This window comes from Oncorhynchus keta, chromosome 22 (genome assembly GCF_023373465.1).
Source record: "Oncorhynchus keta strain PuntledgeMale-10-30-2019 chromosome 22, Oket_V2, whole genome shotgun sequence".
NCBI lineage: Eukaryota > Metazoa > Chordata > Actinopteri > Salmoniformes > Salmonidae > Oncorhynchus > Oncorhynchus keta.
Window position 1 is genome coordinate 57,303,842 of NC_068442.1, and position 121,896 is coordinate 57,425,737.

A 121,896-nucleotide genomic window follows, 5' to 3' on the forward strand; every position below is an offset into this window, starting at 1 on the left:
ACTAGGGCCCCCTTATTGTTCCTCTTCTCCTGAGTCTGACTAGGGCCCCCTTATTGTTCCTCTTCTCCTGAGTCTGACTAGGGCCCCCTTATTGTTCCTCTTCTCCTGAGTCTGACTAGGGCCCCCTTATTGTTCCTCTACTCCTGAGTCTGACTAGGGCCCCCTTATTGTTCCTCTTCTCCTGAGTCTGACTAGGGCCCCCTTATTGTTCCTCTTCTCCTGAGTCTGACTAGGGCCCCCTTATTGTTCCTCTTCTCCTGAGTCTGACTAGGGCCCCCTTATTGTCCCCCTTCTCCTGAGTCTGACTAGGGCCCCCTTCTTGTTCCTCTTCTCCTGAGTCTGACTAGGGCCCCCTTATTGTCCCTCTTCTCCTGAGTCTGACTAGGGCCCCCTTATTGTCCCTCTTCTCCTGAGTCTGACTAGGGCCCCCTTATTGTTCCTCTTCTCCTGAGTCTGACTAGGGCCCCCTTATTGTTCCTCTTCTCCTGAGTCTGACTAGGGCCCCCTTATTGTCCCCCTTCTCCTGAGTCTGACTAGGGCCCCCTTATTGTCCCTCTTCTCCTGAGTCTGACTAGGGCCCCCTTATTGTTCCCCTTCTCCTGAGTCTGACTAGGGCCCCCTTATTGTCCCTCTTCTCCTGAGTCTGACTAGGGCCCCCTTATTGTTCCTCTTCTCCTGAATCTGACTAGGGCCCCCTTATTGTCCCCCTTCTCCTGAGTCTGACTAGGGCCCCCTTATTGTTCCTCTTCTCCTGAGTCTGACTAGGGCCCCCTTATTGTCCCCCTTCTCCTGAGTCCGACTAGGGCCCCCTTATTGTTCCTCTTCTCCTGAGTCTGACTAGGGCCCCCTTATTGTCCCCCTTCTCCTGAGTCTGACTAGGGCCCCCTTATTGTTCCTCATCTCCTGAGTCTGACTAGGGCCCCCTTATTGTTCCTCTTCTCCTGAGTCTGACTAGGGCCCCCTTATTGTTCATCTTCTCCTGAGTCTGACTAGGGCCCCGTTATTGTTCCTCTTCTCCTGAGTCTGACTAGGGCCCCCTTATTGTTCATCTTCTCCTGAGTCTGACTAGGGCCCCCTTATTGTTCCTCTTCTCCTGAGTCTGACTAGGGCCCATTTCTTGTTCCTCTTCTCCTGAGTCTGACTAGGGCCCCCTTATTGTCCCTCTTCTCCTGAGTCTGACTAGGGCCCATTTCTTGTTCCTCTTCTCCTGAGTCTGACTAGGGCCCCCTTATTGTTCCTCTTCTCCTGAGTCTGACTAGGGCCATTTCTTGTTCCTCTTCTCCTGAGTCTGACTCGGGCCCCCTTATTGTTCCTCTTCTCCTGAGTCTGACTAGGGCCCCCTTATTGTTCCTCTTCTCCTGAGTCTGACTAGGGCCCCCTTCTTGTTCCTCTTCTCCTGAGTCTGACTAGGGCCCCCTTATTGTTCCTCTTCTCCTGAGTCTGACTAGGGCCCCCTTATTGTCCCCCTTCTCCTGAGTCTGACTAGGGCCCCCTTATTGTTCCTCTTCGCCTGAGTCTGACTAGGGCCCCCTTATTGTTCATCTTCTCCTGAGTCTGACTAGGGCCCCCTTATTGTTCCTCTTCTCCTGAGTCTGACTAGGGCCCATTTCTTGTTCCTCTTCTCCTGAGTCTGACTCGGGCCCATTTCTTGTTCCTCTTCTCCTGAGTCTGACTAGGGCCCCCTTATTGTTCCTCTTCTCCTGAGTCTGACTAGGGCCCATTTCTTGTTCCTCTTCTCCTGAGTCTGACTCGGGCCCATTTCTTGTTCCTCTTCTCCTGAGTCTGACTAGGGCCCCCTTATTGTTCCTCTTCTCCTGAGTCTGACTAGGGCCCCCTTATTGTTCCTCTTCTCCTGAGTCTGACTAGGGCCCCCTTCTTGTTCCTCTTCTCCTGAGTCTGACTAGGGCCCCCTTATTGTTCCTCTTCTCCTGAGTCTGACTAGGGCCCCCTTATTGTCCCCCTTCTCCTGAGTCTGACTAGGGCCCCCTTCTTGTCCCCCTTCTCCTGAGTCTGACTAGGGCCCCCTTATTGTTCCTCTTCGCCTGAGTCTGACTAGGGCCCCCTTATTGTCCCTCTTCGCCTGAGTCTGACTAGGGCCCCCTTATTGTTCCTCTTCTCCTGAGTCTGACTAGGGCCCCCTTATTGTTCCTCTTCTCCTGAGTCTGACTAGGGCCCATTTCTTGTTCCTCTTCTCCTGAGTCTGACTCGGGCCCATTTCTTGTTCCTCTTCTCCTGAGTCTGACTAGGGCCCCCTTATTGTTCCTCTTCTCCTGAGTCTGACTAGGGCCCATTTCTTGTTCCTCTTCTCCTGAGTCTGACTAGGGCCCCCTTATTGTTCCTCTTCTACTGAGTCTGACTAGGGCCCCCTTATTGTTCATCTTCTCCTGAGTCTGACTAGGGCCCCCTTATTGTTCCTCTTCTCCTGAGTCTGACTAGGGCCCCCTTATTGTTCCTCTTCTCCTGAGTCTGACTAGGGCCCCCTTATTGTTCCTCTTCTCCTGAGTCTGACTAGGGCCCCCTTATTGTTCCTCTTCTCCTGAGTCTGACTCGGGCCCCCTTATTGTCCCTCTTCTCCTGAGTCTGACTAGGGCCCCCTTATTGTCCCTCTTCTCCTGAGTCTGACTAGGGCCCCCTTATTGTCCCTCTTCTCCTGAGTCTGACTAGGGGCCCCTTATTGTCCCTCTTCTCCTGAGTCTGACTAGGGCCCCCTTATTGTCCCTCTTCTCCTGAGTCTGACTAGGGCCCCCTTATTGTCCCTCTTCTCCTGAGTCTGACTAGGGCCCCCTTATTGTCCCTCTTCTCCTGAGTCTGACTAGGGCCCCCTTATTGTCCCTCTTCTCCTGAGTCTGACTAGGGCCCCCTTATTGTCCCTCTTCTCCTGAGTCTGACTAGGGCCCCCTTATTGTCCCTCTTCTCCTGAGTCTGACTAGGGCCCCCTTATTGTTCCTCTTCTCCTGAGTCTGACTAGGGCCCACTTCTTGTCCCTCTTCTCCTGAGTCTGACTAGGGCCCCCTTATTGTTCCTCTTCTCCTGAGTCTGACTAGGGCCCCCTTATTGTTCATCTTCTCCTGAGTCTGACTAGGGCCCCCTTATTGTTCCTCTTCTCCTGAGTCTGACTAGGGCCCCCTTATTGTTCCTCTTCTCCTGAGTCTGACTAGGGCCCCCTTATTGTTCCTCTTCTCCTGAGTCTGACTAGGGCCCCCTTATTGTTCCTCTTCTCCTGAGTCTGACTAGGGCCCCCTTATTATTCCTCTTCTCCTGAGTCTGACTAGGGCCCCCTTATTGTTCATCTTCTCCTGAGTCTGACTAGGGCCCCCTTATTGTTCCTCTTCTACTGAGTCTGACTAGGGCCCCCTTATTGTTCATCTTCTCCTGAGTCTGACTAGGGCCCCCTTATTGTTCCTCTTCTCCTGAGTCTGACTAGGGCCCCCTTCTTGTTCCTCTTCTCCTGAGTCTGACTAGGGCCCCCTTATTGTTCCTCTTCTCCTGAGTCTGACTAGGGCCCACTTCTTGTTCCTCTTCTCTGGTGTCAGTGTTGTGGTGCCCCGGGGATGAATAGAGCTGGAAGGTCAAACAGAGGATCCAGGTATCTGGTGAGAACCGCTGATCTAATGTTCAAAATGAATTTTCAGCTGTAGGTAATAATACAATAAACATGCTGAGCAAATAATGTAAGAATGAAACCCCCCAAAAACTGCCATGTTGGCTAGGAGGTAGAAATAGGGGGACCGTGTATTTAGCTGAGACGCGCTATAATCATATTTGGTTAGTAGAGACCCCACTGAGTATTTACCACCCCACTTTAGCTGAGACAGGTAGAAAGTTTATCTCTACAAACTAATATGCTCAACATACTAGCGTCAACATTGTATTTTTAAATGATTGGTTCTAAAGGTTTTAAAACCATATTTTTTAAAATTTGTTTTCAAAAATGTCTTAATGCTTTTTCTTGTTGGCACTATAAAAATGGCCGTTGATGAAAAATGCAATGTCTTTTGAATGAGTTATCCACATTGCAATGATTTGAAATGCGGGCTTTTATTTTTAAGGTTTCCTCATTACCATTCGAGCTCGACGTCATAATTTGTGTTGCTGGCAGAATACTGGTGCCGCCTTCACTAAACTAGCGTAGCCTGGGGACCGGTAGGTCCGGAAGAAAATTACTATTCTGAAAAAAAGGTATCCGCTAATATAATCATGTATGTACAGTTTCATATTTGGCAAAAGCTTTAGACCCATAAAGACACCGGTGATGGAAAGAAGGTCTCGGAAGGAGCAAACTGGACCGGCTTCCGTATGATATCAGCGCACATTACAGGGAAGCATCGGACAAGTACTCGCAAAGTGCACTTGATTTGACACCACGTACTATAGAGACTCGTTTTTTTTCTCTCTGTTCCCACCTTGTGTTTTGTGGATTTTTTGGAATAGACGTCGTCTTGTGGGACACCCTTTTGGGTTTTTTCAGTCACCCATACCACGGTTTCTTTTTAAACTGGATTGGTCAGCAGCTGGCAGCTAGTGCTGCATAATTTGAAACGTAAGTATGTAGGTTGTTTCATTGTAACGAAAATATTTTTAAAAAAAGGATATATGTATATACACACTACATGACCAAAATTATGTAGACACTTGCTCTTCAAACATCTCATTCAATCATGGGCATTAATATGGAGTTGGTCCCCCTTTTCTGCTATAACAGCCTCCACTCTTCTGGGAAGGCTTTCCACTAGATGTAGGAACATTGCTGCTATAACAGCCTCCACTCTCCTGGGAAGGCTTTCCACTAGATGTAGGAACATTGCGGCTACAACAGCCTCCACTCTTCTGGGAAGGCTTTCCACTAGATGTAGGAACATTGCTGCTATAACAGCCTCCACTCTCCTGGGAAGGCTTTCCACTAGATGTAGGAACATTGCGGCTACAACAGCCTCCACTCTTCTGGGAAGGCTTTCCACCAGATGTAGGAACATTGCTGCTATAATAGCCTCCACTCTTCTGGGAAGGCTTTCCACTAGATGTTGGAACATTGCTGCTATAACAGCCTCCACTCTCCTGGGAAGGCTTTCCACTAGATGTAGGAACATTGCGGCTACAACAGCCTCCACTCTTCTGGGAAGGCTTTCCACTAGATGTTGGAACATTGCTGCTATAACAGCCTCCACTCTTCTGGGAAGGCTTTCCACTAGATGTAGGAACATTGCTGCTATAACAGCCTCCACTCTTCTGGGAAGGCTTTCCACTAGATGTTGGAACATTTCTGCTATAACAGCCTCCACTCTTCTGGGAAGGCTTTCCAATAGATGTTGGAACATTGCTGCTATAACAGCCTCCACTCTTCTGGGAAGGCTTTCCACTAGATGTAGGAACATTGCTGCTATAACAGCCTCCACTCTTCTGGGAAGGCTTTCCACTAGATGTAGGAACATTGCTGCTATAACAGCCTCCACTCTTCTGGGAAGGCTTTCCAATAGATGTTGGAACATTGCGGCTATAACAGCCTCCACTCTTCTGGGAAGGCTTTCCACTAGATGTTGGAACATTGCGGCTATAACAGCCTCCACTCTTCTGGGAAGGCTTTCCACTAGATGTTGGAACATTGTGGCTATAACATCCTCCACTCTTCTGGGAAGGCTTTCCACTAGATGTAGTAACATTGCTGCAATAACAGCCTCCACTCTTCTGGGAAGGCTTTCCACTAGATGTTGGAACATTGCTGCTATAACAGCCTCCACTCTTCTGGGAAGGCTTTCCACTAGATGTAGGAACATTGCTGCTATAACAGCCTCCACTCTTCTGGGAAGGCTTTCCACTAGATGTAGGAACATTGCGGCTATAACAGCCTCCACTCTTCTGGGAAGGCTTTCCACTAGATGTAGGAACATTGCTGCTATAACAGCCTCCACTCTTCTGGGAAGGCTTTCCACTAGATGTTGAAACATTGCTGCGGCGACTTGCTTCTAATTCAGCCACGAACATTCGTGAGGTCGGGCACTGATGTTGGACGATTAGGCCTGGCTCGTAGTCGTCATTCCAATTCATCCCAAAGGTGCTCGATGGGGTTGAGCTCAAGGACCTGTGCAGGCCAGTCAAGTTCTTCCACAGCACAAAGGAAGCACATAATTGTCTAGAATGTCATTGTATGCTGTAGCGTTAAGATTTCCCTTCACTGGAACTATGGGGTCTAGCCCGAATCATGAAAACAGCCCCAGAGCATTATTCCTCCTCCACCAAACTTTACAGTTAGCACTATGACTTCAAGCAGGTAGCGTTCTCTTGGCATCTGCCAAAACAGATTTGTCCGTCAGAGTGCCAGATGGTGAAGCGTGATTCATTACTCCAGAGAATGTGTTTCCACTGCTCCAGAGTCCAATGGCGGCGAGCTTTACACCACTCCAGCCGACGCTTGGCATTGTGCATGGTGATCTTATTAGGCTTGCGTGCGACTGCTCGGCCATTGAAACCCATTTCACAAAGCCCCGACGAACAGTTATTGTGTTGACGTTGCTTCCAGAGGCAGTTTGGAACTCAGTAGTGAGTGTTGCAACCGAGGACAGACTATTTTTACGCTCTACACGCTTCAGCGGTCCGTTCTGTGAGCTGGTGTGGCCTACCACTTCACTGCTGAGCTGTTGTTGCTCCTAGATGTGTCCACTTCACAATAAGAGCGCTTAGCTATTTTATACACGGTCCCGTTCTGTGAGCTGGTGTGGCCTACCACTTCACTGCTGAGCTGTTGTTGCTCCTAGATGTGTCCACTTCACAATAAGAGCGCTTAGCTATTTTATACACGGTCCCGTTCTGTGAGCTGGTGTGGCCTACCACTTCACTGCTGAGCTGTTGTTGCTCCTAGATGTGTCCACTTCACAATAAGAGCGCTTAGAGTTGACAGGGCCAGCTCTACACGCTTCAGCGGTCCCGTTCTGTGAGCTGGTGTGGCCTACCACTTCACTGCTGAGCTGTTGTTGCTCCTAGATGTGTCCACTTCACAATAAGAGCGCTTACAGTTGACAGGGCCAGCTCTAGCAGAGCGGAAATTTGACAAACTGACTTGTCGGAAAGGTGGCATCCTATGACAGTGCCACATTGAAAGTCACTGAGCTCTTCAGTAAGGCCATTCTACTGCCAATGTTTGACACTGGAGATGACATTGGCTGTGTGCTCGATTTTATACACTGGTGAGCAACGGATGTGGCTGAAGTAGCCGAATCCACTGATTTGAAGGGGTGTCCACATACTTGTATGTACAGTTGAAGTCAAATGCTTACTTACAAGCCCTTAACCAACAGTGCAGTTCAAGAAATAGAGTTAAGAAAATATTTACCAAATAAACTAAAGTGAAAAATAATTAAAAGTAACACAATAAAATAACAATAACGAGGCTATATACAGGGGTACCGGTACAGAGTCAATGTGGAGGCTATATACAGGGGGTACCGGTACAGAGTCAATGTGGAGGCTATATACAGGGGTTACAGAGTCAATGTGGAGGCTATATACAGGGGTACCGGTACAGAGTCAATGTGGAGGCTATATACAGGGGTACCAGTACAGAGTCAATGTGGAGGCTATATACAGGGGGCACCGGTACAGAGTCAATGTGGAGGCTATATACAGGGGTACCGGTACAGAGTCAATGTGGAGGCTATATACAGGGGGTACCGGTACAGAGTCAATGTGGAGGCTATATACAGGGGTACCGGTACAGAGTCAATGTGGAGGCTATATACAGGGGGTACCAGTACAGAGTCAATGTGGAGGCTATATACAGGGGGCACCGGTACAGAGTCAATGTGGAGGCTATATACAGGGGTACCGGTACAGAGTCAATGTGGAGGCTATATACAGGGGGTACCGGTACAGAGTCAATGTGGAGGCTATATACAGGGGTACCGGTACAGAGTCAATGTGGAGGCTATATACAGGGGGTACCGGTACAGAGTCAATGTGGAAGCTATATACAGGGGGTACCGGTACAGAGTCAATGCGGAGACTATATACAGGGGGTACCGGTACAGAGTCAATGTGGAGGCTATATACAGGGGTACCGGTACAGAGTCAATGTGGAGGCTATATACAGGGGGTACCGGTACAGAGTCAATGTGGAGGCTATATACAGGGGTACCGGTACAGAGTCAATGTGGAAGCTATATACAGGGGGTACCGGTACAGAGTCAATGTGGAGGCTATATACAGGGGGTACCGGTACAGAGTCAATGTGGAGGCTATATACAGGGGTACCGGTACAGAGTCAATGTGGAAGCTATATACAGGGGGTACCGGTACAGAGTCAATGCGGAGACTATATACAGGGGGTACCGGTACAGAGTCAATGCGGAGGCTATATACAGGGTTACTGGTACAGAGTCAATGTGGAGGCTATATACAGGAGTACCGGTACAGAGTCAATGTGGAGGTTATATACAGGGGTACCGGTACAGAGTCAATGTGGAGGCTATATACATGGGGTACCGGTACAGAGTCAATGTGGAGGCTATATACAGGGGTACCGGTACAGAGTCAATGTGGAGGCTATATACAGGGGGTACCAGTACAGAGTCAATGTGGAGGCTATTTACAGGGTGTACCAGTACAGAGTCAATGTGGAGGCTATTTACAGGGTGTTACAGAGTCAATGTGGAGGCTATATACAGGGGGTACCGGTACAGAGTCAATGTGGAGGCTATATACAGGTGTTACAGAGTCAATGTGGAGGCTATATACAGGGGGTACCGGTACAGAGTCAATGTGGAGGCTATATACAGGGGTACCAGTACAGAGTCAATGTGGAGGCTATATACAGGGCACCGGTACAGAGTCAATGTGGAGGCTATATACAGGGGTACCGGTACAGAGTCAATGTGGAGGCTATATACAGGGGGTACCGGTACAGAGTCAATGTGGAGGCTATATACAGGGGGTACCGGTACAGAGTCAATGTGGAAGCTATATACAGGGGGTACCGGTACAGAGTCAATGCGGAGACTATATACAGGGGTACCGGTACAGAGTCAATGCGGAGGCTATATACAGGGGGTACCGGTACAGAGTCAATGCGGAGACTATATACAGGGGGTACCGGTACAGAGTCAATGTGGAGGCTATATACAGGGGTACCGGTACAGAGTCAATGCGGAGGCTATATACAGGGGGTACCGGTACAGAGTCAATGTGGAGGCTATATACAGGGGGTACCGGTACAGAGTCAATGTGGAGGCTATATACAGGGGGTACCGGTACAGAGTCAATGTGGAGGCTATATACAGGGGGTACCGGTACAGAGTCAATGTGGAGGCTATATACAGGGGGTACCGGTACAGAGTCAATGTGGAGGCTATATACAGGGTGTACCGGTACAGAGTCAATGTGGAGGCTATATACAGGGTACTACGGTACAGAGTCAATGTGGAGGCTATATACAGGGTATTACGGTACAGAGTCAATGTGGAGGCTATATACAGGGTGTTACGGTACAGAGTCAATGTGGAGGGTATATACAGGGGGTACCGGTACAGAGTCCGTGTGCTGGGGTACAGGTTAGTTGAGGTAATTTGTACATGTAGGTAGGGGTGAAGTGTAAAGTGTCTATGTATAGATAATAAACAGTGAATAGCAGCAGTGTAAAGACAAGGGGGGGGGTTATGTAAATAGTCCAGTGGCCATTTGATGAATTGTTCAGCAGTCTTATGGCTTGGGGGTAGAAGCTGTTAAGGAGCCTTTTGGACCTAGACTTGACGCTCCGGTATCGCCGTGCGGTAGCAGAGAGAACAGTCTATGACTTTGGGGACTGGAGTCTGACAATTTTTTGGGCCTTCCTCTGACTCCGCCTAGTATGTAGGTGCTGGATGGCAGGAAGCTTAGCGTACTGGGCCGTACACACTACCCTCTGTAGCACCTTAAGGTCAGATGCTGAGCAGTGACCATACCAGGCAGTGATGCAACCTGTCAGGATGCTCTCAATGGTGCAGCTGTAGAACTTTTTGAAGATCTGGGGACCCATGCCAAATCTTTTCTCCTGAGGGGGAAACGATGTTGTCGTGCCCTCTTCACAGCTATCTTGGTGCGTTTGGACCATAATATTTTGTTGGTGATGTGGACACCAAGGAAATTGAAACTCTCAACCCGCTCCATTACAGCCCCAATGATGTTAATGGGGGCCTGTTCAGCCTGCCTTTTCCTGTAGTCCACGATTAGCTCCTTTGTCTTGCTCACATTGAGGGAGAGGTTGTTGTCCTGGCACCACACTGCCTGGTCTCTGACCTCCTCCCTATAGGCTGTCTCGTCGTTGAGGGAGAGGTTGTTACCACACTACCAGGTCTCTGACCTCCTCCCTATAGGCTGTCTCATCGTTGTCGGTGATCAGGCCTACCACTGTTGTGTCGTCAGCAAACTTAATGATGGGGTTGTAGTTGTGTTTGGACACGCAGTTGTGGGTGAACAGGGAGTACAGGAGGGGACTGAGCACGCACCCCTGAGGGGCCCCAGTGTTGAGGATCAGCGTAGCAGACGTGTTGTTGCCTACCCTTACCAGCTGGGGACGGCCCATCAGGAAGTCCAGGATCCAGTTGCAGAGGGAGGTGTTTAGTCCCAGGGTCCTTAGCTTAGTGATGAGCTTTGAGGGCACTATGGTGTTGAACCCTGAGCTGTAGTCAATGAATAGCATTCTCACATAGGTGTTCCTTTTGTTCAGGTGGGAAAGGGCAGTGTGCGATTGAGATTGCATAATCTGTGGAGCTGTTTGGGCGGTATGTGAATCGGAGTGGTTCTGGGGAAAGGGTGGGGGACAAGTGTGGGCCATATGAGTATTGCAAAAATAAGAAAAGTGGACTCTGAATGTCGTGTGTTTAAAGAAGAATCGTCATCAAAATACTTTTTTGCGGACATATTAGCTGATATACCAGCATGCAAGCGAACTACGCTAGCAACCTGTCCTCTCAGGAAAAGGCAAGGAAGGCCTCAACTCTAGACTACATAACTAAGGCAAGCTACGTAGTGGCACATACATTCACAAAGCATAGCAAGCCTTTTGCTGAAGGAGAGTTTGTGAAAGAGTGTATGGTGGACATTGTCCTGAGAGTAAAAGCCAATTAGAGTAAATTAGCTTTATCATGTAGAACCATCACCAGGCGTGTGGAAGTGATAGGGGAGGAGCTAATCTCAGAGTGGAAGAAAAATCAGATGCCTTGAATCTTTCTTTCTACTGGATGAGCGTCCTGACATCGGAGACACTGTGCAAGTTTTACTTTAAAAAAAAAAAATTAATGAAGAAATGAGAACTTTGAAATAACAGAAGAACTTATTGCGATGGAATCAATGACCGGAACAACCAGGGGCTCTGACTTGTATGACAGGGTGTCTTCCTGCTTGGAAAAATGAATCTACCGTGGAGCGAACTGACACAACAGATGGATCACCAAATATAACCAGTAAAAACATGGCCTACTAATAATATTACAAATGAATAAGAGAAGAAAGCCGTAACTCTGAGGACATTTCTTCACTGTATTATTCATCAGGAAGTGTAAAAATGTGTTAAAGCTGGAAAATGTTGTCAAAGTGACTTTGATGCTGTAGCTCAGTTGGTAGAGCATGGCGCTTGTAACGCCAGGGTAGTGGGTTCGATTCCCGGGACCACCCATACGTAGAATGTATGCACACATGACTGTAAGTCGCTTTGGATAAAAGCGTCTGCTAAATGGCATATACAAAAATATACATATACAAAGAGGTGGCCAGACATATTGCTCACACTAAGACTAGAATAACCGTAACTGGTGTAGGCAAGGATTATGCTTTTTCAGGATGATGGTTATGCAGGGAGAATTAACCAGAGATGCACCTGGATGCAGGTCATTTGTCCCTATACATCTCACAATGAACACTTACTTTGTCAGATTTGGGCTGAGGTGATTGGATAACTGTACATATGACTCACAATGGAGATGATAATTGTTCCTTAATATCTTTTCAAAAACAGACCATTCCAAATGAAAGATGCTCTTTCACTCAAATTTTCGAATAGATGTATTTATTATTATTTTTTACACATAAGCTGTTTTAGAAAAATATATTGACATTTAGCTAGGCAAGTCAGTTGAGAACAAATTCTTATTTACTTATTTATTCTTATGCCCTACCAAAAGGCAAAAAGGCCTCCTGGGATTAAAATAAATAAATATGAATATAGGACAACACACACACTACATAAAGAGAGACCTAAGACAACAACATAGCAAGTCATGTGTTGCTGCCAACACAGCATGGTAGCAGCATAACAACAACATGCTAGCAGCACAAAACATGGTACAAACATTATTGGGCACAGACAACAGCACAAAGGGAAAGAAGGTAGAGACAACAATACATCACACAAAGCAGCCACAACTGTCAGTAAGTGTGTCCATGACTGAGTCTCTGATTGAAGAGATTGAGATAAAACTGTCCAGTTTGAGTGTTTGTTGCAGCTCGTTCCAGTCGCTAGCTGCAGCGAACTGACAAGAGGAGCGACCCAGGGATGTGTGCACTTTGGGGACCTTTAACAGAATGTGACTGGCAGAATATATGTGGAGGATGAGGGCTGCAGTAGATATCTCAGATAGGGGGGAGTGAGGCCTAAGAGTTTTATAAATAAGCATCAACCAGTGGGTCTTGTAAAGGGTATACGAGATGACCAGTTTATAGAGGAGTACAGAGTACAGTGATGTGTCCTATATGGAGCATTGGTGGTAAATCTGATGGCAGAATGGTAAAGAACATCTAGCCACTCGAGAGCACCCTTACCTGCCGATCTATAAATTACGTCTCCGTAATCTAGCATGGGTAGGATGGTCATCGGAATCAGGGTTAGTTTGGCAGCTGGGGTGAAAGAGGAGCGATTTACGATAGAGGAAACCAAGTCTAGATTTAACTTTAGCCTGTAGCTTTGATATGTGCTGAGAGAATGACAGTGTACCATCTAGTCATACTCCCAAGTACTTGTATGAGGTGACTACCTCAAGCTCTAAACCCTCAGAGGTAGTAATCAAACCTGTGGGAGGAAGGGCATTCTTCTTACCAAACCTCATTACCTTTGTTTGGAGGTGTTCAGAACAAGGTTACGGGTAGAGAAAGCTTGTTGGACACTAAGAAAGCGTTAAACACCAAATCTGGGGAGGGGCCAGCTGAGAATTAGACTGTATCATCTGCATATACATGGATGAGAGAGCTTCCTACTGCCTGAGCTATGTTGTTGATGTACATTAAGAAGAGCGTGGGGCCTAGGATCGAGCCTTGGGGAACTCCCTTGGTGACAGGCAGTGGCTGAGACAACAGATTTTCTGACTTTATACACTGCTCACTTTGAGAGAGGTAGTGAGCAAACCAGGCCAAAGACCCTCAGATACCAATACTCCTTAGTCAGCCCACAAGAATGGAATGGTCTACCGTAATCAAAAGCTTTGGCCAAGTCGATACAAATAGCAGCACGTCATTGCTTAGAATCAAGGGCAATGATGACATCATTGAGGACCTTTAAGGATGCAGTAACACATCCATAACCTGAGTGGAAACCAGATTGCATACCAGAGAGAATACTATAGACATCAAGAAAGCCAGTCAGTTGATTATTGACAAGTTTTTTTTCAACACTTGATAAACAGAAATATCCCTATAACAGTTAGGATCAGCTTGATATCAGTGCACAAGTCAGAATTGGGTCTAGCAACAGTAGATGGGCCAGGATGTACATGTACATTTCCAGATATCATCAACAGTAATACAATCAGGGCACGGCAGAGGACAGAGAGATCTCTGCAGTGCTGATTTATGACATCTGAATGTCATTAGATGGCAACAAGATCATATTGTAACAACAATTTCATCAGGTAACATGAATACAAAGCTGGGGAGAGGTGATTAGAATAGGATGGGAGGCCAAGAGTCTGTGTAACCAATAGAGAGTCAGAGTCCCGAATGTGGGAACAAACAGTCTATCCCACGGATTGGTAAAGAATGTTTGTAGTCAACAAAGCATGCAGGAGTCATGAGGCAAACAGCAAAATGCACAATCATTTTTTGTTAAATTAATAACGACTGTACGTGTGTGCTGAAGGCTAGGGAGAGTGTGGTGGAGTTACCTGTACAAGACGGAGGGAGACCGGTCAGGGTAGACGGTGAACAGATAACCAGGTGGAATCCTAGCAGCAGTGCAGCAGGCAATGGGAGTAGGTGTCACACTCACTTGGGAGAAGCTTATATATCTGTAGGCAGATTTCTTGTAGAAAATGCCAGTGAATGCTCTTTGAACAGCAGGAGGGGGCTTCAGACGACTCTTGTCACTTGTTGGGCCCAAAGGCCTTTTACTTCACACCTTAGTGCTAATTGAATTTGTATCTGGCTCAGTTCCAGGTTGGAATGGTGTCCTCAGGTCTCTGCGGTTTGTTGGCTAGAGCACCCTCCTTATTGGTGTCCTTTAGTAGTTGTTTCTTTGCAGCAATTTGACCATGAAGGCCTGATTCACACTGAACAGTTGATGTTGAGATGTGTCTGTTACTTGAACTCTGTGAAGGATTTATTTGGGCTGCAATTTCTGAGGCTGGTGACACAAATGAACTTCTCCTCTGCAGCAGAGGTAACTCTGGGTCTTCCTTTCCTGTGGCGGTTCTCATGAGAGACAGTTTCATCATAGCGCTTGATGGTTTTTGCATCTGCACTTGAAGAAACTTTGAAAGTTCTTGAAATTTTCCAGATTGACTGACCTTCATGTCTTAGAGTAATGATGGTCTGTCGTTTCTCTTTGCTTATTCGAGCTGTTCTTGCCATAATATGGACTTGGTCTATTACCAAATAGGGCCATCTTCTATATTTTTTTATTTTTATTTTATTTAACCAGGTAGGCCAGTTGAGAACAAGTTCTCATTTGCAACTGTGACCTGGCCAAGATAAAGCAAAGCAGTTTGACACATAAAACACAGAGTTACACATGGAATAAAACAAACATACAGTCAATAATACAGTAGAAAAATATATATACAGCATATGCAAATGAGGTAGGATAGAGGTAAGGCAATAAATAAATAAATAGTAATTACAATATAGCAATTTAACACTGGAATGGTAGAATGTGCAAGTAGAGATACTGGGGTGCAAAGGAGCAAGATAAATAAATAAATACAGTATGGGGATGAGGTAGATCGGATGGGCTATTTACAGATGAGCTATGTACAGGTGCCGTGATCTGTGAGCTGCTCTGACAGCTGATGCTTAAAGCCAGTGAGGGAGGTAAGAGTCTCCAGCTTCAGAGATTTTTGCAGTTCGTTCCAGTCATTTTGCAGTTCGTGGCAGCAGAGAACTGGAAGGAGAGACGGCCAAAGGAAGAATTGGCTTTGGGGGTGACCAGTGAGATATACCTGCTGGAGCGAGTGCTACAGGTGGGTGCTGCTATGGTGACCAGTGAGCTGAGATAAGGTGGGGCTTTACCTAGCTTTACCTAGCAGAGACTTGTGGATGACCTGGAGCCAGTGGGTTTGGCGACGAGAATGAAGCGAGGGCCAGCCAACGAGAGCGTACAGGTCGCAGTGGTGGGTAGTATATGGGGCTTTGGTGACTAAACAGATGGCACTGTGATAGACTACATCAAGTTTGCTGAGTAGAGTGTTGGAGGCTATTTTGTAAATTACTTTGCTGAAGTCGAGGACCGGTAGGATGGTCAGTTTTACAAGGGTATGTTTGGCAGCATGAGTGAAGGATGCTTTGTTGCGATATAGGAAGCCGATTCTAGATTTAATTTTGGATTGTAGATGCTTAATGTGAGTTTGGAAGGATAGTTTACAGTCTAACTAGACACCTAGGTATTTGTAGTTGTCCACATATTCTAAGTCAGAACCGTCCAGAGTAGTTATGCTGGAAGGGCGGGCAGGTGCAGGCAGCGATCGGTTGAATATCATGCATTTAGTTTTACTTGCAATAAAGAGCAGTTGGAGGCCACGGAAGGAGAGTTGTATGGCATTGAAGCCTGTCTGGAGGTTAGTTAACACAGTGTCCAAAGAAGGGCCAGAAGTACACAGAATGGTGTCGTCTGCGTAGAGGTGGATCAGAGAATCACCAGCAGCAAGAGAGACATCATTGATGTATACAGAGAAAAGAGTCGGCCCGAGAATTGAACCCTGTGGCACCCCCATAGAGACTGCCAGAGGTCCGGACAACAGGCCCTTCGATTTGACACACGGAGCTATATACACCAATATACACTATTTTACCAATATACACATCAATACACAGTTGACTATAAACATCAATATACACTATACACATCAATATACATTATACACGTCAATATACACTATATACATCAATATACACTATACACATCAATATACACTATACACATCAATATACACTATACACATCAATATACACTATACACATCAATATACACATCAATATACTCTATACACATCAATATACACTATACATATCAATATACTCTATACACATCAATATACTCTATACACATCAATATACACTATACACATCAATATACACTATATACATCAATATACATTAATTAAACTATACACATCAATATACACTATACACATCAATATACACTATAGACATCAATATACACTATACACATCAATATACTCTATACACATCAATATACTCTATACACATCAATATACACTTTACACATCAATATACACTATACACATCAATATACACATCAATATACTCTATACACATCAATATACACTATACACATCAATATACTCTATACACATCAATATACTCTATACACATCAATATACACTATACACATCAATATACACTATATACATCAATATACATGAATTAAACTATACACATCAATATACACTATACACATCAATATACACTATACACATCAATATACACTATACACATCAATATACTCTATACACATCAATATACTCTATACACATCAATATACACTTTACACATCAATATACACTATACACATCAATATACACTTTACACATCAATATACACTATACACATCAATATACTCTATACACATCAATATACACTATACACATCAATATACTCTATACACATCAATATACTCTATACACATCAATATACACTATACACATCAATATACACTATACACATCAATATACTCTATACACATCAATATACACTATACACATCAATATACACTATACACATCAATATACACTATACACATCAATATACACTATACACATCAGTATTCACTATACACATCAGTATTCACTATACACATCAGTATTCACTATACACATCAATATACACTATACACATCAATATACACTATACACATCAATATACACTTTACACATCAATATACACTATACACATCAGTATTCACTATACACATCAATATACACTATACACATCAATATACACTATACACATCAATATACACTATACACATCAATATACACTATACACATCAATATACACTATACACATCAATATACTCTATACACATCAATATACACTATACACATCAATATACACTATACACATCAATATACTCTATACACATCAATATACACTATATACATCAATATACACTATACACATCAATATACACTATATACATCAATATACATGAATTAAACTATACACATCAATATACACTATACACATCAATATTCACTATACACATCAATATACACTATATACATCAATATACATGAATTAAACTATATACATCAATATACACTATACACATCAATATACACTATACACATCAATATACTCTATACACATCAATATACACTATATACATCAATATACACTATACACATCAATATACTCTATACACATCAATATACACTATACACATCAATATACACTATACACATCAATATACACTATACACATCAATATACACTATACACATCAATATACTCTATACACATCAATATACACTATACACATCAATATACTCTATACTCATCAATATACACTATATACATCAATATACACTATACACATCAATATACACTATACACATCAATATACTCTATACACATCAATATACACTATACACATCAATATACTCTATACACATCAATATACACTATACACATCAATATACACTATACACATCAATATACACTATACACATCAATATACTCTATACACATCAATATACACTATATACATCAATATACACTATACACATCAATATACTCTATACACATCAATATACTCTATACACATCAATATACTCTATACACATCAATATACACTATACACATCAATATACTCTATACACATCAATATACACTATATACATCAATATACACTATACACATCAATATACTCTATACACATCAATATACTCTATACACATCAATATACTCTATACACATCAATATACTCTATACACATCAATATACACTATATACATCAATATACACTATACACATCAATATACTCTATACACATCAATATACTCTATACACATCAATATACTCTATACACATCAATATACACTATACACATCAATATACTCTATACACATCAATATACACTATACACATCAATATACTCTATACACATCAATATACACTATACACATCAATATACACTATACACATCAATATACTCTATACACATCAATATACTCTATACACATCAATATACTCTATACACATCAATATACACTATACACATCAATATACTCTATACACATCAATATACACTATACACATCAATATACTCTATACACATCAATATACACTATACACATCAATATACACTATACACATCAATATACTCTATACACATCAATATACTCTATACACATCAATATACACTATACACATCAATATACTCTATACACATCAATATACACTATATACATCAATATACACTATACACATCAATATACTCTATACACATCAATATACTCTATACACATCAATATACTCTATACACATCAATATACTCTATACACATCAATATACTCTATACACATCAATATACTCTATACACATCAATATACTCTATACACATCAATATACTCTATACACATCAGTATACTCTATACACATCAATATAATATAATAATAATAATATACTCTATACACATCAGTATACTCTATACACATCAGTATACTCTATACACATCAATATACTCTATACACATCAATATACACTATACACATCAATATACTCTATACACATCAATATACTCTATACACATCAGTATACTCTATACACATCAATATTCACATTGATATACTAATGGCCAATATACCACGGCATGCACGACGCAATGCTGAGTGCCTGGACACAGCCCTTAGCCGTGGTATATTTGTCATATATCATAAACCCCAGAGGTGCCTTATTGCTGTTATAAACTGTTTACCAACGTAATTAGAGCAGTAAAAATAAATGTTTTGTCATAGCCATGGTATACGGTCTGCTATACCACGGCTTTCAGCCAATCAGCATTCACTGCTCAAACCACCCAGTTTATAAACATCAAAATACACTACACATCCATATACATTATACACAGCAATATACACATTAGTACACATCAATATACACTTCACATCAATATCAAGGAAAAAGGTATGGCAATTAAGTCTGGCAGCCCAACTGAATTGCAAACGTACTGCAAATTAAGAAGTCATGTGACTAAACTAAATAAAAATAAACTACACTATGAAACAAAGATAAATTATATAAAGAATGACAGTAAAAAGCTTTGGAGCACCTTCAACCTTAAATTAAATTTTGGGGAAAAAAAGCCAACTCGGCTCCTTCATTTATTGAATCAGATGGCTTATTCATCACAAAGTCCACTGATATTGCAAACTACTTTAATGACCGTTTCATTGGCAAAATAAATTTAGGGATGACATGCCAGCAACAATCACTGACACTACACATCCAAGTATATCAGACCAAGTTATGAAAGACAAGAATTGTACTTTTGAATTCTGTAAAGTCAGTGTGGAAGAGGTGAAACAATTATCAACAATGACAAGCCACTGGGGTCTGACAATCTGGATGGAAAATTACTGAGGATAACAGCAGACGATATTGCCACTCCTATTTGCCACATCTTCAATTTAAGCCTACCCGAGAGCGTGTGCCCTCAAACCTGGAGGGAAGCGAAAGTCATTCCGCTACCTAAGAATAGTAAAGCCCCCTTTACTGGCTCAAATAGCCGACCAATCAGCCTGTTACCAACCCTGAGTAAACTTCTGGAAAAAATTGTGTTTGAGCAGATACAATGCTATTTTACAGTAAACAAATTGACAATAGACTTTCAGCTTGCTTATAGGGCAGGATACTCAACAAGCACAGCACTTACACAGATGACTGATGATTGGCTGAGAGAAATTGATGATGATTGTGGGGGCTGTCTTGTTAGACTTCAGTGCAGTTTTTGATGTTATTGATCATAGTCTGCTTCTGGAAAACGTATGGCTTTACACCCCCTGTTATAATGTGGATAAAGAGTTACTTGTCTAACAGAACACAGAGGGTGTTCTTTAATGCAAGCCTCTCGTGTATATAATCCAGTTAGAATCAGGAATTCCCCAGGGTAGCTGTTTAGGCCCCTTGCTTTTTAAAATTTTACGAATGACATGCTACTGACTTTGAGTAAAGCCAGAGTTTCTATTTTTGCTGACGACTCAACACTATACACGTCAGCTACTACAGCGACTGAAATGACTGCAACACTCAACAAAGAGTTGCAGTTAGTTTCAGAGTGGCAAGGTATCCGTTAGCCCTAAATATTTATCAAACCTGAAGCATTGTGTTTGGAACATAACACTCACTAAATCCTAAATCTCAACTAAATCTTGTAATAAACAATGTGAAAATTGAGCAAGTTGAGGAGACTAAACTGCTTGGAGTAACCCTAGATTGTAATCTGTCATGGTCAAAACATATTGATGCAGTAGTAGCTAAGATGAGGGAGAAATCTGTCTATAATAAAGCGATGCTCTGCCTTCTTAACACTATCAACACTATCAACAAGGCAGGTCCTACAGGCCCTAGTTTTGTCGCACCTTGACTAATGTTCAGTCATGTGGTCAGGTGCCACAAAAAGAACATAGGAAAATTGTAATTGGCTCAGAACAGGGCTGCACGGCTGGCCCTTGGATGAACACAGAGCTAATATTAATAATATGCATGTCAGTGTCTCCTGGCTGAAAGTGGAGGAGAGATTGACTTCGAGGGGTTGACATGTTGAATGCACTGAACTGTCAGTCTAAACTACCGGCACACAGCTCAGACACCCATACATACCCCACAAGACATGCCACCAGAAGTCTGTTTAAACTACTGGCACACAGCACAATATACACTATACACATCAATGTACTCTATACACAGCAATATACACTATACACATCTCTATACACATCAATATACACTATACACATCTCTATACACCATACAAATCAATATACACATCAATATACACTATACACATCAATGTACTCTATACACATCAATATACACTATACACATCAATATACACATCAATATACACTATACACATCAATTTACTCTATACACATCAATATACACTATACACATCAATATACACATCAATATACACTATACACATCAATTTACTCTATACACATCAATATACACATCAATATACACCATACACATCAATATACGCATCAATATACACTATACACATCTCTATGCACATCAATGTACACCATACACATCAATATAGACCGATATACACATCAATTTTCACATCCATATACAATCATAGAAAACCAACACATTCTTCAGTATAAGGGTCCTCAATCAGCCTTTTGCATTGACCTATGGCAGATGGACGGCTGACCTAGTTTAAATGGCAGATTGACGGCTGACCTAGTTTAAATGGCAGATGGACGGCTGACCTAGTTTAAATGGCAGATTGACGGCTGACCTAGTTTAAATGGCAGATGGACGGCTGACCTAGTTTAAATGGCAGATGGACGGCTGACCTAGTTTAAATGGCAGATGGACGGCTGACCTAGTTTAAATGGCAGATGGACGGCTGACCTAGTTTAAATGGCAGATGGACGGCTGACCTAGTTTAAATGGCAGATGGACGGCTGACCTAGTTTAACTATTTAAAATACATAGAGGTCTCAGTCATTAGAGGGCAGTCAGTCATTAGACGACAGTCAGTCATTAGAACACAGTCAGTCATTAGAGGACAGTCGGTCATTAGAGGACAGTCGGTCATTAGAGGACAGTCGGTCATTAGAGGACAGTCGGTCATTAGAGGACAGTCGGTCATTAGAGGACAGTCGGTCATTAGAGGACAGTCGGTCATTAGAGGACAGATGGTCATTAGAGGACAGACGGTCATTAGAGGACAGTCGGTCATTAGAGGACAGTCGGTCATTAGAGGACAGTCGGTCATTAGAGGACAGTCGGTCATTAGAGGACAGACGGTCATTAGAGGACAGTCGGTCATTAGAGGACAGTCGGTCATTAGAGGACAGTCGGTCATTAGAGGACAGTCGGTCATTAGAGGACAGTCGGTCATTAGAGGACAGTCGGTCATTAGAGGACAGTCGGTCATTAGAGGACAGTCGGTCATTAGAGGACAGTCGGTCATTAGAGGACAGTCCTGCATTAGAGGACAGTCCTGCATTAGAGGACAGTCATTCATTAGAGGACAGTCATTCATTAGAGGACAGTCATTCATTAGAGGACAGTCATTCATTAGAGGACAGTCCTGCATTAGAGGACAGTTGGTCATTAGTCATTAGAGGACAGTCCTGCATTAGAGGACAGTCATTCATTAGAGGACAGTCATTCATTAGAGGACAGTCATTCATTAGAGGACAGTCATTCATTAGAGGACAGTCATTCATTAGAGGACAGTCCTGCATTAGAGGACAGTCCTGCATTAGAGGACAGTCCTGCATTAGAGGACAGTCCTGCATTAGAGGACAGTCCTGCATTAGAGGACAGTCCTGCATTAGAGGACAGTCGGTCATTAGTCATTAGAGGACAGTCAGTCATTAGAGGACAGTCATTCATTAGAGGACAGTCATTCATTAGAGGACAGTCATTCATTAGAGGACAGTCATTCATTAGAGGACAGTCCTGCATTAGAGGACAGTCCTGCATTAGAGGACAGTCGGTCATTAGTCATTAGAGGACAGTCCTGCATTAGAGGACAGTCAGTCATTAGAGGACAGTCCTGCATTAGAGGACAGTCCTGCATTAGAGGACAGTCCTGCATTAGAGGACAGTCCTGCATTAGAGGACAGTCATTCATTAGAGGACAGTCCTGCATTAGAGGACAGTCCTGCATTAGAGGACAGTCCTGCATTAGAGGACAGACATTCATTAGAGGACAGACATTCATTAGAGGACAGACATTCATTAGAGGACAGTCATTCATTAGAGGACAGTCCTACATTAGAGGACAGTCCTGCATTAGAGGACAGTCCTGCATTAGAGGACAGTCCTGCATTAGAGGACAGTCCTGCATTAGAGGACAGTCAGTCATTAGAGGACAGTCCTGCATTAGAGGACAGTCCTGCATTAGAGGACAGTCCTGCATTAGAGGACAGTCGGTCATTAGTCATTAGAGGACAGTCCTGCATTAGAGGACAGTCCTGCATTAGAGGACAGTCCTGCATTAGAGGACAGTCCTGCATTAGAGGACAGTCCTGCATTAGAGGACAGTCCTGCATTAGAGGACAGTCCTGCATTAGAGGACAGTCAGTCATTAGAGGACAGTCCTGCATTAGAGGACAGTCCTGCATTAGAGGACAGTCCTGCATTAGAGGACAGTCATGCATTAGAGGACAGTCCTGCATTAGAGGACAGTCCTGCATTAGAGGACAGTCGGTCATTAGTCATTAGAGGACAGTCCTGCATTAGAGGACAGTCCTGCATTAGAGGACAGTCCTGCATTAGAGGACAGTCGGTCATTAGTCATTAGAGGACAGTCCTGCATTAGATGACAGTCCTGCATTAGAGGACAGTCCTGCATTAGAGGGCAGTCCTGCATTAGAGGACAGTCCTGCATTAGAGGACAGTCCTGCATTAGAGGACAGTCCTGCATTAGAGGACAGTCCTGCATTAGAGGACAGTCCTGCATTAGAGGACAGTCCTGCATTAGAGGACAGTCGGTCATTAGTCATTAGAGGACAGTCCTGCATTAGAGGACAGTCCTGCATTAGAGGACAGTCCTGCATTAGAGGACAGTCCTGCATTAGAGGACAGTCCTGCATTAGAGGACAGTCCTGCATTAGAGGACAGTCCTGCATTAGAGGACAGTCGGTCATTAGTCATTAGAGGACAGTCCTGCATTAGAGGACAGTCCTGCATTAGAGGACAGTCCTGCATTAGAGGACAGTCGGTCATTAGTCATTAGAGGACAGTCCTGCATTAGAGGACAGTCCTGCATTAGAGGACAGTCGGTCATTAGTCATTAGAGGACAGTCCTGCATTAGAGGACAGTCCTGCATTAGAGGACAGTCCTGCATTAGAGGACAGTCGGTCATTAGTCATTAGAGGACAGTCCTGCATTAGATGACAGTCCTGCATTAGAGGACAGTCCTGCATTAGAGGGCAGTCCTGCATTAGAGGACAGTCCTGCATTAGAGGACAGTCGGTCATTAGTCATTAGAGGACAGTCCTGCATTAGAGGGCAGTCCTGCATTAGAGGACAGTCCTGCATTAGAGGGCAGTCCTGCATTAGAGGACAGTCCTGCATTAGAGGACAGTCCTGCATTAGAGGACAGTCCTGCATTAGAGGGCAGTCCTGCATTAGAGGGCAGTCCTGCATTAGAGGACAGTCCTGCATTAGAGGACAGTCCTGCATTAGAGGACAGTCCTGCATTAGAGGACAGTCCTGCATTAGAGGACAGTCGGTCATTAGTCATTAGAGGGCAGTCCTGCATTAGAGGACAGTCCTGCATTAGAGGACAGTCCTGCATTAGAGGACAGTCCTGCATTAGAGGGCAGTCCTGCATTAGAGGACAGTCCTGCATTAGAGGACAGTCCTGCATTAGAGGGCAGTCCTGCATTAGAGGACAGTCCTGCATTAGAGGACAGTCCTGCATTAGAGGACAGTCCTGCATTAGAGGACAGTCGGTCATTAGTCATTAGAGGACAGTCCTGCATTAGAGGGCAGTCCTGCATTAGAGGGCAGTCCTGCATTAGAGGACAGTCCTGCATTAGAGGACAGTCGGTCATTAGTCATTAGAGGACAGTCCTGCATTAGAGGACAGTCCTGCATTAGAGGACAGTCCTGCATTAGAGGACAGTCGGTCATTAGTCATTAGAGGACAGTCCTGCATTAGAGGACAGTCCTGCATTAGAGGACAGTCCTGCATTAGAGGGCAGTCCTGCATTAGAGGACAGTCCTGCATTAGAGGACAGTCCTGCATTAGAGGGCAGTCCTGCATTAGAGGGCAGTCCTGCATTAGAGGACAGTCCTGCATTAGAGGACAGTCCTGCATTAGAGGACAGTCCTGCATTAGAGGACAGTCGGTCATTAGTCATTAGAGGACAGTCCTGCATTAGAGGACAGTCCTGCATTACAGGACAGTCCTGCATTAGAGGACAGTCCTGCATTAGAGGACAGTCCTGCATTAGAGGACAGTCCTGCATTAGAGGGCAGTCCTGCATTAGAGGGCAGTCCTGCATTAGAGGACAGTCCTGCATTAGAGGACAGTCCTGCATTAGAGGACAGTCCTGCATTAGAGGACAGTCGGTCATTAGTCATTAGAGGACAGTCCTGCATTAGAGGACAGTCCTGCATTAGAGGACAGTCCTGCATTAGAGGACAGTCCTGCATTAGAGGACAGTCCTGCATTAGAGGACAGTCCTGCATTAGAGGACAGTCAGTCATTAATTTCAGTACATTGTTTGATGAAATATAACTGTACATCTTTAGCACCCACAAATGTCCTCAGAGGTGGTGTCTGAAGTGCAGGTGTCTCTGAAGGAACTTCCCATGGACAGCTGGATGAATCACCTGCCCTGTGCTCTATGGGACGTTCCCCTGAGGAACCTAGCTATACCAGGTAAGACAGCTGAATGAATCACCTGCCCTGTGCTCTATGGGACGTTCCCCTGAGGAACCTAGCTATACCAGGTAAGACAGCTGAATGAATCACCTGCCCTGTGCTCTATGGGACGTTCCCCTGAGGAACCTAGCTGTACCAGGTAAGACTGCTGAATGAATCACCTGCCCTGTGCTCTATGGGACGTTCCCCTGAGGAACCTAGCTGTACCAGGTAAGACTGCTGAATGAATCACCTGCCCTGTGCTCTATGGGACGTTCCCCTGAGGAACCTAGCTATACCAGGTAAGACTGCTGAATGAATCACCTGCCCTGTGCTCTATGGGACGTTCCCCTGAGGAACTGGTCTACTGTATCTACTATTAATTACTTCACCATAGCTTTTAAACACATTACAGTACTGCTGTTATGCTGCATTCACAACACCACCACTTTAATTAGAAGGCATTATGTCACAACACCACCACTTTAATTAGAAGGCATTATGTCACAACACCACCACTTTAATTAGAAGGCATTATGTCACAACACCACCACTTTAATTAGAAGGCATTATGTCACAACACCACCACTTTAATTAGAAGGCATTATGTCACAACACCACCACTTTAATCAGAAGGCATTATGTCACAACACCACCACTTTAATTAGAAGGCATTATGTCACAACACCACCACTTTAATTAGAAGGCATTATGTCACAACACCACCACTTTAATTAGAAGGCATTATGTCACAACACCACCACTTTAATTAGAAGGCATTATGTCACAACACCACCACTTTAATTAGAAGGCATTATGTCACAACACCACCACTTTAATTAGAAGGCATTATGTCAAAACATCAACACTTTAATCAGATGGCATTATGTCACAACACCACCACTTTAATCAGATGGCATTATGTCACAACACCACCACTTTAATCAGATGGCATTATGTCACAACACCAACACTTTAATCAGATGGCATTATGTCATCAACACTTTAATCAGATGACATTATGTCATCAACACTTTAATCAGATGACATTATGTCATCAACACTTTAATCAGATGGCATTATGTCATCAACACTTTAATCAGATGACATTATGTCATCAACACTTTAATCAGATGGCATTATGTCATCAACACTTTAATCAGATGGCATTATGTCATCAACACTTTAATCAGATGGCATTATGTCACAACATCAACACTTTAATTAGAAGACATTATGTCATCAACACTTTAATCAGATGACATTATGTCATCAACACTTTAATCAGATGGCATTATGTCATCAACACTTTAATCAGATGGCATTATGTCACAACATCAACACTTTAATTAGAAGACATTATGTCATCAACACTTTAATCAGATGACATTATGTCATCAACACTTTAATCAGATGGCATTATGTCATCAACACTTTAATCAGATGGCATTATGTCATCAACACTTTAATCAGATGGCATTATGTCATCAACACTTTAATCAGATGACATTATGTCACAACACCAACACTTTAATCAGATGGCATTATGTCATCAACACTTTAATCAGATGGCATTATGTCATCAACACTTTAATTAGATGACATTATGTCATCAACACTTTAATTAGATGACATTATGTCACAACACCAACACTTTAATCAGATGGCATTATGTCATCAACACTTTAATCAGATGGCATTATGTCATCAACACTTTAATCAGATGGCATTATGTCACAACATCAACACTTTAATCAGATGGCATTATGTCATCAACACTTTAATCAGATGGCATTATGTCATCAACACTTTAATCAGATGACATTATGTCACAACACCAACACTTTAATCAGATGGCATTATGTCATCACCACTTTAATCAGATGGCATTATGTCATCAACACTTTAATCAGATGACATTATGTCATCAACACTTTAATCAGATGACATTATGTCACAACACCAACACTTTAATCAGATGGCATTATGTCATCACCACTTTAATCAGATGGCATTATGTCACAACACCAACACTTTAATCAGATGGCATTATGTCATCAACACTTTAATCAGATGGCATTATGTCATCAACACTTTAATCAGATGGCATTATGTCATCACCACTTTAATCAGATGGCATTATGTCACAACACCAACACTTTAATCAGATGGCATTATGTCATCAACACTTTAATCAGATGACATTATGTCATCAACACTTTAATCAGATGGCATTATGTCATCACCACTTTAATCAGATGACATTATGTCATCAACACTTTAATCAGATGGCATTATGTCACAACACCAACACTTTAATCAGATGGCATTATGTCATCAACACTTTAATCAGATGGCATTATGTCATCAACACTTTAATCAGATGACATTATGTCACAACACCAACACTTTAATCAGATGGCATTATGTCATCAACACTTTAATCAGATGGCATTATGTCATCAACACTTTAATCAGATGACATTATGTCACAACACCAACACTTTAATCAGATGGCATTATGTCATCAACACTTTAATCAGATGACATTATGTCACAACATCAACACTTTAATTAGATGGCATTATGTCATCACCACTTTAATCAGATGACATGTCACAACATCAACACTTTAATTAGAAGACATTATGTCATCAACACTTTAATCAGATGACATTATGTCATCACCACTTTAATCAGATGACATTATGTCACAAAATCAACACTTTAATTAGAAGAGATTATGTCATCAACACTTTAATCAGATGGCATTATGTAATCAACACTTTAATCAGATGGCATTATGTCATCAACACTTTAATCAGATGACATTATGTCACAACACCAACACTTTAATCAGATGGCATTATGTCATCAACACTTTAATCAGATGGCATTATGTCATCAACACTTTAATTAGATGACATTATGTCATCAACACTTTAATTAGATGACATTATGTCATCAACACTTTAATCAGATGGCATTATGTCATCAACACTTTAATCAAATGGCATTATGTCACAACACCAACACTTTAATCAGATGGCATTATGTCACAACATCAACACTTTAATCAGATGGCATTATGTCATCAACACTTTAATCAGATGGCATTATGTCATCAACACTTTAATCAGATGACATTGTCACAACACCAACACTTTAATCAGATGGCATTATGTCATCACCACTTTAATCAGATGGCATTATGTCATCAACACTTTAATCAGATGACATTATGTCATCAACACTTTAATCAGATGACATTATGTCACAACACCAACACTTTAATCAGATGGCATTATGTCATCACCACTTTAATCAGATGGCATTATGTCACAACACCAACACTTTAATCAGATGGCATTATGTCATCAACACTTTAATCAGATGGCATTATGTCATCAACACTTTAATCAGATGGCATTATGTCACAACACCAACACTTTAATCAGATGGCATTATGTCATCAACACTTTAATCAGATGACATTATGTCATCAACACTTTAATCAGATGGCATTATGTCATCACCACTTTAATCAGATGGCATTATGTCATCAACACTTTAATCAGATGGCATTATGTCACAACACCAACACTTTAATCAGATGGCATTATGTCATCAACACTTTAATCAGATGGCATTATGTCATCAACACTTTAATCAGATGACATTATGTCACAACACCAACACTTTAATCAGATGACATGTCATCAACACTTTAATCAGATGGCATTATGTCATCAACACTTTAATTAGATGGCATTATGTCATCAACACTTTAATCAGATGGCATTATGTCATCAACACTTTAATCAGATGGCATTATGTCATCAACACTTTAATCAGATGGCATTATGTCATCAACACTTTAATCAGATGGCATTATGTCATCACCACTTTAATCAGGTGGCATTATGTCATCAACACTTTAATCAGATGACATTATGTCATCAACACTTTAATCAGATGGCATTATGTCATCAACACTTTAATCAGATGGCATTATGTCATCAACACTTTAATCAGATGGCATTATGTCATCAACACTTTAATCAGATGGCATTATGTCACAACATCAACACTTTAATTAGAAGACATTATGTCATCAACACTTTAATCAGATGACATTATGTCACAACATCAACACTTTAATTAGATGGCATTATGTCATCACCACTTTAATCAGATGACATTATGTCACAACATCAACACTTTAATTAGAAGACATTATGTCATCAACACTTTAATCAGATGACATTATGTCATCACCACTTTAATCAGATGACATTATGTCACAAAATCAACACTTTAATTAGAAGACATTATGTCATCAACACTTTAATCAGATGGCATTATGTCATCAACACTTTAATCAGATGGCATTATGTCATCAACACTTTAATCAGATGGCATTATGTCATCAACACTTTAATCAGATGGCATTATGTCATCAACACTTTAATCAGATGACATTATGTCATCAACACTTTAATCAGATGGCATCAACACTTTAATCAGATGGCATTATGTCATCAACACTTTAATCAGATGGCATTATGTCATCAACACTTTAATCAGATGGCATTATGTCATCAACACTTTAATTAGATGGCATTATGTCATCAACACTTTAATCAGATGGCATTATGTCATCAACACTTTAATCAGATGGCATTATGTCATCAACACTTTAATCAGATGGCATTATGTCATCAACACTTTAATCAGATGGCATTATGTCATCAACACTTTAATCAGATGGCATTATGTCATCAACACTTTAATCAGATGGCATTATGTCATCAACACTTTAATCAGATGACATTATGTCATCAACACTTTAATCAGATGGCATTATGTCATCAACACTTTAATCAGATGGCATTATGTCATCAACACTTTAATCAGATGGCATTATGTCACAACACTTTAATCAGATGTCATCAACACTTTAATCAGATGGCATTATGTCACAACATCAACACTTTAATCAGATGGCATTATGTCACAACACCACCACTTTAATCAGATGGCATTATGTCATCAACACTTTAATCAGATGGCATTATGTCATCAACACTTTAATCAGATGGCATTATGTCATCAACACTTTAATCAGATGGCATTATGTCATCAACACTTTAATCAGATGGCATTATGTCATCAACACTTTAATCAGATGGCATTATGTCATCAACACTTTAATCAGATGGCATTATGTCATCAACACTTTAATCAGATGGCATTATGTCACAACATCAACACTTTAATCAGATGGCATTATGTCATCAACACTTTAATCAGATGGCATTATGTCATCAACACTTTAATCAGATGGCATTATGTCATCAACACTTTAATCAGATGGCATTATGTCATCAACACTTTAATTAGATGGCATTATGTCATCAACACTTTAATCAGATGGCATTATGTCATCAACACTTTAATCAGATGGCATTATGTCATCAACACTTTAATCAGATGGCATTATGTCATCAACACTTTAATCAGATGGCATTATGTCATCAACACTTTAATTAGATGGCATTATGTCATCAGTTTAATCAGATGGCATTATGTCATCAACACTTTAATCAGATGGCATTATGTCATCAACACTTTAATCAGATGGCATTATGTCATCAACACTTTAATCAGATGGCATTATGTCATCACCATCACTTTCCATTTCCCTTGTAGGGAAGTAAGGGATTTAATGAATAATAGGCCGCCTACTGTATGTTGTAACCTGGATCCTTAGGAACTGCATCCTTAGGGGCATCATATGGGTACTAGGCTGACACATAACATTGACCATACACTTAGGGGCATCATATGGGTACTAGGCTGACACATGACATTGACCATACACTTAGGGGCATCATATGGGTACTAGGCTGACACATGACATTGACCATACACTTAGGGGCATCATATGGGTACTAGGCTGACACATGACATTGACCATACACTTAGGGGCATCATATGGGTACTAGGCTGACACATGACATTGACCATACACTTAGGGGCATCATATGGGTACTAGGCTGACACATAACATTGACCATACACTTAGGGGCATCATATGGGTACTAGGCTGACACATAACATTGACCATACACTTAGGGGCATCATATGGGTACTAGGCTGACACATGACATTGACCATACACTTAGGGGCATCATATGGGTACTAGGCTGACACATGACATTGACCATACACGTGTAATATCAGGCCCTATCTGTCTGTACCTTGATTCCCTGTTTAGGAAGCCATAATGCCATAACCTACTGTCTGGATAGGAGTGACCGCTCCCCTGTCGACCTGACCCAACCTGATTTGCTGCAGAAGCTGGACAAATACATGAAGCCCCTGATACGACCGTTTGTTTATAAATGGGCAGTTACACAGGTATGATTTTTAACAACTGATCAGGGGTGTCAAACTACATTTCTGGAGCACAATGTGTGCAGGTTTTTAGTCCTCGCTTGCACTTTATTGATCAATTAAGATCATTGATTAGTTAGGTACTCCCCTCATCTGGTTGGCTAGGTCTTAATTGGACACAAATTGAAACAAAATAATAAAAACCAGCAGAGACACAGCCCTCCAGGAATTGAGTTTGACCACCCTGACCTAGATGACCACCCTGACCTAGATGACCACCCTGACCTAGATGACCACCCTGACCTAGATGACCACCCTGACCTCGATGACCACCCTGACCTAGATGACCACCCTGACCTAGATGACCACCCTGACCTCGATGACCACCCTGACCTAGATGACCACCCTGACCTAGATGACCACCCTGACCTCGATGACCACCCTGACCTAGATGACCACCCTGACCTAGATGGCATAACACTTCTGGTGCAGACTTTACACCTGCTGGCAGGACATCTGGCCCTTGGTGGTGGCAGGACATCTGGCCCTCGGTGCTGGCAGGACATCTGGCCCTCGGTGCTGGCAGGACATCTGGCCCTCGGTGCTGGCAGGACATCTGGCCCTTGGTGGTGGCAGGACATCTGGCCCTCGGTGCTGGCAGGACATCTGGCCCTCGGTGCTGGCAGGACATCTGGCCCTCAGTGGTGGCAGGACATCAGTGCTCAGTGCTGGTTGGGTTAATAAAGTTGTTGATCTGATCATGTTGTCGATCTGATAATAATGTTGATCTGATTAAGTTGATCTGATAATGTTGTTGATCAGATAATAATGTCAATCGCATAATGTTTATGATCGGATAATGTTGTTGATCTGAATGTTGATCTGATAATGTAGATGATCTGATAATGTAGACGATCTGATCATGTAGATCTGATAATAATGTCGATCTGATAATGTAGATTATCTGATAATATTGTTGCTCTGATAATGTTGATGATCTGATCATGTAGCTCTGATAATAATGTCGATCTGATAATGTAGGTGATCTGATAAAGTAGATGATCTGATAATAATGTCGATCTGATAATAATGTCGATCTGATAATAATGTCGATCTGATAAAGTAGATGATCTGATAATGTAGATGATCTGATAATGTAGATGATCTGATAATGTTGATCTGATAATGTAGATGATCTGATAATGTTGATGATCTGATAATGTAGATCTGATAATGTTAATCTGATAATGTAGATGATCTGATAATGTAGATGATCTGATAATGTAGATGATCTGATCATGTAGATCTGATAATGTTAATCTGATAATATAGATGATCTGATAATGTTGATCTGATAATGTTGATGATCTGATAATGTTGATCTGATAATGTAGATGATCTGATAATGTAGATGATCTAATAATGTTGTTGCTCTGATAATGTAGATGATCTGATAATGTTGATGATCTGATAATGTAGATGATCTGATAATGTTAATCTGATAATATCCTATAGGAGGCGACAGTGAAGGAGCAGCTCGACTGTGGGGTCAGATATCTTGACCTGAGGATCGCACATCGACCCAACGACACCTCTACTGACCTGTACTTCTACCATGGAGTGTACACTACACTCACTGTAGAGGTATGATACTATGGAGTGTACACTACACTCACTGTAGAGGTGTGATACTATGGAGTGTACACTATGCTCAATGTAGAGGTGTGATACTACGGAGTGTACACTATGCTAAATGTAGAGGTGTGATACTATAGAGTGTACACTATGCTCAATGTAGAGGTGTGATACTACGGAGTGTACACTATGCTCAATGTAGAGGTGTGATACTACGGAGTGTACACTATGCTAAATGTAGAGGTGTGATACTATAGAGTGTACACTATGCTCAATGTAGAGGTGTGATACTACGGAGTGTACACTACGCTAAATGTAGAGGTGTGATACTATGGAGTGTACACTACGCTAAATGTAGAGGTGTGATACCACAGAGTGTACACTATGCTCAATGTAGAGGTGTGATACTACGGAGTGTACACTATGCTAAATGTAGAGGTGTGATACTACGGAGTGTACACTATGCTCAATGTAGAGGTGTGATACTACGGAGTGTACACTATGCTAAATGTAGAGGTGTGATACTATGGAGTGTACACTACGCTAAATGTAGAGGTGTGATACCACAGAGTGTACACTATGCTCAATGTAGAGGTGTGATACTACGGAGTGTACACTATGCTAAATGTAGAGGTGTGATACTATAGAGTGTACACTATGCTCAATGTAGAGGTGTGATACTACGGAGTATACACTACGCTAAATGTAGAGGTGTGATACCACAGAGTGTAGACTATGCTCAATGTAGAGGTGTGATACTACGGAGTGTACACTATGCTCAATGTAGAGGTGTGATACTACGGAGTGTACATTACGCTCAATGTAGAGGTGTGATACTATGGAGTGTACACTATGCTCAATGTAGAGGTGTGATACTACGGAGTGTACATTACGCTCAATGTAGAGGTGTGATACTATGGAGTGTACACTATGCTCAATGTAGAGGTGTGATACTACGGAGTGTACACTATGCTCAAAGTAGAGGTGTGATACTACGGAGTGTACACTATGCTAAATGTAGAGGTGTGATACTATGGAGTGTACACTATGCTCAATGTAGAGGTGTGATACTACGGAGTGTACGCTATGCTAAATGTAGAGGTGTGATACTACGGAGTGTACACTATGCTAAATGTAGAGGTGTGATACCACAGAGTGTAGACTATGCTCAATGTAGAGGTGTGATACTACGGAGTGTACACTATGCTCAATGTAGAGGTGTGATACTACGGAGTGTACATTACGCTAAATGTAGAGGTGTGATACTACGGAGTGTAGACTATGCTCAATGTAGAGGTGTGATACTACGGAGTGTACACTATGCTCAATGTAGAGGTGTGATACTACGGAGTGTACACTATGCTAAATGTAGAGGTGTGATACTACGGAGTGTACACTATGCTCAATGTAGAGGTGTGATACTATGGAGTGTACACTATGCTCAATGTAGAGGTGTGATACTACGGAGTGTACACTATGCTCAATGTAGAGGTGTGATACTACGGAGTGTACACTATGCTCAATGTAGAGGTGTGATACTATGGAGTGTACACTATGCTCAATGTAGAGGTGTGATACTACGGAGTGTACACTATGCTCAATGTAGAGGTGTGATACCACAGAGTGTAGACTATGCTCAATGTAGAGGTGTGATACTACGGAGTGTACACTATGCTCAATGTAGAGGTGTGATACTACGGAGTGTACACTATGCTCAATGTAGAGGTGTGATACTATGGAGTGTACACTATGCTCAATGTAGAGGTGTGATACTACGGAGTGTACACTATGCTCAATGTAGAGGTGTGATACCACAGAGTGTAGACTATGCTCAATGTAGAGGTGTGATACTACGGAGTGTACACTATGCTCAATGTAGAGGTGTGATACTACGGAGTGTACACTATGCTAAATGTAGAGGTGTGATACTACGGAGTGTACACTATGCTCAATGTAGAGGTGTGATACTATGGAGTGTACACTATGCTCAATGTAGAGGTGTGATACTACGGAGTGTACATTACGCTCAATGTAGAGGTGTGATACTATGGAGTGTACACTATGCTCAATGTAGAGGTGTGATACTACGGAGTGTACACTATGCTAAATGTAGAGGTGTGATACTACGGAGTGTACACTATGCTAAATGTAGAGGTGTGATACTACGGAGTGTACACTATGCTAAATGTAGAGGTGTGATACCAAGGAGTGTACACTATGCTCAATGTAGAGGTGTGATACTACGGAGTGTACACTATGCTAAATGTAGAGGTGTGATACTACGGAGTGTACACTATGCTAAATGTAGAGGTGTGATACCACAGAGTGTAGACTATGCTCAATGTAGAGGTGTGATACTACGGAGTGTACACTATGCTAAATGTAGAGGTGTGATACTATGGAGTGTACACTATGCTCAATGTAGAGGTGTGATACTACGGAGTGTACACTATGCTAAATGTAGACTATGGAGTGTACACTATGCTCAATGTAGAGGTGTGATACTATGGAGTGTACACTATGCTCAATGTAGAGGTGTGATACTACGGAGTGTACACTATGCTAAATGTAGAGGTGTGATACTATGGAGTGTACACTATGCTAAATGTAGAGGTGTGATACCACAGAGTGTAGACTATGCTCAATGTAGAGGTGTGATACTACGGAGTGTACACTATGCTAAATGTAGAGGTGTGATACTATGGAGTGTACACTATGCTCAATGTAGAGGTGTGATACTACGGAGTGTACACTATGCTAAATGTAGAGGTATGATACTATGGAGTGTACACTATGCTCAATGTAGAGGTGTGATACTATGGAGTGTACACTATGCTCAATGTAGAGGTGTGATACTACGGAGTGTACACTATGCTAAATGTAGAGGTGTGATACTATGGAGTGTACACTATGCTCAATGTAGAGGTGTGATACTACGGAGTGTACACTATGCTAAATGTAGAGGTGTGATACTACGGAGTGTACACTATGCTCAATGTAGAGGTGTGATACTATGGAGTGTACACTATGCTCAATGTAGAGGTGTGATACTACGGAGTGTACATTACGCTCAATGTAGAGGTGTGATACTATGGAGTGTACACTATGCTCAATGTAGAGGTGTGATACTACGGAGTGTACACTATGCTAAATGTAGAGGTGTGATACTACGGAGTGTACACTATGCTAAATGTAGAGGTGTGATACTATGGAGTGTACACTATGCTCAATGTAGAGGTGTGATACTACGGAGTGTACACTATGCTAAATGTAGAGGTGTGATACTACGGAGTGTACACTATGCTAAATGTAGAGGTGTGATACCAAGGAGTGTACACTATGCTCAATGTAGAGGTGTGATACTACGGAGTGTACACTATGCTAAATGTAGAGGTGTGATACTACGGAGTGTACACTATGCTAAATGTAGAGGTGTGATACTATGGAGTGTACACTATGCTCAATGTAGAGGTGTGATACTACGGAGTGTACACTATGCTCAATGTAGAGGTGTGATACTACGGAGTGTACACTATGCTCAATGTAGAGGTGTGATACTATGCTATGCTCAATGTAGAGGTGTGATACTACGGAGTGTACACTATGCTCAATGTAGAGGTGTGATACTACGGAGTGTACACTATGCTCAATGTAGAGGTGTGATACTACGGAGTGTACACTATGCTCAATGTAGAGGTGTGATACTACGGAGTGTACACTACGCTCAATGTAGAGGTGTGATACTACGGAGTGTACATTACGCTCAATGTAGAGGTGTGATACTATGGAGTGTACACTATGCTCAATGTAGAGGTGTGATACTACGGAGTGTACACTATGCTCAATGTAGAGGTGTGATACTATGGAGTGTACACTATGCTCAATGTAGAGGTGTGATACTACGGAGTGTACACTATGCTCAATGTAGAGGTGTGATACTATGGAGTGTACACTATGCTCAATGTAGAGGTGTGATACTACGGAGTGTACACTATGCTCAATGTAGAGGTGTGATACTATGGAGTGTACACTATGCTCAATGTAGAGGTGTGATACTACGGAGTGTACACTATGCTCAATGTAGAGGTGTGATACTATGGAGTGTACACTATGCTAAATGTAGAGGTATGATACTACAGAGTGTACACTATGCTCAATGTAGAGGTATGATACTACGGAGTGTACACTATGCTAAATGTAGAGGTGTGATTCTACCACAGAGTGTAGACTACATTCAATGTTAAAGGTATAATCTGTACTTCTATACGAGCAGGGAGGTTTAGTAGACATTCTGACCAGGGGCTACAGAGAGGGGTTGTACCATTTACTAGACTCCTGTTCTTATCTGACAACCTGACATTACATTTACATTTAAGTCATTTAGCAGACGCTCTTATCCAGAGCGACTTACAAATTGGTGCATTCACCTTATGACATCCAGTGGAACAGCCACTTTACAATAGTGCATCTAAATCTTTTAAGGGGGGTGAGAAGGATTACTTATCCTATCCTAGGTATTCCTTAAGACATATACAAATAGGATTTGGGATATATAATTGATTTCAGATGTTACTGTGATTGTGTTACACCAGTTGGACTGATGTCTGTTCTCCACAGACCGTTCTTCAGGAGATCAGATCCTGGCTAGATGTCCATTCTAGAGAGGTGGTTCTGCTGTCCTTCAGTCACTTCCTGGGTCTGAACCAGGACCTCCACACTGGACTTATATCCACCATCAGAACCATCTTCACCGCCAGGCTCTGTCCAACTACGGTAGGGACACCTCCAAGCACTGTCCAACTAGTGTAGGGACACCTCCAAGCACTGTCCAACTAGTGTAGGGACACCTCCAAGCACTGTCCAACTACGGTAGGGACACCTCCAAGCACTGTCCAACTACTGTAGGGACACCTCCAAGCACTGTCCAACTACGGTAGGGACACCTCCAAGCACTGTCCAACTACTGTAGGGACACCTCCAAGCACTGTCCAACTACGGTAGGGACACCTCCAAGCACTGTCCAACTAGTGTAGGGACACCTCCAAGCACTGTCCAACTAGTGTAGGGACACCTCCAAGCACTGTCCAACTAGTGTAGGGACACCTCCAAGCACTGTCCAACTACGGTAGGGACACCTCCAAGCACTGTCCAACTACTGTAGGGACACCTCCAAGCACTGTCCAACTACGGTAGGGACACCTCCAAGCACTGTCCAACTACTGTAGGGACACCTCCAAGCACTGTCCAACTACGGTAGGGACACCTCCAAGCACTGTCCAACTACGGTAGGGACACCTCCAAGCACTGTCCAACTACAGTAGGGACACCTCCAAGCACTGTCCAACTACGGTAGGGACACCTCCAAGCACTGTCCAACTACGGTAGGGACACCTCCAAGCACTGTCCAACTACGGTAGGGACACCTCCAAGCACTTTCCAACTACGGTAGGGACACCTCCAAGCACTGTCCAACTAGTGTAGGGACACCTCCAAGCACTGTCCAACTACGGTAGGGACACCTCCAAGCACTGTCCAACTACGTAGGGACACCTCCAAGCACTGTCCAACTAGTGTAGGGACACCTCCAAGCACTGTCCAACTAGTGTAGGGACACCTTCAAGCACTGTCCAACTAGTGTAGGGACACCTCCAAGCACTGTCCAACTACGGTAGGGACACCTCCAAGCACTGTCCAACTACGGTAGGGACACCTCGAGGCACTGTCCAACTACGGTAGGGACACCTCCAAGCACTGTCCAACTACGGTAGGGACACCTCGAGGCACTGTCCAACTACGGTAGGGACACCTCCAAGCACTGTCCAACTAGTGTAGGGACACCTCCAAGCACTGTCCAACTACTGTAGGGACACCTCCAAGCACTGTCCAACTACGGTAGGGACACCTCCAAGCACTGTCCAACTAGTGTAGGGACACCTCCAAGCACTGTCCAACTAGTGTAGGGACACCTCCAAGCACTGTCCAACTACGGTAGGGACACCTCCAAGCACTGTCCAACTACGGTAGGGACACCTCCAAGCACTGTCCAACTAGTGTAGGGACACCTCCAAGCACTGTCCAACTAGTGTAGGGACACCTCCAAGCACTGTCCAACTACGGTAGGGACACCTCGAGGCACTGTCCAACTACGGTAGGGACACCTCCAAGCACTGTCCAACTAGTGTAGGGACACCTCCAAGCACTGTCCAACTACTGTAGGGACACCTCCAAGCACTGTCCAACTACTGTAGGGACACCTCCAAGCACTGTCCAACTACGGTAGGGACACCTCCAAGCACTGTCCAACTACTGTAGGGACACCTCCAAGCACTGTCCAACTACTGTAGGGACACCTCCAAGCACTGTCCAACTACTGTAGGGACACCTCCAAGCACTGTCCAACTACGGTAGGGACACCTCCAAGCACTGTCCAACTAGTGTAGGGACACCTCCAAGCACTGTCCAACTACGGTAGGGACACCTCCAATGTTCCCTCTAATCTTTTTTGGCAATGAGCAAATTTCAGGTCTGCTGAGCAACTTCCAGCGAGCGTTTACTATGAACACTGAGGCTGGACCCTATTTAAGTTAGTTTTAACAGTGACCAAGTAGGCTACTGTGGCTATTTGATCATAATGTAGGGCCTACCATCAGAAACAATGGAGAAAATGCATCCCATAATATTTTAACATGGAAATAGCTGTTCTATCATTCAGCCTCTTGGAATTTTATTTGGATCCCCATTAACTGTTACAAAAGCAGCAGCTACTCTTCCTGGGGTTCACACAAAATATGACATAATACAGAACATTAATAGACCAGAACAAGAACATAACTAGCTGCTACGCCAAGCAGTTGATCAGACCCCAGCAGGATCAACCTGTTTATCCTGTCAAACAAGGAAGTGACTGAACATGTTTTTGTACTGTGTTGTTTGATGCAAGAAACCACTTTACAAAATAAAAGCCCGCGCACATCTTAAAGGTAACATTGGAATCAAATAGAAAATCAAATGGTATTTGTCACATGCGTCGTAAATAACAGTTATAGACTAATTGTGAAACGCTTACTTCCAGGTCCTTCCCCACAATGCAGAGCGACACACCAAAGAATACAATAAGAACACTAGGAAAAAATATCAATGAGTAAATGATAACTTGGCTATATACACATGGTACCAGGTGATAACTTGGCTATATACACATGGTACCAGGTGATAACTTGGCTATATACACAGGGTACCAGGTGATAACTTGGCTATATACACAGGGTACCAGGTGATAACTTGGCTATATACACATGGTACCAGGTGATAACTTGGCTATATACACATGGTACCAGGTGATAACTTGGCTATATACACATGGTACCAGGTGATAACTTGGCTATATACACAGGGTACCAGGTAATAACTTGGCTATATACACATGGTACCAGGTAATAACTTGGCTATATACACATGGTACCAGGTGATAACTTGGCTATATACACAGGGTACCAGGTGATAACGTGGCTATATACACAGGGTACCAGGTGATAACTTGGCTATATACACAGGGTACCAGGTAATAACTTGGCTATATACACATGGTACCAGGTGATAACTTGGCTATATACACATGGTACCAGGTGATAACTTGGCTATATACACAGGGTACCAGGTAATAACTTGGCTATATACACATGGTACCAGGTAATAACTTGGCTATATACACATGGTACCAGGTGATAACTTGGCTATATACACAGGGTACCAGGTGATAACGTGGCTATATACACAGGGTACCAGGTGATAACTTGGCTATATACACAGGGTACCAGGTGATAACTTGGCTATATACACAGGGTACCAGGTGATAACTTGGCTATATACACATGGTACCAGGTGATAACTTGGCTATATACACATGGTACCAGGTAATAACTTGGCTATATACACATGGTACCAGGTAATAACTTGGCTATATACACATGGTACCAGGTAATAACGTGGCTATATACACATGGTACCAGGTAATAACTTGGCTATATACACAGGGTACCAGGTAATAACTTGGCTATATACACAGGGTACCAGGTAATAACTTGGCTATATACACAGGGTACCAGGTAATAACTTGGCTATATACACAGGGTGCCAGTACCAAGTTGATGTGCAGGGGTACCAGGTGATGTGACGTTTTATCATTAATGTGATAACTGCTATTTATGAAATAATTACCTACTCTGTTTAATTATTACTCAAGTAAATTAATCACGTAACAATTAACTCATTAGGAACTTGGGGCACCACGGGAAAAGTTTAAAGAGTGACTATCTCCCGACTCAAACTCTAAAGATATACAGATATCTCTTACATCAATAAGAGTCACATATTAATCATTACCTCATCAGTTAATTGTTTATTTCCTAACTAACTAAATAACTAACTAAATAACCACACAGAATTACAAACACTGTATTGGTTGTATTGATTACTAACATAATGTAATGAAAAGTCCCTAGTGGACTAACCCGATATGACAGCTTGTTACACAATGGAAAGGGGGTGGGGAAAGAAAGAGGGGGAGAGAAAGAGTGGACTTATCGTACATACAGTTAAAGTCGGAAGTTCAGATATACCTTAGCCAAATACATTTAAACTCGTTTTTACATTTACATTTACATTTAAGTCATTTAGCAGACGCTCTTATCCAGAGCGACTTTTCACAATTGCTGACATTTAATCCTAGCAAAAATTCCCTGTTTTAGGTCAGTCAGGATCGCCACTTTATTTTAAGAAGTTGAAATAATTGTAGAGTGATTTCCAAACCTTCAGGCGTTTGGAAATTGCTCCCAAGGATGAACCAGACTTGTGGAGGTCTACAATTTTTTTTCTGAGGTCTTGGCTGATTTCTTTTGATTTTCCCATGATATCAAGCAAAGAGGCATTGAGTTTGAAGGTAGGCCGTGAAATACATCCACAGGTGCACCTGCAATTGACTCAAATTATGTCAATTAGCCTATCAGAAGCTTCTAAAGCCATGATATAATTTTCTGGAATTTTCCAAACTGTTTAAAGGCACAGTCAACTTAGTTTATGTAAACTTCTGAACCATTGGAATTGTGAAACAGTGAGTTATGAGTGAAAATGATCTGTCTGTGTTGTCTCAGGACATCTACTTTGTGCATAACTGACTTTCCAAAACGATAGTTTGTTAAGAAGAAATTTGTGGAGTGGTTGAATAATGAGTTTTAATGACTCCAACCTAAGTGTATGTAAACTTCCAACTTCAACTGTATATAAAACGTTGCAGAAAACCTATACAACTTCGAAAAAAATCTAAACTATTGCAACCAAGACTTAAAAAGCACAAAGATGGAGGGATGTTGGAACATAACTGAAGAAATGACAGTTAATAAGACAAATGCAACCAGTATAAACAAATGTATATCATTTATTATACAAGAGACGAAATTCACATTCTACAGCACACCGGCAGAGTCGTGTTTTTAAGTGTAAAACTAACATTGACTCATGGATTACCATGACTTCCGGAAATGTACACTTAAAAACTGGAAATCAACCAATCCTCCGTCGTTAACACAATGGAAAGGTCAAATTGTTTATTATCTAAATGTTGAAAGTGTGTGGGGCGACGGAGAGAAACAACATGGTGCAGTTTGACCCCATGTGGTGGAGAGCGCTGGAGATGGGGGTGTGGTCAGATGGGATGTTATGGATGTTTGTGTATTATAAAAATAATTACAAAAAATGTAAATATATAGTGTTACCACAATGTGTCCTAGCATGGCATGAGCCATACTTTTCCATGATTCCATTCCCTGATCCCAACATTCCCATGATCCTCTGTGTTCCAGGAAGTGGTGACGCTGAGGAACCTGTGGTCGTTGGGTTACCAGGTGATTGTCTCCTATGAGCACAGCATGGTCAGCCTCTATAGCGACCTTTGGCCTCACATCCCTTACTGGTGGGCCAACAAGTGTAAAGCCGAGGCTCTGATCGAGGAGTTCGAACACAGGAAACAACATGGCCGCCCAGGTAACCTACCACATATGACCACATATTGCTATGAAATATTGTGCAGAGTAAGGATTATCTAACACTGCCAATCATTTAGAAATAGAAGTGCTGCTGTGCACTTATAGGGGCCGATGCAGACTTTAATAATATACGTCTTTCCTACGCAAGCCTTTCCTTTCCTACGCACGCCTTTCCTTTCCTTTCCTACGCACGCCTTTCCTTTCCTTTCCTACGCACGCCTTTCCTTTCCTACGCAAGCCTTTCCTTTCCTACGCACGCCTTTCCTTTCCTTTCCTACGCACGCCTTTCCTTTCCTACGCACGCCTTTCCTTTCCTTTCCTACGCACGCCTTTCCTTTCCTACGCTTTCCTTTCCTACGCACGCCTTTCCTTTCCTTTCCTACGCACGCCTTTCCTTTCCTTTCCTACGCACGCCTTTCCTTTCCTTTCCTACGCACGCCTTTTCTTTCCTTTCCTACGCACGCCTTTTCTTTCCTTTCCTACGCACGCCTTTCCTTTCCTTTTCCTTTCCTACGCACGCCTTTCCTTTCCTTTCCTACGCACGCCTTTCCTTTCCTACGCGCGCCTTTCCTTTCCTACGCGCGCCTTTCCTTTCCTACGCGCGCCTTTCCTTTCCTTTCCTACGCGCGCCTTTCCTTTCCTACGCGCGCCTTTCCTACGCACGCCTTTCCTTTCCTACGCACGCCTTTCCTTTCCTACGCACGCCTTTCCTTTCCTACGCACGCCTTTCCTTTCCTACGCACGCCTTTCCTTTCCTACGCACGCCTTTCCTTTCCTACGCACGTACGCACGCACGCCTTTCCTTTCCTTTCCTACCCACGCCTTTCCTTTCTTTTCCTACCCACGCCTTTCCTTTCCTTTCCTACGCACGCCTTTCCTTTCCTACGCACGCCTTTCCTTTCCTTTCCTACGCACGCCTTTCCTTTCCTTTCCTACGCACGCCTTTCCTTTCCTACGCACGCCTTTCCTTTCCTACGCACGCCTTTCCTTTCCTACGCACGCCTTGCCTTTCCTTTGCTACGCACGCCTTTCCTTGCCTTTCCTACGCACGCCTTTCCTTGCCTTTCCTACGCACGCCTTTCCTTGCCTTTCCTACGCACGCCTTTCCTTTCCTTTCCTACGCACGCCTTTCCTTGCCTTTCCTACGCACGCCTTTCCTTTCCTTTCCTTTCCTACGCACGCCTTTCCTTTCCTACGCTTTCCTACGCACGCCTTTCCTTTCCCTTTCCTACGCACGCCTTTCCTTTCCTACGCACGCCTTTCCTTTCCTACGCACGCCTTTCCTTTTTCCTTTCCTACGCACGCCTTTCCTTGCCTTTCCTACGCACGCCTTTCCTTGCCTTTCCTACGCACGCCTTTCCTTTCCTACGCACGCCTTTCCTTTCCCTACGCACGCCTTTCCTTTCCTACGCACGCCTTTCCTTTCCTACGCACGCCTTTCCCTACGCACGCTTTCCTACGCACGCCTTTCCTTTCCTTGCCTTTCCTTTCCCTACGCACGCCTTTCCTTTCCTTTCCCTACGCACGCCTTTCCTTTCCTTTCCTACGCACGCCTTTCCTTTCCCTACGCACGCCTTTTCTTTCCTTTCCTACGCACGCCTTTCCTTTCCTTTCCTACGCACGCCTTTCCTTTCCTACGCACGCCTTTCCTTTCCTACGCACGCCTTTCCTTTCCTACGCACGCCTTTCCTTTCCTTTCCTACGCACGCCTTTCCTTTCCTTTCCTACGCACGCCTTTCCTTTCCTTTCCTACGCACGCCTTTCCTTTCCTTTCCTACGCACGCCTTTCCTTTCCTTTCCTACGCACGCCTTTCCTTTCCTTTCCTACGCACGCCTTTCCTTTCCTACGCACGCCTTTCCTACGCACGCCTTTCCTTTCCTACGCACGCCTTTCCTTTCCTACGCACACCTTTCCTTTCCTACGCACGCCTTTCCTTTCCTCGCACGCCTTTCCTTTCCTACGCACGTCTTTCCTTTCCTTTTCCTTTCCTACGCACGCCTTTCCTTTCCTTTCCTACGCACGCCTTTCCTTTCCTTTTCCTTTCCTACGCACGCCTTTCCTTTCCTACGCACGCCTTTCCTTTCCTTTCCTACGCACGCCTTTCCTACGCACGCCTTTCCTTTCCTTTCCTACCACGCCTTTCCTTTCCTTTCCCTACGCACGCCTTTCCTTTCCTTTCCTACGCACGCCTTTCCTTTCCTACGCACGCCTTTCCTTTCCTTTCCTACGCACGCCTTTCCTTTCCTTTCCTACGCACGCCTTTCCTTTCCTACGCACGCCTTTCCTTTCCTTTCCGCACGCCTTTCCTTTCCTACGCACGCCTTGCCTTTCCTTTCCTTTCCTACGCACGCCTTGCCTTTCCTTTCCTTTCCTACGCACGCCTTGCCTTTCCTTTCCTTTCCTACGCACGCCTTGCCTTTCCTTTCCTACGCACGCCTTCCTTTCCTTTCCTACGCACGCCTTTCCTTTCCTACGCACGCCTTTCCTTTCCTACGCACGCCTTTCCTTTCCTACGCACGCCTTTCCTTTCCTTTCCTACGCACGCCTTTCCTTTCCTTTCCTACGCACGCCTTTTCTTTCCTTTCCTACGCACGCCTTTTCTTTCCTTTCCTACGCACGCCTTTTCTTTCCTTTCCTATGCACGCCTTCTCTTTCCTTTCCTACGCACGCCTTCTTTTTCCTTTCCTACGCACGCCTTTCCTTTCCTACGCACGCCTTTCCTTTCCTACGCACGCCTTTCCTTTCGCGTGGGATTTCCCCCGTACTGAACAGTTAAACGCTCTTATGGGATTTCCCCCGTACTGAACAGTTAAACAGTTAAACGCTCTTATGGGATTTCCCCCCGTACTGAACAGTTAAACGCTCTTATGGGATTTCCCCCGTACTGAACAGTTAAACAGTTAAACGCTCTTATGGGATTTCCCCCGTACTGAACAGTTAAACGCTCTTATGGGATTTCCCCCGTACTGAACAGTAAAACAGTTAAACGCTCTTATGGGATTTCCCCCTGTACTGAACAGTTAAACAGTTAAACACTCTTATGGGATTTCCCCCGTACTGAACAGTTAAACGCTCTTATGGGATTTCCCCCGTACTGAACAGTTAAACGCTCTTATGGGATTTCCCCCGTACTGAACAGTTAAACAGTTAAACGCTCTTATGGGATTTCCCCCGTACTGAACAGTTAAACAGTTAAACGCTCTTATGGGATTTCCCCCGTACTGAACAGTTAAACACTCTTATGGGATTTCCCCCGTACTGAACAGTTAAACACTCTTATGGGATTTCCCCCGTACTGAACAGTTAAACAGTTAAACGCTCTTATGGGATTTCCCCCGTACTGAACAGTTAAACAGTTAAACACTCTTATGGGATTTCCCCCGTACTGAACAGTTAAACGCTCTTATGGGATTTCCCCCGTACTGAACAGTTAAACGCTCTTATGGGATTTCCCCTGTACTGAACAGTTAAACAGTTAAACGCTCTTATGGGATTTCCCCGTACTGAACAGTTAAACAGTTAAACGCTCTTATGGGATTTCCCCCATACTGAACAGTTAAACAGTTAAACACTCTTATGGGATTTCCCCGTACTGAACAGTTAAACAGTTAAACGCTCTTATGGGATTTCCCCTGTAAACAGTTAAACGCTCTTATGGGATTTCCCCGTACTGAACAGTTAAACAGTTAAACGCTCTTATGGGATTTCCCCATACTGAACAGTTAAACAGTTAAACGCTCTTATGGGATTTCCCCGTACTGAACAGTTAAACAGTTAAACGCTCTTATGGGATTTCCCCGTACTGAACAGTTAAAAACAGGGATTTCCCCGTAAACAGTTAAACAGTTAAACGCTCTTATGGGATTTCCCCGTACTGAACAGTTAAACAGTTAAACGCTCTTATGGGATTTCCCCCGTACTGAACAGTTAAACAGTTAAACGCTCTTATGGGATTTCCCCGTACTGAACAGTTAAACAGTTAAACGCTCTTATGGGATTTCCCCGTACTGAACAGTTAAACGCTCTGATGGGATTTCCCCGTACTGAACAGTTAAACGCTCTTATGGGATTTCCCCGTACTGAACAGTTAAACAGTTAAACGCTCTTATGGGATTTCCCCGTACTGAACAGTTAAACAGTTAAACACTCTTATGGGATTTCCCCGTACTGAACAGTAAAACAGTTAAACGCTCTTATGGGATTTCCCCGTACTGAACAGTAAAACAGTTAAACGCTCTTATGGGATTTCCCCGTACTGAACAGTTAAACGCTCTTATGGGATTTCCCCGTACTGAACAGTTAAACAGTTAAACGCTCTTATGGGATTTCCCCCCGTACTGAACAGTTAAACAGTTAAACAGTTAAACGCTCTTATGGGATTTCCCCGTACTGAACAGTTAAACGCTCTTATGGGATTTCCCCGTACTGAACAGTTAAACAGTTAAACGCTCTTATGGGATTTCCCCCGTACTGAACAGTTAAACGCTCTTATGGGATTTCCCCGTAAACAGTTAAACACTCTTATGGGATTTCCCGTACTGAACAGTTAAACAGTTAAACGCTCTTATGGGATTTCCCCCGTACTGAACAGTTAAACAGTTAAACGCTCTTATGGGATTTCCCCGTAACAGTTAAACAGTTAAACGCTCTTATGGGATTTCCCCGTACTGAACAGTTAAACAGTTAAACGCTCTTATGGGATTTCCCCCGAACACTGAACAGTTAAACGCTCTTATGGGATTTCCCCCGTACTGAACAGTAAAACAGTTAAACACTCTTATGGGATTTCCCCCCGTAAACAGTTAAACGCTCTTATGGGATTTCCCCGTACTGAACAGTTAAACACTTAAACTTATGGGATTTCCCCCGTACTGAACAGTAAAACAGTTAAACGCTCTTATGGGATTTCCCCGTACTGAACAGTTAAACAGTTAAACGCTCTTATGGGATTTCCCCGTACTGAACAGTTAAACGCTCTTATGGGATTTCCCCGTACTGAACAGTTAAACACTCTTATGGGATTTCCCCGTACTGAACAGTTAAACAGTTAAACGCTCTTATGGGATTTCCCCGTACTGAACAGTTAAACGCTCTTATGGGATTTCCCCGTAGAACAGTTAAACGCTCTTATGGGATTTCCCCGTACTGAACAGTTAAACGCGCTCTTATGGGATTTCCCCGTACTGAACAGTTAAACGCTCTTATGGGATTTCCCCGTACTGAACAGTTAAACAGTTAAACGCTCTTATGGGATTTCCCCCGTACTGAACAGTTAAACAGTTAAACGCTCTTATGGGATTTCCCCGTACAACAGTTAAACGCTCTTATGGGATTTCCCCGTACTGAACAGTTAAACAGTTAAACGCTCTTATGGGATTTCCCCCGTACTGAACAGTTAAACAGTTAAACGCTCTTATGGGATTTCCCCCGTACTGAACAGTTAAACAGTTAAACGCTCTTATGGGATTCCCCCGTACTGAACAGTTAAACAGTTAAACGCTCTTATGGGATTCCCCTGTACTGAACAGTAAAACAGTTAAACGCTCTTATGGGATTTCCCCCCGTACTGAACAGTTAAACGCTCTTATGGGATTTCCCCCGTACTGAACAGTTAAACGCTCTTATGGGATTTCCCCGTACTGAACAGTTAAACAGTTAAACGCTCTTATGGGATTTCCCCCGTACTGAACAGTTAAACAGTTAAACGCTCTTATGGGATTTCCCCCGTACTGAACAGTAAAACAGTTAAACGCTCTTATGGGATTTCCCCGATACTGAACAGTTAAACAGTTAAACGCTCTTATGGGATTCCCCCGTACTGAACAGTTAAACAGTTAAACGCTCTTATGGGATTTCCCCGTACTGAACAGTTAAACGCTCTTATGGGATTTCCCCCCGTACTGAACAGTTAAACAGTTAAACGCTCTTATGGGATTTCCCCGTACTGAACAGTTAAACAGTTAAACGCTCTTATGGGATTTCCCCCGTACTGAACAGTTAAACAGTTAAACGCTCTTATGGGATTTCCCCCGTACTGAACAGTTAAACAGTTAAACGCTCTTATGGGATTTCCCCCGTACTGAACAGTTAAACGCTCTTATGGGATTTCCCCCGTACTGAACAGTTAAACAGTTAAACACTCTTATGGGATTTCCCCGTACTGAACAGTTAAACAGTTAAACACTCTTATGGGATTTCCCCGTACTGAACAGTTAAACAGTTAAACGCTCTTATGGGATTTCCCCCCGTACTGAACAGTTAAACGCTCTTATGAGATTTCCCCCGTACTGAACAGTAAAACAGTTAAACGCTCTTATGGGATTTCCCCCGTACTGAACAGTTAAACAGTTAAACGCTCTTATGGGATTTCCCCCGTACTGAACAGTTAAACAGTTAAACGCTCTTATGGGATTTCCCCGTACTGAACAGTTAAACAGTTAAACGCTCTTATGGGATTTCCCCGTACTGAACAGTTAAACAGTTAAACGCTCTTATGGGATTTCCCCCCGTACTGAACAGTTAAACAGTTAAACGCTCTTATGGGATTTCCCCCGTACTGAACAGTTAAACAGTTAAACGCTCTTATGGGATTTCCCCCGTACTGAACAGTTAAACAGTTAAACGCTCTTATGGGATTTCCCCCCGTACTGAACAGTTAAACAGTTAAACGCTCTTATGGGATTTCCCCCGTACTGAACAGTTAAACAGTTAAACGCTCTGATGGGATTTCCCCCGTACTGAACAGTTAAACGCTCTTATGGGATTTCCCCCGTACTGAACAGTAAAACAGTTAAACGCTCTTATGGGATTTCCCCCGTACTGAACAGTTAAACAGTTAAACGCTCTTATGGGATTTCCCCGAACTGAACAGTTAAACGCTCTTAGGGATTTCCCCGTACTGAACAGTTAAACGCTCTTATGGGATTTCCCCGTACTGAACAGTTAAACAGTTAAACGCTCTTATGGGATTTCCCCCAGTACTGAACAGTTAAACAGTTAAACGCTCTTATGGGATTTCCCCGTACTGAACAGTTAAACAGTTAAACGCTCTTATGGGATTTCCCCGTACTGAACAGTTAAACAGTTAAACGCTCTTATGGGATTTCCCCGTACTGAACAGTTAAACAGTTAAACGCTCTTATGGGATTTCCCCGTACTGAACAGTTAAACAGTTAAACGCTCTTATGGGATTTCCCCTGAAACAGTTAAACGCTCTTATGGGATTTCCCCGTACTGAACAGTTAAACAGTTAAACGCTCTTATGGGATTTCCCCCGTACTGAACAGAACAGTTAAACGCTCTTATGGGATTTCCCCGTACTGAACAGTTAAACAGTTAAACTCTTATGGGATTTCCCCGTACTGAACAGTTAAACAGTTAAACAGCTCTTATGGGATTTCCCCCGTACTGAACAGTTAAACAGTTAAACGCTCTTATGGGATTTCCCCGTACTGAACAGTTAAACGCTCTTATGGGATTTCCCCGTAGAACAGTTAAACAGTTAAACGCTCTTATGGGATTTCCCCCGTACTGAACAGTTAAACAGTTAAACGCTCTTATGGGATTTCCCCCGTACTGAACAGTTAAACGCTCTTATGGGATTTCCCCCGTACTGAACAGTTAAACAGTTAAACACTCTTATGGGATTTCCCCGTACTGAACAGTAAAACAGTTAAACGCTCTTATGGGATTTCCCCCGTACTGAACAGTAAAACAGTTAAACGCTCTTATGGGATTTCCCCCGTACTGAACAGTTAAACAGTTAAACGCTCTTATGGGATTTCCCCCGTACTGAACAGTAAAACAGTTAAACGCTCTTATGGGATTTCCCCCGTACTGAACAGTTAAACGCTCTTATGGGATTTCCCCGTACTGAACAGTTAAACAGTTAAACGCTCTTATGGGATTTCCCCCGTACTGAACAGTTAAACAGTTAAACGCTCTTATGGGATTTCCCCGTACTGAACAGTTAAACAGTTAAACGCTCTTATGGGATTTCCCCGTACTGAACAGTTAAACACTCTTATGGGATTTCCCCGTACTGAACAGTTAAACAGTTAAACGCTCTTATGGGATTTCCCCCCGTAAACAGTTAAACGCTCTTATGGGATTTCCCCGTACTGAACAGTTAAACAGTTAAACGCTCTATGGGATTTCCCCGTACTGAACAGTTAAAACAGTTAAACGCTCTTATGGGATTTCCCCGTACTGAACAGTTAAACGCTCTTATGGGATTTCCCCGTACTGAACAGTTAAACAGTTAAACGCTCTTATGGGATTTCCCCCGTACTGAACAGTTAAACGCTCTTATGGGATTTCCCCCCGTAAACAGTTAAACGCTTATGGGATTTCCCCGTACTGAACAGTTAAACACTCTTATGGGATTTCCCCGTACTGAACAGTTAAACAGTTAAACGCTCTTATGGGATTTCCCCCGTACTGAACAGTTAAACAGTTAAACACTCTTATGGGATTTCCCCCGTACTGAACAGTTAAACAGTTAAACGCTCTTATGGGATTTCCCCCGTACTGAACAGTTAAACAGTTAAACGCTCTTATGGGATTTCCCCCGTACTGAACAGTAAAACAGTTAAACGCTCTTATGGGATTTCCCCCGTACTGAACAGTTAAACAGTTAAACGCTCTTATGGGATTTCCCCCGTACTGAACAGTTAAACGCTCTTATGGGATTTCCCCCGTACTGAACAGTTAAACGCTCTTATGGGATTTCCCCCGTACTGAACAGTTAAACAGTTAAACGCTCTTATGGGATTTCCCCCGTACTGAACAGTTAAACGCTCTTATGGGATTTCCCCCGTACTGAACAGTTAAACAGTTAAACGCTCTTATGGGATTTCCCCCGTACTGAACAGTTAAACACTCTTATGGGATTTCCCCCGTACTGAACAGTAAAACAGTTAAACGCTCTTATGGGATTTCCCCCGTACTGAACAGTTAAACGCTCTTATGGGATTTCCCCCCGTACTGAACAGTTAAACAGTTAAACGCTCTTATGGGATTTCCCCCCGTACTGAACAGTTAAACACTCTTATGGGATTTCCCCCGTACTGAACAGTTAAACGCTCTTATGGGATTTCCCCCGTACTGAACAGTTAAACGCTCTTATGGGATTTCCCCCGTACTGAACAGTTAAACGCTCTTATGGGATTTCCCCGTACTGAACAGTTAAACAGTTAAACGCTCTTATGGGATTTCCCCGTACTGAACAGTTAAACACTCTTATGGGAACAGTTAAACGCTCTTATGGGATTTCCCCGTACTGAACAGTTAAACAGTTAAACGCTCTTATGGGATTTCCCCGTACTGAACAGTTAAACAGTTTCCCCGTAAACAGTTAAACTCTTATGGGATTTCCCCCGTACTGAACAGTTAAACAGGGATTTCCCCGTGACAGAACAGTTAAACGCTCTTATGGGATTTCCCCGTACTGAACAGTTAAACAGTTAAACGCTCTTATGGGATTTCCCCGTACTGAACAGTTAAACAGTTAAACGCTCTTATGGGATTTCCCCGTACTGAACAGTTAAACAGTTAAACGCTCTTATGGGATTTCCCCCGTACTGAACAGTTAAACAGTTAAACACTCTTATGGGATTTCCCCCGTACTGAACAGTTAAACGCTCTTATGGGATTTCCCCCGTACTGAACAGTTAAACGCTCTTATGGGATTTCCCCCGTACTGAACAGTTAAACGCTCTTATGGGATTTCCCCCGTACTGAACAGTTAAACGCTCTTATGGGATTTCCCCGTACTGAACAGTTAAACAGTTAAACGCTCTTATGGGATTTCCCCCGTACTGAACAGTTAAACAGTTAAACGCTCTTATGGGATTTCCCCCCGTACTGAACAGTAAAACAGTTAAACGCTCTTATGGGATTTCCCCTGTACTGAACAGTTAAACAGTTAAACGCTCTTATGGGATTCCCCCGTACTGAACAGTAAAACAGTTAAACGCTCTTATGGGATTTCCCCTGTACTGAACAGTTAAACAGTTAAACGCTCTTATGGGATTTCCCCCGTACTGAACAGTTAAACAGTTAAACGCTCTTATGGGATTTCCCCGTACTGAACAGTAAACAGTTAAACGCTCTTATGGGATTTCCCCGTAAACAGTTAAACGCTCTTATGGGATTTCCCCGTACTGAACAGTTAAACAGTTAAACGCTCTTATGGGATTTCCCCGTACTGAACAGTTAAACGCTCTTAACCCCTGTTAAAGTTAAACGCTCTTATGGGATTTCCCCGAACAGTTAAACAGTTAAACGCTCTTATGGGATTTCCCCGTACTGAACAGTTAAACAGTTAAACGCTCTTATGGGATTTCCCCGAAACAGTTAAACGCTCTTATGGGATTTCCCCGTACTGAACAGTTAAACAGTTAAACGCTCTTATGGGATTTCCCCGTACTGAACAGTTAAACAGTTAAACGCTCTTATGGGATTTCCCCTGTACTGAACAGTTAAACAGTTAAACGCTCTTATGGGATTTCCCCGTGAACAGAACAGTTAAACGCTCTTATGGGATTTCCCCCGTACTGAACAGTAAAACAGTTAAACGCTCTTATGGGATTTCCCCCGTACTGAACAGTTAAACAGTTAAACGCTCTTATGGGATTTCCCCCGTACTGAACAGTTAAACGCTCTTATGGGATTTCCCCCCGTACTGAACAGTTAAACAGTTAAACGCTCTTATGGGATTTCCCCCGTACTGAACAGTTAAACGCTCTTATGGGATTTCCCCGTACTGAACAGTAAAACAGTTAAACGCTCTTATGGGATTTCCCCGTAAACAGTTAAACGCTCTTATGGGATTTCCCCCGTACTGAACAGTTAAACAGTTAAACGCTCTTATGGGATTTCCCCTGAACAGTTAAACAGTTAAACGCTCTTATGGGATTTCCCCGTACTGAACAGTTAAAACAGTTAAACGCTCTTATGGGATTTCCCCGTACTGAACAGTTAAACAGTTAAAACAGTTAAACGCTCTTATGGGATTTCCCCCGTACTGAACAGTTAAACAGTTAAACGCTCTTATGGGATTTCCCCGTACTGAACAGTAAAACAGTTAAACGCTCTTATGGGATTTCCCCGTACTGAACAGTTAAACACTCTTATGGGATTTCCCCCCGTAAACAGTTAAACGCTCTTATGGGATTTCCCCGTACTGAACAGTTAAACAGTTAAACGCTCTTATGGGATTTCCCCGTACTGAACAGTTAAACAGGGATTTCCCCGTAAACAGTTAAACGCTCTTATGGGATTTCCCCCGTACTGAACAGTTAAACAGTTAAACGCTCTTATGGGATTTCCCCGTACTGTTAAACGCTCTTATGGGATTTCCCCGTACTGAACAGTTAAACGCTCTTATGGGATTTCCCCGTACTGAACAGTTAAACAGTTAAACGCTCTTATGGGATTTCCCCGTACTGAACAGTTAAACAGTTAAACGCTCTTATGGGATTTCCCCGTACTGAACAGTTAAACAGTTAAACGCTCTTATGGGATTTCCCCCCGTACTGAACAGTTAAACAGTTAAACGCTCTTATGGGATTTCCCCGTACTGAACAGTTAAACAGTTAAACGCTCTTATGGGATTTCCCCGTACTGAACAGTAAAACAGTTAAACGCTCTGATGGGATTTCCCCATAAACAGTTAAACGCTCTTATGGGATTTCCCCCCGTACTGAACAGTTAAACAGTTAAACGCTCTTATGGGATTTCCCCCGTACTGAACAGTTAAACAGTTAAACGCTCTTATGGGATTTCCCCCGTACTGAACAGTTAAACAGTTAAACACTCTTATGGGATTTCCCCCCGTACTGAACAGTTAAACAGTTAAACGCTCTTATGGGATTTCCCCCCGTACTGAACAGTTAAACAGTTAAACGCTCTTATGGGATTTCCCCCGTACTGAACAGTTAAACAGTTAAACGCTCTTATGGGATTTCCCCCGTACTGAACAGTTAAACAGTTAAACGCTCTTATGGGATTTCCCCGTACTGAACAGTTAAACAGTTAAACGCTCTTATGGGATTTCCCCCTGTACTGAACAGTTAAACGCTCTTATGGGATTTCCCCGTACTGAACAGTTAAACAGTTAAACACTCTTATGGGATTTCCCCCGTACTGAACAGTTAAACAGTTAAACGCTCTTATGGGATTTCCCCCCGTACTGAACAGTTAAACAGTTAAACGCTCTTATGGGATTTCCCCCCGTACTGAACAGTTAAACAGTTAAACGCTCTTATGGGATTTCCCCGTACTGAACAGTTAAACAGTTAAACGCTCTTATGGGATTTCCCCGTACTGAACAGAACAGTTAAACGCTCTTATGGGATTTCCCCGTACTGAACAGTTAAACAGTTAAACGCTCTTATGGGATTTCCCCGTACTGAACAGTTAAACGCTCTTAGGGATTTCCCCCCGTACTGAACAGTTAAACAGTTAAACGCTCTTATGGGATTTCCCCGTACTGAACAGTTAAACAGTTAAACGCTCTTATGGGATTTCCCCGTACTGAACAGTTAAACAGTTAAACGCTCTTATGGGATTTCCCCGTACTGAACAGTTAAACGCTCTTAGGGATTTCCCCGTACTGAACAGTTAAACGCTCTTATGGGATTTCCCCGTACTGAACAGTTAAACAGTTAAACGCTCTTATGGGATTTCCCCGTACTGAACAGTTAAACGCTCTTATGGGATTTCCCCGTACTGAACAGTTAAACAGTTAAACAGTTAAACAGTTAAACGCTCTTATGGGATTTCCCCGTACTTAAACAGTTTCCCCGTAAACAGTTAAACACTCTTATGGGATTTCCCCGTACTGAACAGTTAAACAGTTAAACGCTCTTATGGGATTTCCCCGTACTGAACAGTTAAACAGTTAAACTCTTATGGGATTTCCCCGTACTGAACAGTTAAACGCTCTTATGGGATTTCCCCGTACTGAACAGTTAAACAGCGCTCTTATGGGATTTCCCCGTACTGAACAGTTAAACAGTTAAACGCTCTTATGGGATTTCCCCGTACTGAACAGTTAAACAGTTAAACGCTCTTATGGGATTTCCCCGTACTGAACAGTTAAACAGTTAAACGCTCTTATGGGATTTCCCTACATGAACAGTTAAACAGTTAAACGCTCTTATGGGATTTCCCCGTACTGAACAGTTAAACAGTTAAACGCTCTTATGGGATTTCCCCCCGTACTGAACAGTAAAACAGTTAAACGCTTTATGGGATTTCCCCGTACTGAACAGTTAAACGCTCTTATGGGATTTCCCCCCGTACTGAACAGTTAAACAGTTAAACGCTCTTATGGGATTTCCCCCATACTGAACAGTTAAACAGTTAAACTCTTATGGGATTTCCCCCGTGTACTGAACAGTTAAACAGTTAAACGCTCTTATGGGATTTCCCCTGAACAGTTAAACAGTTAAACGCTCTTATGGGATTTCCCCGTACTGAACAGTTAAACAGTTAAACGCTCTTATGGGATTTCCCCGTACTGAACAGAACAGTTAAACGCTCTTATGGGATTTCCCCGTACTGAACAGTAAACAGTTAAACGCTCTTATGGGATTTCCCCGTACTGAACAGTTAAACGCTCTTATGGGATTTCAGTTAAACGCTCTTATGGGATTTCCCCGTACTGAACAGTTAAACAGTTAAACGCTCTTATGGGATTTCCCCAGTTAAACGCTCTTATGGGATTTCCCCCGAACTGAACAGTTAAACAGTTAAACGCTCTTATGGGATTTCCCCTGTACTGAACAGTTAAACGCTCTTATGGGATTTCCCCCCGTACTGAACAGTTAAACAGGGATTTCCCCGTACTGAACAGTTAAACGCTCTTATGGGATTTCCCCGTACTGAACAGTTAAACGCTCTTATGGGATTTCCCCGTACTGAACAGTTAAACAGTTAAACGCTCTTATGGGATTTCCCCGTACTGAACAGTTAAACAGTTAAACGCTCTTATGGGATTTCCCCGTACTGAACAGTTAAACAGTTAAACGCTCTTATGGGATTTCCCCAGTACTGAACAGTTAAACAGTTAAACACTCTTATGGGATTTCCCCGTACTGAACAGTTAAACGCTCTTATGGGATTTCCCAGTAAACAGTTAAACACTCTTATGGGATTTCCCCACTGAACAGTTAAACAACAGTTAAACTCTTATGGGATTTCCCCCCGTACTGAACAGTTAAACAGTTAAACGCTCTTATGGGATTTCCCCCGTACTGAACAGTAAACAGTTAAACGCTCTTATGGGATTTCCCCGTACTGAACAGTTAAACAGTTAAACGCTCTTATGGGATTTCCCCGTACTGAACAGTTAAACAGTTAAACGCTCTTATGGGATTTCCCCAGTACTGAACAGTTAAACAGTTAAACGCTCTTATGGGATTTCCCCCGTACTGAACAGTTAAACGCTCTTATGGGATTTCCCCCCGTACTGAACAGTTAAACAGTTAAAAACAGTTAAACGCTCTTATGGGATTTCCCCGTACTGAACAGTTAAACAGTTAAACGCTCTTATGGGATTTCCCCGTACTGAACAGTAAAACAGTTAAACGCTCTTATGGGATTTCCCCGTACTGAACAGTTAAACGCTCTTATGGGATTTCCCCTGAACAGTTAAACAGTTAAACGCTCTTATGGGATTTCCCCGTACTGAACAGTTAAACAGTTAAACGCTCTTATGGGATTTCCCCGTACAGTTAAACAGTTAAACGCTCTTATGGGATTTCCCCGTACTGAACAGTTAAACGCTCTTATGGGATTTCCCCGTACTGAACAGTTAAACGCTCTTATGGGATTTCCCCGTACTGAACAGTTAAACAGTTAAACGCTCTTAGGGATTTCCCCCGTACTGAACAGTTAAACGCTCTTATGGGATTTCCCCGTACTGAACAGTTAAACAGTTAAACGCTCTTATGGGATTTCCCCCCGTACTGAACAGTTAAACGCTCTTATGGGATTTCCCCGTACTGAACAGTTAAACAGTAAAACAGTTAAACGCTCTTATGGGATTTCCCAGTACTGAACAAACAGTTAAACGCTCTTATGGGATTTCCCCGTACTGAACAGTTAAACAGTTAAACGCTCTTATGGGATTTCCCCGTACTGAACAGTTAAACGCTCTTATGGGATTAAGTTAAACAGTTAAACGCTCTTATGGGATTTCCCCGTAACAGAAACAGTTAAACGCTCTTATGGGATTTCCCCGTACTGAACAGTTAAACAGTTAAACGCTCTTATGGGATTTCCCCGTACTGAACAGAAACAGTTAAACGCTCTTATGGGATTTCCCCGTACTGAACAGTTAAACAGTTAAACGCTCTTATGGGATTTCCCCTCTTATACTGAACAGTTAAACAGTTAAACGCTCTTATGGGATTTCCCCGTACTGAACAGTTAAACAGTTAAACGCTCTTATGGGATTTCCCCGTACTGAACAGTTAAACAGTTAAACGCTCTTATGGGATTTCCCCGTACTGAACAGTTAAACAGTTAAACGCTCTTATGGGATTTCCCCCGTACTGAACAGTTAAACGCTCTTATGGGATTTCCCCGTACTGAACAAACAGTTAAACGCTCTTATGGGATTTCCCCCCGTACTGAACAAACAGTTAAACGCTCTTATGGGATTTCCCGAACCTCTTATGGGATTTCCCCGTACTGAACAGTTAAACGCTCTTAGGGATTTCCCCCGTAAACAGTTAAACGCTCTTATGGGATTTCCCCGAACAGTTAAACAGTTAAACGCTCTTATGGGATTTCCCCCGTACTGAACAGTTAAACAGTTAAACGCTCTTATGGGATTTCCCCCGTACTGAACAGTTAAACAGTTAAACGCTCTTATGGGATTTCCCCCGTACTGAACAGTTAAACAGTTAAACACTCTTATGGGATTTCCCCCGTACTGAACAGTTAAACAGTTAAACACTCTTATGGGATTTCCCCCGTACTGAACAGTTAAACAGTTAAACGCTCTTATGGGATTTCCCCCGTACTGAACAGTTAAACAGTTAAACGCTCTTATGGGATTTCCCCCGTACTGAACAGTTAAACAGTTAAACGCTCTTATGGGATTTCCCCCGTACTGAACAGTAAAACAGTTAAACGCTCTTATGGGATTTCCCCCGTACTGAACAGTTAAACAGTTAAACGCTCTTATGGGATTTCCCCGTACTGAACAGTTAAACAGTTAAACGCTTAAACAGTTAAACGCTCTTATGGGATTTCCCCGTACTGAACAGTTAAACGCTCTTATGGGATTTCCCCCGTAGTTAAACAGTTAAACTCTTATGGGATTTCCCCCGTACTGAACAGTTAAACAGTTAAACGCTCTTATGGGATTTCCCCCGTACTGAACAGTTAAACAGTTAAACGCTCTTATGGGATTTCCCCCGTACTGAACAGTTAAACAGTTAAACGCTCTTATGGGATTTCCCCCGTACTGAACAGTTAAACAGTTAAACACTCTTATGGGATTTCCCCAGTAAACGCTCTGAACAGTTAAACAGTTAAACGCTCTTATGGGATTTCCCCGTACTGAACAGTTAAACAGTTAAACGCAGTTAAACACTCTATGGGATTTCCCGCTCTTATGGGATTTCCCCCGTACTGAACAGTTAAACGCTCTTATGGGATTTCCCCCGTACTGAACAGTTAAACAGTTAAACGCTCTTATGGGATTTCCCCCGTACTGAACAGTTAAACACTCTTATGGGATTTCCCCCGTACTGAACAGTAAAACAGTTAAACGCTCTTATGGGATTTCCCCCGTACTGAACAGTTAAACAGTTAAACGCTCTTATGGGATTTCCCCCGTACTGAACAGTTAAACGCTCTTATGGGATTTCCCCGTACTGAACAGTTAAACAGTTAAACGCTCTTATGGGATTTCCCCCCGTACTGAACAGTTAAACAGTTAAACGCTCTTATGGGATTTCCCCCGTACTGAACAGTTAAACAGTTAAACACTCTTATGGGATTTCCCCCGTACTGAACAGTTAAACAGTTAAACGCTCTTATGGGATTTCCCCCGTACTGAACAGTTAAACAGTTAAACGCTCTTATGGGATTTCCCCCGTACTGAACAGTTAAACAGTTAAACGCTCTTATGGGATTTCCCCCGTACTGAACAGTTAAACAGTTAAACGCTCTTATGGGATTTCCCCCGTACTGAACAGTTAAACGCTCTTATGGGATTTCCCCCGTACTGAACAGTTAAACAGTTAAACGCTCTTATGGGATTTCCCCTGAACAGTTAAACGCTCTTATGGGATTTCCCCGTAAACAGTTAAACAGTTAAACTCTTATGGGATTTCCCCCCGTACTGAACAGTTAAACAGTTAAACGCTCTTATGGGATTTCCCCCGTACTGAACAGTTAAACAGTTAAACGCTCTTATGGGATTTCCCCGTACTGAACAGTTAAACAGTTAAACGCTCTTATGGGATTTCCCCGTACTGAACAGTTAAACAGGGATTTCCCCGTGAAACAGTTAAACGCTCTTATGGGATTTCCCCGTACTGAACAGTTAAACGCTCTTATGGGATTTCCCCCCTGAACAGTTAAACAGTTAAACGCTCTTATGGGATTTCCCCCACTGAACAGTTAAACAGTTAAACGCTCTTATGGGATTTCCCCGTACTGAACAGTTAAACAGTTAAACGCTCTTATGGGATTTCCCCGTACTGAACAGTTAAACAGTTAAACGCTCTTATGGGATTTCCCCCGTACTGAACAGTTAAACAGTTAAACGCAGGGATTTCCCCGTAAACAGTTAAACGCTCTTATGGGATTTCCCCCCGTACTGAACAGTTAAACAGTTAAACGCTCTTATGGGATTTCCCCCACTGAACAGTTAAAACAGTTAAACGCTCTTATGGGATTTCCCCTGTACTGAACAGTTAAACGCTCTTATGGGATTTCCCCCGTACTGAACAGTTAAACAGTTAAACGCTCTTATGGGATTTCCCCCGTACTGAACAGTTAAACAGTTAAACGCTCTTATGGGATTTCCCCCGTACTGAACAGTTAAACGCTCTTATGGGATTTCCCCCCTTACTGAACAGTTAAACAGTTAAACACTCTTATGGGATTTCCCCGTACTGAACAGTTAAACAGTCTTATGGGATTTCCCCCGTACTGAACAGTTAAACAGTTAAACGCTCTTATGGGATTTCCCCGTACTGAACAGTTAAACAGTTAAACGCTCTTATGGGATTTCCCCCGTACTGAACAGTTAAACAGTTAAACGCTCTTATGGGATTTCCCCGTACTGAACAGTTAAACGCAGTTAAACGCTCTTATGGGATTTCCCCCACTGAACAGTTAAACAGTTAAACGCTCTTATGGGATTTCCCCCGTACTGAACAGTTAAACAGTTAAACGCTCTTATGGGATTTCCCCGTACTGAACAGTAAAACAGTTAAACGCTCTTATGGGATTTCCCCGTACTGAACAGTTAAACAGTTAAACGCTCTTATGGGATTTCCCCCCGTACAACAGTTAAACGCTCTTATGGGATTTCCCCGTACTGAACAGTTAAACGCTCTTATGGGATTTCCCCCAAACAGTTAAACAGTTAAACGCTCTTATGGGATTTCCCCGTACTGAACAGTTAAACAGTTAAACGCTCTTATGGGATTTCCCCGTACTGAACAGTTAAACAGTTAAACAGCTCTTATGGGATTTCCCCGTACTGAACAGTTAAACAGTTAAACGCTCTTATGGGATTTCCCCGTACTGAACAGTTAAACGCTCTTATGGGATTTCCCCGTACTGAACAGTTAAACGTCTTATGGGGTTTCCCCCTGTACAGTTAAACAGTTAAACGCTCTTATGGGATTTCCCCCGTACTGAACAGTTAAACAGTTAAACGCTCTTATGGGATTTCCCCCGTACTGAACAGTTAAACAGTTAAACGCTCTTATGGGATTTCCCCCGTACTGAACAGTTAAACAGTTAAACGCTCTTATGGGATTTCCCCCCGTACTGAACAGTTAAACAGTTAAACGCTCTTATGGGATTTCCCCCGTACTGAACAGTTAAACAGTTAAACGCTCTTATGGGATTTCCCCTGTACTGAACAGTTAAACGCTCTTATGGGATTTCCCCCGTACTGAACAGTTAAACAGTTAAACGCTCTTATGGGATTTCCCCCGTACTGAACAGTTAAACGCTCTTATGGGATTTCCCCCGTACTGAACAGTTAAACAGTTAAACGCTCTTATGGGATTTCCCCAGTAAAACAGTTAAACGCTCTTATGGGATTTCCCCGTACTGAAACAGTTAAACACTCTTATGGGATTTCCCCCGTACTGAACAGTTAAACAGTTAAACGCTCTTATGGGATTTCCCCGTACTGAACAGTTAAACAGTTAAACGCTCTTATGGGATTTCCCCATACTGAACAGTTAAACAGTTAAACGCTCTTATGGGATTTCCCCGTACTGAACAGTTAAACAGTTAAACGCTCTTATGGGATTTCCCCGTACTGAACAGTTAAACAGTTAAACGCTCTTATGGGATTTCCCCGTACTGAACAGTAAAACAGTTAAACATGGGATTAAACAGTTAAACAGTTAAACGCTCTTATGGGATTTCCCCGTACTGAACAGTTAAACAGTTAAACGCTCTTATGGGATTTCCCCGTACTGAACAGTTAAACAGTTAAACGCTTAATTTCCCCGTACTGAACAGTTAAACGCTCTTATGGGATTTCCCCGTACTGAACAGTTAAACAGTTAAACGCTCTTATGGGATTTCCCCGTACTGAACAGTTAAACAGTTAAACGCTCTTATGGGATTTCCCCCGTACTGAACAGTTAAACAGTTAAACACTCTTATGGGATTTCCCCGTACTGAACAGTTAAACAGTTAAACGCTCTTATGGGATTTCCCCGAACAGAACAGTTAAACGCTCTTATGGGATTTCCCCAAAACAGTTAAACGCTCTTATGGGATTTCCCCGTACTGAACAGTTAAACAGTTAAACGCTCTTATGGGATTTCCCCCGTACTGAACAGTTAAACAGTTAAACGCTCTTATGGGATTTCCCCGTACTGAACAGTTAAACAGTTAAACGCTCTTATGGGATTTCCCCGTACTGAACAGTTAAACAGTTAAACGCTCTTATGGGATTTCCCCGTACAGTTAAACGCTCTTAATTTCCCCGTACTGAACAGTTAAACAGTTAAACACTCTTATGGGATTTCCCCCGTACTGAACAGTTAAACAGTTAAACGCTCTTATGGGATTTCCCCCCGTACTGAACAGTTAAACAGTTAAACGCTCTTATGGGATTTCCCCCGTACTGAACAGTTAAACAGTTAAACGCTCTTATGGGATTTCCCCCCGTACTGAACAGTTAAACACTCTTATGGGATTTCCCCGTACTGAACAGTTAAACGCTCTTATGGGATTTCCCCCGTAATAAACAGTTAAACGCTCTTATGGGATTTCCCCGTACTGAACAGTTAAACAGTTAAACGCTCTTATGGGATTTCCCCCCGTACTGAACAGTTAAACGCTCTTATGGGATTTCCCCAGTAAACAGTTAAACGCTCTTATGGGATTTCCCCTGAACAGTTAAACGCTCTTATGGGACAGTTAAACAGTTAAACGCTCTTATGGGATTTCCCCACTGAACAGTTAAACAGTTAAACGCTCTTATGGGATTTCCCCCGTACTGAACAGTTAAACAGTTAAACGCTCTTATGGGATTTCCCCCGTACTGAACAGTTAAACAGTTAAACGCTCTTATGGGATTTCCCTGAACAGAACAGTTAAACACTCTTATGGGATTTCCCCGTACTGAACAGTTAAACAGTTAAACGCTCTTATGGGATTTCCCCGTACTGAACAGTTAAACAGTTATTTCCCCGTACTGAACAGTTAAACGCTCTTATGGGATTTCCCCCGTACTGAACAGTTAAACAGTTAAACGCTCTTATGGGATTTCCCCCCGTACTGAACAGTTAAACAGTTAAACGCTCTTATGGGATTTCCCCGTACTGAACAGTTAAACAGTTAAACGCTCTATGGGATTTCCCCGTACTGAACAGTTAAACAGTTAAACGCTCTTATGGGATTTCCCCGTACTGAACAGTTAAACAGTTAAACGCTTGATGGGATTTCCCCGTACTGAACAGTTAAACGCTCTTATGGGATTTCCCCGTACTGAACAGTTAAACAGTTAAACGCTCTTATGGGATTTCCCCCGTACTGAACAGTTAAACAGTTAAACGCTCTTATGGGATTTCCCCCGTACTGAACAGTTAAACAGTTAAACGCTCTTATGGGATTTCCCCCGTACTGAACAGTTAAACAGTTAAACGCTCTTATGGGATTTCCCCCGTACTGAACAGTTAAACAGTTAAACGCTCTTATGGGATTTCCCCCCGTACTGAACAGTTAAACAGTTAAACGCTCTTATGGGATTTCCCCCGTACTGAACAGTTAAACGCTCTTATGGGATTTCCCCCGTACTGAACAGTTAAACGCTCTTATGGGATTTCCCCCATACTGAACAGTTAAACAGTTAAACGCTCTTATGGGATTTCCCCCCGTACTGAACAGTTAAACAGTTAAACGCTCTTATGGGATTTCCCCCGTACTGAACAGTTAAACGCTCTTATGGGATTTCCCCTGAACAGTTAAACAGTTAAACGCTCTTATGGGATTTCCCCCGTACTGAACAGTTAAACGCTCTTATGGGATTTCCCCGTACTGAACAGTTAAACAGTTAAACGCTCTTATGGGATTTCCCCCGTACTGAACAGTTAAACAGTTAAACGCTCTTATGGGATTTCCCCCGTACTGAACAGTTAAACAGTTAAACGCTCTTATGGGATTTCCCCCAGTTAAACAGTTAAACGCTCTTATGGGATTTCCCCGTACTGAACAGTTAAACAGTTAAACGCTCTTATGGGATTTCCCCGTACTGAACAGTTAAACAGTTAAACGCTCTTATGGGATTTCCCCGTACTGAACAGTTAAACAGTTAAACGCTCTTATGGGATTTCCCCATACTGAACAGTTAAACAGTTAAACGCTCTTATGGGATTTCCCCGTACTGAACAGTTAAACAGTTAAACGCTCTTATGGGATTTCCCCGTACTGAACAGTTAAACAGTTAAACGCTCTTATGGGATTTCCCCGTACTGAACAGTTAAACAGTTAAACGCTCTTATGGGATTTCCCCGTACTGAACAGTTAAACAGTTAAACGCTCTTATGGGATTTCCCCGTACTGAACAGTAAAACAGTTAAACGCTCTTATGGGATTTCCCCGTACTGAACAGTTAAACAGTTAAACGCTCTTATGGGATTTCCCCGTACTGAACAGTTAAACGCTCTTATGGGATTTCCCCGTACTGAACAGTTAAACAGTTAAACGCTCTTATGGGATTTCCCCGTACTGAACAGTTAAACAGTTAAACGCTCTTATGGGATTTCCCCGTACTGAACAGTTAAACAGTTAAACGCTCTTATGGGATTTCCCCGTACTGAACAGTTTAAACGCTCTTATGGGATTTCCCCGTACTGAACAGTTAAACAGTTAAACGCTCTTATGGGATTTCCCCGTACTGAACAGTTAAACAGTTAAACTCTTATGGGATTTCCCCGTACTGAACAGTTAAACTCTTATGGGATTTCCCCGTACTGAACAGTTAAACGCTCTTATGGGATTTCCCCGTACTGAACAGTTAAACAGTTAAACGCTCTTATGGGATTTCCCCGTACTGAACAGTTAAACAGTTAAACGCTCTTATGGGATTTCCCCCGTACTGAACAGTTAAACAGCTCTTATGGGATTTCCCCGTACTGAACAGTTAAACGGGGATTTCCCCCCGTACTGAACAGTTAAACAGTTAAACGCTCTTATGGGATTTCCCCGTACTGAACAGTTAAACGCTCTTATGGGATTTCCCCCGTACTGAACAGTTAAACGCTCTTATGGGATTTCCCCGTACTGAACAGTTAAACAGTTAAACGCTCTTATGGGATTTCCCCGTACTGAACAGTTAAACAGTTAAACGCTCTTATGGGATTTCCCCCCATACTGAACAGTTAAACAGTTAAACACTCTTATGGGATTTCCCCGTACTGAACAGTTAAACAGTTAAACGCTCTTATGGGATTTCCCCGTACTGAACAGTTAAACAGTTAAACGCTCTCCCCGTACTGAACAGTTAAACAGTTAAACGCTCTTATGGGATTTCCCCGTACTGAACAGTTAAACAGTTAAACGCTCTTATGGGATTTCCCCGTACTGAACAGTTAAACAGTTAAACTCTTATGGGATTTCCCCGTACTGAACAGTTAAACAGTTAAACGCTCTTATGGGATTTCCCCGTACTGAACAGTTAAACAGTTAAACGCTCTTATGGGATTTCCCCTGAACAGTTAAACAGTTAAACGCTCTTATGGGATTTCCCCCGTACTGAACAGTTAAACAGTTAAACGCTCTTATGGGATTTCCCCGTACTGAACAGTAAAACAGTTAAACGCTCTTATGGGATTTCCCCCGTACTGAACAGTTAAACGCTCTTATGGGATTTCCCCGTACTGAACAGTTAAACAGTTAAACGCTCTTATGGGATTTCCCCGTACTGAACAGTTAAACAGTTAAACGCTCTTATGGGATTTCCCCGTACTGAACAGTTAAACAGTTAAACGCTCTTATGGGATTTCCCCCGTACTGAACAGTTAAACAGTTAAACGCTCTTATGGGATTTCCCCGTACTGAACAGTTAAACAGTTAAACGCTCTTATGGGATTTCCCCCGTACTGAACAGTTAAACAGTTAAACACTCTGATGGGATTTCCCCCGTACTGAACAGTTAAACAGTTAAACGCTCTTATGGGATTCCCCTGTACTGAACAGTTAAACAGTTAAACGCTCTTATGGGATTTCCCCCGTACTGAACAGTTAAACACTCTTATGGGATTTCCCCCGTACTGAACAGTTAAACAGTTAAACGCTCTTATGGGATTTCCCCCCGTACTGAACAGTTAAACAGTTAAACGCTCTTATGGGATTTCCCCGTACTGAACAGTTAAACAGTTAAACGCTCTTATGGGATTTCCCCCGTACTGAACAGTTAAACAGTTAAACGCTCTTATGGGATTTCCCCCGTACTGAACAGTTAAACAGTTAAACGCTCTTATGGGATTTCCCCCGTACTGAACAGTTAAACAGTTAAACGCTCTTATGGGATTTCCCCCGTACTGAACAGTTAAACAGTTAAACGCTCTTATGGGATTTCCCCCGTACTGAACAGTTAAACAGTTAAACGCTCTTATGGGATTTCCCCCGTACTGAACAGTTAAACAGTTAAACAGTTAAACGCTCTTATGGGATTTCCCCGTACTGAACAGTTAAACGCTCTTATGGGATTTCCCCGTACTGAACAGTTAAACGCTCTTATGGGATTTCCCCGTACTGAACAGTTAAACAGTTAAACGCTCTTATGGGATTTCCCCGTACTTTAAACCCCCCCGTACTGAAACAGTTAAACGCTCTTATGGGATTTCCCCCGTACTGAACAGTTAAACAGTTAAACACTCTTATGGGATTTCCCCCGTACTGAACAGTTAAACAGTTAAACCCTCTTATGGGATTTCCCCGTACTGAACAGTTAAACAGTTAAACGCTTATGGGATTCCCCGTACTTATGGGATTTCCCCGTACTGAACAGTTAAACAGTTAAACTCTCTTATGGGATTTCCCCCGTACTGAACAGTTAAACAGTTAAACGCTCTTATGGGATTTCCCCCGTACTGAACAGTTAAACAGTTAAACGCTCTTATGGGATTTCCCCCGTACTGAACAGTTAAACAGTTAAACACTCTTATGGGATTTACCCCGTACTGAACAGTTAAACGCTCTTACAGTTAAACGCTCTTATGGGATTTCCCCGTACTGAACAGTTAAACAGTTAAACGCTCTTATGGGATTTCCCCGTACTGAACAGTTAAACAGTTAAACGCTCTTATGGGATTTCCCCGTACTGAACAGTTAAACAGTTAAACACTCTTATGGGATTTCCCCGTACTGAACAGTTAAACATGGGATTAAACAGTTAAACGCTCTTATGGGATTTCCCCGTACTGAACAGTTAAACAGTTAAACGCTCTTATGGGATTTCCCCGTACTGAACAGTTAAACAGTTAAACGCTCTTATGGGATTTCCCCGTACTGAACAGTTAAACAGTTAAACGCTCTTATGGGATTTCCCCGTACTGAACAGTTAAACGCTCTTATGGGATTTCCCCCCGTACTGAACAGTTAAACAGTTAAACGCTCTTATGGGATTTCCCCGTACTGAACAGTTAAACAGTGGGATTTCCCCGTAAACAGTTAAACAGTTAAACGCTCTTATGGGATTTCCCCAGTAACAGTTAAACGCTCTTATGGGATTTCACTGAACAGTTAAACGCTCTTATGGGATTTCCCCCGTACTGAACAGTTAAACAGTTAAACGCTCTTATGGGATTTCCCCCGTACTGAACAGTTAAACGCTCTTATGGGATTTCCCCCGTACTGAACAGTTAAACGCTCTTATGGGATTTCCCCCGTACTGAACAGTTAAACAGTTAAACGCTCTTATGGGATTTCCCCCGTACTGAACAGTTAAACAGTTAAACGCTCTTATGGGATTTCCCCCGTACTGAACAGTTAAACAGTTAAACGCTCTTATGGGATTTCCCCCGTACTGAACAGTTAAACGCTCTTATGGGATTTCCCCCGTACTGAACAGTTAAACAGTTAAACACTCTTATGGGATTTCCCCCGTACTGAACAGTTAAACAGTTAAACGCTCTTATGGGATTTCCCCCGTACTGAACAGTTAAACAGCTCTTATGGGATTTCCCCCGTACTGAACAGTTAAACAGTTAAACGCTCTTATGGGATTTCCCCCGTTACTGAACAGTTAAACAGTTAAACGCTCTTATGGGATTTCCCCGTACTGAACAGTTAAACAGTTAAACGCTCTTATGGGATTTCCCCCGTACTGAACAGTTAAACAGTTAAACGCTCTTATGGGATTTCCCCCGTACTGAACAGTTAAACAGTTAAACGCTCTTATGGGATTCCCCCGTACTGAACAGTTAAACAGTTAAACTCTTATGGGATTTCCCCGTACTGAACAGTTAAACAGTTAAACGCTCTTATGGGATTTCCCCGTACTGAACAGTTAAACAGTTAAACGCTCTTATGGGATTTCCCCGTACTGAACAGTTAAACAGTTAAACGCTCTTATGGGATTTCCCCGTACTGAACAGTTAAACAGTTAAACGCTCTTATGGGATTTCCCCCGTACTGAACAGTTAAACAGTTAAACGCTCTTATGGGATTTCCCCGTACTGAACAGTTAAACAGTTAAACGCTCTTATGGGATTTCCCCGTACTGAACAGTTAAACAGTTAAACGCTCTTATGGGATTTCCCCCGTACTGAACAGTTAAACAGTTAAACGCTCTTATGGGATTTCCCCCGTACTGAACAGTTAAACAGTTAAACGCTCTTATGGGATTTCCCCGTACTGAACAGTTAAACAGTTAAACGCTCTTATGGGATTTCCCCCGTACTGAACAGTTAAACAGTTAAACGCTCTTATGGGATTTCCCCCGTACTGAACAGTTAAACAGTTAAACGCTCTTATGGGATTTCCCCGTACTGAACAGTTAAACAGTTAAACGCTCTTATGGGATTTCCCCCGTACTGAACAGTTAAACAGTTAAACGCTCTTATGGGATTTCCCCCGTACTGAACAGTTAAACAGTTAAACGCTCTTATGGGATTTCCCCCGTACTGAACAGTTAAACAGTTAAACGCTCTTATGGGATTTCCCCCGTACTGAACAGTTAAACGCTCTTATGGGATTTCCCCCGTACTGAACAGTTAAACAGTTAAACGCTCTTATGGGATTTCCCCCGTACTGAACAGTTAAACAGTTAAACGCTCTTATGGGATTTCCCCCGTACTGAACAGTTAAACAGTTAAACGCTCTTATGGGATTTCCCCCGTACTGAACAGTTAAACGCTCTTATGGGATTTCCCCCCGTACTGAACAGTTAAACGCTCTTATGGGATTTCCCCCCGTACTGAACAGTTAAACAGTTAAACGCTCTTATGGGATTTCCCCCCTACTGAACAGTTAAACAGTTAAACGCTCTTATGGGATTTCCCCCGTACTGAACAGTTAAACGCTCTTATGGGATTTCCCCCGTACTGAACAGTTAAACAGTTAAACGCTCTTATGGGATTTCCCCGTACTGAACAGTTAAACAGTTAAACGCTCTTATGGGATTTCCCCTGAACAGTAAAACAGTTAAACGCTCTTAGTTTCCCCCGTAAACAGTTAAACACTCTTATGGGATTTCCCCGTACTGAACAGTTAAACAGTTAAACGCTCTTATGGGATTTCCCATACTGAACAGTTAAACAGTTAAACGCTCTTATGGGATTTCCCCGTACTGAACAGTTAAACAGTTAAACCTCTTATGGGATTTCCCCCCGTACTGAACAGTTAAACAGTTAAACGCTCTTATGGGATTTCCCCCGTACTGAACAGTAAAACAGTTAAACGCTCTTATGGGATTTCCCCCGTACTGAACAGTTAAACACTCTTATGGGATTTCCCCCGTACTGAACAGTTAAACAGTTAAACGCTCTTATGGGATTTCCCCCGTACTGAACAGTTAAACGCTCTTATGGGATTTCCCCCGTACTGAACAGTTAAACAGTTAAACGCTCTTATGGGATTTCCCCGTACTGAACAGTTAAACGCTCTTATGGGATTTCCCCCGTACTGAACAGTTAAACGCTCTTATGGGATTTCCCCCGTACTGAACAGTTAAACAGTTAAACGCTCTTATGGGATTTCCCCCCGTACTGAACAGTTAAACAGTTAAACGCTCTTATGGGATTTCCCCGTACTGAACAGTTAAACAGTTAAACACTCTTATGGGATTTCCCCGTACTGAACAGTTAAACAGTTAAACGCTCTTATGGGATTTCCCCCGTACTGAACAGTTAAACAGTTAAACGCTCTTATGGGATTTCCCCGTACTGAACAGTTAAACAGTTAAACGCTCTTATGGGATTTCCCCCCGTACTGAACAGTTAAACAGTTAAACGCTCTTATGGGATTTCCCCCGTACTGAACAGTTAAACAGTTAAACGCTCTTATGGGATTTCCCCGTACTGAACAGTTAAACAGTTAAACGCTCTTATGGGATTTCCCCCGTACTGAACAGTTAAACGCTCTTATGGGATTTCCCCTGAACAGTTAAACAGTTAAACGCTCTTATGGGATTTCCCCGTACTGAACAGTTAAACAGTTAAACGCTCTTATGGGATTTCCCCCGTACTGAACAGTTAAACAGTTAAACGCTTTCCCCATACTGAACAGTTAAACCTCTTATGGGATTTCCCCTTATGGGATTTCCCCGTACTGAACAGTTAAACAGTTAAACGCTCTTATGGGATTTCCCCGTACTGAACAGTTAAACAGTTAAACACTCTTATGGGATTTCCCCGTACTGAACAGTAAAACAGTTAAACACTCTTATGGGATTTCCCCGTACTGAACAGTTAAACAGTTAAACACTCTTATGGGATTTCCCCGTACTGAACAGTTAAACAGTTAAACGCTCTTATGGGATTTCCCAGTACTGAACAGTTAAACAGTTAAACACTCTTATGGGATTTCCCCCGTACTGAACAGTTAAACAGTTAAACGCTCTTATGGGATTTCCCCCGTACTGAACAGTTAAACAGTTAAACGCTCTTATGGGATTTCCCCGTACTGAACAGTTAAACAGTTAAACGCTCTTATGGGATTTCCCCGTACTGAACAGTTAAACAGTTAAACACTCTTATGGGATTTCCCCCGTACTGAACAGTTAAACAGTTAAACGCTCTTATGGGATTTCCCCCGTACTGAACAGTTAAACAGTTAAACACTCTTATGGGATTTCCCCCGTACTGAACAGTTAAACAGTTAAACACTCTTATGGGATTTCCCCCGTACTGAACAGTTAAACAGTTAAACGCTCTTATGGGATTTCCCCCGTACTGAACAGTTAAACACTCTTATGGGATTTCCCCCCGTACTGAACAGTTAAACAGTTAAACGCTCTTATGGGATTTCCCCCCGTACTGAACAGTTAAACAGTTAAACGCTCTTATGGGATTTCCCCGTACTGAACAGTTAAACAGTTAAACGCTCTTATGGGATTTCCCCCGTACTGAACAGTTAAACAGTTAAACACTCTTATGGGATTTCCCCCGTACTGAACAGTTAAACAGTTAAACACTCTTATGGGATTTCCCCCGTACTGAACAGTTAAACGCTCTTATGGGATTTCCCCCTGAACAGTGAAACAGTTAAACACTCTTATGGGATTTCCCCTGTACTGAACAGTTAAACGCTCTTATGGGATTTCCCCTGTACTGAACAGTTAAACGCTCTTATGGGATTTCCCCGTACTGAACAGTTAAACAGTTAAACACTCTTATGGGATTTCCCCCGTACTGAACAGTTAAACACTCTTATGGGATTTCCCCGTACTGAACAGTTAAACAGTTAAACGCTCTTATGGGATTTCCCAGTACTGAACAGTTAAACAGTTAAACACTCTTATGGGATTTCCCCCGTACTGAACAGTTAAACAGTTAAACACTCTTATGGGATTTCCCCGTACTGAACAGTTAAACGCTAAACTTATGGGATTTCCCCGTACTGAACAGTTAAACAGCTCTTATGGGATTTCCCCGTACTGAACAGTAAAACAGTTAAACACTCTTATGGGATTTCCCCGTACTGAACAGTTAAACAGTTAAACACTCTTATGGGATTTCCCCGTACTGAACAGTTAAACAGTTAAACACTCTTATGTGATTTCCCCGTACTGAACAGTAAAACAGTTAAACGCTCTTATGGGATTTCCCCGTACTGAACAGTTAAACAGTTAAACACTCTGATGGGATTTCCCCGTACTGAACAGTTAAACAGTTAAACACTCTTATGGGATTTCCCCGTACTGAACAGTTAAACAGTTAAACACTCTGATGGGATTTCCCCGTACTGAACAGTTAAACGCTCTTATGGGATTTCCCCGTACTGAACAGTTAAACAGTTAAACACTCTTATGGGATTTCCCCGTACTGAACAGTTAAACACTCTGATGGGATTTCCCCGTACTGAACAGTTAAACACTCTGATGGGATTTCCCCGTACTGAACAGTTAAACAGTTAAACACTCTTATGGGATTTCCCCGTACTGAACAGTTAAACAGTTAAACACTCTTATGGGATTTCCCCGTACTGAACAGTTAAACACTCTTATGGGATTTCCCCCGTACTGAACAGTAAAACAGTTAAACGCTCTGATGGGATTTCCCCGTACTGAACAGTTAAACAGTTAAACGCTCTTATGGGATTTCCCGTACTGAACAGTTAAACAGTTACACTCTTATGGGATTTCCCCGTACTGAACAGTAAAACAGTTAAACGCTCTGATGGGATTTCCCCGTACTGAACAGTTAAACAGTTAAACGCTCTTATGGGATTTCCCCCGTACTGAACAGTTAAACAGTTAAACGCTCTGATGGGATTTCCCCGTACTGAACAGTTAAACAGTTAAACGCTCTGATGGGATTTCCCCCGTACTGAACAGTTAAACAGTTAAACGCTCTGATGGGATTTCCCCGTACTGAACAGTTAAACAGTTAAACGCTCTTATGGGATTTCCCCGTACTGAACAGTAAAACAGTTAAACACTCTGATGGGATTTCCCCCATACTGAACAGTTAAACAGTTAAACACTCTTATGGGATTTCCCCGTACTGAACAGTTAAACAGTTAAACACTCTGATGGGATTTCCCCGTACTGAACAGTTAAACGCTCTTATGGGATTTCCCCCGTACTGAACAGTTAAACAGTTAAACACTCTTATGGGATTTCCCCGTACTGAACAGTTAAACAGTTAAACGCTCTTATGGGATTTCCCCGTACTGAACAGTTAAACGCTCTTATGGGATTTCCCCCGTACTGAACAGTTAAACGCTCTTATGGGATTTCCCCCGTACTGAACAGTAAAACAGTTAAACGCTCTTATGGGATTTCCCCCGTACTGAACAGTTAAACAGTTAAACACTCTTATGGGATTTCCCCCGTACTGAACAGTAAAACAGTTAAACGCTCTTATGGGATTTCCCCCATACTGAACAGTAAAACAGTTAAACGCTCTTATGGGATTTCCCCCGTACTGAACAGTTAAACAGTTAAACGCTCTTATGAGGTGATTAGAATGTATCTGTAGTGTTGCGCAGAGTAAAGGGGTATCTAACACTGTCTACGATATATTGTTTTCACCCAATGTTTTCCATGAATAACATACGTGTGTGGGATGTGTTGTAATGAGTGTGTTTGTAACAGAATCAAACAGGACATTGATTTGGTGTTTGTTGTCAGGAGGGTTCTTTGTGACGGGCATCAACCTGACAGAGGATCTGAAGTACATCTGTTCTCACCCCACTGAGTCTCTGAAGGACCTGGTGATGTCTACCTACCCTGCCCTGCTCTCCTGGGTCAGGGGTCAGAGCCCCGGCTCCGACTCCCGCTCCCTCAACATCATAGCTGGGGACTTTGTCTCAGAGAGCCACTTCGTACCCACCGTCATCGCACTGAATCAACTTTTAGTCCACTGCACTGGTCCTTGTGATGTCAGCAGAGGAAACTGACCCATCTGCGGTGTCCCAAATGACACCATATTTACCTCTGTAGCCCATAGGCCTCTGGTCAAAGTCGTGTGTGTGTAGGGAATAGGGTGCCATTTGGGATGCATTATATGACACATCTTATTGCACAGAATACCATGTTTTAACTATGCTGTAGAAGAGGATGGGACTGCAGCATGATGTCATGTTTTAACTATGTTGTAGAAGAGGATGGGACTGCAGCATGATGTCATGTTTTAACTATGTTGTAGAAGAGGATGGGACTGCAGCATGATGTAATAGAACTTTGCATGAAAAAAACAAAACTTGAACAATACATTGTGATAGGATATATTTGCACAATTACATTGCCGACAGTGAAATGTTTGCCTGTTGAGCTCCTCTCTTCCTGTGTTGACCTGCTCTCTTTTCCCCCTGATCTGCACTGATTTATTTATCTGTTTACTTTGGACTTTTGTTATCTTGTTTACTAGCCCTCTAACCTTCTAACCCTCTAGCCCTAACCCACCTTCTAACCCTCTATCCCTAACCCTCCTCTAACCTTCTAACCCTCTATCCCTAACCTTCTAACCCTCTATCCCTAACCCTAACCTTCTAACCCTCTATCCCTAACCCTCCAGACCTAACCCTCCTCTAACTCTCTAAACCTCTATCCCTAACCCTCCTAACCCTCTATCCCTAACCCCCCTCTAACCCTCTAACTCTCTAACCCTCCAACTCTCTAACCCTCCAACTCTCTAACCCTCCAACTCTCTAACCCTCCAACTCTCTAACCCTCCAACTCTCTAACCCTCCAACTCTCTAACCCTCCAACTCTCTAACCCTCCAACTCTCTAACCCTCCAACTCTCTAACCCTCCAACTCTCTAACCCTCCAACTCTCCTAACTCTGTAACCCTCCTAACTCTGTAACCCTCCTAACTCTCCTCTAAACCTCCTCTAACCCTAACCCCCCTCTAACTCTCTAAACCTCTATCCCTAACCCCCTTCTAACTCTCTAACCCTCTAACTCCCTAACCCTCTAACCCTCTAACTCTCTAACCCTCCTAACTCTCTAACCCTCCTAACTCTCTAACCCTCCTAACTCTCTAACCCTCCTAACCCTCCTAACTCTCTAACCCTCCTAACTCTCTAACCCTCCTAACTCTCTAACCCTCCTAACTCTCTAACCCTCCTAACTCTCTAACCCTCCTAACTCTCCTCTAAACCTCCTCTAACCCTAACCCCCCTCTAACTCTCTAACTCTAACCCTCTAACCCTCCTCTAAACCTCCTAACTCTCCTCTAACCCTCCTAACCCTCCTAACCCTCTATCCCTAACCCCCCTCTAACCCCCTCTAACTCTCTAACCCTCCTAACTCTCTAACCCCCCTCTAACCCTCCTCTAACCCTCCTCTAACCCTCACCCCCCTCTAACTCTCTAACCCCCCTCTAACTCTCTAACTCTCTAAACCTCCTCTAACCCTCCTCTAACCCTCCTAACCCCCCTCTAACTCTCTAACCCTCCTCTAACCCCCCTCTAACCCTCCTCTAACTCTCCTCTAACCCTCTAACCCCCCTCTAACTCTCTGATCCTCCTCTAATCCTCCAACTAATGTATGTATTTCATATCTCAGGCAATGTGGCCATATTTTAGAATGTTCCTTTGACCTAAGCAATAATAAATGTTCTGTCTGAAACCTCTGTAACCATCTCCCACTATAACGAGTGCTAACAATAATACAGCTTTTTCCATAGAGCACAAAACCATGATGGTGTCACAAATGGAACCAGACGCTAAATAGTGTACTTTTCACCAGACCCTTATGGGTCCTGATCAAAAGTAGTGCACTATGTAGGGAATAGGGTGCCATTTGGCAAGCAAAACGCCGTTACACATGGTTAGCACCTACGATGTATTTCCATTAGATATCCAGGTTCTGTGGTTAAAGAACGCTTGTATCTCCCTAGTTATAACGTTAATGCTGTACCAACTGAAGAACAAGTCTGTCCCAAACAGCTCCCTATTCCCTACGCGGTGCACTTCTTTTGACCAGGGCCCATAGGGAATAGGGAGCCATTTGGAATGCACACTCAGATCAAACCTACATGAACCATTGCATGATATCAGACGCACAACTCTGAGCATGACCTATGACCTCCTATGACTGTGCTACAGCTGACTTATGACCTTTGACTCTTTAAGAAGCATGCCTTCATTACTACTGAAAAGACCTGTGCCTGTGGACAAGATTAGCCTTTTCCAGAAGACAGGATGAGCATTTTGAATAGAGAAACTAATAGATTACAATGTGTTTTTAAATTCATGCCTCCAGTTCAGAGATCACGGGGAGGAGAAGTCAGAGGTCTGTCAAAGGGAATAGATTACAATGTGTTTTAAATTCATGCCTCCAGTTCAGAGATCACGGGGAGGAGAATTCAGAGGTCTGTCAAAGGGAATAGATTACAATGTGTTTTAAATTCATGCCTCCAGTTCAGAGATCACAGAGAGGAGAATTCAGAGGTCTGTCAAAGGGAATAGATTACAATGTGTTTTAAATTCATGCCTCCAGTTCAGAGATCACGGGGAGGAGAATTCAGAGGTCTGTCAAAGGGAATAGATTACAATGTGTCACTCATTCCACAGAGGGCCGAGTGTTTTGGCTCCTCTCTTGTACTTGATTGATGAATAAAGGTCACTGAATAGTAACTACCCTCACATGGTTGTCTATTGCTTTATTGAAAGGAAACAACCAGCAGACACTAAGCCCTCCATGGAATGAGTTAGTCCCCCTGGATTAGAACAATGAAACCATAGAAGGCCGTTGACAGGTCAGGTCATGCAGACCTTTAAACAAGGCACAACTAACACTCAACCAAGTCTCTGTGACTTACCAAGTCACACGTCATACCAAGTCTCTGTGACTAGAGACACACCATACCAAGTCTCTGTGACTAGAGACACGTCATACCAAGTCTCTGTGACTAGAGACACATCATACCAAGTCTCTGTGACTAGCCTACAAAGTCAACAACGCAGCCACTGCCAGCTAGCCTACTTCAGCAGTGCTGTATCATTTTAATCATTTTAGTCAATAAGATTCTTGCTACGTAAGCTTAACTTTCTGAACATTCGAGACGTGTAGTCCACTTGTCATTCCAATCTCCTTGCATTAGCGTAGCCTCTTCTGTAGCCTGTCAACTATGTGTCTGTCTATCCCTGTTCTCTCCTCTCTGCACAGACCATACAAACGCTCCCACACCGCGTGGCCGCGGCCACCCTAATCTGGTGGTCCCAGCGCGCACGACCCACGTGGAGTTCCAGGTCTCCGGTAGCCTCTGGAACTGCCGATCTGCGGCCAACAAGGCAGAGTTCATCTCAGCCTATGCCTCCCCTCCAGTCCCTCGACTTCTGGCACTGACGGAAACATGGATCACCACAGATAACACTGCTACTCCTACTGCTCTCTCTTCGTCCGCCCACGTGTTCTCGCACACCCCGAGAGCTTCTGGTCAGCGGGGTGGTGGCACCGGGATCCTCATCTCTCCCAAGTGGTCATTCTCTCTGTCTCCCCTTACCCATCTGTCTATCGCCTCCTTTGAATTCCATGCTGTCACAGTTACCAGCCCTTTCAAGCTTAACATCCTTATCATTTATCGCCCTCCAGGTTCCCTCGGAGAGTTCATCAATGAGCTTGATGCCTTGATAAGCTCCTTTCCTGAGGACGGCTCACCTCTCACAGTTCTGGGCGACTTTAACCTCCCCACGTCTACCTTTGACTCATTCCTCTCTGCCTCCTCCTTTTCACTCCTCTCCTCTTTTGACCTCACCCTCTCACCTTCCCCCCCTACTCACAAGGCAGGTAATACGCTCGACCTCATCTTTACTAGATGCTGTTCTTCCACTAACCTCATTGCAACTCCCCTCCAAGTCTCCGACCACTACCTTGTATCCTTTTCCCTCTCGCTCTCATCCAACACTTCCCACACTGCCCCTACTCGGATGGTATCGCGCCGTCCCAACCTTCGCTCTCTCTCCCCCGCTACTCTCTCCTCTTCCATCCTATCATCTCTTCCCTCTGCTCAAACCTTCTCAAACCTATCTCCTGATTCTGCCTCCTCAACCCTCCTCTCCTCCCTTTCTGCATCCTTTGACTCTCTATGTCCCCTATCCTCCAGGCCGGCTCGGTCCTCCCCTCCCGCTCCGTGGCTCGACGACTCATTGCGAGCTCACAGAACAGGGCTCCGGGCAGCCGAGCGGAAATGGAGGAAAACTCGCCTCCCTGCGGACCTGGCATCCTTTCACTCCCTCCTCTCTACATTTTCCTCCTCTGTCTCTGCTGCTAAAGCCACTTTCTACCACTCTAAATTCCAAGCATCTGCCTCTAACCCTAGGAAGCTCTTTGCCACCTTCTCCTCCCTCCTGAATCCTCCTCCCCCTCCCCCCATCCTCCCTCTCTGCAGATGACTTCGTCAACCATTTTGAAAAGAAGGTCGACGACATCCGATCCTCGTTTGCTAAGTCAAACGACACCGCTGGTTCTGCTCACACTGCCCTACCCTATGCTCTGACCTCTTTCTCCCTCTCTCTCCAGATGAAATCTCGCGTCTTGTGACGGCCGGCCGCCCAACAACCTGCCCGCTTGACCCTATCCCCTCCTCTCTTCTCCAGACCATTTCCGGAGACCTTCTCCCTTACCTCACCTCGCTCATCAACTCATCCCTGACCGCTGGCTACGCCCTTCCGTCTTCAAGAGAGCGAGAGTTGCACCCCTTCTGAAAAAACCTACACTCGATTCCTCCGATGTCAACAACTACAGAGCAGTATCCCTTCTTTCTTTTCTCTCCAAAACTCTTGAACGTGCCGTCCTTGGCCAGCTCTCCCGCTATCTCTCTCAGAATGACCTTCTTGATCCAAATCAGTCAGGTTTCAAGACTAGTCATTCAACTGAGACTGCTCTTCTCTGTATCACGGAGGCGCTCCGCACTGCTAAAGCTAACTCTCTCTCCTCTGCTTTCATCCTTCTAGACCTATCGGCTGCCTTCGATACTGTGAACCATCAGATCCTCCTCTCCACCCTCTCCGAGTTGGGCATCTCCGGCGCGGCCCACGCTTGGATTGCGTCCTACCTGACAGGTCGCTCCTACCAGGTGGTGTGGCGAGAATCTGTCTCCTCACCACGCGCTCTCACCACTGGTGTCCCCCAGGGCTCTGTTCTAGGCCCTCTCCTATTCTCTCTATACACCAAGTCACTTGGCTCTGTCATAACCTCACATGGTCTCTCCTATTATTGCTATGCAGACGACACACAATTAATCTTCTCCTTTCCCCCTTCTGATGACCAGGCGGCGAATCGCATCTCTGCATGTCTGGCAGACATATCAGTGTGGATGACGGATCACCACCTCAAGCTGAACCTCGGCAAGACGGAGCTGCTCTTCCTCCCGGGGAAGGACTGCCCGTTCCATGATCTCGCCATCACGGTTGACAACTCCATTGTGTCCTCCTCCCAGAGCGCTAAGAACCGTGGCGTGATCCTGGACAACACCCTGTCGTTCTCAACTAACATCAAGGCGGTGGCCCGTTCCTGTAGGTTCATGCTCTACAACATCCGCAGAGTACGACCCTGCCTCACACAGGAAGCGGCGCAGGTCCTAATCCAGGCACTTGTCATCTCCCGTCTGGATTACTGCAACTTGCTGTTGGCTGGGCTCCCTGCCTGTGCCATTAAACCCCTACAACTCATCCAGAACGCCGCAGCCCGTCTGGTGTTCAACCTTCCCAAGTTCTCTCACGTCACCCCGCTCTTCCGCTCTCTCCACTGGCTTCCAGTTGAAGCTCGCATCCGCTACAAGACCATGGTGCTTGCCTACGGAGCTGTGAGGGGAACGGCACCTCAGTACCTCCAGGCTCTGATCAGGCCCTACACCCAAACAAGGGCACTGTGTTCATCCACCTCTGGCCTGCCCGCCTCCCTACCACTGAGGAAGTACAGTTCCCGCTCAGCCCAGTCAAAACTGTTCGCTGCTCTGGCCCCCCAATGGTGGAACAAACTCCCTCACGACGCCAGGACAGCGGAGTCAATCACCACCTTCCGGAGACACCTGAAACCCCACCTCTTTAAGGAATACCTATGATAGGATAAAGTAATCCTTCTCACCCCCCCCCCCCTTAAAAGATTTAGATGCACTATTGTAAAGTGGCAGTTCCACTGGACGTCATAAGGTGAATGCACCAATTTGTAAGTCGCTCTGGATAAGAGCGTCTGCTAAATGACTTAAATGTAAATGTAGAGACACGTCATACCAAGTCTCTGTGACTAGAGACACGTCATACCAAGTCTCTGTGACTAGAGACACGTCATACCAAGTCTCTGTGACTAGAGACACGTCATACCAAGTCTCTGTGACTAGAGACACGCCAATACCAAGTCTCTGTGACTAGAGACACGTCATACCAAGTCTCTGTGACTAGAGACACGCCAATACCAAGTCTCTGTGACTAGAGACACGTCATACCAAGTCTCTGTGACTAGAGACACGTCATACCAAGTCTCTGTGACTAGAGACACGCCATACCAAGTCTCTGTGACTAGAGACACGTCATACCAAGTCTCTGTGACTAGAGACACGCCAATACCAAGTCTCTGTGACTAGAGACACGTCATACCAAGTCTCTGTGACTAGAGACACGTCATACCAAGTCTCTGTGACTAGAGACACACCATACCAAGTCTTTGTGACTAGAGACACACCATACCAAGTCTTTGTGACTAGAGACACACCATACCAAGTCTCTGTGACTAGAGACACACCATACCAAGTCTCTGTGACTAGAGACACACCATACCAAGTCTCTGTGACTAGAGACACACCATACCAAGTCTCTGTGACTAGAGACACACCATACCAAGTCTCTGTGACTAGAGACACACCATACCAAGTCTCTGTGACTAGAGACACACCATACCAAGTCTCTGTGACTAGAGACACGTCATACCAAGTCTCTGTGACTAGAGACACACCATACCAAGTCTCTGTGACTAGAGACACACCATACCAAGTCTCTGTGACTAGAGACACACCATACCAAGTCTCTGTGACTAGAGACACATCATACCAAGTCTCTATGACTTACCAAGTCACACGTCATACCACGTCTCTGTGACTAGAGACACACCATACCAAGTCTCTGTGACTAGAGACACACCATACCAAGTCTCTATGACTAGAGACACACCATACCAAGTCTCTGTGACTAGAGACACACCATACCAAGTCTCTGTGACTAGAGACACACCATACCAAGTCTCTGTGACAAATAACTATTTGATTTGATTCACTCCATTCCAGCCATTATTATGAGCCGTCCTCCCCTCTGCAGCCTCCACTGATGCAGGCTAAAGCAGAGCTGATTGAATAGAGCCCTAATATTTTGGGTTCTGATGGGGTAAGACAGTTGAACTAAGCGGCATTTATTCGTCAAGAATCAATGGGTACGGATGAAGCAACTGCAGATTGCCTGTAAGTGAATACGAGTGTATAATAATGATAGTGTTGCTTACTGTTGTTTGGATCACGTTGACCATCACTGTTCTTACAATGGCCAGGTACCTACAGTACCAATAATATAATAATATATGCCATTTAGCAGACGCTTTTATCCAAAGCGACTTACAGTCATGTGTGCATACATTCTACGTATGGGTGGTCCCGGGAATCGAACCCACTACCCTGGCATTACAAGCGCCATGCTCTACCAACTGAGCTACAGAAGGACCACTCCTACCACCTCACTTCCTATTTCTCTCTACACACGGCACGACATGACAATTATGGATCTTTGTTATATAAAGATACTGTTTCGTGCAGCAATAATGATCTTTGTTATAGACCGATACTGTGCGTTTGCTGCAGAATTAATAGAAACAAACCGGTTGTGATGCATCTCGTCTGTTTGATGCGTTTTGATCTTGTCATGATAAAGATATTGAAATAGTCTACAGCCACTGGCGATGCTCAGAATAGCTGATGTTTTAAACCAGGTCGTCTTTCTAAATCAGAGAACAAGAACAGAGCAGACAGAATGAGTATTTCTTGGAAAAAATTAATTTAATTGAACTGGATGTAGATTTGAAAACAGATGAGACATGTTATACTAAGAATATAAATCTTTGTTTAAATTAGAGATGACATGCATCCTCTTTGTGTAAATTAGAGAGGACATACATACTCTTTGTGTAAATTAGAGAGGACATACATCCTCTTTGTTTAAATTAGAGATGACATTCATCCTCTTTGTTTAAATTAGAGAGGACATTCATCCTCTGTTTAAATTAGAGAGGACATTCATCCTCTGTTTAAATTAGAGAGGACATGCATCCTCTTTGTTTAAATTAGAGAGGACATACATCCTCTTTGTTTAAATTAGAGAGGACATACATCCTCTTTGTTTAAATTAGAGAGGACATACATCCTCTTTGTTTAAATTAGAGAGGACATACATCCTCTTTGTTTAAATTAGAGGACATTCATCCTCTATGTGTAAATTAGAGAGGACATACATCCTCTTTGTTTAAATTAGAGAGGACATACATCCTCTTTGTGTAAAATGGTTCCATCGAAGATATTCTGCTTTATTACATGCACCTTCAAAATCAGACTAGATTTACTGGTTCCACAGCTGCTACTGTTACTCCACTGTAGGTCACAGTGGAGTCATGTATTGTAGGCACAAACAGCTGTGTAGCCAACACTCATTCTCCAGCTATCAATTTCTCACCAAGAATAGACAGGTCTGTTTACTGTAACTAATGATTGCCTCAGTTCCTCATAGCTAAGGGTTCAGGGGTTAAAGTTCATCCCTCCTGCACTGCGTTCACAGTGTAGAGGTCACTGCGGCGTTGGGCTGTGATGGGGATCTGTTGACGAACGTTGGCCAAATACTGCAGGTCTGAAAAACACACAGACCACATAGGGAGAGGTCAGGACACTGATCAGCTAAAGTAAACTACAGTTACATTGGTCACAATGGATAATGATGCTGGCTCAAACTACAGTTACATTAGATAATGGATAATGATGCTGGCTCAAACTACAGTTACATTAGATAATGGATAATGATGCTGGCTCAAACTACAGTTACATTAGATAATGGATAATGATGCTGGCTCAAACTACAGTTACATTAGTCACAATGGATAATGATGCTGGCTCAAACTACAGTTACATTAGATAATGGATAATGATGCTGGCTCAAACTACAGTTACATTAGATAATGGATAATGATGCTGGCTCAAACTACAGTTACATTAGATAATGGATAATGATGCTGGCTCAAACTACAGTTACATTAGATAATGGATAATGATGCTGGCTCAAACTACAGTTACATTAGATAATGGATAATGATGCTGGCTCAAACTACAGTTACATTAGTCACAATGGATAATGATGCTGGCTCAAACTACAGTTACATTAGATAATGGATAATGATGCTGGCTCAAACTACAGTTACATTAGATAATGGATAATGATGCTGGCTCAAACTACAGTTACATTAGATAATGGATAATGATGCTGGCTCAAACTACAGTTACATTAGATAATGGATAATGATGCTGGCTCAAACTACAGTTACATTAGATAATGGATAATGATGCTGGCTCAAACTACAGTTACATTAGTCACAATGGATAATGATGCTGGCTCAAACTACAGTTACATTAGATAATGGATAATGATGCTGGCTCAAACTACAGTTACATTAGATAATGGATAATGATGCTGGCTCAAACTACAGTTACATTAGATAATGGATAATGATGCTGGCTCAAACCACAGTTACATTAGATAATGGATAATGATGCTGGCTCAAACTACAGTTACATTAGATAATGGATAATGATGCTGGCTCAAACTACAGTTACATTAGTCACAATGGATAATGATGCTGGCTCAAACTACAGTTACATTAGATAATGGATAATGATGCTGGCTCAAACTACAGTTACATTAGATAATGGATAATGATGCTGGCTCAAACTACAGTTACATTAGATAATGGATAATGATGCTGGCTCAAACTACAGTTACATTAGATAATGGATAATGATGCTGGCTCAAACTACAGTTACATTAGATAATGGATAATGATGCTGGCTCAAACTACAGTTACATTAGATAATGGATAATGATGCTGGCTCAAACTACAGTTACATTAGTCACAATGGATAATGATGCTGGCTCAAACTACAGTTACATTAGATAATGGATAATGATGCTGGCTCAAACTACAGTTACATTAGATAATGGATAATGATGCTGGCTCAAACTACAGTTACATTAGATAATGGATAATAGTGCTGGTTCACAAAGAGGTTCAGGACCACTCAATCACACTGAACCACTCCGGTACCACTCACCAATGTCTGCGTAAACAACAGTCTCTTCAGACCCTGCCTTAGATATCACCTCTCCCCTGTCATGATGAAATAACTGTTAGAGATGATTTCAATCACATCACACATCCAATAAAACACATTCTGCACAAAGGACAGGACTGGTCTCTAACAACAGTACTGTGACCCCCAGGCTGTCTAGTACTCACCAGGGACTAACAACAGTACTGTGACCCCCAGGCTGTCTAGTACTCACCAGGGACTAACAACAGTACTGTGACCCCCAGGCTGTCTAGTACTCACCAGGGACTAACAACAGTACTGTGACCCCCAGGCTGTCTAGTACTCACCAGGGACTAACAACAGTACTGTGACCCCCAGGCTGTCTAGTACTCACCAGGGACTAACAACAGTACTGTGACCCCAGGCTGTCTAGTACTCACCAGGGACTAACAACAGTACTGTGACCCCCAGGCTGTCTAGTACTCACCAGGGACTAACAACAGTACTGTGACCCCCAGGCTGTCTAGTACTCACCAGGGACTAACAACAGTACTGTGACCCCCAGGCTGTCTAGTACTCACCAGGGACTAACAACAGTACTGTGACCCCAGGCTGTCTAGTACTCACCAGGGACTAACAACAGTACTGTGACCCCCAGGCTGTCTAGTACTCACCAGGGACTAACAACAGTACTGTGACCCCCAGGCTGTCTAGTACTCACCAGGGACTAACAACAGTGCTGTGACCCCCAGGCTGTCTAGTACTCACCAGGGACTAACAACAGTGCTGTGACCCCAGGCTGTCTAGTACTCACCAGGGACTAACAACAGTACTGTGACCCCCAGGCTGTCTAGTACTCACCAGGGACTAACAACAGTACTGTGACCCCCAGGCTGTCTAGTACTCACCAGGGACTAACAGTACTGACCCCCAGGCTGTCTAGTACTCACCAGGGACTAACAACAGTACTGTGACCCCCAGGCTGTCTAGTACTCACCAGGGACTAACAACAGTACTGTGACCCCAGGCTGTCTAGTACTCACCAGGGACTAACTACAGTACTGTGACCCCCAGGCTGTCTAGTACTCACCAGGGACTAACAACAGTACTGTGACCCCCAGGCTGTCTAATACTCACCAGGGACTAACAACAGTGCTGTGACCCCAGGCTGTCTAATACTCACCAGGGACTAACAACAGTACTGTGACCCCCAGGCTGTCTAGTACTCACCAGGGACTAACAACAGTGCTGTGACCCCCAGGCTGTCTAGTACTCACCAGGGACTAACAACAGTGCTGTGACCCCAGGCTGTCTAGTACTCACCAGGGACTAACAACAGTACTGTGACCCCAGGCTGTCTAGTACTCACCAGGGACTAACAACAGTACTGTGACCCCCAGGCTGTCTAGTACTCACCAGGGACTACCAAAGTGCTGTGACCCCAGGCAGTCTAGTACTCACCAGGGACTAACAACAGTGCTGTGACCCCAGGCAGTCTAGTACTCACCAGGGACTAACAACAGTGCTGTGACCCCAGGCAGTCTAGTACTCACCAGGGACTAACAACAGTGCTGTGACCCCAGGCAGTCTAGTACTCACCAGGGACTAACAACAGTGCTGTGACCCCAGGCAGTCTAGTACTCACCAGGGACTAACAACAGTGCTGTGACCCCAGGCTGTCTAGTACTCACCAGGGACTAACAACAGTACTGTGACCCCCAGGCTGTCTAGTACTCACCAGGGACTAACAACAGTGCTGTGACCCCCAGGCTGTCTAGTACTCACCAGGGACTAACAACAGTGCTGTGACCCCAGGCTGTCTAGTACTCACCAGGGACTAACAACAGTACTGTGACCCCAGGCTGTCTAGTACTCACCAGGGACTAACAACAGTACTGTGACCCCAGGCTGTCTAGTACTCACCAGGGACTAACAACAGTACTGTGACCCCAGGCTGTCTAGTACTCACCAGGGACTAACAACAGTACTGTGACCCCAGGCTGTCTAGTACTCACCAGGGACTAACAACAGTACTGTGACCCCAGGCTGTCTAGTACTCACCAGGGACTAACAATAGTGCTGTGACCCCCAGGCTGTCTAATACTCACCAGGGACTAACAACAGTACTGTGACCCCCAGGCTGTCTAGTACTCACCAGGGACTAACAACAGTACTGTGACCCCAGGCTGTCTAGTACTCACCAGGGACTAACAACAGTACTGTGACCCCCAGGCTGTCTAGTACTCACCAGGGACTAACAACAGTACTGTGACCCCCAGGCTGTCTAGTACTCACCAGGGACTAACAACAGTACTGTGACCCCCAGGCTGTCTAGTACTCACCAGGGACTAACAACAGTACTGTGACCCCCAGGCTGTCTAGTACTCACCAGGGACTAACAACAGTACTGTGACCCCCAGGCTGTCTAGTACTCACCAGGGACTAACAACAGTACTGTGACCCCCAGGCTGTCTAGTACTCACCAGGGACTAACAACAGTACTGTGACCCCCAGGCTGTCTAGTACTCACCAGGGACTAACAACAGTGCTGTGACCCCAGGCTGTCTAGTACTCACCAGGGACTAACAACAGTACTGTGACCCCAGGCTGTCTAGTACTCACCAGGGACTAACAACAGTACTGTGACCCCCAGGCAGTCTAGTACTCACCAGGGACTAACAACAGTACTGTGACCCCCAGGCAGTCTAGTACTCACCAGGGACTAACAACAGTACTGTGACCCCCAGGCAGTCTAGTACTCACCAGGGACTAACAACAGTGCTGTGACCCCAGGCAGTCTAGTACTCACCAGGGACTAACAACAGTGCTGTGACCCCAGGCAGTCTAGTACTCACCAGGGACTAACAACAGTGCTGTGACCCCAGGCAGTCTAGTACTCACCAGGGACTAACAACAGTACTGTGACCCCCAGGCTGTCTAGTACTCACCAGGGACTAACAACAGTGCTGTGACCCCCAGGCTGTCTAGTACTCACCAGGGACTAACAACAGTGCTGTGACCCCAGGCTGTCTAGTACTCACCAGGGACTAACAACAGTACTGTGACCCCCAGGCTGTCTAGTACTCACCAGGGACTAACAACAGTGCTGTGACCCCAGGCCACGTAGGAGGCGGTCTCATCTCTGGCAGGGGAAGCCGTGGCCACGTACACCTGGTTATCAACCGCTCTGGTAAGGAGAGAGACAAGAGACAGACAAGAGTGTGAGTTAAGGACCACACACAGCAAATGTTGCTCTACAGTTCATCTGCCATCTGTCTGCTGTTCGGTGTGTTTCAGACACCCCCTGCTGGTGGCTTACATTTTTGCACAATTCAAGTTTAAGTTGTCACATGCAATGACATGAAATGCTTAACTTGCAACCCGACCCAACAGTTCACTATTTAATATCAATATTGTAGAAGCTACATTTTGGGTCTGGGCCAGTACCAAATTTGCAGAGAAAGACACTGGTAGACACTGTAGGTACATGTAGCTAGGGGTTAGGAGACAGACACTATGTACATGTAGCTAGGGGTTAGGAGACAGACACTATGTACATGTAGCTAGGGGTTAGGAGACAGACACTGTATGTACATGTAGCTAGGGGTTAGGAGACAGACACTATGTACATGTAGCTAGGGGTTAGGAGACAGACACTGTATGTACATGTAGCTAGGGGTTAGGAGACAGCCACTATGTACATGTAGCTAGGGGTTAGGAGACAGACACTGTATGTACATGTAGCTAGGGGTTAGGAGACAGCCACTATGTACATGTAGCTAGGGGTTAGGAGACAGACACTGTATGTACATGTAGCTAGGGGTTAGGAGACAGACACTGTATGTACATGTAGCTAGGGGTTAGAGACAGACACTGTATGTACATGTAGCTAGGGGTTAAGAGACAGACACTGTATGTACATGTAGCTAGGGGTTAGGAGACAGACACTATGTACATGTAGCTAGGGGTTAGGAGACAGACACTATGTACATGTAGCTAGGGGTTAGGAGACAGACACTGTATGTACATGTAGCTAGGGGTTAGGAGACAGACACTGTATGTACATGTAGATAGGGTTTAGGAGACAGACACTGTATGTACATGTAGCTAGGGGTTTAGGAGACAGACACTGTAGGTACATGTAGCTAGGGGTTAGGAGACAGACACTGTATGTACATGTAGCTAGGGGTTGGGAGACAGACACTGTATGTACATGTAGCTAGGGGTTAGGAGACAGACACTGGTAGACACTGTATGGCAGCAGCATAAGTGGTGGAGGTTGTGTGTATGTGAGTCTGTGGGTGGTTAATTTTATTTCTGCGCCTGGCCCGCCACAGGAGTCGCTAGAGTGCGATGGGACAAGAACATCCCTGCAGGCCAAACCCTCCACTAACCCGGACACGAACCAGGATCTGAGCCCGGACACGAACCAGGATCTGAGCCCGGACACGAACCAGGATCTGAGCCCGGACACGAACCAGGATCTGAGCCCGGACACGAACCAGGATCTGAGCCCGGACACGAACCAGGATCTGAGCCCGGACACGAACCAAGATCTGAGCCCGGACACGAACCAGGATCTGAGCCCGGACACGAACCAGGATCTGAGCCCGGACACGAACCAGGATCTGAGCCCGGACACGAACCAGGATCTGAGCCCGGACACGAACCAGGATCTGAGCCCGGACACGAACCAAGATCTGAGCCCGGACACGAACCAAGATCTGAGCCCGGACACGAACCAAGATCTGAGCCCGGACACGAACCAAGATCTGAGCCCGGACACGAACCAAGATCTGAGCCCGGACACGAACCAGGATCTGAGCCCGGACACGAACCAGGATCTGAGCCCGGACACGAACCAGGATCTGAGCCCGGACACGAACCAGGATCTGAGCCCGGACACGAACCAGGATCTGAGCCCGGACACGAACCAGGATCTGAGCCCAGACACGAACCAGGATCTGAGCCCAGACACGAACCAGGATCTGAGCCCAGACACGAACCAGGATCTCTGATCACTGCGATGTAGTGCCTTAGACCACTGCGCCACTCGGGAGGCCGAGTCTGTGAGTGTTAGTGTGAGTCTGTGAGTGTTAGTGTGAGTCTGTGAGTGTTAGTGTGAGTCTGTGAGTGTTAGTGTGAGTCTGTGAGTGTTAGTGTGAGTCTGTGAGTGTTAGTGTGAGTCTGTGAGTGTTAGTGTGAGTCTGTGAGTGTTAGTGTGAGTCTGTGAGTGTTAGTGTGAGTCTGTGAGTGTTAGTGTGAGTCTGTGAGTGTGTGAGTGTGAGTCTGTGAGTGTTAGTGTGAGTCTGTGAGTGTTAGTGTGAGTCTGTGAGTGTTAGTGTGAGTCTGTGAGTGTTAGTGTGAGTCTGTGAGTGTTAGTGTGAGTCTGTGTGTTAGTGAGTCTGAGTGTTAGTGTGAGTCTGTGAGTGTTAGTGTGAGTCTGTGAGTGTTAGTGTGAGTCTGTGAGTGTTAGTGTGAGTCTGTGAGTGTTAGTGTGAGTCTGTGAGTGTTAGTGTGAGTCTGTGAGTGTGAGTCTGTGAGTGTGAGTCTGTGAGTGTTAGTGTGAGTCTGTGAGTGTTAGTGTGAGTCTGTGAGTGTTAGTGTGAGTCTGTGAGTGTTAGTGTGAGTCTGTGAGTGTTAGTGTGAGTCTGTGAGTGTTAGTGTGAGTCTGTGAGTGTTAGTGTGAGTCTGTGAGTGTTAGTGTGAGTCTGTGAGTGTTAGTGTGAGTCTGTGAGTGTTAGTGTGAGTCTGTGAGTGTTAGTGTGAGTCTGTGAGTGTTAGTGTGAGTCTGTGAGTGTTAGTGTGAGTCTGTGAGTGTTAGTGTGAGTCTGTGAGTGTTAGTGTGAGTCTGTGAGTGTTAGTGTGAGTCTGTGAGTGTTAGTGTGAGTCTGTGAGTGTTAGTGTGAGTCTGTGCGTGACAGCAGGATATACATGGAAACAGGGCTGAAAAGTGACTGGTAGCAGGAATATATAAATACTACGATAATATATACACTACCGTTCAAAAGTTTGGGGTCACTTAGAAATGTCCTTGTTTTTGAAAAGAAAATCAGAAATACAGTGTAAACATTGTTATGTTGTAAATGACTATTGTAGCTGGAAACAGCAGATTTTTTAAAATGGAATATCAGGCCCATTATCAGAAACCATCACTCCTGTGTTCCAGTGGCACATTGTGTTAGCTAATCCAAGTTGATCATTTTAAAAGGCTAATTGATCATTAGAAAACACTTCTGCAATTATGTTAACACAGATTAAAACTGTTGTCCTAATTAAAGAAGCAATAAAACTGTCCTTCTTTAGACTAGTTGAGTATCTGGAGCATCAGCATTTGTGGGTTCGATTACAGGCTCAAAATGGCCAAAAACAAATAACTTTGTTCTGAAACTCATCAGTCTATTCTTGTTCTGAACAAATTAAGGCTATTCCATGCGAGAAATTGCCAAGAAACTAAAGATCTCATACAACGCTCCCTTTACAGAACAGAGCAAACTGGCTCTAACCAGAATAGAAAGAGGAGTGGGAGGCCCCGGTACACAACTGAGCAAGAGGACAAGTACATTAGAGTGTCTAGTTTGAGAAAGAGGCTTCACAAGTCCTCAACTGGCAGCTTCATTAAATAGTACCAGCAAAACAGCAGTCTCAACGTCAACAATGAAGAGGCGACTCCGGGAAACTGACCTTCTAAATTTCAGTGACCCCAAACTTTTTAACGGTAGTGTACATGTAAACAGGACTAATATAGCGTCCAGTAGCAGGATAAATAGATAGATACTAATGGTAATAAACTCAGCAAAAAAAGAAACCTCCCCTTTTCAGGTCCCTGTCTTTCAAAGATAATTTGTAAAAATCCAAATAACTTCACAGATCTTCATTGTAAAGGGTTTAAACACTGTTTCCCAATGCTTGTTCAATGAACCATAAACAATTAATGAACATGCACCTGTGGAACGGTCGTTAAGACACTAACAGCTTACAGACGGTAGGCAAATAAGGTCACAGTTATGAAAACTTAGGACACTAAAGAAGCCTTTCTACTGACTCTGAAAAACACAAAGAAAGATGCCCAGGATCCCTGCTCATCTGTGTGAATGTGCCTTAGGCATGCTGCAAGGAGGCATGAGGACTGCAGATGTGGCCAGGGCAATAAATTGCAATGTCCGTACTGTGAGACGCCTAAGACAGCGCTACAGGGAGACAGGACGGACAGCTGATCGTCCTCGCAGTGGCAGACCACGTGTAACAACACCTGCACAGGATCGGTACATCCGAACATCACACCTGCGGGACAGGTACAGGATGGCACCAACAACTGCCCGAGATACACCAGGAACGCACAATCCCTCCATCAGTGCTCAGACTGTCTGCAAAAGGCTGAGAGAGGCTGGACTGAGGACTTGTAGGCCTGTTGTAAGGCAGGTCCTCACCAGACATCACCGGCAACAACGTTGCATATAGGCACAAACCCACCGTCGCTGGACCAGACAGGACTGGCAAAAAGTGCTCTTCACTGACAAGTCACGGTTTTGTCTCACCGGGGGTGATGGTAAGTTTTGCATTTGTCGAAGGAATGAGCGTTACGCCGAGGCCTGTACTCTGGAGCGGGATCGATTTGGAGGTGGAGGGTCCGTCATGGTCTGGGGCGGTGTGTCACAGCATCATCGGACTGAGCTTGTTGTCATTGCAGGCAATTTCAATGCTGTGCGTTACAGGGAAGACATCCTCCTCCCTCATGCGGTACCCTTCCTGCAGGCTTATCCTGACATGACCCTCCAGCATGACAATGCCACCAGCCATACTGCTCGTTCTGTTCATGATTTCCTGCAAGACAGGAATGTCAGTTCTACCATGGCCAGCGAAGAGCCCGGATCTCAATTCCAGTGAGCACGTCTGGGACCTGTTATATCGGAGGGTGAGGGCTAGGGCCATTCCTCACAGAAATGTCCGGGAACTTGCAGGTGCCTTGGTGAAAGAGTGGGGTAACATCTCAGAGTAAGAACTGGAAAATCTGGTGCAGTCCATGAGGAGGAGATGCACTGCAGTACTTAATGCAGCTGGTGGCCACACCAGATACTGACTGTTACTTTTGATTTTGACCCCTTCTTTGTTCAGGGACACATTATTCAATTTCTGTTAGTCACATGTCTGTGGAACTTGTTCAGTTTATGTCTGTTGTTGAATCTTGTTATGTTCATACAAATATTTACACCTCTTAAGTTGGCTGAAAACAAACGCAGTTGACAGTGAGAGGACGTTTCTTTTTTGCTGAGTATATATACACATGTAAAGAGGAGTAATAGTGACCGGTAGCAGGATAAATAGATACATACTAATGATAATGGCAATCCATAATCAATGACCAGTAGTAATACACACAATTTCTTATTTACACTGACGGCCTTCCAAAAGGCCTCCTGCAGGGACGGGGCTGGGAATCAACATTTAGGACAAAATACACATCACGACAAGAGAGACAACAACACTACATGAAGAGAGACCGAAGACAACAACATAGCAAGGCAGCAACACATGACAACACAGCATGGTGTCGCTCAGCCTTGAGACGGCATGACTCTACCGGTGTCTCTCAGCCTTTAGACGGCATGACTCTACCGGTGTCTCTCAGCCTTTAGACGGCATGACTCTTCCGGTGTCGCTCAGCCTTGAGACGGCATGACTCTTCCGGTGTCGCTCAGCCTTGAGACGGCATGACTCTACCGGTGTCGCTCAGCCTTGAGACGGCATGACTCTACCGGTGTCGCTCAGCCTTTAGGACGGCATGACTCTACCGGTGTCTCTCAGCCTTTAGGACGGCATGACTCTACCGGTGTCTCTCAGCCTTTAGGCGGCATGACTCTACCGGTGTCTCTCAGCCTTTAGACGGCATGACTCTACCGGTGTCTCTCAGCCTTTAGGACGGCATGACTCTACCGGTGTCGCTCAGCCTTTAGGACGGCATGACTCTACCGGTGTCGCTCAGCCTTTAGGACGGCATGACTCTACCGGTGTCGCTCAGCCTTTAGACGGCATGACTCTACCGATGTCTCTCAGCCTTTAGACGGTATGACTCTACCGATGTCTCTCAGCCTTTAGACGGTATGACTCTACCGGTGTCTCTCAGCCTTTAGGACGGCATGACTCTACCGGTGTCTCTCAGCCTTTAGACGGCATGACTCTACCGGTGTCTCTCAGCCTTGAGACGGCATGACTCTACCGGTGTCTCTCAGCCTTGAGACGGCATGACTCTACCGGTGTCGCTCAGCCTTTAGACGGCATGACTCTACCGGTGTCGCTCAGCCTTTAGGACGGCATGACTCTACCGGTGTCGCTCAGCCTTTAGGATGGCATGACTCTACCGGTGTCGCTCAGCCTTTAGGACGGCATGACTCTACCGATGTCGCTCAGCCTTTAGACGGCATGACTCTACCGATGTCTCTCAGCCTTTAGACGGCATGACTCTACCGGTGTCTCTCAGCCTTTAGGACGGCATGACTCTACCGGTGTCTCTCAGCCTTTAGACGGCATGACTCTACCGGTGTCTCTCAGCCTTTAGGACGGCATGACTCTACCGGTGTCGCTCAGCCTTTAGGACGGCATGACTCTACCGATGTCGCTCAGCCTTTAGACGGCATGACTCTACCGATGTCTCTCAGCCTTTAGACGGCATGACTCTACCGGTGTCTCTCAGCCTTTAGGACAGCATGACTCTACCGGTGTCGCTCAGCCTTTAGGACGGCATGACTCTACCGATGTCGCTCAGCCTTTAGACGGCATGACTCTACCGATGTCTCTCAGCCTTTAGACGGCATGACTCTACCGATGTCTCTCAGCCTTTAGACGGCATGACTCTACCGGTGTCTCTCAGCCTTTAGGACGGCATGACTCTACCGGTGTCGCTCAGCCTTTAGGACGGCATGACTCTACCGGTGTCGCTCAGCCTTTAGACGGCATGACTCTACCGGTGTCGCTCAGCCTTTAGACGGCATGACTCTACCGGTGTCGCTCAGCCTTTAGGACGGCATGACTCTACCGGTGTCGCTCAGCCTTTAGAACGGCATGACTCTACCGGTGTCTCAGCCTTTAGGACGGCATGACTCTACCGGTGTCGCTCAGCCTTTAGACGGCACGACTCTACCGGTGTCGCTCAGCCTTTAGGACGGCATGACTCTACCGGTGTCTCTCAGCCTTTAGGACGGCATGACTCTACCGGTGTCTCAGCCTTTAGGACGGCATGACTCTACCGGTGTCTCTCAGCCTTTAGGACAGCATGACTCTACCGGTGTCGCTCAGCCTTTAGACGGCATGACTCTACGATGTCGCTCAGCCTTTAGACGGCATGACTCTACCGGTGTCGCTCAGCCTTTAGACGGCATGACTCTACCGGTGTCTCTCAGCCTTTAGACGGCATGACTCTACCGGTGTCTCTCAGCCTTTAGACGGCATGACTCTACCGGTGTCGCTCAGCCTTTAGAAGGCATGACTCTACCGGTGTCTCAGCCTTTAGGACGGCATGACTCTACCGGTGTCTCTCAGCCTTTAGGACGGCATGACTCTACCGGTGTCGCTCAGCCTTTAGAACGGCATGACTCTACCGGTGTCTCTCAGCCTTTAGGACAGCATGACTCTACCGGTGTCGCTCAGCCTTTAGACGGCATGACTCTACGATGTCGCTCAGCCTTTAGATGTCGCTCAGCCTTTAGACGGCATGACTCTACCGATGTCTCTCAGCCTTTAGACGGCATGACTCTACCGGTGTCTCTCAGCCTTTAGACGGCATGACTCTACCGGTGTCTCTCAGCCTTTAGGACGGCATGACTCTACCGGTGTCTCAGCCTTTAGGACGGCATGACTCTACCGGTGTCTCTCAGCCTTTAGACGGCATGACTCTACCGGTGTCTCTCAGCCTTTAGGACGGCATGACTCTACCGGTGTCGCTCAGCCTTTAGACGGCATGACTCTACCGGTGTCTCTCAGCCTTTAGGACGGCATGACTCTACCGGTGTCACTCAGCCTTTAGACGGCATGACTCTACCGGTGTCTCTCAGCCTTTAGACGGCATGACTCTACCGGTGTCACTCAGCCTTTAGACGGCATGACTCTACCGGTGTCTCTCAGCCTTGAGACGGCATGACTCTACCGGTGTCGCTCAGCCTTTAGACGTCATGACTCTACCGGTGTCGCTCAGCCTTTAGACGGTATGACTCTACCGATGTCGCTCAGCCTTTAGACGGCATGACTCTACCGATGTCTCTCAGCCTTTAGACGGCATGACTCTACCGGTGTCTCTCAGCCTTTAGGACGGCATGACTCTACCGGTGTCTCTCAGCCTTTAGACGGCATGACTCTACCGGTGTCGCTCAGCCTTTAGGACGGCATGACTCTACCGGTGTCGCTCAGCCTTTAGAACGGCATGACTCTACCGGTGTCTCAGCCTTTAGGACGGCATGACTCTACCGGTGTCGCTCAGCCTTTAGACGGCACGACTCTACCGGTGTCGCTCAGCCTTTAGGACGGCATGACTCTACCGGTGTCTCTCAGCCTTTAGGACGGCATGACTCTACCGGTGTCTCAGCCTTTAGGACGGCATGACTCTACCGGTGTCTCTCAGCCTTTAGGACAGCATGACTCTACCGGTGTCGCTCAGCCTTTAGACGGCATGACTCTACGATGTCGCTCAGCCTTTAGACGGCATGACTCTACCGGTGTCGCTCAGCCTTTGTCTCTCAGCCTTTAGGACGGCATGACTCTACCGGTGTCTCTCAGCCTTTAGACGGCATGACTCTACCGGTGTCTCTCAGCCTTTAGACGGCATGACTCTACCGGTGTCGCTCAGCCTTTAGAAGGCATGACTCTACCGGTGTCTCAGCCTTTAGGACGGCATGACTCTACCGGTGTCTCTCAGCCTTTAGGACGGCATGACTCTACCGGTGTCGCTCAGCCTTTAGAACGGCATGACTCTACCGGTGTCTCTCAGCCTTTAGGACAGCATGACTCTACCGGTGTCGCTCAGCCTTTAGACGGCATGACTCTACGATGTCGCTCAGCCTTTAGACGGCATGACTCTACCGATGTCTCTCAGCCTTTAGACGGCATGACTCTACCGGTGTCTCTCAGCCTTTAGACGGCATGACTCTACCGGTGTCTCAGCCTTTAGGACGGCATGACTCTACCGGTGTCTCTCAGCCTTTAGACGGCATGACTCTACGATGTCGCTCAGCCTTTAGACGGCATGACTCTACCGATGTCTCTCAGCCTTTAGACGGCATAACTCTACCGGTGTCTCTCAGCCTTTAGGACGGCATGACTCTACCGGTGTCTCAGCCTTTAGGACGGCATGACTCTACCGGTGTCTCTCAGCCTTTAGACGGCATGACTCTACCGGTGTCTCTCAGCCTTTAGGACGGCATGACTCTACCGGTGTCGCTCAGCCTTTAGACGGCATGACTCTACCGGTGTCTCTCAGCCTTTAGGACGGCATGACTCTACCGGTGTCGCTCAGCCTTTAGGACGGCATGACTCTACCGATGTCGCTCAGCCTTTAGATGGCATGACTCTACCGATGTCTCTCAGCCTTTAGACGGCATGACTCTACCGGTGTCTCTCAGCCTTTAGGACAGCATGACTCTACCGGTGTCGCTCAGCCTTTAGACGGCATGACTCTACCGGTGTCGCTCAGCCTTTAGGACGGCATGACTCTACCGGTGTCGCTCAGCCTTTAGACGGCATGACTCTACCGGTGTCGCTCAGCCTTTAGGACGGCATGACTCTACCGGTGTCGCTCAGCCTTTAGAACGGCATGACTCTACCGGTGTCTCAGCCTTTAGGACGGCATGACTCTACCGGTGTCGCTCAGCCTTTAGACGGCACGACTCTACCGGTGTCGCTCAGCCTTTAGGACGGCATGACTCTACCGGTGTCTCTCAGCCTTTAGGACGGCATGACTCTACCGGTGTCTCAGCCTTTAGGACGGCATGACTCTACCGGTGTCTCTCAGCCTTTTAGACGGCATGACTCTACCGGTGTCGCTCAGCCTTTAGACGGCATGACTCTACGATGTCGCTCAGCCTTTAGACGGCATGACTCTACCGGTGTCGCTCAGCCTTTAGACGGCATGACTCTACCGGTGTCTCTCAGCCTTTAGACGGCATGACTCTACCGGTGTCTCTCAGCCTTTAGGACGGCATGACTCTACCGGTGTCTCAGCCTTTAGGACGGCATGACTCTACCGGTGTCTCTCAGCCTTTAGACGGCATGACTCTACCGGTGTCTCTCAGCCTTTAGGACGGCATGACTCTACCGGTGTCGCTCAGCCTTTAGAACGGCATGACTCTACCGGTGTCTCAGCCTTTAGGACGGCATGACTCTACCGGTGTCTCTCAGCCTTTAGGACGGCATGACTCTACCGGTGTCGCTCAGCCTTTAGAACGGCATGACTCTACCGGTGTCTCTCAGCCTTTAGGACAGCATGACTCTACCGGTGTCGCTCAGCCTTTAGACGGCATGACTCTACGATGTCGCTCAGCCTTTAGACGGCATGACTCTACCGATGTCGCTCAGCCTTTAGACGGCATGACTCTACCGATGTCTCTCAGCCTTTAGACGGCATGACTCTACCGGTGTCTCTCAGCCTTTAGACGGCATGACTCTACCGGTGTCTCTCAGCCTTTAGGACGGCATGACTCTACCGGTGTCTCAGCCTTTAGGACGGCATGACTCTACCGGTGTCTCTCAGCCTTTAGACGGCATGACTCTACCGGTGTCTCTCAGCCTTTAGGACGGCATGACTCTACCGGTGTCGCTCAGCCTTTAGACGGCATGACTCTACCGGTGTCTCTCAGCCTTTAGGACGGCATGACTCTACCGGTGTCACTCAGCCTTTAGACGGCATGACTCTACCGGTGTCACTCAGCCTTTAGACGGCATGACTCTACCGGTGTCACTCAGCCTTTAGACGGCATGACTCTACCGGTGTCTCTCAGCCTTGAGACGGCATGACTCTACCGGTGTCGCTCAGCCTTTAGACGTCATGACTCTACCGGTGTCTCTCAGCCTTTAGACGGTATGACTCTACCGGTGTCGCTCAGCCTTTAGGACAGCATGACTCTACCGGTGTCTCTCAGCCTTTAGGACAGCATGACTCTACCGGTGTCGCTCAGCCTTTAGACGTCATGACTCTACCGGTGTCTCTCAGCCTTTAGACGGTATGACTCTACCGGTGTCTCTCAGCCTTTAGGACAGCATGACTCTACCGGTGTCTCTCAGCCTTTAGGACAGCATGACTCTACCGGTGTCGCTCAGCCTTTAGACGGCATGACTCTACGATGTCGCTCAGCCTTTAGACGGCATGACTCTACCGATGTCTCTCAGCCTTTAGACGGCATGACTCTACCGGTGTCTCTCAGCCTTTAGGACGGCATGACTCTACCGGTGTCTCTCAGCCTTTAGGACGGCATGACTCTACCAGTGTCGCTCAGCCTTTAGAACGGCATGACTCTACCGGTGTCGCTCAGCCTTTAGGACAGCATGACTCTACCGGTGTCGCTCAGCCTTTAGACGGCATGACTCTACGATGTCGCTCAGCCTTTAGACGGCATGACTCTACCGATGTCTCTCAGCCTTTAGACGGCATGACTCTACCGGTGTCTCTCAGCCTTTAGACGGCATGACTCTACCGGTGTCTCTCAGCCTTTAGGACGGCATGACTCTACCGGTGTCTCAGCCTTTAGGACGGCATGACTCTACCGGTGTCTCTCAGCCTTTAGACGGCATGACTCTACCGGTGTCTCTCAGCCTTTAGGACGGCATGACTCTACCGGTGTCGCTCAGCCTTTAGAACGGCATGACTCTACCGGTGTCTCAGCCTTTAGGACGGCATGACTCTACCGGTGTCGCTCAGCCTTTAGGACGGCATGACTCTACCGGTGTCGCTCAGCCTTTAGGACGGCATGACTACAGGTGTCGCTCAGCCTTTAGGACGGCATGACTACAGGTGTCGCTCAGCCTTTAGACGGCATGACTCTACCGGTGTCTCTCAGCCTTTAGGACGGCATGACTCTACCGGTGTCACTCAGCCTTTAGACGGCATGACTCTACCGGTGTCTCTCAGCCTTTAGACGGCATGACTCTACCGGTGTCTCTCAGCCTTGAGACGGCATGACTCTACCGGTGTCTCTCAGCCTTGAGACGGCATGACTCTACCGGTGTCTCTCAGCCTTGAGACGGCATGACTCTACCGGTGTCGCTCAGCCTTTAGACGTCATGACTCTACCGGTGTCTCTCAGCCTTTAGACGGTATGACTCTACCGGTGTCGCTCAGCCTTTAGACGGTATGACTCTACCGGTGTCGCTCAGCCTTTAGACGGCATGACTCTACCGGTGTCCCTCAGCCTGTAGGCGGCATGACTCTACCGGTGTCGCTCAGCCTTTAGGACGGCGTGGGCAGAAAAGAGCCAGTGAGCAGGACACAGCAAATGGTTTTAAAAATGGAAAATGACTTAATAGAAACTGGTTTCCTAAACCTTTGGTTTTCTAAGATGTTCACCAACCTTCCTCTCTGCAGCAGTTCCCAGTGGGCCGGCCCGGTGGTCATGTTGAAGGCTCCAGGGTAGACCAATAGTTGGCATCCTGAACACAGATAACAACAACATCCTCACTGTTCATTCATTACAACTTCAATACATTCCCTGCTTCATATTGGTTTTATATACATGCCCCTTTGGGATCCTTTCTGCCCCTCTACCTACAATGGTTACCAGGTTGGTAAGACACCATGTTACCCTCACCTTTCTTAGAGTAGAGTTGGGCCAGCTCTGCAAACCTTATGTCATAGCAGATCCCTACACCCACCCTACAGTATGCTGGAGGAGACATGACAGAGAAGGGATAGTTAGAGTTAACCCAATACACAGTAACACGGGGTTAGAGTTAACCCAATACACAGTAACACGGGGTTAGAGTTAACCCAATACACAGTAACACGGGGTTAGAGTTAACCCAATACACAGTAACACAGGGTTAGAGTTAACCCAATACACAGTAACACGGGGTTAGAGTTAACCCAATACACAGTAACACGGGGTTAGAGTTAACCCAATACACAGTAACACAGGGTTAGAGTTAACCCAATACACAGTAACACGGGGTTAGAGTTAACCCAATACACAGTAACACGGGGTTAGAGTTAACCCAATACACAGTAACACAGGGTTAGAGTTAACCCAATACACAGTAACACAGGGTTAGAGTTAACCCAATACACAGTAACACGGGGTTAGAGTTAACCCAATACACAGTAACTTACCAGACTATACCCAGCATGCTACAATGCAGGTTTGGAGGTGACACTATGTGAAAAGCGTTGCGTCCCAAGTGGCACCATATTACTGGTCAAAAGAAGTGCACAATTCGTCGTAACCCACCTCGACCATCCGTCCCATTGGCCAACGTGCAATCATTGGAGAATAAACTGGATGAGCTCCGTTCAAGACTATCCGACCAACGGGACATTAAAAACTGTAATATCTTATGTTTCACAGCTTCGTGGCTGAACGATGACAAGGATCATATACAGTTGTCTGGGTTTTCCGTGCATCGGCTGCATCCGTTAAGACAAGGGGTGGCTATCTGAGTCTATTTGTCAATAACAGCTGCTTGACTGAGGTGAGTACCTCATGATAAGCTGTACACCACACTATTTACCAAAGAGAGTTTTCATCTATATTTTTCATAGCCGTCGATTTACCACCACAAACCGATGCTGCCACTAAGACCACACTCAACGAGCTGTATAAGGCCATAAGCAAACTGCTCAGCCAGAGGTGGCGCTCCTAGTGGCCGGGGACTTTAATGCAGGAAAACTTAAATCCGTTTCACCTCATTTCTACCAGCATGTCACATGTGCAACCAGAGGGAAAAAAACTCTAGACCACCTTTACTCCACACACAGAGTGTGTAATACTTAATAAATACTTATTTTCCACCATAATTTGCAAATAAATTCATTAAAAATCCTACAATGTGATTTTCTGGATTTTTCCCCCTCATTTTGTCTGTCATAGTTGAAGTGTACCTATGATGAAATTTACAGGCCTCTCATCTTTTTAAGTGGGAGAACTTGCACAATTGGTGGCTGACTAAATACTTTTTTGCCCCACTGTACATACACCAACTAGAAGCCATGGATTACAGGCAACATTCACACTGAGCTAAAGACTAGAGCTGCCACTTCAAGGAGCGGGACACTAATCCGGACGCTTATAAGGAATCCCATTATGCCCTCAGACGAACCATCAACCAGGCAAAGCATCAATTCAGGACTAAGATTGAATCATACTACACCGGCTCTGATGCTCTTGGATGTGGCAGGGCTTGCAAACTATTACAGACAACAAAGGGAAATCCAGCCGCGAGCTGCTCAGTGGAGCGAGCCTACCAGACAGGCTGAATGCCTTTTATGCTCACTTCGAGACAAATAACACTGAAGCATGCATGAGAGCACCAGTTGTTCCAGATGACTGTGTGATCACGCTCTCCGTAGCAGATGCGAACAACACCTTTAAACAGGTCAACATTCACAAGGTTGCGGGGCCAGACGGATTACCAGGACGTGTACTCAGACATTTTCAACCTCTCCCTGACCCAGTCTGTATTACCTATATGTTTCAAGCAGACCACCACAGTGCCCAAGAAAGTGAAGGTAACCTGCTTAAACAACTACCGCCCGTAGCACTCACTTTGGTAGCCATGAAGTGCGTTGAAAGGCTGGTCATGGCTCACATCAACACCATCATCCTGGAAACCCTAGATCCACTCCAATTCGCATACCGCCCCAACAGATCCACAGCAATCTAAACTTCACTCCACACTGCCCTTTCCCACCTGGACAAAAGGAACACCTATGTGAGAATGCTGTTCATTGACTACAGCTCAGCATTCTACACCATAGTGCCCTCAAAGCTCATCACTAATCTAAGGTCTCTGGGACTAAACACCTCCCTCTGCAACTGGATCCTGGACTTCCTGATGGGCCGCCCCCAGGTGGTAAGGGTAGGCAACAACACATCCGCCACACTGATCCTCAACATGGGGGCCCCTCAGGGGTGCGTGCTCAGTCCCCTCCTGTACTTCCTGGCCATGCACGATTCCAACACATCATTAAGTTTGCTGATGACAACAGTGGTCACCGACAACGATGAGACAGCCTAAAGGGAGGAGGTCAGAGACCTGACCGTGTGGTGCAAGGAAAACAACCTCTCCCTCAATGTGAGCAGGATAAAGGAGCTGATTGTGGACTACAGGAAAAGGAGGGCTTAACACGTCCCATTAACATCGATGGGGCTGTAGTGGAGCGGGTCGAGAGCTTCAAGTTCGTTGTTGTCCACATCACCAACAAACTAACATGGTCCAAGCACCCCAAGACATTCATGAAGAGGGAACTTTATATAGTCTTGTACATATTTTATTAACTGCATTGTTGGTTTTATTGTTTTATTTAACGAGGCAAGTCAGTTAAGAACAAATTCTTATTTACAATGATGGCCTACCCCGGCCAAACCCGGACGACGCTGGGCCAATTGTGCGCCGCCCCATGTGACTGCCAATCACGGCTGGTTGTGATACAGCCTGGAATCAAACCAGGGTCTGTAGTGACGCCTCTTGCACTGAGATGCAGTACATTAGAACGCTGCGCCACTTGGAAGTCTGAGGCTTGTAAGTCAGCATTTCACTGTAAGATCTACACATGTTGTATTCGGCGCATGTGGCACATATAATTTGATTTGACTACATAGGGAATAGGGTGCCATTTGGGACGCGGACTCAGAGACTCACGCGTGTCAAACACTGACAGGTTGCTCCCTGGGCTCAGCGTCTCTGACTCCTGGAAACGGATCTTCCCTGGAACGTCGATGTCAAAGAGGTGGATCTTCAAGAGGAATAGTGGTAAATATGAATGTACGGCAATGAAATACAGCTAGTGTCCTGTGAAAGCATTTCTCCCCTCATAAAGTTGGAGTCATACTGTATGCATGTGTTATACATGTATATGTCCATTGTGCCTGTTCCTACCTTCCTGTGTCTGAGCACCGTGTTCCTCCTACCTTCCTGTGTCTGAGCACCGTGTTCCTCCTACCTTCCTGTGTCTGAGCACCGTGTTCCTACCTTCCTGTGTCTGAGCACCGTGTTCCTCCTACCTTCCTGTGTCTGAGCACCGTGTTCCTACCTTCCTGTGTCTGAGCACCGTGTTCCTCCTGCCTTCCTGTGTCTGAGCACAGTGTTCCTCCTACCTTCCTGTGTCTGAGCACCGTGTTCCTCCTACCTTCCTGTGTCTGAGCACCGTGTTCCTCCTACCTTCCTGTGTCTGAGCACCGTGTTCCTACCTTCCTGTGTCTGAGCACCGTGTTCCTACCTTCCTGTGTCTGAGCACCGTGTTCCTACCTTCCTGTGTCTGAGCACCGTGTTCCTACCTTCCTGTGTCTGAGCACCGTGTTCCTACCTTCCTGTGTCTGAGCACCGTGTTCCTACCTTCCTGTGTCTGAGCACCGTGTTCCTACCTTCCTGTGTCTGAGCACCGTGTTCCTACCTTCCTGTGTCTGAGCACCGTGTTCCTACCTTCCTGTGTCTGAGCACCGTGTTCCTACCTTCCTGTGTCTGAGCACCGTGTTCCTACCTTCCTGTGTCTGAGCACCGTGTTCCTACCTTCCTGTGTCTGAGCACCGCGTTCCTCCTACCTTCCTGTGTCTGAGCACCGCGTTCCTCCTACCTTCCTGTGTCTGAGCACCGTGTTCCTACCTTCCTGTGTCTGAGCACCGCGTTCCTCCTACCTTCCTGTGTCTGAGCACCGCGTTCCTCCTACCTTCCTGTGTCTGAGCACCGTGTTCCTCCTACCTTCCTGTGTCTGAGCACCGTGTTCCTCCTACCTTCCTGTGTCTGAGCACCGTGTTCCTACCTTCCTGTGTCTGAGCACCGTGTTCCTACCTTCCTGTGTCTGAGCACCGTGTTCCTCCTGCCTTCCTGTGTCTGAGCACCGTGTTCCTACCTTCCTGTGTCTGAGCACCGTGTTCCTACCTTCCTGTGTCTGAGCACCGCGTTCCTCCTACCTTCCTGTGTTTGAGCACCATGTTGCCATCAGGTCCAAACACTGGACAGGTGTTATACAGCTTCCCTCCATCATCCTCCTCAGGGATGGAGCCTGAATACACCAATACATCACAGCCCACTGTTTAACACACAGCTCATTAATACACAGCTCATTAACACACAGCTCATTAATACACAGCTCATTAACACACAGCTCATTAATACACAGCTCATTAACACACAGCTCATTAATACACAGCTCATTAATACACAGCTCATTAATACACAGCTCATTAACACACAGCTCATTAATACACAGCTCATTAATACACAGCTCATATATTAATGGCTGTCCAGCTACGGGGACAGTCCCAACAGGCTGTCCAGCTACGGGGACAGTCCCACCAGGCTGTCCAGCTACGGGGACAGTCCCAACGGCTGTCCAGCTACGGGGACAGTCCCACCGGCTGTCCAGCTACGGGGACAGTCCCACCGGCTGTCCAGCTACGGGGACAGTCCCAACGGTTTTCCAGCTATGGGGACAGTCCCACCAGGCTGTCCAGCTACGGGGACAGTCCCACCAGGCTGTCCAGCTACGAGGACAGTCCCAACGGCTGTCCAGCTACGGGGACAGTCCCACCAGGCTGTCCAGCTACGGGGACAGTCCCAACGGCTGTCCAGCTACGGGGACAGTCCCACCAGGCTGTCCAGCTACGGGGACAGTCCCACCGGCTGTCCAGCTACGGGGACAGTCCCAACGGCTGTCCAGCTACGGGGACAGTCCCAACGGCTGTCCAGCTACGGGGACAGTCCCAACGGCTGTCCAGCTACGGGGACAGTCCCAACGGCTGTCCAGCTACGGGGACAGTCCCAACGGCTGTCCAGCTACGGGGACAGTCCCAACGGCTGTCCAGCTACGGGGACAGTCCCACCAGGCTGTCCAGCTACGGGGACAGTCCCACCAGGCTGTCCAGCTACGGGGACAGTCCCACCAGGCTGTCCAGCTACGGGGACAGTCCCACCGGCTGTCCAGCTACGGGGACAGTCCCAACGGCTGTCCAGCTACGGGGACAGTCCCAACAGGCTGTCCAGCTACGGGGACAGTCCCAACAGGCTGTCCAGCTACGGGGACAGTCCCAACGGCTGTCCAGCTACGGGGACAGTCCCACCGGCTGTCCAGCTACGGGGACAGTCCCAACGGCTGTCCAGCTACGGGGACAGTCCCACCGGCTGTCCAGCTACGGGGACAGTCCCACCAGGCTGTCCAGCTACGGGGACAGTCCCACCGGCTGTCCAGCTACGGGGACAGTCCCAACGGCTGTCCAGCTACGGGGACAGTCCCAACAGGCTGTCCAGCTACGGGGACAGTCCCAACAGGCTGTCCAGCTACGGGGACAGTCCCAACGGCTGTCCAGCTACGGGGACAGTCCCACCAGGCTGTCCAGCTACGGGGACAGTCCCAACGGCTGTCCAGCTACGGGGACAGTCCCAACGGCTGTCCAGCTACGGGGACAGTCCCAACGGCTGTCCAGCTACGGGGACAGTCCCAACGGCTGTCCAGCTACGGGGACAGTCCCACCAGGCTGTCCAGCTACGGGGACAGTCCCACCAGGCTGTCCAGCTACGGGGACAGTCCCAACGGCTGTCCAGCTACGGGGACAGTCCCACCAGGCTGTCCAGCTACGGGGACAGTCCCAACGGCTGTCCAGCTACGGGGACAGTCCCACCAGGCTGTCCAGCTACGGGGACAGTCCCAACAGGCTGTCCAGCTACGGGGACAGTCCCACCAGGCTGTCCAGCTACGGGGACAGTCCCACCAGGCTGTCCAGAGTTCCTCTCACCTCCCACCAGATACACCTGGCTCTCCTTGGCTGCCTCAGACAGAACCTGACTGGATTCTCCAGGGATCTTCTCTGCATACTCAGGGAAGAAGCCAGTTCCATAGGGGGAGTTGAAGCACTCCTGTACATGTCAATATAATCAATCTGTTTGGATGGTATTATGGGAAACAACTGGCACAGTAACCTTTCTAATGAGAAGTCAATCAACAATAAAACAAGTCAATATTAATTCCTGGAAATAAATATCAATTGTTCCACTGATGGAAATCAAATCATATTTCCCATCAGCAGTTGCCACAAAGTGGTTTACAGTAGCCCCCGCCTAGGCCACAAAGTGGTTTACAGTAGCCCCCGCCTAGGCCACAAAGTGGTTTACAGTAGCCCCCGCCTAGGCCACAAAGTGGTTTACAGTAGCCCCGCCTAGGCCACAAAGTGGTTTACAGTAGCCCCCGCCTAGGCCACAAAGTGGTTTACAGTAGCCCCCGCCTAGGCCACAAAGTGGTTTACAGTAGCCCCCGCCTAGGCCACAAAGTGGTTTACAGTAGCCCCCGCCTAGGCCACAAAGTGGTTTACAGTAGCCCCCGCCTAGGCCACAAAGTGGTTTACAGTAGCCCCCGCCAAGGCCACAAAGTGGTTTACAGTAGCCCCCGCCTAGGCCACAAAGTGGTTTACAGTAGCCCCCGCCTAGGCCACAAAGTGGTTTACAGTAGCCCCCGCCTAGGCCACAAAGTGGTTTACAGTAGCCCCCGCCTAGGCCACAAAGTGGTTTACAGTAGCCCCCGCCTAGGCCACAAAGTGGTTTACAGTAGCCCCCGCCTAGGCCACAAAGTGGTTTACAGTAGCCCCCGCCTAGGTCACAAAGTGGTTTACAGTAGCCCCCGCCTAGGCCACAAAGTGGTTTACAGTAGCCCCGCCTAGGCCACAAAGTGGTTTACAGTAGCCCCCGCCTAGGCCACAAAGTGGTTTACAGTAGCCCCCGCCTAGGCCACAAAGTGGTTTACAGTAGCCCCCGCCTAGGCCACAAAGTGGTTTAGAGTAGCCCCCGCCTAGGCCACAAAGTGGTTTACAGTAGCCCCCGCCTAGGCCACAAAGTGGTTTACAGTAGCCCCCGCCTAGGCCACAAAGTGGTTTACAGTAGCCCTCGCCTAGGCCACAAAGTGGTTTACAGTAGCCCTCGCCTAGGCCACAAAGTGGTTTACAGTAGCCCCCGCCTAGGCCACAAAGTGGTTTACAGTAGCCCCGCCTAGGCCACAAAGTGGTTTACAGTAGCCCCCGCCTAGGCCACAAAGTGGTTTACAGTAGCCCCCGCCTAGGCCACAAAGTGGTTTACAGTAGCCCCCGCCTAGGCCACAGTGGTTTACAGTAGCCCCCGCCTAGGCCACAAAGTGGTTTACAGTAGCCCCCGCCTAGGCCACAAAGTGGTTTACAGTAGCCCCCGCCTAGGCCACAGTGGTTTACAGTAGCCCCCGCCTAGGCCACAAAGTGGTTTACAGTAGCCCCCGCCTAGGCCACAGTGGTTTACAGTAGCCCCCGCCTAGGCCACAGTGGTTTACAGTAGCCCCCACCTAGGCCACAGTGGTTTACAGTAGCCCCCGCCTAGGCCACAAAGTGGTTTACAGTAGCCCCCGCCTAGGCCACAAAGTGGTTTACAGTAGCCCCCACCTAGGCCACAAAGAGCAACAAAAGCAGAAGAGAGAGCACAGTGGCCAGGAAAAACTCCCTAGAAGGAAGACATCTAGAGAGGAACCAGGCTCATGGGGGTGGCCCATCACCACATTTCAGAAGATTAAAATGGGTGGCGTACTCACAGGTAAGACCACCAATTTGGCCCCCTGTGCAGCTGCTTCTTTGATCAGCCCCCGGGCTCTGGAGAGGTTGTCAGTTTTGACCTTCGTCACATGTAGCTGGACCACTGCTAGACGGAACTCTGGGGGCAGAAACAGAATGGTCACCATTCAGACACCGATGTTCAAAAACTCTGCCATGATATGCAAAAACAAATGCTGTCTTTCCGCATTACATAATTCTGCTAAAGGTCAATGACCAGACACTACAATGATCAACATTGGGAGTATTTTAATATAATATAATAATTTTAAGTCTATTAAAGGGGGGCACGTAACCTCGCTGTTAAGAGCTTTGGGCCAGTAACCAAAAGGTCGCTGGTTTCGACACTCCCTGAGCCAACTAGGTTAATAGAAAAAGTCAGCGAACATGAGCAAGGCGCTTAACCTTTAACCCTAACTGCTCCTGTCGTCGCCCTGGATAACAGCATTTGCTAAAAGGTCCAAAATATAATTGAAGACTGCACAGGTGGACATTTCAACTGCTCCAATGGCACTTATAGTAGGGGTGTTAACCCTTGTGTCCTGGCTAAATTCTCAATCTTCCCCTCAAAACCATCACGGTCACCTAATAATCCACAGTTTACAATTGTCTCATTAATCCCCCTCCTCTCCCCTGTAACTATTCCCCAGGTCTTTGCTGTAAATGAGAACGTGTTCTCAGTCAATTTACCTGGTAAAATAACGGATAAATAAAACTACATGCATTGAAAATAAATACTTGCCTATTTTCAGCTGTCAACAACAGAGCCAATGGCAACACGAGCAGCAATGTACATTTGAGCTGGAAATCTCAACATAGCTAGCTCGAAAATAAAGCTAATGTTGTCACCTGTAAAAGCCAGTTATGCTTCAATAGCTAGCTCTTTGTACTTACTCGACATTGTCTTGGCCAATAGAGACATTAATGCTTGCAGCAGTTTGCAGGATTCGTGTTCTCATAATATGAACGTGAAAAACATCTCTTCTTCCGGGTCTATGCTGGACATCTTTTCAAAATAAAGGTCTTTTGTTTTAGTTCAAGCACTTTGTACAGTTTATGCGCATATGTAGCTGGCAAGCCCAACCGACCAGCAGATACCACTATTATTAATTGTATGTCATTAGCACGACGGTTCTTCTTATACCTCAGTGGCTCCGATTGCGCCCGTCTTTCTGTGGAACGGTTGTCCCTAGTTACCACAGTCACAAAGTCATAAACCCCGCCCATTTCCCTCTTCTTAAAATCTTCTTTAAACCTAATCCTAACATTAACCTGAACCTTCATTTTTAAACATAGACATTTCAACAACATACATTTCAACAACATACTGGTTAAAGTGGTTCCAAATGTTGAATAGGAAAAACAAAAACTTAATTCAAGAGATTAGAAATCGCCTTAAAAAAAACAGTGATACTGTATATACTGAACAAAAATATAACCGCAACATGCAACAATTTCAACGATGTTCCTGAGTTAGAGTTCATATAAGCAAATCAGCAAATGTAATTAAATGATTTAGGCCCTAATCTATTGATGTCAAATAACTGAGCATGGGCGCATCCAGCCAATCACAATGAGTTTTCCCCCACAAAAAAAAACGCTTTATTACAGACATAAATACAGTTTCATCAACTGTCCGGGTAGCTGGTCTCAGACAATCCCGCAGGTGAAGAAGCCGGATGTGGAGGTCCTGGGCTGGCGTGGTTACACGTGGCCTGCGGTTGCACGCTCCCTCTGAAGACATCAGTGGCATTGTGTTGTGTGACAAAACCTGCACATTTTAGAGTGGCCTTTTATTTTCCCCAGCACAAGGTGCACCTGTGATCATGCTGTTTAATCAGCTTCTTGATATGCCACACCTGTCAGGTGGATGGATTATCTTGGAAAAGGAGAAATGCTCACTAACAGGGATGTAAACACATTTCTGAGAAATAAGCTTTTTGTATGTATGGAAAATACATCTACTATTGTTACTAATGCAACTGCCGCTACTTTTATTTGATTTTTTAATTTCACCTTTATTTAACCAGGTAGGCTAGTTGAGAACACCTTTATTTAACCAGGTAGGCTAGTTGAGAACACCTTTATTTAACCAGGTAGGCTAGTTGAGAACACCTTTATTTAACCAGGTAGGCTAGTTGAGAACACCTTTATTTAACCAGGTAGGCTAGTTGAGAACACTTTTATTTAACCAGGTAGGCTAGTTGAGAACACCTTTATTTAACCAGGTAGGCTAGTTGAGAACACCTTTATTTAACCAGGTAGGCTAGTTGAGAACACCTTTATTTAACCAGGTAGGCTAGTTGAGAACACCTTTATTTAACCAGGTAGGCTAGTTGAGAACACCTTTATTTAACCAGGTAGGCTAGTTGAGAACACCTTTATTTAACCAGGTAGGCCAGTTGAGAACACCTTTATTTAACCAGGTAGGCCAGTTGAGAACACCTTTATTTAACCAGGTAGGCCAGTTGAGAACACCTTTATTTAACCAGGTAGGCTAGTTGAGAACACCTTTATTTAACCAGGTAGGCTAGTTGAGAACACCTTTATTTAACCAGGTAGGCTAGTTGAGAACACTTTTATTTAACCAGGTAGGCTAGTTGAGAACACCTTTATTTAACCAGGTAGGCTAGTTGAGAACACCTTTATTTAACCAGGTAGGCTAGTTGAGAACACCTTTATTTAACCAGGTAGGCTAGTTGAGAACACCTTTATTTAACCAGGTAGGCTAGTTGAGAACACCTTTATTTAACCAGGTAGGCTAGTTGAGAACACCTTTATTTAACCAGGTAGGCCAGTTGAGAACACCTTTATTTAACCAGGTAGGCCAGTTGAGAACACCTTTATTTAACCAGGTAGGCCAGTTGAGAACACCTTTATTTAACCAGGTAGGCTAGTTGAGAACACCTTTATTTAACCAGGTAGGCTAGTTGAGAACACCTTTATTTAACCAGGTAGGCTAGTTGAGAACACCTTTATTTAACCAGGTAGGCTAGTTGAGAACACCTTTATTTAACCAGGTAGGCTAGTTGAGAACACCTTTATTTAACCAGGTAGGCTAGTTGAGAACACCTTTATTTAACCAGGTAGGCTAGTTGAGAACACCTTTATTTAACCAGGTAGGCCAGTTGAGAACACCTTTATTTAACCAGGTAGGCTAGTTGAGAACACCTTTATTTAACCAGGTAGGCTAGTTGAGAACACCTTTATTTAACCAGGTAGGCTAGTTGAGAACACCTTTATTTAACCAGGTAGGCTAGTTGAGAACACCTTTATTTAACCAGGTAGGCTAGTTGAGAACACCTTTATTTAACCAGGTAGGCTAGTTGAGAACACCTTTATTTAACCAGGTAGGGCAGTTGAGAACACCTTTATTTAACCAGGTAGGCTAGTTGAGAACACCTTTATTTAACCAGGTAGGCTAGTTGAGAACACCTTTATTTAACCAGGTAGGCTAGTTGAGAACACCTTTATTTAACCAGGTAGGCTAGTTGAGAACACCTTTATTTAACCAGGTAGGCCAGTTGAGAACACCTTTATTTAACCAGGTAGGCCAGTTGAGAACAAGTTCTCATTTACAACTGCGACCTGGCCAAGATAAAGCAAAGCAGTTCGACACATACAACAACACAGAGTTACACATGGAGTAAAACAAACATACAATCAATAATACAGTAGAAAGATCTATATACAGCATGTGGAAATGAGGCAGGATAAGGGAGTTAAGGCAATAAATAGGCCATGGTGGTGAAGTAATTACAATATAGCAATTAAACACTGGAATGGTAGATCAGCAGAAGATGAATGTGCAAGTAGAGATACTGGGGTGCAAAGGAGCAAGACAAATAAATACAGTATGAGGATGAGGTAGATTGGATGATAAACTTGGATTAGCTAACACAACGTGCCATTGGAACACAGGAGTGATGGTTGCTGATAATGGGCCTCTGTAGATATTCATTAAAAATCAGCCGTTTCCAGCTACAATAGCCATTTACAACATTGATGCTCCTGTATGGATGGAAAATACATCTACTATTGTTACTGATGCTACATTAACAATGTCTACACGGTATTTCTGATCAATTTGATATTATTTTAATAGGCAAAAAATGTCATTTTCTTTCAAAAACAAGGACATTTCTAAAGTGTTGAACAGTAGTGTACATAAATATATAGATGAGCAATGACAGAGAGCAGCAAGATGCAATGGACTGTATAAAATACAGTATATACATATCAAATGAGTAATGCAAGATATGAAAACATTATTAAAGTGACTAGTGTTCCATTTATTAAAGTGGCCAATGATTTCAAGTCTGTATGTAGGCAGCAGCCTCTCTGCTAGTGGTGGCTATTTAACAGTCTGATGGCCTAGGGATAGAAGCTGTTCTTCAGTCTCTCTGTCCCAGCTTTGATGCTCCTGTACTGACCTCGCCTTCTGGATGATAGCGGGATGAACAGGCAGTGGTTCGGGTGGTTGTTGTCCTTGATGATCTTTATGGCCTTCCTGTGACATCGGGTGGTGTAGGTGTCAGAGTGACCCTGGCAGCCTTAGCAAGGTGTATGTTGTAACCCTCCTACCCCTGCCTGGGCCGGGTCATAGTGACCCTGGCAGCCTTAGCAAGGTGTATGTTGTAACCCTCCTACCCCTGCCTGGGCCGGGTCAGAGTGACCCTGGCAGCCTTAGCAAGGTGTATGTTGTAACCCTCCTACCCCTGCCTGGGCCGGGTCATAGTGACCCTGGCCCTGTGTTATGAGTTGTTCCCCTCTGTCTGGGCCGGGTCAGAGTGACCCTGGCACCACTTGTCCCCAAGAACTCAGTGTACGACCTCGGTGCAATCACACGGGGAGGCCAGCCAGGCGTACCGGATGGGCTGAAGGGCCCGAAGGAGCAGACAGGGCCGACCATGCGCCTCGTCCATTCGCGTGCCTCGTCCCATTCACGTGGCCACTGTAAGCCGGCCGTAGAGAGGCTACTAATATTGTCAGGAAGAAGAAGATGAAGGACGACGACGACGATGAGGAGGAATACGATCCCGCCGAGCGTGAGCCCTCCGCCTACGACGCCTCGCAGTCCTTGTTTCAGTGCGGCTCAGGACCTGGAACAGATATCGTCCTGTGTCGACCAAGAAGACGAAGAAGACTATTGCGAATCCGAAGAGGAGGACGTTTCGGAAGATGAAGACGGTGAGGAATACCCCGAGTGTGATGCGGACGACGACGACGACGACGACATGCTCCTCTTTGGAGGAAGAGCGGGAGGGAGAGCGAGAGGAAGACACGGCCGCTGCCCGAGAGACAGAGAGCCAGACCGAGACAGAGAGGACGCGGCGGCAGCCGCCCGAGCCAAAAGGGAGACGTTGCCGTCAAAAAACGGCAAAATCAAATGGTTCTCCGTGGCCTATCAGGGCCCGGACCCGCCACGCGCCATCCGCCACCCCGTCGTGACGCCGGGCCCCACGGCCTACGCCGCGTCGCGAGCGCTCGACATCGTGTCCACCTTCCGGCTGTTTGTCACACCGGCGATAGAAAGGATAATTGTGGACATGACAAATCTGCAGGGGGTGAGAAAATACGGCGACGGCTGGCGACCCATGGCTGGCGACGCTGTCCTTTCCGACAATACATTCCCAGCAAGCCGGCCAAATACGGCATCAAGTCGTGGGTGGCCTTCGACGCCAAGTCCAGCTACGCTTGGAAGATGCAAGTCTACACCGGCAAGGCGGAAGAACCAGGGCGCCCGCGTCGTTCTCGATCTGACCGAGGGACTGCCGGGCGACAATTTCTTCACCTCCTACGAACTTGGGCAGCGGCTCCTCAAGAGGAACCTCACCATGGTCGGCACGGTGCGAAAGAACAAGCTCCCTCCCGCGCTGCTCCAGTCAAAGGGCAGACAGGTCTCGTCCTCCAGGTTCGCCTACACGCCCACCACCACTCTAGTGTCCTACCTGGAAAAGATAAATAAGAACGTGCTACTTCTGAGCACGCTGCACGCGGAGCCTGACGTTAGCGATTGCCGAGACCGGAAGCCGGCCCTCATCCTAGACTACAACAAGGGCGGCGTGGACAACCTAGACAAGGTGGTCGGGACATACAGCTGCAGACGGATGACCGCCCGCTGGCCCCTGGTCATCTTCCACAACATCCTCGACGTGTCCTCCTACAACGCCTTTGTCATATGGCGAGAGATCAAGCCCGACTGGATGCCTGGGAAGCGGAACAAGAGGAGGGTGTTCCTGGAGCAGCTCGGAAAGGCACTCGTGAAGCCCTTGATCCAAAGAAGGCAGCGTCTCCCCCGCACCCAAGCCGCGTCCGCACTTGTCAAAGTCCTACAGAGTGCCACCGCTGAGGCTCGTCCGCAAGCCCGGGAGCAAGCCGCTGGCCCGGCCTGACGCCGCCGCCCCAGCCGCACCGCCGGGGACGAGTTAGAGGAAGAGGTGTCAGCTCTGCCCACCCAAGAAGGACGCCAAGACACACAACGCATGCTGCAGGTGTAAGAAATACAACTGCAAAGGCTGTTCACACGCATACTGTCACACTTGTGCCCACTGGGCCTTTAGCCAAGACGGGACAGGGTGTCCCGGGGAGACACTGTGTGGTAGGCATAATAGGAGGACAATGGGAGGGTTAAAGACGAGCCGTCAACTTTTGCCAAGTGCCAAGTGGACACAGGAGCTCCGAGGCCGTCCAAAACAGGCAAATTCGGGCCCCATCGGCTCCTCGTGATGGTTAGTCTCGGTTGGACATTTGAACTCGGTTTGGAAACATGAGCCATGGCCCCGTTGGAAACATGAGCTATAGCCCCATTAGAAACATGAGCTATGGCCCCGTTGGAAACATTAGCCATGGCCCCGTTAGAAACATGAGCTATGGCCCCGTTGGAAACATGAGCCATGGCCCCGTTGGAAACATGAGCTATAGCCCCGTTGGAAACATGAGCCATGGCCCCATTAGAAACATGAGCTATAGCCCCGTTGGAAACATGAGCCATGGCCCCGTTGGAAACATGAGCTATAGCCCCGTTGGAAACATGAGCTATGGCCCCATTAGAAACATGAGCCATGGCCCCATTAGAAACATGAGCTATAGCCCCGTTAGAAACATTAGCCATGGCCCCGTTGGAAACATTAGCCATGGCCCCGTTAGAAACATGAGCTATGGCCCCGTTGGAAACATTAGCCATGGCCCCGTTAGAAACATGAGCTATGGCCCCGTTGGAAACATTAGCCATGGCCCCGTTGGAAACATGAGCCATGGCCCCATTAGAAACATGAGCTATGGCCCCGTTAGAAACATGAGCTATGGCCCTGTTGGAAACATGAGCCATGGCCCCATTAGAAACATGAGCTATGGCCCCATTAGAAACATGAGCTATGGCCCCATTAGAAACATGAGCCATGGCCCCGTTAGAAACATGAGCCACGGCCCCGTTAGAAACATGAGCTATGGCCCCGTTAGAAACATGAGCTATGGCCCCGTTGGAAACATGAGCTATGGCCCCGTTAGAAACATGAGCCATGGCCCCGTTAGAAACATGAGCTATGGCCCCGTTAGAAACATGAGCCACGGTTGGATAGATAGGATTGGTCTCAGTTGGACATTTGAACTCGGTTTGGAAACATGAGCCACGGTTGGATAGATAGGATTGGTCTCAGTTGGACATTTGAACTCGGTTTGGAAACATGAGCCACGGTTGGATAGATAGGATTGGTCTCAGTTGGACATTTGAACTCGGTTTGAAAACATTAGCCATGGCCCCATTTGAAACATGAGCTATAGCCCCGTTGGAAACATGAGCCACGGTTGGATAGATAGGATTGGTCTCAGTTGGACATTTGAACTCGGTTTGGAAACATGAGCTATAGCCCCGTTGGAAACATGAGCCACGGTTGGATAGATAGGATTGGTCTCGGTTGGACATTTGAACTCGGTTTGGAAACATGAGCCACGGTTGGATAGATAGGATTGGTCTCGGTTGGACATTTGAACTCGGTTTGGAAACATGAGCTATGGCCCCGTTAGAAACATGAGCCACGGTTGGATAGATAGGATTGGTCTCAGTTGGACATTTGAACTCGGTTTGGAAACATTAGCCATGCTTAGATAGCTCAGCTGTAGCAGGGTAATACAGTCATGCTTGAGTTATTGTGGTTGAGGGTTATTTTATCCAGCCAATGGTAGGTGATGTCACTTCAAACTGCCATGTAAAAGCCCTTACGCAAGGCATATCCACTTCACAACTCTGGAGACTTTGAGAGAGGTCTAACAGGCTCCCATTCTACCCAATTGACTACAGTGGTCCACCAGTTGTTTAAAGGCTGGTTCATATGAAACACAAGAACTGTCTATAAGAAGTGATAGACATCGATAGATACTGAACATACCGACCATGGCCGGTACAAACCCAAAAACAATCTGCTCTCACAGGGGCACCTAGGGGCACCCAGGGGGCACCCAGGGGCACCTAGGGGCACCCAGGGACACCCAGGGGCACCCAGGGGCACCCAGTCGATCCTTAACCGATACTCGTGCCTTGCAGTTAGAGACACTAAGGGCTGTGCTACGGGGAGAACCGTTGAAACTTTTGTTCTTGACCCCCACTCGATCCCTTATTGATAGGCTCTTTATCTACGACCAACGGTCGTCTTTTCCTTGGGGTAGGTGGAGTACATTGCCTCCGATCTACCAATAGTTTCTTCGTCACCACCTTTCGTGGCGTATCGCACAGGTTCCGATGTTGTGTAGCGAAAGATGCTCCGTAGTCATCCATCTGCTCTCTGTGTGGGATGGCTAGAAACCTATCCAAGGTGACATGTTTGACATTGGTCCCATTCTGTCAGATAGGACTGTACAGACATGACTTTCAGATGTGGCTATTGTGTAGGAACCTATGTTGAGATGTGTACACTGTTAAATAGAAACTATCTTTGGGATATGTAGACTTTTATCTACTCTGACTAGATTGTCCTGGTTGGAGACATCTGCCACGGTTTAACAAGGTAACCCAGGGCAAAGTGCTGAGACACTTCGGTGAGTGGACCCGATCGGATGTCTTAGACCTGGTTGATGAATCAGCCAATCGGATGTCTTAGACCTGGTTGATGAATCAGCCAATCGGATGTCTTAGACCTGGTTGATGAATCAGCCAATCGGATGTCTTAGACCTGGTTGATGAATCAGCCAATCGGATGTCTTAGACCTGGTTGATGAATCAGCCAATCGGACGTTACAGATCACGTAGACACATCGTGGGTAGGATGTTTCAGGCTCAGTTGGAGATACGAGCCGTGATCCTTCATGTATTCTCCATCTGATTGGTGAAAGAATATATTAATAATAACTGTGTGTTATTGGATAACAAAAAGCATAGATATCTAACATTGACTGGATAGGTTGGATGCCTGTGCTCTCATGAACAGGTGCATTTGGTCGAAGGCCTAAGCTGTGACGTGCTGAGTGATCATCCACTCACTGCTACAACTTTGGAGCCTCACCATTGGGTGAAATAATGATCCCATGTTGGGACCATGGGTCTCTCCCTATCACTGAGGAAGTACAGTTCCCGCTCAGCCCAGTCAAAACTGTTCGCTGCTCTGGCCCCCCAATGGTGGAACAAACTCCCTCACGACGCCAGGACAGCGGAGTCAATCACCACCTTCCGGAGACACCTGAAACCCCACCTCTTCAAGGAATACCTAGGATAGGGTAAGTAAGGGTAAGTAATCCTTCTCACCCCCCCCAACAAGATTTAGATGCAAGTGGCTGTTCCACTGGTTGTCATAGGTGTTTGCACCAATTTGTAAGTCGCTCTGGATAAGAGCGTCTGCTAAATGACTTAAATGTAAAATGTAAATGTAAGAAGGGCCTCAGCTACTCTGTTGAGCCATTATTTTCTGGCCTGTCTACTACTCAGCACCATGTTGTACCATAGTCATCCGATGGTGTTGTACCCCACTGCACCACATCAACCTTATCACGGATAACATCACAAAGTGGTATATGAACAGGTGGACATACAACGATACTAGACATTTGACAGTTATCTGCATTGAGATTGAACCTAAAGGGACAACCAACTACATAACCCAGTTGGTACGTTTGATGCAACATCTCTGGGTTGAACCGAATGTCAATGTGTGGGAATGTGGATACGTTGTTGGGAAACAAAAATGCGTTGGGTGTTGTTAGTAACACCTACAGTGTCACCCACACTGACAGTAGGCCAGGACTCAGTTTCTACAAACATTTGAGTGACACAGTGGCATTAGTGAAAAGGGTACGACTGGACGATACTGAAGGGATCGACCGTCGCGGACAAGTTGACGAACATGAAGCTGCACTGTCAACATGTAGGTTCCTAAACCTTTCTGATTACTTTAAACGTGAAATGTCTCTGTTTAGCCCTTTGTTAACAATCGTTTGTATGTGCGTGACCCATAGGAACCGCACTGTGTCACTGTTGTACTGACTGGGTCATCAACCAAGATGATAACAGTGCAATGTTATGAACCCCAGAGGATATACGACTTGATGAAGGAGATTAGATGCTCCAACGTCTGGGATTCCAACATAGCACTGTCGGCAATGGCTCCTTGTACAGCGCTGATTGACCACAATATGATGCTAATATATGCAGACATGTACCCATAACGACCCTATTGGCAAGGCTTGTAATTGTGCAATGAAATGCTTTTATTGTGTCATGTACCATTGCAAAAGACAACATATTCCATATAACATTCTATGACCCTGTCAACATATAATGTAATGTTTTTCGTATATATTACCCTGTGAAGAATAAACTGTTTTATAGTACCCGAATAACTGTTTAAAAGAAAAACATTTGTGTATGACATGGATTACCTTGTATAAATAAACTACTTCTATCAACCACTTTGTTGTAATGTTGAGTAAGGACTTTGATGAACACTATCCAACCATAACTCACCTTGTAGTACAATGTGACTAGTTTCAATAGTATCTACATTTACATTTACATTTAAGTCATTTAGCAGACGCTCTTATCCAGAGCGACTTGGGTTGGAAAGGACTGGACCTTGACAAGAACCATCGGACATGTGTACAAAGGCCTGCTTGTTTACCTGGAACTGAGATGTGAAAGGTAGCCTTGCAAGGTTGTATGTGTAAAAGCCTTCACTTTTGACAGCAAGCAGGTAGTACAATTTGGCCCCGTTCTCTCTATACTATGATGGTGCTATTGTCTTTAACTCCATATATCTCGTGTTCATCCCCTGGGGCCCAACAAATAAAAAGCCTACATCCCAGTGTCTGAGAGAGTTGTGCCATCTGTGAGCAATGACAGGTGCTTTGGTTATATTCTGACAGGGCCTTGACTACATTTTCAGACACCTCTTCAGATACTTGTAACACACTCAATAGATTGTCAATAGGCTTCTCATATCCTAAATTGATGAGCTTTAGATCTTTGTCTATCAGGGGGTGTGCTAAGTAGTGTGGAATACGTCTCCTAACAGGAAGTTCAATGTCAAACATGTAGACATTACTGTGCTTACTGATACAGCCGTTAGCAACAGAGGGGCTACCATTCTCTTGTCTTTTTACTTGACAACAGTCAGCAATGTTGTTATGGGGGGTATCTTGGAACTCGATCTTCACTGGAAGATTAGGCTCTTCTTGCTTCTCTGGTCTCACTGTGTATTCCGGGTTCACTTTGAGTTTTACTCCACTCGTGCTTCTTACACACAGGGTGGTCATCTGAGCTCCTGTTCGATACGGGAACTGTACATGACCTGCGTTTTACTGCGTGTTTGATGGCTCTTTTTCTTCTATAACTACAACCGCTCACATCCATGGGTCGATGTTCCGAACTCAGACTTTGTATGAT

The 121,896-nt window shown here is 45.1% G+C and overlaps 2 protein-coding genes and 1 long non-coding RNA gene across 5 annotated transcripts; 1 reads left to right on the forward strand and 2 right to left on the reverse strand.

The window, feature by feature from the left end:
• Nucleotides 1-4,119: 4,119 nt before the first annotated feature.
• plcxd1 (phosphatidylinositol-specific phospholipase C, X domain containing 1) lies at nt 4,120-78,595 on the forward strand. Of its 3 annotated transcripts, none has more exons than XM_052475758.1 (7): nt 4,120-4,540; nt 25,922-26,051; nt 32,314-32,456; nt 33,948-34,076; nt 38,685-38,840; nt 43,925-44,105; nt 75,634-78,595. In XM_052475758.1, the coding sequence occupies exons 2-7, from the start codon at nt 25,931-25,933 to the stop codon at nt 75,900-75,902; spliced, it is 999 nt and encodes a 332-aa protein (XP_052331718.1). In that variant the 5' UTR covers nt 4,120-4,540; nt 25,922-25,930; the 3' UTR covers nt 75,903-78,595. The 3 variants fall into 3 exon arrangements, with proteins under 3 accessions (XP_052331718.1, XP_052331720.1, XP_052331719.1); XM_052475760.1 differs by having other exon boundaries at nt 25,941-26,051; XM_052475759.1 differs by lacking the exon at nt 4,120-4,540 and having other exon boundaries at nt 25,688-26,051.
• Nucleotides 19,207-22,700, reverse strand: LOC127910794 (uncharacterized). The gene is made up of 3 exons (XR_008076216.1): nt 21,938-22,700; nt 20,230-21,850; nt 19,207-20,030 (listed from the first exon to the last, which is right to left on the reverse strand). It is a non-coding gene; the product is annotated as an uncharacterized LOC127910794 (long non-coding RNA).
• A 5,368-nt stretch (nt 78,596-83,963) lies between the features above and the next one.
• On the reverse strand, nt 83,964-111,215 carry nit2 (nitrilase family, member 2). Its single transcript, XM_052475761.1, has 10 exons — nt 110,922-111,215; nt 110,009-110,127; nt 108,201-108,321; nt 106,380-106,471; nt 105,112-105,205; nt 102,066-102,140; nt 101,829-101,907; nt 89,369-89,467; nt 86,302-86,357; nt 83,964-84,829 (listed from the first exon to the last, which is right to left on the reverse strand). Exons 1-10 carry the CDS (start codon nt 110,947-110,949, stop codon nt 84,735-84,737), a joined length of 858 nt encoding a protein of 285 aa, XP_052331721.1. The 5' UTR covers nt 110,950-111,215; the 3' UTR covers nt 83,964-84,734.
• Nucleotides 111,216-121,896: the final 10,681 nt, after the last annotated feature.

Coding starts and splice junctions, on each gene's coding strand:
- plcxd1 (XM_052475758.1), top strand. CDS start 25,931: ATGTCCTCAGAGGTGGTGTCTGAAGTGCAGGTGTCTCTGAAGGAACTT. Junction 26,052..32,313: donor GAGGAACCTAGCTATACCAG/GTAAGACAGCTG, acceptor TTCCCTGTTTAG/GAAGCCATAATGCCATAACC. Junction 44,106..75,633: donor GAAACAACATGGCCGCCCAG/GTAACCTACCAC, acceptor GTTTGTTGTCAG/GAGGGTTCTTTGTGACGGGC.
- nit2 (XM_052475761.1), bottom strand. CDS start 110,949: ATGTCTCTATTGGCCAAGACAATGTCGA. Junction 110,128..110,921: donor ATTGGCCAAGACAATGTCGA/GTAAGTACAAAG, acceptor TTCTGCCCCCAG/AGTTCCGTCTAGCAGTGGTC. Junction 86,358..89,368: donor AGCACTGTTGTTAGTCCCTG/GTGAGTACTAGA, acceptor TCATCATGACAG/GGGAGAGGTGATATCTAAGG.